General features: G+C 42.5%; 5 protein-coding genes and 1 long non-coding RNA gene across 10 annotated transcripts; 3 read left to right on the top strand and 3 right to left on the bottom strand.

Annotated features, from left to right (window-relative positions):
* Positions 1-3,202: 3,202 nt before the first annotated feature.
* On the bottom strand, positions 3,203-9,594 carry LOC128502261 (hatching enzyme 1.2-like). Its single transcript, XM_053472020.1, has 11 exons — positions 9,535-9,594; positions 9,387-9,423; positions 7,078-7,227; positions 6,372-6,489; positions 5,947-6,125; positions 5,768-5,852; positions 5,254-5,381; positions 4,900-5,037; positions 4,416-4,525; positions 3,593-3,781; positions 3,203-3,220 (listed from the first exon to the last, which is right to left on the bottom strand). Exons 1-11 carry the CDS (start codon positions 9,592-9,594, stop codon positions 3,203-3,205), a joined length of 1,212 nt encoding a protein of 403 aa, XP_053327995.1.
* An 18,162-nt stretch (positions 9,595-27,756) lies between these two features.
* NHERF2 (NHERF family PDZ scaffold protein 2) lies at positions 27,757-62,703 on the top strand. The gene is made up of 7 exons (XM_053471526.1): positions 27,757-28,125; positions 34,563-34,796; positions 55,810-55,989; positions 58,508-58,661; positions 58,806-58,843; positions 59,436-59,501; positions 60,238-62,703. The coding sequence occupies exons 1-7, from the start codon at positions 27,916-27,918 to the stop codon at positions 60,394-60,396; spliced, it is 1,041 nt and encodes a 346-aa protein (XP_053327501.1). The 5' UTR covers positions 27,757-27,915; the 3' UTR covers positions 60,397-62,703.
* Positions 62,704-62,771: 68 nt separating this feature from the next.
* On the top strand, positions 62,772-64,387 carry LOC128501298 (uncharacterized). The gene is made up of 2 exons (XR_008355032.1): positions 62,772-63,393; positions 63,548-64,387. It is a non-coding gene; the product is annotated as an uncharacterized LOC128501298 (long non-coding RNA).
* Positions 64,388-64,955: 568 nt separating this feature from the next.
* On the bottom strand, positions 64,956-68,944 carry NTHL1 (nth like DNA glycosylase 1). Its single transcript, XM_053471507.1, has 6 exons — positions 68,744-68,944; positions 67,725-67,951; positions 66,650-66,820; positions 66,159-66,318; positions 65,581-65,686; positions 64,956-65,302 (listed from the first exon to the last, which is right to left on the bottom strand). The coding sequence occupies exons 1-6, from the start codon at positions 68,859-68,861 to the stop codon at positions 65,179-65,181; spliced, it is 906 nt and encodes a 301-aa protein (XP_053327482.1). The 5' UTR covers positions 68,862-68,944; the 3' UTR covers positions 64,956-65,178.
* A 400-nt stretch (positions 68,945-69,344) lies between these two features.
* Positions 69,345-87,387, top strand: TSC2 (TSC complex subunit 2). Of its 5 annotated transcripts, none has more exons than XM_053471009.1 (42): positions 69,345-69,474; positions 70,201-70,358; positions 70,453-70,539; positions 70,907-71,017; positions 71,222-71,366; positions 71,632-71,749; positions 71,984-72,032; positions 72,140-72,265; positions 72,598-72,671; positions 72,919-73,045; positions 73,242-73,385; positions 73,509-73,646; positions 74,126-74,229; positions 74,521-74,602; positions 74,803-74,958; positions 75,111-75,215; positions 75,309-75,431; positions 75,834-75,940; positions 76,288-76,444; positions 76,567-76,689; positions 76,826-76,960; positions 77,182-77,371; positions 77,669-77,762; positions 77,889-77,991; positions 78,101-78,195; positions 79,160-79,282; positions 80,087-80,251; positions 80,352-80,504; positions 81,143-81,207; positions 81,583-81,780; positions 81,987-82,202; positions 82,459-82,527; positions 83,271-83,431; positions 83,724-84,223; positions 84,313-84,391; positions 84,739-84,825; positions 85,066-85,255; positions 85,433-85,572; positions 85,862-85,940; positions 86,030-86,121; positions 86,441-86,539; positions 86,824-87,387. In XM_053471009.1, exons 2-42 carry the CDS (start codon positions 70,221-70,223, stop codon positions 86,986-86,988), a joined length of 5,412 nt encoding a protein of 1,803 aa, XP_053326984.1. In that variant the 5' UTR covers positions 69,345-69,474; positions 70,201-70,220; the 3' UTR covers positions 86,989-87,387. The 5 variants fall into 5 exon arrangements, with proteins under 5 accessions (XP_053326984.1, XP_053326983.1, XP_053326986.1 ...); XM_053471008.1 differs by having other exon boundaries at positions 81,143-81,246; XM_053471011.1 differs by lacking the exon at positions 79,160-79,282 and having other exon boundaries at positions 81,143-81,246.
* Positions 87,388-92,185: 4,798 nt separating this feature from the next.
* On the bottom strand, positions 92,186-139,112 carry PKD1 (polycystin 1, transient receptor potential channel interacting). The gene is made up of 45 exons (XM_053470793.1): positions 138,705-139,112; positions 121,148-121,219; positions 120,870-121,039; positions 119,685-120,320; positions 119,226-119,406; positions 117,805-118,001; positions 117,417-117,532; positions 117,090-117,216; positions 116,621-116,874; positions 115,323-116,102; positions 114,711-114,842; positions 113,523-113,698; positions 113,284-113,423; positions 109,532-113,139; positions 109,047-109,196; positions 108,781-108,924; positions 108,186-108,465; positions 107,828-108,044; positions 107,470-107,629; positions 106,655-106,801; positions 105,498-105,642; positions 104,019-104,621; positions 103,774-103,930; positions 103,438-103,690; positions 102,538-102,733; positions 102,155-102,325; positions 101,686-101,829; positions 101,380-101,590; positions 100,930-101,056; positions 100,719-100,835; positions 100,092-100,141; positions 99,721-99,926; positions 99,553-99,628; positions 99,223-99,341; positions 98,848-99,056; positions 98,504-98,698; positions 98,206-98,345; positions 96,861-96,988; positions 96,592-96,733; positions 96,267-96,392; positions 95,958-96,132; positions 95,579-95,866; positions 95,255-95,389; positions 94,390-94,704; positions 92,186-94,150 (listed from the first exon to the last, which is right to left on the bottom strand). Exons 1-45 carry the CDS (start codon positions 138,965-138,967, stop codon positions 93,485-93,487), a joined length of 13,044 nt encoding a protein of 4,347 aa, XP_053326768.1. The 5' UTR covers positions 138,968-139,112; the 3' UTR covers positions 92,186-93,484.
* Between the last annotated feature and the right edge of the window lie 5,067 nt (positions 139,113-144,179).

The raw sequence follows: 144,179 nt of genomic DNA, 5'->3' as shown, positions 1-144,179 counted from the left end.
ATAACCTTTTTATGACTAACCCTTTCCCAACTTATTTAACCCTTTGACATTTGAATCATTTTAACCATTTTGTTATCTCCCCCCCCCCCAGCCTTTCCAGGCCAACTCCAGGCCAACAGAACTTCTGAACTGCGAGGACTTCACGTCAACTTTCTACAAGGTGCTCTGTAAAGGCGGCCTGCGAGTCTTGTCTCGATTGCAACTACGGCTCAGAAGTCAGAGGCCTGAGGTAGAGAGACCCGGTTCTCCTCTTTGAGACTGAAGGGCACCGGACTAAGGGCTTCATTGCGGAAATCTAATGCTAACCACAGGTGCAATCACTAATGGTGGATAGAGGGATTCAGCTAGATAAACGGGTCTCATAGATGGGCGATCTGTCTATTAACCTCATCTAATAAATATTCGGCGCTAACCATCTCCATGGATTGCAGCGCACACTCTCATTATTTTTTTTTTCAAAACTCAAACTTTATTAAATTTCATACCTGGGAACAAGCTACAAGGAGCTCTCCTACTTCTGAGGGTGTGGCTTCCAGAGGAGGGCAGGGCTACTCACAAAGGACAGGGCTAGCTATATATACAGGGGCAGAGCTAGCTGCAGATAGTATTGAATGGGTTGGGAGTGGGAGGGGAATTAGGCAGGGAGTGGGAGGGGAATTAGGCAGGGAGTTGGCGTGGCTAAAAGCCTTTCCCTTCCTTGGAAACAGACATGAGTGACCCCGGAGACCCAGGGAAGCATCGCTTCATCCAGAGACTCCGAGTCAGAACTACAAAGTTCTCAGGCATGGTCATTTTTCATGATGGGGTTTTCCAATATATTAAAAACACAGATTACCGTTCTAGTATTTATTACACTTTTATATTATTTTGAGGCAAGGCTTATGTTACAAAGGTTATCTTTGTTCATGTATGTTGCTTCAATAATTCTGCAATCACCACACTAGCCACCAGAAATAAGTCAACTGGGCTGAGTAAAAGGCAAAGCTTGTTGGAAATTTTTTTCGGCATTGAAGAAAACCTGTTTTTGTCTCGCTTTGTTCCAATAAACTCCCTTTATCTGCAGACCTGGAGCCGCCGTTGCTGTCAGTCATGTGATATTTTGGGTGACTTTCCCGGCTCAAACACCACACTGAGCTGATGCTTTATGGCAATGCTAAAGAAGTCCGTTCTTCAATAGACTTTCATTAGTCACAGTGTCCTACTAGGTGATTAAGAGAGAGCCATTCCATTGCTACCAATAGTATGATAAGGAGTCAGGGTGTTTGTCTAGTAGATTGGGGCTCATATAACAGAGCGAGAACTCATACAAATGGCTGATATGCATCCTTGGATGAATTCTCTAAATCTTCTTCTTCTCGCTCTGTTATCTGCGCCCCAATCTACTAGACAAATACCCCGACTCCTTATCATACTGCTCGTGTTAAACAATAGAATGTCTCTTTTTTTTCTAGACTGTCACTCTGGCTAATGATAGTCTATGGAGGAACGGACTTCATTAGCATTGCCATAAAGCATCGGCTCAGTGAGGTCTGCAGATAAACGGAATTTATTGGGACAAAATGATATAAAACCAGGTTTTTCTCAATGTTATATTCTCAAAATGAAAAATAGAGAGAGAACTGTAGAGAGAACTCTCTGTAGAAACTTTTTTTAAATAAAATATATTAATTTTGCATGGGGCTGCCCTCTGTCTCTCTCCTTGTACTCACGTCCCCTGTTAAAGTATGTACTAAAAATTATTTTCATCCAAAATACTTTAGTGGTTGCACCCTTGGTTCAGACTTAAATTCTTATTTCTTCATTGTGCTGTATAGCAGGGAGAAAAAAACACTGAGACATTTAAACAAAACAAAAAAAATACAAAAAAAACCTATTTTTTGAATGGATCAAACAGCTTGTTAGCTACACCTTGTCACCTTCATGTACCCTTTTTCTGTCTGCTTTATATAAATTTGTCCTTAATAAAAACTGGTTTATTCAAGCGGCTTCTTAGTTTGGATTTAATTTATTAAATACTGGCCCCCGTGGCTGACAGCAAGTCTAGGTCAGTTTTCAAGGAGCTTAAGTGCCTACTTTTTCCACCCCTGTGATTCATGACATATTACATTATAATACCTCTAAACTTTCTCACCCTGAGACTCTTATAATATTAACCCTTTAATAGCATTAAGGCTTGCCATTATGTAACGATACAATTAATTGAGTCTCCTGTATTTAAGCAGGGTTATCGACCATACCAACATACTGGGAGCCAAAGCACCAATTATAAGTCTTAGCTATGAAGTTTAATTTAGTTATATTAATTATATTTATAGTTGTGTGGCCGTGGAAAAAGTAGTAGGGTACAAGAAAAAAAAGGGGCCCCTTTTGGTGCTTATGGGCCCCAGGCTCCTTAATCTGACATTGGGTGTTAGCATGAATGTGTGTGTGGGTTTGTGTAAAGTGCCAAGGCTATTTCCGCCCCAGTCCTGCCCTGGTGTATGGTGTTTAAATGTCAGGGCCGGGCCTAGGGTTAGTGGTTGAAGGGAAAGGTGTGTGTGTGTGTGTGTGTGTGTGTGTGTGTGTATGCGTAATGGTGTGGGTGTTTGCATGTTCGTATATGCATGTGTTCTTATTGGGGTGTGGGGGGGGCACAGAAGAAATACTACACCTAGGACATACTAACCCTAGAATGTTGAGAGGTTTGTGACTCTCCTGAACATTTCTTTCCCCAAAAAAGAATACTTATAACATAAAAAAAAAACATGACAAATTTTTTTGCTTGTTTTGTTTATCTTATAAATCCAGGATACATTCAGTTTTAAAAACAATTAACACTTTTTTTCTGGAAAATATCTGGTAGCATATATACAAAACTAAAAAAAAAATGTACCGAACATGTACCAGCAAAAAAACACAACACATTTACACAAATTTTACATTAATATAATACAAGGCCCCTTATGCGATCTGGAATTGGTTCAAAAGGGCCTCCAGTGGACATTAAAAAAAAACACATTTTTATCAATGGAATGTTCCTGATAATTTGTCATATTCAATTGGTTGCAATGGAAAGAAGTTTTAATTTTTTTTTCATGTATAAATCCCAGGATATTTCCCAGAATGCACCTGACATTCTTTTTACAATTTCCTGCTAACTTTCTATTTTTAAAAAATGTCAGCAAACCATTTTTTTTTTTTAACTTGCTGGAACGACGTCACGTTATTTCTTTATTTCACCCTGAAAGAGAAATAAATAACAATGTAAAAAAAAAATAACAACGATGGGGAAAAAAAATAAAAAAATATATTTTAAAATAAATAACTATTGGATATATTTATAGAATAAATTTATAGGTGCAAATATGTTCTATGCATACAGCTGAACCCTTTTAAATATATCCTAGAATATTACAATTACAGGAAAAATATATTTCTATTTTAGCAGCGCATCTGTGCTGACCCATCAAACCATTTATTTTGGTTATAATTTCCCTGAAATATTGAAAAATTCCACAACCCCCCCCCCCCCACCAAAAAAAAAAAAGAATTGGCGTTGTGTTTTTTGATTGTTACCTGTTTGGTAAAGCAGCCTGAACCCTCTGCCTCCCACGTGTGCGTCGGTTTTCATAACAATCAGAAGGGACGTGGCGTAGCTGACGATTACGGGAGGCAGTTTCTTCCCGCAGTATCTGTCAAACAGGTAGTTGCTGGTCAGGGTGGGGCCGTTATAGATGGTCACCGAGTCCCACAGACACGTCGGCATTTCCTCGATATCGAAATCCGTGAACGTGATTGTAATCTGGAAAAAAAGAACAAGAGACGTGAGATTATACATAGGATGCCATACCTGGGAACATTCAGGGTTTACCCCTGAGTCTCAGGGTTTTTGCCCCAATCTCAGGGGCAGATTCTCGGAGGGGGGGCACTGTCTGGAGCTGACACCTTCCTATTCTCCCCCAGTTGGTGCTTTTTCTCCCAGTATGTTATGGTTGATACCCCTGCTTGAATGCAGGTGGCTCAATTAAGTGTGTCTTTAAATAACGACAAGGCAAGGTTACCATGATGGTAACAAATAGTTGCCAACGGTCCCAAATTCAGTGTTAACATATTTGGCATAGAATCTTCTCGATGGCCTCTTGAAGGGTTAATATTTCCAGAGTCTCGGGGTCGGCTTATTTGGAAAGTCCCCGGGTATGATAGGTTCTCATATTGCCTCTACCAGTGCTACAGACGGAATGCCGGTCCGGGACCGCCAGGCAAAAAGCACAAGTATTGCCCCTGTTGGGAAGTAAGAATGCCCCAGAGGTGTTTCTTTTAATGTCACCTCTTTTGCGTCATCTATACGAAGTCTCTCTCTCTTATCCCGACTTGTTTGGAGAATCTTAAAATGAAAAGCGTTTTGGGACCCCTAACCGCCCACCAAAGTTCCTTACCTTCAAAGGGCTGGTGATGTTCCACATACACTCCAAATTGTTGGGGTAAATATTGGGGTAATTAGGCGACACGATGACTCCAGATGGCGCAGTGAATTTTCCTCCACAACCTTCAAAAATAATGAACATTTCCAGCTTTACTGAGTATTTTTTTTTTCCCACAACCTTATGAATTGTCTAAAGAAATGGCTGCAGATTAACCTGGAAAGGTCAGTCCGTCACTCAACAGCCTCCCAGCAGAAGTGGTAGAGGGTAATACAGCGAGGGTATTAAACATGCATGGGATAGACATACGGCTCCTGAATCTAAGACGAGACCAGCGACGGATTAAGGTTTGAGTCTTTACAGACTAGATGGGGCGGAATGGTCCGAAGATTGGTTTTCTGGTTGATGGTTTCAGGATAAAAGGAATTCTTGATTGCGATACTAACCCTTAACAATGAAAAATGTATGTTTTCCAAATACGGTTAAAAATAATAATTACCATTGCTGGCCTCTTGTCCGAAGATAAGCACAGGCTGCTTTGCTCTTGTGGTTGTCGTGGTTCTTGTGGTTGTGGTGGTTGTGGTAGATCTTCTTGTAGTTGTGGTGGTAGTTGGTTGAGTGGTGGTTACCTTCTGGGCTGTAAGAGGGTGATGGAGAAGAGAAGATCAAACCCAGATGCTAACAACACAAAAAAACTAGCTTGAATTTAATTGCTTTTTTTTTTTTTTTTAAATCCCAAATCTTCACTTTTAATGCATGTAAACCTTTTTTTTACACGTAGGGGATGCCAATGGTTTGTATAGCGAGAGGCCTCTGGCCAAGAATAGGTTAAGATTGCTGATAAAATACTTACAGCACTGATACAGTTTATTAATTTTTTCGTAGTCCAGAGTGGTCATTGCAATTCGTTGTCCAAACTCAACGCTGTTATCGGGAATAGCAACTAGGGTCGGGAGATTGCCGTCCACTGAGAAAGCGGTCCTGTCGGAGCAATAAATGGGCGTTATAGCGCGTTGGAGGACTCTTAGTATCATTCCTGGATTCTCGAGGCGGATCTGCCATTTTATAGTTTATTAAACAAATAATAATAATAAAAAAAAAAAAAAATAAACAAAAAAATTAAAAATAAAAAACTTTTTATTTTTTTAATCAATTTTAAATCTTACATGAAATAAAAATTAAAAAGAATTTTGTCGATGTTGATCCATACGCTTCATTTAAAATTGTCCAGGCTCCCATCTCTTGGGTTACAATATAATAATAATAATAATAATAATTATTATTATTATTATTATTATTATTGGTATTATTATTATTATTATTTTTAATAATAAATATGTTATTGAAACCAAAATGGAAAAACGTACCTTGAATAATGCATGATGGACTGATAATCATAGCTTGTTAGGCCCATGTTGTAGGTATCACTTAGTACAAAATTATGCTTGCTAACTGAAAAAAAAAGAAATCAAAGGAAACTTGATTAAAATCCCAATGATTTGGGTGCAACCTTATATCCAGAATTCTAAATACTTGCGGCACTTACAAGGCTGGATGTTGTCCCACTGAACGGTGACATGCTGATCTCTGTCCCTTCGGACGTGCTCGTGATGAAGACCTAGGGCGTGTAGGATCTCGTGAGTTACGACTCCCGTCCACATGCATCCCGGTCTTTTCAAGGAGACGAGCTGTGAGCCTCCCGTGACGCCCATGGAAGAGAAGCATCTGAAAGCAAAGGAACGGAGATCACTCAGAAGAGGTAGTGGGGTCTTCCAATATGGCCGCCACCCATCAACACAAATAAAGTATTTGATTGACCTGTTACGTTCTTAAAAATTGGACGTTTTTGTGTCTAAGGACATAATTAAAACCACTCTTTGGCCAAAAGGGATCCCCGTAAACGGCTGAACTGAGTTTATTAATGGCCAAAGGAATCCGAGCCCCGCTTGTAGCTTCCAGGTTAGAACGTACCCGCTAATGTCTTCAAAGCTTAAGAAGTCCCTCTGTGACTCCCGAGGAATGAACCGAATGCAGGTAGAATCTTCAAAATCATTGAAAACGGATCTAAAGACTGCCATGTCTATCGGTCCTGGGGGGGGGGGAAGAAAAGAAGCGTCTCATCACCAGCTCATTCCGAGTAGAATTATCCTACGGCTATAACGTTCTGCAGACATTCCATGCAACGAACCGATAAGCACATGCGTCAGCTTCCAGCGCGAGGAATCATTAACACCGTTACAATTAATTTATAGAATGTGTTATAAATAGAAATTCCATTTACATGAGGAGCGAGCCGCATCGGGGCAATTTCAGCTTTTGGTCTATGATGAAGCCACCTCTTATTGGGGTAATAACTAGTGATTGTCTAAGTTACTGAGGGGGCTCAACAGTGGAGACTGGAGAATATCAACCTTCTAAAACTATTACATTTGGAAAAAAATAACAATAATGTGAACTTGCGTTAGGACCTAGAGGGAGAAGAAGACCTTGTTCTTTGTGGTCGGTTAGATCTTCCATGCACATAGAATGGAGCAAATTTATAATCTGAGAAAGGAGGTCAATGAGGTTCTGTGAGATCTCCGGGTCACGTGGACGGCCCGGCTGTACGTCACGTGTCCAGATATGTTAGTTGTTGGCTATTCCTTGTTTTGGGTACATTGTACCGGCTCGTACTTACTGTAGTCACTGGAGATTGTGTACGGAACGTATACAATGCCATCCGAGGACTTCGGCCATAGGCAGATACCAAAATCACAATTAGTAGTCCGACGACCGAGTCTGGCAAGAATATCTGTGTGTGTGACGATGTGACCCGGGGGGAATGTTGCTGAAAGGGTACACAAAAGTTAAACAAAAAGATTATTACCTTTTACTCCACATTCTTTACCTGACTGGCTTTATTTTATTACTAGTATATTTTTTGTATTAATTGTATTTAACTGTATACAGCGCTGGGGGTTATATTACTGTATACAGCGCTGGGGGGTTATATCACTGTATACAGCGCTGGGGGGTTATATTACTGTATACAGCGCTGGGGGGTTATATTACTGTATACAGCACTGGGGGTTATATTACTGTATACAGCGCTGGGGGGTTATATTACTGTATACAGTGCTGGGGGTTATATTACTGTATACAGCGCTGGGGGTTATATTACTGTATACAGCGCTGGGGGGTTATATTACTGTATACAGCACTGGGGGTTATATTACTGTATACAGCGCTGGGAGTTATATTACTGTATACAGCGCTGGGGGGTTATATTACTGTATACAGTGCTGGGGGGTTATATTACTGTATACAGCGCTGGGGTTATTACTGCATACAGCGCTGGGGGGTTATATTACTGTATACAGCGCTGGGGGTTATATTACTGTATACAGTGCTGGGGGTTATATTACTGTATACAGCGCTGGGGGGTTATATTACTGTATACAGCGCTGGGGGTTATATTACTGTATACAGCGCTGGGGGTTATATTACTGTATACAGCGCTGGGGGGTTATATTACTGTATACAGCGCTGGGGGTTATATTACTGTACACAGTGCTGGGGGTTATATTACTGTATACAGCGCTGGGGGTTATATTACTGTATACAGCGCTGGGGGTTATATTACTGTATACAGCGCTGGGGGTTATATTACTGTATACAGCGCTGGGGGTTATTACTGTATACAGCGCTGGGGGGTTATATTACTGTATACAGTGCTGGGGGTTATATTACTGTATACAGCGCTGGGGGTTATATTACTGTATACAGCGCTGGGGGTTATATTACTGTATACAGCGCTGGGGGTTATATTACTGTATACAGCGCTGGGGGGTTATATTACTGTATACAGCGCTGGGGGGTTATATTACTGTATACAGCGCTGGGGGTTATATTACTGTATACAGCGCTGGGGGTTATATTACTGTATACAGCGCTGGGGGGTTATATTACTGTATACAGCGCTGGGGGTTATATTACTGTATACAGCGCTGGGGGGTTATATTACTGTATACAGCGCTGGGGGTTATATTACTGTATACAGCGCTGGGGGGTTATATTACTGTATACTCTTATAACATTTTTTTAAATCTTTTAGAACTGGTAGCGATACCACAACGTAGGACAGAAGGGTTGATGTGAAACCTCAGATGTCCCTTACTTAATATTTCCATAGACGATAGTTTACATGAATTATTAAATATGTATTAAATCAAAACAATGAAATATTCAAGGGATGTCTATTTTCCCATTAGTGACAAGCTTTGATTAATAATGTAGGGATAATTTTGTGGTATTAAAATGCTACTTACTGTTGTTCTTGTTGACTTCATAAATTTGTTCGAAAATATTGATCTTTTCTGTCTTATCTGCAATTTTTTTTTACGGAAGAAGAGACATTTTTACTGAGAAACAGATCAGCGTTTAATAATTCTAAACAAATTACAACAGAAAAATTAGAATACAAAACCATCTAATATTAAATTCTGCTTCTGAGAGTTTTTTTCTATTTCGCTAACCCACATTATTTTACCGAAAACTGTATATTTTAAGGTCGTGCTAATGCATTGTATTTGAAAAGATAACGAGCATAAAACTAAGCATTTAATAAACAATAGCCGAAAATTAAATTTTAGATTAAAATTTGGGGAGGAAAATAGTGGTTTTTTTACAAAAAGCGAGTAAGAAAAAAATAAATGCAAATATCTTAAATATTTTAGACTGAAATTTGAAGTTTGCAGGGAATTTTCGGAGAAAAAAAACCCCAAATTGCTTTAGAATGTTATGTTTTAAATATCTTCTCTGTAAAAAGAAATATATATATAGCTAATAATCTTGTTTTTTTTTTCCAGAATATTTATTATTTTCTGCAATATGCTGCAATATTATCTTTTTTTCACACACTGACCATATTTTTATATTATTAGAAAATATATTATCGAAAGTCATGTGGTACTTCTTCAACGTAAGGAAAAAACCCTAGAAACTTACTTTTTGGGGCAAGTGTTTCCTCTTCGAAGTTCAGTTTCTGTTGAAATAAAGTCAAAGTTAACGCAAGAAATTTGACAAAAATGTTCGTTTCTGGACAGTGGACGGAGACCCGGGGGGTTTGGATTCAACGTTGGAGCCAAGGACTCACCTCCAAAGGGTAGGACAGACAAAGTCCACAGAGTGCACTGAGCAGCAACAGAGCCCTCATGGTGAAGATGACCAGGAGACCACCGAGACGCTTCAACTGAGAGAAGAACCAGGTTGAACTGTACACAGCTCTACAACTGGAACTACCCCCTTATATACCGAAATACACCCCCACTGGATTCGCATGACATTAATCTCATCTCCATAGCTGTCCTCTATGTCTTTAGCTTTACATTAAACACCCCCCCAGGCCATGAGGAACAGGTTTTCAAAAATTGGTTCCTTGTTTTAATCCCATTGTTAAGATGTAAATGAGGTCCAGGGCATGGTGAGAGTTCTTCTTGGGAATTTCCAACCTCCGATTATAATCCTTTCACGAGAGACGACTGGCATTGCTTTGACACGAGAAGAAAGAAGGAATTATGGATCGTGCGTCCACACAACTGTCACTTGCTTTGTCTATTTTGATATCTGGAGATCTTCAGGACCCCTGCCTCCGGAGTCTAATGGAAGATATAGTGACCTGGGGGGGGTTCCAGGTACATCTCAAAGCTTTCGGTCTTCCTGGGACAGACTTACTGGAAACTCTCCGCCTATCAGTCTTGGAAGAGAGAAGAACGAGAGAAGGGATAGACACATTTAAATATTGAAAGGGATTTAACAAAGCACAAGAAGAAGTTTATTTCAAAGAAGGAGAAATGTTAGAACGAGAGGCCATAGTCTAAAACCAGAGGGTCAAAGGTATAGATAGAATGGAAGACAATTTTCCTTTACTGAAAGGGTGGTAGATAAGTGGAACAGCCTCCTAGCAGAGGTGATAGAGGCTAATACAATGAGGGAATTTAAACATGCATGGGATAGACATACGGCACATAGCCTTATACAACATGTATTTTAAATGGCTTTGAAAAGTCACCAAAGTAGTTGATGTCTGGGTAAAGTAATAAAGTACATTATATTATATATTATTCCAGAGAAATAACCCAATTTTTAATCCTACTTTTTAATGGGTTTTTTTTTTTAATACAATGTAAACTCTGGGGTCAATTGTTACAGCGTCCGTCTCCGCAATGGATTAACGGAAAATGAACGGAGATAAAGAATGGAGGCATTTGTTTTACTTTACATAAGCCATTTACCTATACCTTGCCTATACTTTCATCATGCCTTTTAGGCGCATGCATTGTAAGCCAAGAATAGCTATAGATTGTATCTGTTTTGGGGTAGATCTTGTCTCTAAGTGTGTTATTGAGGGTAAGTAGCCCTTCTTTTTAAGGAAAACCAGTTAGACTTGAGCATTCCTTTAAAGTTAACCCTTTCAGTGATGCCAGGAAAGATCAATGCTTCGAAGCCAATCAAAGGTCGATACAAATAGTAATTTTAAATCACTCCCCTAGTATAAAACCCGTCTTAAAATATAAAAACATATATAAAATAAGCATGAAATTGCATGAATATATATATATATATATATATATATATATATATAATATCTCGCAGATATACGCAGCATTTCTTAATGGCCTGTACCAACGAGACCTCTGATTAATAAGACTTTTAATATCTCAACCACCATGACTTGCCAATTGTGGTTCTAATACTGCACCCCAAGAACAACGTATTATAAACCTCCTTATATATAAATCTGTATCCCGCGGAAGCAGCCATTTTAACTTCCTGTTCTCGGGGTCCGCATGATAATTCTTCCCCCGTTATTTCTTTCTTTTTGGTTAAGTTACTGTTCCCCTTTGGCGATTTATTTTGGCTGCCAAGACAGGAAATTAATTGTTATGCTAATTCTGCCTCCCGTCGACACGGATGTCTTCTTCTACAATGTGGAATAGTCCCTTCTTTTTAAACCAAATATTTCTAAAACAATTACACTGATTGAAAAACCAAATTCACGGGTTATAAGTAGTTTTAATAAATAAATGATTTCAGAGGTACAGGAAATCGAAGAAAAAAATCAGAAAAAAAACGTACGTCGGCATGAATATTCAAATTGAAATAATAAATCCTTATTGTACAATTCATAAGAGTTTGCGTAGGTTTTATAGATTCACACCAGTAAGAAGGTACATTTGAATGATCGGGTCCCCTGGTGCTCAATGAGCCGGTTAGTAGGGAGATCCACGTGTGGAGCGGATGAGATGGATTTGTATATGACATCATATCTCTAATAAAAAAAAAAGAACTGAGATACCAACAATGTGATTAAAAAAAATATAATGTGATTAAGAAAAATACAAATGCCACCGCACACTTTTATGCAAAAAAAAAAGAAAAGGAACGTATTAATTGGCCCAGATGGAAGGTCGAAACGTTGGCCATGTAGATAATAAGCATTTTTGTCTTTTTTTTTTTTGCATGATAGTGTTTTTTTATGACGTCATGTCCCGTTGCCTGGTGGAGAATATGGTGGCATCTAGAAGACATACAGATAAACCTTAATTCTTGGGACTGATGGATATTCGAAGAGATGTTCCCTTCAAAGGACATTTATGCAAGGAACCTCTGGAGATGGAGATCAGAGAAGGACCCTTCATTGTTATGAAGGGTTCGACTCAAACACTGTTGGTAGGAAGTACCCAGCCTACCATCGGCTTTGGTGACCATCATTAGGACCACACAGGGTGGACCATTAAAGAAAGTCGTTTGCAAATTGTCTATAAAGGATGTTCTTTCCCTCCCGGGATTTCCTGGCGATGAGGGGGATCGGAGTTTCGCTCCAGAGATGTACAGTTTCAGTACATGATGAACATCATACACATACCACTCCATCATTGGCAGCCTTCAGAAGAGGTCCTCGGGCATCCCGGCTCACTCATTATTGTAGATGCTCATTAGTCTACAAACCCAAGCAGCATGTGGCCCTCAAGCTTTCCCTTGACATATAAAACCATTGCAAGAAAAAATGTACAGAAAGGAGAGCGCACAACCTAAAAGAGCATAAAAGGCATACACATTCAGATTCCCGGGTTACTGCTAGAATAATAATGACCAATAAATACACAAAAGAAAGCAAGAATTCAACTCATACCCAAAAAGCACCATCTGCAACACAAATATTGGGTATTCCGCCACACTATACAGCCATATATTACTTAGCCCGACACTACGCCAAAGTACCCCACGTTTGGCGAGTCCGCTTTAAGTTTACACGGCTATACTGCTTACTAAGGAGGGATCACTTGAGAGTCTCTTTGGGGTAAAATAAGTGACGGAATCGGGATGGTGACGAAATCCCCAATATTTATGCCTTAGTTTCAGGTATTTTTTTTTTAATGATATGAAACTATTGTCCAAGGTGACCTAGAAATCGTAAAACCGGTGCATTAATCAAACCATTATTTTATTTTATTTTAATTTTTTTTTATTATTATTTTTTTTCCTGCACTTTTTTTGGACCTGCCTCTTCCATTAAAAACAAAATGTAAAAAATTGAAACATACTGCCCCAGGAATGACCTCTACCTAAAACAACCATAGAGGTCTTAATATGCGACTTCACTATTTTTGGAGTGGCCGCTAATTACAGGATGAGTTAAAAAAAAAAAAAAAAAGCAAAAGGGAAAGGAGTACAATACCCAAAATACTCTTTTTCTACAAAAGTAAATTACTCTACCTGCATTTACATTTCAACAATGATAATGACCCTTTCAGTGCCTGTTTCACCCCAAAGGCCAAGAGGCAACAATCAGAGATTAAGAAATTAGATATCAAAGTTTGGAATTTCCCCATTAATTTGTAGGAGTTTCCGCTCTTCTGCATTTTACTTCTTCATTATTTTATGAGCGCTGACGCCACCCGGTTCTACAAGATGCCTGTCCGAGAGGTCAATGTGTCGTTTGCCGGGGCAAGTGCGATCTGGATCAGATTCACTCCTTTTTGACCCGGCCAATATATTCTCGTTACTCCGGAGCAGGCTGTATATATAAGTAAGGCAGCATCCCTGGATACCAATTCCTTGGCCAAGAACACCTTGTGGCGAGATGACATAGATAAAGAAGGTTTAGAGCAGCCGTTTACATATCAGAGCCGCTGCTTTGTGAATTTCCGGTTCCTCCGGGATAAGATCGTTAAGATAGTATCCTTAGTTACGCCGAGGTTCTTCATGGAGAGATCACGGAGAATTATTTGCATGTCTCGGGTTTAGCACAGTGGGAATTAGACGGGGTGAGAAGGAATGGTTATCCGGCTGATTCCTATCAGGCCCAGGATTGGGTTCAGCTTCATAAAGCATTCCTTTTCTGTCCCTAAAATGCGTAGATGCGTATGATCTGTCACACTCTCTCCATGTCAGATCCGCTTGTCATTATTTAAAGATACACTTAATTGAGTCACCTGCATTCAAGCAGGGATATCAACCACAACATACTGGGAGCAAAAGCACCAACTGGGAGTCTTATATACGATCACAGCGGGGAGAAGAGGAAGGAGTCGGCTCCAGACTTTGTGACCCTTTACCCTGAGATCGGGGCAAAAAACCTAAGACACTTGTTGTATCTTTTCTCCTTCCCTCCTGCACTTTGTGAAATATTTATTAAATCCTTAAACGTCTCTCTCTCCCCTCTTCCTCTCTCTTCTCTCCCCCAAGTCGTACATAATGTCCCCAATCTACGCGCAGCCGTTACAATCCACGGACCCACAGGGTGCTTTACAATCCTATCGTTTAACGCATAGCTCAGAGCTATCAAGTTGGCTGGCAAACAAAGCAAAACGGCACTAACACTGCACCTCCTTGTATGCAAAGGGTTAAATTTAACCATAATGGTTTAATAAAAGGCATTATTTTTGAAAGTAACAAGAACAGAATTTATTTTTAAAATGTACATTCTCTCTCTCTCTCTATTGCGTGGAAAACAATGCCTTCCCTTTGGTTTCTTGACACCTTAATATCTTTTATAATCATTCTCATTGTCTTTATCTCATCGCGCGGAATAAAGAATGTTCCTGTTTAATGGCTTCTATTCATGCCGGAGAGACGCGGGCAGCGGTGATGGCCCTTTCTCCGACGCGGTGAAAATGCAAGCAAATGATAAATATATATATATTGTTTGTAATGAACACAATTATAAGTAAATCAGATTAAACAATCAGAATAAAAATGTAATTTATTTCAGTAAAAAAATAAGACATAAACTTGAAGATATTGGTGAGAATTTCAAGGGACACGGACGGGAATCGCAAAATTGAAATTGAGGCCAAAAAAGCCAAGTTGGAATAACAGAAAAATCTGAGATTCTTTCGGCTATTTTGGCCTAAGTTTTGAAATTCTACAATTTTCTCGTCCGTCCGTTACTCTTTTCCCAAAATGTTTTTTTAATTATTATTTTACGCCTCACTATTACATAGGTCCCATTTTCGGATACCCTGCCCTCTATCTTATCTATTGCCCCAACGTCCTGTCAAATCCATCGCCCCTGCCATACGCTCAGTCCCCGTGTAATATCCTCGTCCTGAGCGGGTCTCAGATCCCCTGCCCCGTTTTATCTGCTTTACCCTCCGGCCCTTATCATAACCCTCAGGACTAAGTCATATTTCTCCAGCCACCAGTCATATTTACCCTCAAACCCTCTATTGTCCCTCCAGACCTTGTATCGTCATCTTCTTTTACATACACTTGCTTAGATTATTGTATACACTAACATATACAAACACACACTCCACATTTACACGCACACACATACTCACACACATACACATGTATACAAACACATCATTAGTCCAGTTCACACGAGTGTAAAACACATACATGTGTAAATCCCTATGATCTCCCACAAGGGTCCCTTAGAGGGTGTGGGTCCCTGCCTTCCACTGGCGCTTGGGTCCATATTGTTCTCCCCCATCTCAAGGTTCTAGATTAAATAATAAACTCAATACAAATATCCATTAATTCTTCTACTCGGTCCGTCATTTATGTCCCCGAATAAGTGTTATTACACAGGCATGGCAACTGAACTACCGGCCACTCTCTGATCACCTGTTCATCAACAGCACTGTGCAAAGCGCTAGACGCCATCCATTCAGACTAGCAAAAAGGGTTCTTTACAGTAAGAGTAGTAAAGGTGTGGAATCCACTGCCCACAGAAGTTGTGCTATCAGATCCAACCGAAGCCTTTAAATGTGGGCTCAATTAATTTTTGGCAAAAAAAAATTAATTAATTATATATTAATATAGGTAATTAATTATATATTCATTCATTATATATTAATTCATAACAATGAATAATTATATTTATTATGTAGTAAATTAATCCATTAGCAGGCAACCTGCGCAGAGGTTCCGCTAAACCGCCAACCAAAATTTACACAAAATGAGCATATTGCAATGGCATTTAAGTCTTGACTGGATTCTTTTTATGCTCTTTCTTTGGCTTTATAGTTCTGAGAATTATAGGGACTTTAAGCCAGAACTGAAAATAAAAGCTTCGCTGCTAGAACTCAGCTGACGCACGGAAAATTAGCGCAGTCACAGAGTCTATATGCAAATAATCGAAACAATAGCACTACCTGGGACTTCGAATTGGAACAAAAAAGAATATTTAATCGAATTCCACAAATTACAGGATATATGATGTCAGAAAAAAAGTCCTCTCGGTTGAAGCCTTACTTCTTGTGATAATAGTCTATTGTTATAACAAAAGGATAAAAAGCAGCAATTACCAAATAACAGGAAAAAAAACGATGATAGGAATATCGGAAAACAAAGCACCGATCAGAAGTGTCATAATAGGTTAATAACCACAAAAATACTTCTATTTTAAGACGGTGATTATGTGGTTAGACTGAATTTGAATTGTAACAAAAGTGATGGATATTTTTTGGTAATTTGGGGCAAATTACAATTAAGTGACTAATTCTATTCATTTGCCATAGAGGCCCGGAGATTAAACACAGAAACATTTCACTGTGTATCAATTATTTAACCATTGTATGTGTGACATCTCATAGATAATAGTTACATAAGTGATACCTTTCTTTTTACCCCTACTTTAGGGCAGTGAAAAAGAATCGTATATTATACAAAAATAACATGAGGCTGTATGTAACTTAGTTGCATATTAAGCTTGTGTGTTATACATGAATGTATAGTATAATGGACTAGCAGTACTCACATATAACCACTAGGTGGCGATGACACACAACAAGTGTTACTTTACTACAGCCTATTAAAAGTATTGACTTATATAGCGCCATCATATTCAGTAGCGCTGTACAATGGTTAAACAGGGGGTAACAAGTAGTGCAACGCGTAGTAGTTCGGACTTAAAGATACAAGAGGTGACGAGTGCCCTGTTCCAACAAGCTTCTACAATCCTTGGAAAGGGCCGGCCACCAAAGAATTGAGGTGCCATGGCGGATTGCAAAGTGCCATGGCGGATTTTTTATTCATCGCACCCATCGCGGAGAGACATTAAGATGCATGTCAAGGATGGAGCTCATATTCCTCCATTTAGTTGGCTGACTTAATGCTTGGTAGGTATGACAGAGACTCGAGAGCAAAAATGTAGGCTTATAGCACCCTCTGGTGGAATAGAGCTGCTACTACATATTGATTGCTCTGTGCAGGATTCCTTATGAACTCCAACCTTTGTGAATTTTATTTGGCCAATTTTCTTTTTGCAATAATGCAGGACTTTTTTGGAGTACATGTCAAGAGTTGGGCTAATGCTCCACCAGCCCCTAGACAGGGTACTAAATTAGTGCTCTAACATTTTGTATGTTTTGCTTGCAATTCCACAAATAACCACCAGGGTGTCAAGAGTAACCAGGACTTTAGGCAGCTTTACACGCCAGCTGGTTCTTTTCTCTGCTTGTTTTGGGGATGTTTCCGTGCAGTTCCTTGGTTACTCAGGTGTATTGAGGTGAGACAGGGGCAACTGGTGTCCTTCCATAAATTCTGATCTTACCCTTGACTTCCGTGACCTCATTCCTTCTCTTGGTGCACTCTACAAACTGCAACAGCAAAATTGTTTCCCAATTTCCTCCTAAATTATAAAAAAAATTCTTCAGGGTTCAACCAAAGATGACCATGAGGCAAGGAGAGGTCCATATGGATGTCCCATTTATAGTTCATTGTGAGTTTAGAGCTCACAGTAAGGTGACTCCCTGTATTATACATAAGGCCAGGAAAGGAGTTCCCGTTTCAAGTTTTTTGGGGAGGAAATCTATTGTAATTTTTACTAAAGGGTTGTGCCGGGTGGAGGACATAGTTTGCAAAATAAGGCTCCGGAAATAGAAAATAAAGGAGCCTTGGAAATTCTTCCTGTCGGTTTCAAGCACATTGGTCACTCCCAAGTCAAGGTGTATTGAATGGGTTATGAAGCTAAAGCCCCAAGACTGGCCAGGAAAAAGAGAAAGTACGGGATGTCTTTGCATTCGTGGCATCACAATTCAATCTAAAAAAAGATTCTGCAAGAATGCGTGTTACATAGAGTGTGCGTGTTACATAGAGTGTGCGTGTTACATAGAGTGTGCGTGTAACATAGAGTGTGCGTGCATAGGTTGTCCAGCTGCGTGTAGGATCTGTGTGTGGTGGGAGTTTATTATGTGTGAGGACTAAGAGTTGTTAAGGTTCTACTGATTGTGTTGCGGTGAGCTTGAGACCCACATGTGGTGGGATCTTTGTAACGCCATTAAAGGCCATGAAGACCTGGAAGTAAGATTTTCCAGAATTCGACAGACCACGGTTTAATGACACATCCTAGGGTTAGGGTGGGGGTTAGGGTTGGGTTAGGGTGGTTAGGGTTGGGGGTTAGGTTGGTTAGAGTTAGGGGTTAGGGTTAGGGTTAGTTGTAGGGTTAGGGTTGGGTTAGCGTGGTTAGGGTTAGGGGTTAGGGATAGCGTTAGCATTAGGGTTAGGGTGGTTAGGGTTAGGGTGGTTAGGGTTAGGGTGGTTAGGGTTAGCATTAGGGTTAGGCATCACAGCCTCATGATGCCACCATAAATTTAACCCACAGAACCTATTTACAGCGACATATGCCCAATCCTCAGGACTGTTGGCAACTATTGTCCGGGTGGTTTCTTCCAGTATGAGTTCTGTATTTCTAATGGTCGTTGAAGACCTAGATAACCTATGTTGTAGATCATGATTACCTCGTCACTTGTATACTTTATCTAGGAACATCCCACAGCTATAATAAAGGTTTTTTTTTTAGGACGCCTTCTGCGGAGTTTTGGGGAAGTTTTACTATTTTTTAATTCTTATCGCCTTGTGCCTACCAAAAATAAGTCCTGCGGGCATAATATTGATGTTCTGATTCTAAACGACATTTCTATTTCCCCTGTACTTGGAGGAATTACCCCCTTTCCAGAACATTGGCCTTTAAAGCTTAGAAAATTAGGCAATGGTTTTTTTTATATGTAAAATGTTTAGAATAAGAGTTCAACGAACTTCTGTTATTCTATAAAAAGACAAAAATGTCAGATATGTATTCCCTCGACCTCCTGATCCCTGTATGGAGTATCGAGTACGTGCGGGGAAAGCGTTTCATTCTGTATCGCAAAAACAAGCGGAACCCTTTGTGTAGGAGGCCTAATATTTGATTTTTTTTTCTGTTTGATTGGTGAACGCGAAGCTCTGCTAGGCGACAGGTTCTCTGTATGTAAATAGTATTGCTCCCCGAAGCGGTTTACGAATGATTGTCTGATAAGAAGAGACACTCCTGGCTTTCTCGTTAAACAAACAGCCTAATCCAGGGGTCAGCTACACCGGCTCGCAGTCACAAGCTTGCAACTCAAACATCTAAAGGCCAGCCTGCCCCGCTTCTGACATTTGCTCAGCTAATGGAAAAAGAGAACATAACTCTAGAAACTAATGTAAAAAAAAACAATTGTGGCCCCTCTGTCTGTATTGGCAAAGGAGGCAGCCATATGGATCTAAAATTCACTATATATATATACATTTTCTGTGTTTTTCATACTCATTATTGGGGCTTTTAGGGCTGTAGAACCCTGCAATCCCCTCATACCCAGCAAACCTCCCCGAGGGGCATCAGGGGAGGAAGTTGAGGACGAAGTACCTGGCCAGGCTAAACACTTGGAGAAATGAGTAAAATATAACTAAAACATTTTATTATGACAAATTGGTCGTCTCCGACATACGTCAGACCGTCTGACATGAGAATAAATACGGTACGGCGATGACGTAATACAAAGCCAGTAAAAGTGTCACTTTCACAAAAAAAAAAGAATCATAAACAGTCCCGCTGAGAAAGTCATCGGGCCGTAACGCGTTTAATAATGACTAATGTGTTCCGGTATCAGGGCAATTAATACACCCATCTCAGGGTGGCAACAATTTAATGTCTGCTCACCATAAACACAGTTTATTCACGAACAATCAGGCGCAGGCGTTCCAAAAACTTACATTCACATAGATTTTTTTCTAATTTTAGAGTTAAATTATATAAATAATGTATTTCTAGCATTATACCAAAAAAGAAAAGAAAATCGAGTCTTTTCTTCTTACACAAAAGTGAATGAAGAAAAAACGGTCCACGTACTTTTTTCACTCAAATAGAATGCGACGTTTTTGTTTCAACCCTTTTTGTCCTGTGATGTTTGCCATTCTTATCTAATCAGCGCTTATCAATAAATCCATTGTAAATCTTACCTTGTCTTTTGCCTCACAGATAAAGTAGGTGTTGATAGATATATTTTTTAAAACACAATGAATTCCAGATCTATGTAAAAAAAAAGGAATATTTAAAGGGGAACGCGCCTGAATTTTTAATACTAGTTTTTTTTACCCATAATGTAATGTTTTCAGCCACCTGCTTATTAGCAGAGGAGGGCTGGCAAGGGATTCAGGGGGCTGCAATGATTTTGGGCAACTAACAGAAGCTTTTTTGGGGTTGTGCTTGCAATTCCACATGTATCCACCAGGGTGTCTAGGCTAATAGGGACTTAAAGCAGTTTTAAGACATTTAAGATCCTTCCTGTGCTGCTTTTATTAACTTTCTTGGGCTGCTTAGTTAGCTGGACGGGCTCCTGACATGATCTCGCTCAGGGGGCAGTTAAAGCCTAGTGGCCCTTTGTGTCCCCACTCCTTCATATGTTACATGCGCACTGGAACACATACATTAACACACTCACTCTAACACATACACACTAACACTCAAACACTAACCGAGACACAGACTTGCATATATACAATGACACACACTCATACACTTACACACGCTTACACATACACAATCACGCACACACACATGGCCCGCTCACACACAATTAAACAGGGCCGGACTGGCAATGGCAAGGCAGACCAGGCATATTCACCCTCTGGAGCAGCAGATGGGATGTGTGTGCGGCGCTGTACACACTCACACATGCTTACACATACATGCTCACATTAAAAAGTCCTCACAACTCCAATCCCTCACACCTTGCCTGGAACCTTTTTTTTATCTATAGTTTCTCACACATAGTTCTGGGTTCATATCACGGAGTTTTATACTCAAAGAGATGATATTTTTCCCCATGGGACTTCACCTTTAAGTCAGTTGGTTGACATTGGCAGCCCCCTTACCTGTAGTTTCTAGTTCCTCACAGCAGGTGGCGCTATGTAACAATATTCCGCATTTCTGTGTTCATTTGGGGAAAATAAGTTATTAAACATACTTGTTTGACTCATCACTCTTATGAGACATTACCGAAGGTTTATTTGCTACTGAAAAATATAAATTTCACAGTTTAATAAATTATCAAACGTAGCGCATGAAAAAAAACCCGGATAATTTGTGTATGTCAGCGGTTTTTTTTGCTATTGTGAGCTGTCTTGACAAATTTAACCGCAGAGCTGTCAAAGCCATGAATTAAGTAATGCTTAGTAAATGTTAGTATTAAATTCGTTACTTTGGAAGAATATATTTGATTGCAGAGGATCAGAAGCTTAGATGGAATGTAAGGAAGTTCTGCTTTACTGAGAGGATGGTAGATGAGTGGAACTGCCTCCCAGCAGAAGTGGTAGAGGCTAATACAGCGAGGGTATTAAACATGCATTGGATAGACATACGGCTCCTGAATCTAAGACGAGACCAACGCCTGATTAAGGTTTGAGCTTGAGAAACGGGCGACTAGACGGGGGCCGGTCTGCCGGCAGATTCTATGTATATATATATAGTCTCTGCCTTCATACATTGAGTCTAGATTAGCACTAAGTATGAGCCTCCGTGTCACTAATCACTAATATCCTGGACAGGATGACTCTGTCGGTGGATTTTAATTATAACGCCGTAATTAAAGGATTATTGTCAGATTAAAAATGTTCCTGTCTGAAGGTTCTCTTCGTCATTCTCTCAAATACAGGTAAAAGTTTCAGTCTCCTTAAATAATAGAATATTATTATTATTATTATTATTTATTTTATTTTTTTTAATAAGAAATAGCTTAGCTGTTTTTTTGCTTATTTTAGATTGTTGGCCCTGGGAATCCTGTGAACGAGACAGATGTGCCGTCCAGAGGCGTCCTCATCCCGGTCGCTCCTCTAGGACTGACCCAGGGCTGCGCCCTCACTATGGAGCACTGGGTTATGATGTCATATCCCAGCGCTCCGTGACTCACACATGTCTCCATAGTGTAGATGGGCCTGTTGGAGAGAGCGCCTTTGTAACTGGCCTACTGAGCAGCGGCACACAGGGAGGCCCGATCATTAAGAGAAAGCCGTCCCCTCCGCGGCCTCCGTCCTCGCTGCGGGGCGCATGGATATGATGTCATATCACGGAGCGCCATGACTCTGTGTAATGCCTTTTAAAGCAGTCTATGGAGGCTGTACCCATGGGCATACCTGGAAACTTTTGGGCTCCGGCCAGCCGGAGCCTACCCTTGCGGGACCCAGCAAGGACTACCATCTGACATTGTCGGTGGTCCTACTGACGTCAGTGGGTGTTCCTGCTGATGTCATCGCGGGAACTGTCCCCATTTAAGGGGGAAATGGGCGGTGAGTGTCAGGACCCCGCTACCCGTAGAATTCGGGTGTCTACTAGGAGTCTCTGGGCAAAACCTGGAGAACTCCCCAACTGGCCCATGGGCATGCCGGGGGGACTCTTAAATGGGGACAGTCCCCGCCATGACATCAGCAGGAATACCCACCGACGTCAGTGGGACCACCGACAATGTCAGTCCCCCTTCTAACCGCCCCATTGAGCAGCGGCACACTGGGGGGGGCCTGATTGCCCAAGAGGGTGATCTGCCCTCCAATATTGGAGAAGTCTAAAGCCCTCCTAGCCGGCACTGTCAGCGATGAGTATACTGCCTGCACCTGACTCTCAGTCCAGTTTTTATGTTGCAATCCTATTAATAAAAAAAAGCACATAGAAGCACGGCTTTCCACATGCGTGTAAACAAAAGCATTAAATAAACACGCGATTGCGCAATGTCTGTTCACACAAACAGCGCTCGGATACCAGACTTTACGGGGTGTCTCTCAGGCTTTGGGACGGGGCAGATCACCTAAGCTGCGCGCTGGATTAATCCGGAAGCCGCGGGAATCCATCGGATCGGTTTCTCTGTAGCGGATAATATTTTCTGGTAATATAAAGTGTGACGGAATAATGAAAGCGTCCGTTCGTGGTTTCTATCTGTCCAATTTAAGGGGGAAAAAAACCTAAAACCAGAACTTAAAGGGGAACAGCCGAGTTTTAATTTCATTTAGAAGCAGAAGCGGCACGATTGTCACAGCGTCGTTTACGCCCAACGGTATGTCTTGGATGTCACTCCATAATCAGTCCCTGTATCAGGACACTCGGCAGTACGCTGTCTTGTCACTTTGGGGTAAAGTGATAGAATCTGATTACTTTTCAGATTTTGACGGTGTGAATGGAGGAAGAAATCCATTTTCTGTCAAAGTCGAGGGAGATGATAGAGACGTTGCCACGTCGATGGCCGATGATTCCTTTACTTGGATAAGAGTTACATGTATGTGAAGGAAAGGTGCCATATACCTCCCAACAGTCCCGGTTTTCAGAGGACAGTCACGATTTTCCATCTGTCCTACTTTTGCAGGCAGTGGGGATCAAGGGCCGGTTGGGAGGATGCTCTGGGTTGCGGAGGTTTTGGGTCTCTTTCATCCAAAGTAAGAGTTATCAGTGTGTGTTCCGGACAAGGGATGAGGATTGGGAGTGGGGGCTTTAATTTATAAAACCATTTCCAGCTTCTAGAGCTCTAGAACCCTGCGATACTCTCATACCAACAAACATTCCGAGTTCTGAGAGAAGAGGCAGGCATCATCAGAGGAAAAGGGGCACAGGGACTGGCAAAACTAAACAGGGACACTTGGAAGCTATGGTAACTTCCAAGGCTAGGGGATTTCTAACATTTTGTTTTTTAGGATTGCAACACAAACTTTGGCAAAAAATGTGGCCGGCATATGACGGGGATCAGTTACAGGTTACTGCTTTCCACATCTGGGTCTCGTCACGGTGACCCGTGGGTTAATAAAACAGGCATTTTTGAGATTTTTTTTGGTTTTTTTTAGAAGTAGTTTTTTTTTCTTCTTAAAGAGGCGCTTCAGCCTGAACCCCCAAAACCGTTAAACCCGAAGAGGACATCCAAACGGGGGGGGGGTTATTCAGCGTTTCTAGGCGTGCGAGCGTGCGCGTTTGTTAAAGTGTGACAGGAAATGTATAACATTCCTTTACACTCACGATACGATACCGGGGGAGGGGGGGATGCACCTCGGGGGGCTACGGAATACAAAACACATCCCTGCAGGAAAAATACTGTCCCAAACAGCGATAAACGGCCAGCTTTCCCTTTTTTAACCCCTTTAATCGCCCCAATGAAAATGTAGAATATTTATAAGAGATTTGATCAAACTTCTGATGTATGAGGAGATAAGAAAATCCAGCTCATCGATGACCTCATAATATAAGCAATTAAGGCAGCTGCTGAGGGTCCTTATTTATTGGCAAGACTGTCAGGCAAATACATATGTATAGAGTACACTATACATCCCAACTTTCCTCCCCTGTGCCCCTCTTTCCTCCCCTGATGCACTTCTTTCCTCCCTAATGCCTCTTTTTCCTCCCCTGTGCCCCCGTTCCCCCCGATGCCTCTTTTTCTTCCCCTGTGCCCCCCGTTCCCCCGCTGATGCCTCTCTTTCCTCCCCTGTGCCCCCCGTTCCCCCGCTGATGCCTCTCTTTCCTCCCCTGTGCCCCCCTTCCCCCGCTGATGCCTCTCTTTCCTCCCCTGTGCCCCCCGTTCCCCCGCTGATGCCTCTCTTTCCTCCCCTTTGCCCCCCATTCCCCAGCCAGTCCCTCTTCATGCCCCTCTCTCCTCCTCTGATGCCCCTCTTTTCTAGGAGCTTGGAATGTTTGCTGGGTATGAGGGGATCGCAGGGTTCTACAGCCCTAAAAGCCCCGATCATGTGTATCGAAACAGCAGGAAACGGCTTTATAAATTAAACGGGGTAAATAAACACCATTATTCTTCTAAATGCCCCCCACAGTTACACAAATACCCCGCAATAGGGCAAAGAATCTCAGTAAAGCCCCTAACCACAACCTCACATCATTACCCTAGGGCTCCAGGTTGGATCGCTCATTTGGGTCGTTGGGTTGGTGGTGGTTAATCGCTCCCTGCCGCCACGAGCCACACAAAATTAACCTTTTTTATTCTTTTTGCTTAGATGAAGCATTCTAATGACTCCTCGGGCAAAGAACTTTGCCTGAAGTCGTCAAAGCATTGCTGCCCCTTTGCCTGAAAGGGTTAAACCCCACAGGAAAACGCTGCTTATCGTATAAACAGATGACGCCGTAACTCATCTGCCGGATTTACAGAAAACAAACGCAAATCGACAAAAAGTTACATGATGAGTTCACACAACGATCGGGTATCAGACGTGTTCCGAGCCGCCATCGTGTGTGCTTCACAACGGCAAACAAAGGGTTAAATTCAGATCCCCCCCCCCATTATTATTATTCCCGTGATTCCGTGATCTTTCCATGGTGAACGTGTTAAGAATTTGGTACGTTCCGCAGTAGTAGTAGTGACCAGACTCCCCTTGGAATTTGGGGACGTGCATGGAAAATATATTAACCCCTTCAAGCCTTCGTGAAAAGGCGTGGCTTAAAACCTATAATGACAGCGCGGAGAGTCATGCTTTCATTGACAAATACTAAAGAATTCTTTACTCATGTCAAATTTTGGCCCCTTCATAATTTTTGCCGGGAACACATATATGTCATGTGACGCAGCAGCAGGCACTGATAAGTTGTTGCCATAGAAACCAGAAAAAGCTTCTTAAAAGTTTCAGGTGATAAACAGATGACAGATCTGCTGGAATAATGTCTTAGTGGAACAACATCTTTAAAGGGAACCCGCACTGCCTGAGCACCAATTATTATAAGGCTTGGTTATAAGCAGTTAATAGGGATTGTATGACGTGTAACATGTGACTACATTCCAACACGCATGTTCTGCTTCTGTAAGTTCGTGACAACAGCACGTTTTAGTTTAAATGCTGACTCATACGGGGTTTATGGAAACACCTTTACTCGCCGGCAAAAACTTTCCTTTTGCTGCATTCTGATCACTAGAACCCCTGTGGCCCCTGGGTTTTGGAACTGGACAGGTCTCTCCAGCACCCAGACACGCTGCAGACGCCCCTATTCACAAGAGTCAGTCCCTCTTTGTGTGCCGAATCCTTTCTTTCCTCCCCCTTATGCCCCTCTTTTCTAGGAGGTCAGAATGTTTGCTGGGTATGAGGGGATCGCAGGGTTCTACGGCCCTAAAAGCCCCGATAATGTATATATATATTCACTAAGACATATTATATACAGAAGCGGGCAGATGAAACCCATGTATGGTGCAATCGTTCTAAATTAAGGAAAACTCGTTAAGCTTGTTTAAGTACATATTACAAGCTTTCTTCACATGTTATATCATTTCTTAAGATGCCGAAGGTGATTTGCTGTTTGAGGCCGCGTGATATGGCAGCGACGCATGTTCTGGAGAGGGGGCAAATTCTCCCGGGCAACTTAAAATGATCGTTTACAGAAAGTCTACCTCCTACCCCACGTCCCTTTAACTTGGTTGACCCTCCATGGTTCCAGAAATGAAACCCCTGAGGCGGGCTGTGACTTTGCACACTTCAAACAGCCGGCGACAATGCCCCAGCGCCCTTCTGCCCCGGGATGTGACACAAGTGAGGGTCCACAGACGCCAAAAGTTGTGGCTGTACCTGGGAACTCTCGGGGGGGGGGATTCACTCAGAGTCTCTGGGGGGAGCTGCTGCTTCCCTGGGTCTCTGGGTCACTCTGCTCTTTGTGTTTAGCCACGCCCACTCTCCACCCATTGCACCTCCCACTCCCAGACAAATCAATGGCATCCAGGGCTGTTTCTGGGAAGAGGGAGAGCTCAGTGACAGCTTCATTTGGCCAGAAAGGAACACTTTTGTTTGAGGGGGCGGGGTTAGAGGTGTATTAGGGGTGGAGCTTAAAAATACTTTTTGTTAAACTTCTTATTTATGGGTAATGCATTTTCAAGAAAGTGTTTTTTTTGTCCCGTTTTATTTATAAACCCATTGCCTGTTTCTATACACATTATCGGGGCTTTTAGGGCGGTAGAGCCCTGCAGTCCCCTCATACCCAGCAAACATTCTGAAGAGGGGGACTAGTTTTCCTAAACAGGGACACTTGGGAGGTATGTGGCTCTGTGTTGAGTACGGGGGAAAGTGGAGGTTTTGTAATAGGAGCCGAGCCGCCGGTGTTTTAATGAATTCCAGTCCCGCAGAGAGGGCAGCTCAGCGGGCAGGGGCAGGTATGTGAGGGTGGGGAGGGGGCTGCAGGATTTGGGACCCCACAGCCCTGCTCTGTACCCCCCAAGTCTGGAAGTTTCCAGCCTGCATCAGTGGGAGGAGCCGGAGCTGCGTCCAGCCAATGATCATCCTTGTTCGCGAGTGAAACACAAGCCAGATCTGGAGAGGAGAAGGAGGAGGAGGAGCGGAGGGAGCAGTAAGACGGGGCAGGAGGGCAGCTGCAGCACACCGAGTCCGACCAGCCTCTGCCTGGCATCGCACCCCGCTGAGTCTGGCACCTGTCCCGGGCACCTACCTCGTTTGCCTCCATAAACTCCCCGGCGCTGCACTCTCTCTGTGCCCGGCGCTGCACTCTCTCTGTGCCCGGCGCTGCACCCTCTCTGTGCCCGGCGCTGCACTCTCTCTGTGCCCGGCGCTGCACTCTCTCTGTGCCCGGCGCTGCACTCTTCTTGTGCCCGGGTGCGGGTGGGCAGCGGACATTCTACGGAGCTCTCAAAGACCCCAGACCCAGAGTTGAGAGCCCCCTGTGGGGTAGTCATGCCCCCTGTCCCCTGCTGATTGCTGCCCTTTGCCGAGTATTCGCCAGGAGCTTCTGACCTAAAGACCTCGGACTCAGCGGACCATGGCACAGGAGAAGCTGCAGCCCCGGCTGTGCCACATTAAGAAGGGGGAGCAGGGATACGGCTTCCACCTGCACGGGGAGAGGGGCAAGAGTGGCCAGTACATCCGCAAGGTGGAGCCCGGATCCCCGGCAGAGATCGCGGGACTCAAAGCTGGAGACCGGGTGCTGGAAGTCAACGGGGAGAATGTGGAGAAGGAGACCCACCACCAGGTACCACTAACCTAACCCCTGTACCACCTACCCCCGGCCTCACCTCCAGGTGCCTACTACCCCCTGACTCACCACCAGGTACCACTAACCTAACCCCTGTACCACCTACCCCCGGCCTCACCTCCAGGTGCCAACTACCCACTGCCTCACCTCCAGGTACCACTAACCTAACCCCTGTACCACCTACCCCCGGCCTCACCTCCAGGTGCCTACTACCCCCTGACTCACCTCCAGGTACCACTAACCTAACCCCTGTACCACCTACCCCCGGCCTCACCTCCAGGTGCCAACTACCCACTGCCTCACCTCCAGGTGCCTACTACCCCTTGACTCACCTCCAGGTACCACTAACCTAACCCCTGTACCACCTACCCCCGGCCTCACCTCCAGGTGCCTACTACCCCCTGACTCACCTCCAGGTACCACTAACCTAACCCCTGTACCACCTACCCCCGGCGTCACCTCCAGGTACCACTTCCCCCTGACTCACCACCAGGTACCACTAACCTACCCCCTGCCTCACCTACAGGTGCCACCTACCCCCCCTGCCTCACCTCCAGGTGCCACCTACCCCCCTGACTCTGCCAGTATAACTTCATCCATTGTCAATGTGCCAACTCCATGATCGTGGGCTGGAAGAGGTTCATGGGAGTTGTAGTCCAGCCACAGTTAGAAGGTTGAGGTTTATAACTTTGGGCTTAGAGCTTGCGTTGCGGAGCCGCTCTGTGATGGGTAGCGGGTTAGAGGACTCATAATACAGCCGAACAAAACACTCCGGGGGGATTTGTTAAAACTTGGGCCTCAGAGACGTGGGGTCCGTCCGCAGAACGCTACGTATCCGACCCCGTTTTTTACATGCGTGGTGCCCAGCAAGGGACATAAGACCAATTGTCAGGACTTCCCAGAAAATTTGGGACTCTTCGCAACTATGCTGGGCTGCACTTTATCAAAGACGGGTCTTTAGTCGTAGGTTTCCTTTTTTATTTCGGCCCAAACTGGGAAAAATGGGGTATTTTAGCCAGGAAAATGATTTTAGGGGTTTATTCACTAAAGAGGGAGTTGGCAGGAGAGTTGCAGCTTCATCTCACTGACCCCTGCGAGCTTCTGCTCTGAGAATGGCTTCCGCGGCCCTGTATACAGCATATTTAAAGGGGCTCTCCTGCCATCAAATGGACTTCATGGGTTTGGATGCTGATGATCATTTATATAGCGCCATCATATTCCGTGGCGCTGTACAATGGGTAACATAACACGTCGTGCGTCACACAGCAACTTGGATTTACAGAAACCCAACGAGGGCCTGGCCCAAAGGAGCTTACAATCTAGAAGGATTAAAAAATGTTAATTATAAGGATAGCTCTCAGCCGCCGAGCGCACGTGAGGCCTCGAGGGTCTCTTTTACATCGGTACGATTTGTAAGTAAGTCGCATCACTGATTGATTTTATACATCATGCAGGGCCAGCTTAGCCCTTCTGTCAGGGAGGTTTCCCAGGGGCCCTTTATGATCCGCAGTGAATTCAGGATGTTGAAAGCGCAGCTCTCCTGCCAGCACCTGCTTTAGTGAATAAAGCCCTAGAGAGACGGGAAGAATCAGAACGGCGAAAAATGCCCACGAACCGCCCCGTTTCTTACGCTTCACGCCGGTAACCATAACGATCAGGAAGCCATAAGCCTAATGTGGCGTGTAATTACACGGCCAAACCACGATAACCCGCACCCTTGGGTGTTTCCATCTTCCACCTGGTCAGCAGGTATAGCTAATTTCTACAGTGTTGTTTTTAGTGCAAAAAAAAAATGGAAAAAAGGATGATTTAGAAATGTATTTTTTCTTAAAAGATTATTTTTCCACCCTAAATTTTAAGACAAAAACAAGACTCCTCTGCGATGCTTCCCCCCCAGCTAGGATGGGGTTAAAAATTCTAATATTCAGTTAAAAAAATAAAAAAAAATCAAACCTTTTTTTTTTAATTAATATTATTTTTTTTTTACCCACCAAACGGAGGAGTTCCGCAGTGTGATGGGAGTTAGTCCTCCCCTGGAAGGAACATTCTTTCCTTACACTTGCAAATTCCTCCTCCCAGGGCAGGCTGCCCCCCCTCTGCCTTAAAATATTTGACATAGCGATTTAATTTATTTTGGAAAATAAATAGCGGGGGGCCGGAGATCGCATCTGGAAGAGAATTTAAAGCTCCGTGCGCTTTAATGCCCTTTAAATTTTTGAGTTGTATGGCGGGGGGTTGTATGCAGAATCCCCCCCCATATGCATTTACCCCTTTCCCCACCCCCACCTGGATGCAGTGCAGGAGATATGCCCATGACATCATATCATTGCTTCTTGGTAATCTCCTTACCTGTACTTTTGTCATTCCCAGTCTGCTCCAAAAAGTATAAGTTTCTGTGAACCTTTTTATTGAACTGTATTGGTTAAAACGAATCACCCATTTAGTACATCAAACCCCGCCGTCTCCGTAACAGCCTAATCCGCCCCGGATTATGTATTTGCAATAAACGTCTTCTGTGAGCTCAGGAACGCAGGTTTATTATAAACATTATACCCAATTTAATGAATTCTGCCTAATTTGTGGATTTGTACGACAAATTTTATACAAACCGAAAAGTCGGGAAACTTGTTGCCCCAAAAAATTGTTGCCCCAAAACGAAGGAGGCCAAACCAAACGGATACGGTGGGACTTCTGCGTACTGCTGGGGCTGAAATCCCTATAGATGGTTACCCAACACCGAAGGACGGTCAGAGGTGTCATCATATGACATCATTACTTTCTTGTGTCTTACACCTGAAGGACTGTCCTTTAAGGTCCTGAAATCCCCAAAATGTCCCTAGATATTGTTCTATGACGATACCGGGGCTTTTTAAGGTCCCACAAACCCCACCATATAACCGAAACACCAAGTTTATTCTTCTTATCAGCTTTTTACCTCCCAAGTGTCCCTCTTCTTGTCCCTAAATCTCTGTGTTCCTCGCCCGATGCTCCTCTTTTCTAGGAGCTCAAAATGTAACGGAATACAAAACGGGTCGCTGCAGGAACAACACGAGGGACAGCTGTCAATCACCCTTTAATCACCCAATTAAAATGTAGAACGTTAATAAGAGATTTGATTAAACGTGTGACACTTGAGGAGGATCAGGCAGGAGAAGATCCAGCTCATCGATGACCCCATGATATAAGCAATGAAGCAGTTGCTTAGGGTCCTCGCTTATTGGTGAGACAGAAGAGAAGGACAATTAAATGGATGGCGTACGCTATACTTCACAAGTCTCGGTAAAGCCCCACCACTGCCCAGATCTGTGATAATGCCCTCTTCAACTAAAGCGTGCCCTTTGTGGCCATTGGAAATTTCGGGAGGTCCGCTTTCATTATTATGGAATCTTGTTCTGGATCTAATGATCACGAGCTACGTTCTATTGATGGAGCTATCAACGTCTCCAGCTCACGTCGCATCCCAAACTTCAGGATCGCCGTGGTCCTCACCCACGTTGCGTGTCCTGGATCCCATGCCACCCTGTCCGAATCACTGCGGGGGGGACTCGATCTCGGATATCCCCGCCATTCTAGTGCAAACCCCAAACGATGTGATGGAACGGGTTAAGAAGGCAGCGTCGCGCGGTGTCGGACAGTGTCATTGTCACCGTCACATGCTTGGCTCGGGCAGTGAACTCTGTAACATTGCTTTGTTGTTCGTCACATTTTGTCCTGAATTTCTCTCGCTGTTAATGGATTTTTTTTTGTTTGTTTGTTTTTGTTTCGCCATTTTTCCTTTATTGGATTTTGGATTTATTTCTGGAAGTCTTTTTTTATTTCCAGAGAGGCCACTTTGCCCTGGCTTTGGACGGAGGGCTGTTTTATATAATGTATTTTGTTTTTTTGCCTTTCAAGTCTTCTGGGGAAAGAGACACCATATATTTATCCAAATATTTGCTGTCTTTTGTTATAACGTTCAGCTGGATATCGGGCTGTCAGTGTTCCGACGTTGTCTGTCGGCGGCAGGTTTAATGTCTTGCAGTCCTTCCTTTTTATGGCCAAAATTCTCAAGATAACACAAACAACAACATAAAGTGACGGCCACTGAGGTTGTGAGAAATGAATGATCTTCTTGAAATCCAGTCCAGTTTGTAGCTGTTATTCTAGAACACGAGGAAGCCAAAACATAGTTCTAGATTAGGGTCAAAGTGGATGAGATGACCATCGATGGTCTTCATCAACTACAATCTCTTAGGAAGGTCTTATTTATGAAGGATTGTGTTGACCCAGAAATGCTATGGTTTTGGTGATGGCCCAAGAATTTCCTGATTGGTTTAGCTGGCTCTTACACCTTTTAAATATATTATTTTTGATGTATCCGTAGCTTTAGTTATTTAATAGAGTAGGTTTGCTGAGGGCCACCAATGTTGAGGATCTATTTTCTGGCTCTTTTGTCATATTTGATGTATTATCACAATCCTTCCATTGGTCTTGTAGTCCAAAGTAGGTCTTCCCAACAAGATGAGTCTCTCGGATCCCTGTTTGCTCTCCATGAAACCTGAAGGACTCGTGCTTCGCCTGTTGGTGAAGAAAGTGAACCAGTGCGCCACAGTGGATGCCAGGTCCCCATTCTTTCCCTTCTGGGGCTGCTCTCCCCACCAGGTTATATGCAACTCCTTCCCTCCCTGGCCAAAACCAAGGGGAGTTGTATCTTCTAGGGCCCACCCAGAAGAGGGGTGCCGGCCAAAAAGCACAGGTCACCCCGGCCACCAAAAAACGGAGTCTTCAGGGATCCAGCTCAACTGCGGCATTCCGGTGCCAGAAGAAATAGTGCTCGTTAAGCGAGAGGTAAAATAATGAAGCGATACGCGGCTCGGTCTTGGCGAGGATTCACCCAGCTGGCACTACCCGCCCGACCTTCTCGTATGTCTAATCCTCATTGTATAGATATAATAAGCCATTGAAAAGGAGTTAGGACATCGCTATGCAATGAGCAATAGAGGTGGATTCCTGTATCCCTGCTGACGTCTTTATGTAAATGTGCGTGCCTGGGAACTCTCGTTATCTTACATGGGGGTGAATGGGGAGAGTCTCGAGGTCAAGAAGTACGTCCTGTTTAAAATCTCAAGACCCCGTTGGCACGTTGCTTCATGGGATCTAATCTCCAGCCTGAAATAATCTTACATTATTAACTATGCATTATACAGGGCTATATTAACTTTTCTTAAGGACACCTGCCAGGGTTGGTCATACATAATGCATGAAGAAATGTTGGCCTTTCATCTCACCTATGGTTTATTAACCAGGAAAAAGTTTTGTAATTGTTTATATTTTCACTTTACCGAGAGGGTGGTGTATAAATAGAGCAGCCCCTCAGCAGAGGTGGTAGAGGGTAATACAGTGAGGGGATTTAAACAGACGAGACCCACGATTCTTTAAAGCAGGAGAAATTAGACTAGACGGGGCCGAATTCTATGTTTCTATGGAGAGTTTTGGATTCCGCTCTTTTAGAAAGTTCCGTGAGTCTTTTCCCAAAAACATTCTTATTTGGGGCAAAAGGAAGTGTTCAATAACCATAAAACGGCTGGTTTCGCTTGTTTTACGTGATCAGAGTGGAAAAGAGAAATGTTCTTTGCGCTGGCGTTTTTTCTTCTTCTTCTTCTTCGTCTTTTGTTATTTTTGTTCTAAACCTTTAACCGAGAATTGACCGGTGGGAATTTAAATGACGGGCACGTTGCCCAAAATCCAGAACAATAATCATTGTACCTCCAAAAAAACACAAAAAAAAACTTTTCCATAAATAAATAAGGGTGTATTAAATTTCACGGACCCCCTGGGGAGCGTCTATCGGTACGTACGACTTCTGTAAACAAAGATAAAGTGCTGCAGACCTATAAAAGACCAGCGCTGCAGCGTCCGCGGGATTTCTGGGGGGGTCACGAAGTAAGGAGAACCACAATCCCAGGATGTTCTCAGAGCTGTTATTTTTATCACCGGTTACGCTTTTTTTTTCTTTTGGTATTTTAATAAAATACAATTAGGTAACGAATTAAACGAGCCGCTGTTGCCATCGCTACTGTTAGAATTAGTAAATTTGTTAATTAAAACATAGCTTGTGCTTTTTGTTTGCCATGGAGGCAGCCTGTGGCAAAGCCAGTATTATCTCATCTCCGCGTTTTCCTTGCCCCGCCCCTTACAAAGGCTGTCTGAACCAATCAGCAACAATCAGCAACTTAACAGGGGATGTATGAATGAATAGGCTGAAGCGCTACTGGAGAGGAGGACGGTGACCACCGTTATAGGGCAATAAATGACCCTCAAACCCGAATTTATACCACTTGTGGTTCTATAACTGGTGCAGTACTCGGGAAGCATCTTCTGTGACCGCAGGCCGCATTGTTACTATTACTTGAGACACGTCAGACAGTCTTACGCTTTCTTCTCTCTCTGCCCAGGTGGTCCAGCGTATTAAAGCCATGGAGAACGAGACGCGGTTGCTGGTCGTGGACAGGGAGACGGATGAACGTTTGCGCCGTAAAGAGAATTCCTCGTCTGAGTCCCAGGACAACTCCAGCGCTCCCCCCACGCCCTCCATCGGGAACAACAATGGAGAGGTCTGGAAAGGCAAGGAGGACACCAGCAACGAAGACAAACTACAGAACAACCACAGCACGGAGAACGGGAAGCAGGTACGTGGACTGGAACATCCCGGGGCAGTCTACCCAGGGGTCTTCCTACTCTGAGGCAGTGGCTTTGTAGGGGCAGGAGTTGCCCTGTATGGGGTGGGGCTAACTGGCTTTGTAGGCAGGGCTATCTGTGGATGGGGGCAGAGCTACACCCAGATAGTATTTAGTAGTAGAGACAGTAGAGACAGTGACGTAAACTGGCCTAGGCCTACTGGATGACAGGTCCTGGGGGAGCAGTTCCCGGGGGGCAGGGGGAAGGGTAAATTCATCACCAAGTAGGCGGGTAGGGGGTTGTTACGGCTAAATCAGTCTCCCCCCTGCCTGGAGAACGGGTTAAGTGACCCAGAGACCAAAGGAAGGATCGGTTCACCCAGAGACTCCGGGTCGACCCCAGCGAGTTCCCAGCCATATTCATTATGATCCAAAATAAACTCCTGATTCCTGCGCCAGATTTAATGTAATTTAGAATGGTTCAAAAATGAGCAGCTATTAGAAGAGAGGAGGCCAGAGGTCAGGCTACAAATCCAAGGAGAGTTCTAAGCACAAGAGTCACTTAAAATCAGGGGACATTATTAATTTAAAAGAGAATTCTGCTGGTCCGTGTCAGGAATCGCTCACCGGTGACAGATAGAAAGGGATTTTTTTTGTCTGTTGATTAATTGTAATTGCGATTCAGGCGACAAGTTAATTTACAAATGTGGCTTTTTATTTCCTTCTCACTCTAAGTCCCAATTAATATACGTTTGCGGCAGCTCGTTAGAGAAAGTTCCCAGTCTTGTGATTTCTGGCATAGATTTTGCGTTGGATTTCTTTTTTTTTTCCATTCTTAAATTCTTGCAACACTTTTTGGCCTGAAAAACACTCCTGTTACGAATTACATTTTAACCCTTTCGGAAACAGAAGTCTGTATTATGTGTGGCCCCCACCTCTTGGCACTGGAAAGGGTTAATACCGTTAATGCCAGACGACTTGATGATCACGTCATTTCTCTTTTAAATGAATTAACAATTTCTTGACAGCGACACTTTGTCACAACACGCCGGGGGCCGGGTCTGGATTCTTTCTGAATCATCCCATGTATTTTGACTTATTCCCCCCCCAGCCTACTTCCCATCCCCAGGGGTCTGTTTTCTGCTGGAAATAAACATTAAGCAGGAGCCAAAGCAGAGCGGAGGGGGGGGTATCGGAGGAGAGCTGCGCAGACTTTCATTCTGTTTGCAAAAAGGAATCGGGAAAAGACCTTCTGGCATTAAAGCGAAACTCCCACCAATTTTACTACTATTAATATCGGATTCAAATGAGTTTTAAGTTTGTAGTTTTGCCCCAAAATATGTTTTCAGGCAGCTGCATATTAGTATGAGTTTTCATTCTGTTATCTGAGCCACAATCTACCAAACAAACCCCCCCGACTCCTTATCATACTGCCTGTGGGAAAACAATAGAATGGCTCAGTCTTAATCACCAAGCCAGGCACTCTGACTATCTAGGAATGAAGGAACGGACTTCATTAGCATTGCCGTAAAGCATCGGCTCAGTGTGGTGTTTGAGCCGGGAAAGTCACCCAAAATATCACATGACTGACAGCAACGGCGGCTCCAGATCTGCAGATAAAGGGAGTTTATTGGAGCAAAATGCGATAAAACCAGGTTTTATCACAGAGCAGTCTCATAGACCACACCAAACGAAGAAAGGGTTAATGGGCATTTTCTACTGGGCCAGGTAATCTCCTCGGCGGGTTATCGGCGTCCCGCAGAGGGCCGTGTACTCTGGCTGCAGACATAATAACCTCTTTCTGACAGCGAGGGTCATGTTTGCGGCCATATGCCGAGGCGAGTCCATTAAAGCGATGGATTAGGCTCCTGTATCTGCGGGTATTTAACAGCCGCTCTGAGCCTGGGGACGCGCCGAATTAATTGAGTTACAGACGATGGAATCGAAGCTATGTTTAGAATCTCCGAGGAACGCAAGGATCTCTCCTCCTGACAACATCTAAAGTGTGCATTATTACTAATTATCTCTATGGCACCGACAGCGTATTTACCCTCGGCCCCAGATACCCCCCCCCGTCCTTGCTGTGTAGCTCCAGGATATGACCTCATACCCCCGTGCGCCATATTGTAATGCATGGTATGGAGACCGTATGGCTTGCAGTGTAAATGAGCCGCCGGGGAGTTCAGAGATAACCATTGCAACCGACACATTGAGCAGGGATCTGTTCCCTCCATTCCCTCCAAGACCAGAATATGGCCAAGGAAGGCCAGTCTGGACTCCTCATGTCTGCAAATACCCCTGGCTTTGGCATCTGACCAGTTGGCTTCTGGATTTTAACACTGGCACTAATAAGGGTTTGCCCGAAAATATTATTTTCCGACCGGTTACCGTTAGTCTATTAAAACCTTCAAAATCCGACTTTGGGGACAGCAAAATCAGAAGTAGCGTCGGTGGCCCCAGTGATTACGCTCCAGTAATTTATCTGTTGTTAAGAGTTCTTCTGCGGCGAGTTCCCCCGGGGGGGCTTTCTGGTAATTTCGCTCTCCCTCCGAGCCCTCGCTGGAATAATGGGAGCGCAGGGCTTCGGGGCCGGGAAGTGTGTGAATTCTCATTAAATTACCGATACGTGAGGGAGGGACGCCGTTTTGTTATTATCTGCAGCCTCCGTTACACGAACGACACAAAGGAACTGAGAGGGGGTTTTGTGCGACTCAAAGCTTGTTGGAAATTTCTCTCTTTCTGTCTTTCCTTGGGTGAGAAACTGTACTTTTTTTTTTTTTTTTTTATATATAGTTTGCTTTACCGAACCTGAACAAAAAATTGGGGCTTTAAAAGGGATCTCCTACCAATTAGTTTATCACTAGTTTTAGATTACCATAGATTGGCTCAGTCTTAATTACCCAGACAGACTCTCTGAATAATGATGGCATATAAGCATATGGCTCCTAAATCTAAGACAGGACCAACAACTGATTAAGGTTTGAGTCTTTACAGCAAGAGAAACGGGCGACTAGACTGGGGCCGAATGGGGCCGATCTGCCTGCAGATTCCGTGTTGCTTGTAAGAAAAGGTGGATACTGCGTGCAATGAAAGTGGAAAATCCTATAGACTCGGTGGGTTATTATCTTTAAACGATACGTCCGCAGCACAGATCGGGTGCCGGGAGGTTTGGAAACCCGTGCCAGCGCTGGCTGTGAGGACGCCCGATCCGTAACGCACTTCCTCGTACAAATCAAGCTAATTATTCTGGAACCATTCTAGCTCCGGATCTTGTTCTCGGATAATTACAATTCCATCCTCGCCCAATTAATCGGGTGCTTCGATCTTGCCATCGGATTAAAATGAATATCCAGCTGACACCCCCCCCACTCTACTTGCATTTAACCCTTTACAGCCCCCCCCCCTTCCAGATAACACATTGTAGCCAGGTGGTCAGGATACCATCTTATCAAATTATTAAGACTGAAATATTTCTGGTCCGGATGAGAAGATATCCAACTGGTCATTATGGCTTTATTTTTTGTTGTGTAGTAACACAAGTATATATCAGAGAGCCACATCTTGCTTCCTCGTGAAGCACCTGGGCATCGGGATCTATTAGGATCATAAGGTTTGCATTAAAGGACCGACGAATGATTAAGGTGCTGGTTCCGTCATTCTCACTTCTCTCCTGAAGCGTAAGTGGAACAGAAGCCAAAATACTCCAGGGAGACCAGACAGCAAAGGGTGTTTGTTTAAATATCTGTAAAACAAAAAGGAAACGAGATTCCGTATCACCCAAGAGACGTTTCACCCAATTTCTTTAGCATTTCACTCTCTGCTGTCTCTTAAACTTATCATGTAACAACTAGACAGTCAACGGTCGTCAGATCTGTAAACTCGGCCCATGACGCCAAAGATTAAATATAAAGATTTCTTTTAAATGAATAATAAACGTTAAGAATAACCTCACTGATTATGTTTATAGATTAATGGAATTTATAGAAAATTGTGGGTATTTTTGATTTTTTTTATATATATCTTCTATTTTTTTTTTTCGGGTTAAGCTGGCAGTTTCTGATACCGTTATAATGCAAACATGTTATGTTTTTTTTTACCCTTCGCCGTCTCAGTTTTTGCCTCAATCTCGGGGTGAAGGGGCAGATTCTCAGGGTCACGCAGTCTGGAGCCGACTCCTTCCTATTCCACATTGCTGTGGTCATGTTGGTGCTATATAAAACAATGAATAATAATATACAAGATTCCCAATTAGTATGTTATGGTTGATATCCCTGCTTGAATGCAGGTGACTCTATTAAGTGTATCTTTAAATAAGGACAAGTCAAGGTTTCCATGGGAACGGGTAATGGAGGCATTTGGGTCCCACATTTCACGATGGGCTATTGACGGGTTAATATTTGAAGAGTCTCAGGGTCAAGAAGCCTCCAAGGGTGGATTTGTTGGTCAAGAGACTCAAACAAGAGAGAGTCTTAAGGCTGTCCGGTCCACGTGCCACAAGCTATCGAGCTACCAAAGAAAAGGACCTCCTTGACCTCTAGAAACCACTGAAACGGAGGTCGATTGTGGATAACGCTCGTTTTAAACGAGGATATATAAATACATTTGGATTATTTCGATGGATACATATTTTCCATCTCCGTTTTTACCCATAAGACCCCTGATTACTGATGGCCCGAAATATTTTCATTGTTACTTTTTACATGCAGAGTTCTAGATTGGATCTGGGAGAAGTTGGCCTCCCATTCCGGTCAGGATTGGGTGGTGCACCTTTAGATAATCGACTGGGGAGGAAAGACAGCTTTATTGGCCAAAGAAACAGAGCTGGCTCTTATCCAGAACTCCGATCTTATCCCCGGTGAAGCCGTGGCCATTGTGTGAGTGGAAACGAGGAGTCTTTATTCCAGTTCTGAATTGTGAAGGAGACAGGCCTTTATCTGATATGGACAGAAATGTAGCGATCCTGTAGAGGAAACCACCCAGGTTCAAGCACTGGCCGGTTTATAGAATACACAATGATCCTGACCAGATAAAAGTAGTAAAACTTCTAAACCGCAGCCTAGACCCCCCCCCCCAATATAGGTTTTGTTTGAAATCCGCTGAGGAGGTCGATGACTCCAGCGAATGTATTTATGGCTTTAAAGATGGGGGGATGCAATTCCTTAAGTTCCTGTAGAGAAAAGCCGTGTTCAAGAGCTGTGGATCAAAAACCGATTGCGTCTTCCACGATCTGAAATAATGCAGAATCGGGAAGAAGCTGGACATCCCACCCCGCTGTCTACCGAGCGTTCTGTAGTCTGTGAGCAATCTGTCTCATTCAATACCTAATGTTCTATCTCATTGCCTACTGAGCATTCTACCCCATTCCGTTCTCCACATTCTACCCCACAGTCTTTGAGCAATCTCTCATTAAATGCTGATCATTCTCCCCCATTCCGTTCTTGGCATTGTACCCCATTATCTACTGGGCAGTCTACAGAGCACACTGTCTCTTTGCCTAATGCGCACTCTATCTCCTGCCCCGATCATTCCTTTTTATTGTCTACTGAACCTTCTACCTCATTGTGCTAAGCATTCCAGCCAATGCGGACAGAGGGCTCTAACTGTTCTATATACCACTGCATTCTAATTCCCTCGGCAGGTTTCTTCTCCTAATGTCCTCCGTACCCTGCTGCGGGGGTTTCTATACAGAAGGTGCGCCCGTCCAGCACAGGGCAGGGGATGTGGACGCCTTCCCAAAAACCCAATATCCTGCCCTCTGCTTGTGAATGTAGTTGGGGGGAACTGATGAGAATTACGGCTTTGCCGTTGGACAACGTTCTAACCATATGGAATTAATTTGCCTCTTTCTGCCAGAAACAGGTCCCATAACCTTCTGGAAACCCGGCCAAACCTCAATCCGCGTCTCCTGCTGTTAAACGTAGAACCTCTCGTTATAACCCAGCAAGGACGTGTCATATATTTTATAGACCTGTTCCAGTTATCCAGGTTTTCCTCCTCAAATTCCTAAACATTTAAAAAAGGCGTGATAGCATACAGCTTAAAGCTCATGTATTCATGTGACAAATAATGCCAACGTATGCTGATAATAATAATTTAAAAAAACCCATAAAAAACTGGTTTTTAATCCATTAACAAAAAGTTAATAAAATTTTTCCCAATGCCAGCTCTCTGTGGGATTAGTTTGACATTTTTATTAATTATAATAATATAATTAATTATTCCCATGACATATTTTTTATTTTCACTTTAACATAACATTACGTTGTTGTAGGTGTGATGACGTATTAATACTTGGCATGGCGCTAACGCTGTGCGGTTTGTATTTGTTCATCTGCTTTACGGACACATCAAATGATATTCATATAAAGACCTTTTGTGGCTTATCCCGTAAGCGCGTCCCCCCGTGACACCGGTGCGTTCGGTGTTTACTATCAATTTGTTTACAGTGTAAACTCGGATTGGAAGAGGCTCCGTGGATTGCCTGGAGCCATCGGATGCGGATCTGGCATCTGTCGGCTACAATGTTTCGTGTATCTAATGTCTTGTGATTTCTATAAACTTGGTGCGTGGAGGAGTGAAGAATTAGTGGAATCTAGAAGCTTTTATGAAATCCTCCCAGTGCGATATCTCTAATATTATACTCCCCATAATTCTATTATTATTATTATTAATCTGTATTTATATTTCTTTGTTTTATATTAGCCTCTACCACATCTGCTGGGAGTTTGTTCTGCTTATACATAACCTTCACTTTGAGGTTAATACATTCTAAATTACATCTCGACCCCTGACTCTTTCATTTTAGCCCTCTGACCTCTTGTCACCCTAATCATAATGTCCCTTTTGAACGGGTGACCAGAAATTACATTTATTAACAATTCTAACCTCTCTGTGCTGGGGGGGGTATCGATCTCGTTTGGCCCCTGATTAAGAGCAATCAAAAGGTTGGGCTTTAGGTAAAAAAATATTTGGAACGTCATTCTAAGCCAAAAATCCCCTTGTTGGATTATTTCTTCCCCGTGGAGATGAAAGGGTTAAGCCAATCCCGTCGGCGGAAGAGAAGCGGCTTTCTTTTAATACATAGGGTTAGCGGGTCGCTGTGTTTTACCCATTTTCTGCTTGATTAAACAGTGACATTTAATCGCCTTTTCTCCCCATTGTATGCGCAGTGTGGGAATGTTGGGACTTTGTGTTTCCAGAGCCACCCAACCTCCATTGGGAGACCACGCTTCTCTAGGTCACCATTAACCATTTACACGGAGAACCGGTATAAAAACTATTATTCTTTCTAGAATAGTTGCAGAATTGAGGTTTTTCAACTGAAAAATTCTTCAAACATGTGTGATAAGGGGGAAAAAAATACTAGAATTCAGACAAAATGTTAAACTGTTCCAAAGAGCTTGCACTTTCCTTAACGTAATGTGTATTTTTTTTTTTTCTTCATCCCAGATGACTGCCCATTCTTATTTTTTGTAGCTATCTTCCTTGATTAGGGACAATCCTTTAAAAAAAATCCTAATTTTGATATTAGATATTTGCTGGCGTCTCTGGCCACCCTCGAAACCAGAAACATCACCCAAGTTGGACAGCTGGTTGAAGCTCTCAATAGAGATCTAATTAGACCAGAATTCGAGATGCTCGAGACCCCCATGAGTTTCTTCTCCGAGAAGGACCCGCTTGGCCATTCTCAAAAACATATTCATAAGGGGTTCCGGATTCGCGACCCACCAGGGTTCTAAAGCCTGTCTATGAGGAGGGTCCTAGCTGTGGAAAGAGGGTGGAAGATATGTTGGTTCATTATTGCATTTTTCATCACATTACGTATATTTATACTGCGCCGGCAGAATATGTAGGGCTGATAGAATAGGGGAGAGTAAAAATATTCCACCAAGGCGATATAACATGGATGATAACTTTAACATACCGGTGCGGACGGAGAAGAAGGTCCGGCTCAAGCGGAAAAAGCGTCAAATTACCGTATATTTAGTAAAATACTGAAGAATGAATCTGGATGTACGGAACTCACTTGGAAAATTGGTTCCGTTTATTCCTATATGTTTTCTATATGTTTTTTTTATCTTTTGTCCTTGACCTCTCATTGTATTAATATGACCTGTGTATATACAAACGCTCTTGATTTTGGTTGAGCGGGGAAGGAAACAATGCCGTTGGATACATTCTGTGCATTTCTTTGTAACGTCAGGGAATGTACAATCCGGCTTTGGTTTACAAGACGGCGCTTGATGAATTAACAGCCGTACGTACAGAGCTCTCTTTGTTCCCCCGGCTGATTCCGCAGCCGGATTGTGAAGGTGGATACAGGTTTAATCTGGACCTTTCGACCAATGAAGTCACTAACCGGTGCTTAAGACATATGTAGGGCCCCAACCAGTCGATGTGTTCAAGGCCATCGACACAAAAATACGTATATTGTACCTTGAACAACGCATGCTGTTAGATGTTTTTATTTCAAAATTTAAGGAAGTAAATACAACCTGCTAAATCTTAGACAATCAGAAACATTCCGATGGTTTCCATGGTTACTGTTTCACATAGAACTTTGCCGAGTATTATTTCTGAATCGTCACAATGGTACAGTAGAACATAATTTATTTTTTTTTCGAGACATACTGGATTTCATTTAAAAAAACACATTTGACCCCCAACCCACCAATGGGTCCACAATTCGTTCCACAGTAGCTCCTTGTGATCGGAACCCATTTCTCCAGTTCTAGAACATCTTCTCTTCCTCTTGTGTTCTAGAATGGAGCACAAATGGCTATAGAAAGAAAAACTTTTTAGGTATTGAAGCATCGTTGGTGTTGGAATAATTTTTAGAGAGTCCCAAAAACCCTAAAGGTCCAGAGGTCCTCTGGTGGAAGACGAGAAGTTGAGTTGTTACTCTAAAGGTTACACCTGTAACAATTTCTCTTGTCCTCCTAAATCTTTGGTTCTCGGACCATTTTTCCCCCCCTCAGGTTCCAGGGTTTACTCCTGACTGTGGGTAGAGGTACGGAGACGCAGGATATTCATGGCTTCCCTTGTCTCATTTTCTTTGACAAAGGCTCCCAGGCTGTAAGGAGGCCGGTTTGTTTTCTGTTGGTGGAGTAACAGGACATGCCTCGGATGTAGGAAGAATCCACACCCCAGGAAAAAAAAAAAAAAAAAATTTCCTCTTCTGGGTTTATTTTTAGCTCGTGACAAAAAAGAAAAGTTGCTAACAATGGGTTCGATGCAATCAGATTAGACCTTTGAACCTTCTTTTTATTTTTTATTTTTTTTTTTTTTTTTTAACTTTTGCCTGTGGCACAACCCGTAGATCAGCGGTTATTTTGAGAAAAAACGAGCCGTATGCTGGTGACAGATATTTTCCCAGCTTGTAACACGCAGTGTTTAGACACGCGATAAATACACACTCGCAGGTCGCAGGTACTGACTGTGGTCAATGGCGTGGAAGGGAGACTTGTGTCACCAGCCCGCTGATCTTCTGCTGCTCCCACTAAACGTCACGGACAGGGGTCCCGGGTTCTCTCTTTAGGACTCAGGGGCCCGGTTGATACTCTACCCCCCCCAGGACCTCTGTGATCTTGTCAATTATTATGCACGCTAACCTGGTCCAGTTAGCTGGAGAAACCGTCTGATGCTGGCCCAATGGACATGTATCGTAGGAGCTTCTCAAAGCAGGGCTTTACAGATGCCAGGTAGCCGGGGCTCCTGGGTTTTTAGATCCGGCTCATAACTTTTTCTTCAGTTCTTTTTCGTAACTTCTTTTTTCTTAAGTAACTTTTTCGTAACTTCTTTCAATTGTCTTATTTTTTATCTTATTTAAAGATATAAAAAAAAAAAAAAAATTATTTTTTATCTTATTTAATTGATAAAAGTCTGATATATCTGTTGATGTCAATCAGAGGGGAATCTCAAGTGGATCCCAGAAAAATAAGAAGTCCAGTCTCTAATACTAACTGCTCTGTCCTTGATGTTTGCGGAATTGTGACTTCGTGCCCCACCCACATTATACCTTGGACCTGCCCACGCGGAGCATACACAGAGCTTGTCTTGCTAATGGAACGCCAGCCGCTTCGTGTACTGATTGGGTAAGCTGGCCAACGAATTTGGATAATTGGGAGGTGTGGTTTATAGAATAGATTTCCCCATACTTCCAACATTCTCGGAGATCAGGACAAGATAGCAATTTTTTGGGACAGTAATACAGCCAACCAGCAGTACATAAGAACCAGGGCATAGGGGCAGAATGTTCCCATATGCCCCGAGTTTAGCCAACATATAGTAGCTTAGTCATGTGAAAATTATTAAACGGATATTCTTTTCTGCTCTGCAATAAAATGCATTTCTCTGTGCTCTGCGTTCGGCTCTTCCTGGTATCTTAAGGTATTTTAAAGTTTATTGTGCTGGTTTTATAGCCCGAGTCTGTGCGCTTTGTTTTTTTGCTTGGCCATATCAATTGCTCCAGGTACATTTTTCACGTAGTTTTCAGCCCAGCAGCTACCATTCTACGAATTTTCCCGTAACGAAGGTTTTTTGCACCGAGAGTTTGACAGTAACAGTGACTACGCTTCCTTGTAAAAAGTGCTTGTAAAAATCCGTATGCATTTCATGAAGCTTCACACCCGAGGGCCACGCTCGGGAACTTCTACTTCAGATAAATCACCTTGTCTAACTTGATAAACTTCTATGTTACTGGTCTGCGTCACTTGGCAATGCAAATCCAGGAACATAACCTTTTATCTTTATCATGATTATCTTATTTATATATATTTTCCAATGCAAATTTCAGTTGTGAAAAGGTGACATGGTCTCGGTGTCAAACTCTGTGTGCCCGAAGGGTGCAATAATATAATTATTTCATACACCTCCCCCAATCATATTTTGTTTCCTTTTTAAACCAGTTGTAGTTTTTGCCCCATAATATAATGTTTCAGGATGCTGCATATCAGCCGTTTGTATGATTTCTCGCTCTGTTATCTGATCCCCGACTCCTTATCATAGTGCCTGTAGGGACCGATAGAATGGCTCAGTCTTAATCGCCCAGTTGGACTCTCTGACTAATGAAAGTCAATGAAGGGACAGACTTCCTTGTAACAATTATTTAACAATAGTTAAGGAGGACGTTCTATGAAAGCTCTAATAGAACGTTTGAGACTATTCTGCAGCAGAGGATTATGGGTATTTTAGGGTGGCTAACTTAACTACTCAATTGAACTTCAACCCAGATACAGCACCTGGGTCAGTTTGCCCTCTGGAATCCTGTTTATACCCCCCCTGCCGGGGAGCCATTCCAGCTCCCACCATTGTTGTTATTAAAACTTAAGTGGGTCCACATGTCGTGGAGAACATCGGGCCAACCCACTGAAATCGCAGATCTGACAGACGCCTAAACATCGCAATTTATTGGTGCGTGTTTTTTTTTTTTTAACAATTTTTAATTGCACAACCATCTTGTGAATCATCCAACGCGGAATAAACATTCTGCTGAATTCGATGGCAGATCTGAAACATTCGGTCCATCTAGTCTGCCCCTACCGCTTCTGCTGGGAGGCTGTTCCACTTATCTACCATCCTCTCAGTAAGGTAAAACTTTCTCGCATTCCATCTGCGCCTCTGACCCTCTAGCTTTAGGTTATGGCCTCTTGTTCTAATGTTTTTCCTCCTTTTTGAAGCTTACTGGCACTGTCAAAGATAGAAACGGCTGGACTTTTTTAAGAGTGCCTTTTTGGGGCAAACGTATTCATCAAAATCCCCTCTGGCCTGACGTGTGCGTGGACGTTACGTGAAGATGCCGCAGGTCGTTGGCACCGCATCACGTGAGGACAGGGAGCGTGTGAAGGCCGGGGAGGCCAGATCTGAAATGTTTGGCTGTTCATCCCCTTCGGATCTCGCAACGTTGTGTAAACACAGATAACCGAGCATAAATGTCGCAGTTTTATACGCCATCTGTCAAGAAGATAACTACTGGCCTACTGGGGGTTTTTTGTGTGTGTGTGTGTGTGTGTGTGTTTTTTTTGTTTTTTTTTTTTAGATAATCATGGTTGCGTTAACACTTTAATGGCCCGGTCCCATATTTCGCAGACATTACGAAATTATCATGAATTGAGATAAAAGGGTCACGTCTTAGGGGTCTAAATCCTCCCTGAGGACTCCCCGTTTTCTAGAAGTTAAGATGAAAAAAACAAAAGAAACACATATACTTAAAAAATAATAATAATAATAATAATGGTTAACTCTGATGAGCCCTCCAGTGACATCATAAACCCAGTTCCAAAAAAAAATGAGTATAGCATTTCATTATTAAATTTTTTTTATAAAAAAAAATGCCATTTTTTATTTTCTTAGAAAAATTGTTAGTTTACTGAGTTTAGTTTATTATTAGTTTACTAGAAATTTCCCATCCTTACATCACAAATACAAGAGTAGTGCAATCATTATTGGCTTAGAACTGACCCGACCTGCCTAACAGGATATACATTGACTTTTTTTTCCCATTGTAAAGCAAAAAGTACTTTTTTTTTTTTAACATTTTAGTACTTTCAAAACCCCCAAATTCTTCCGAGAAATAATTCTTCACTCAAGTAAAATTTTATAACTATATAATGTAATATAATTATATTTGCCGGGAACACTTAATTGTCATGTGGCATAGGAGAAGATTTTAAACATTTCTGATAGTTTGTGGAACATCACCCGACATAGGATAGGAAAAAGGGCAGCAGGGCGATGGAGCTCCTTTTGGGCTTAAAGAACCCTCCTTATGGAAAATGCAGCGCGCAGGGCTTTATTAGAAAGACTGGTCACGGGAGAAGGATCACCGTTAAGTGACGTCATTGGATCTCGCAGGGCTGGTGTCCATGACCAGAGAAGACGGTTGGGTTGATAGGATGTTAGATAAGGGTTTGGGAACTTGTGTGATTTATGTAATATTATGATTATATATTACTACTACTTTTTTAAAACCACTAAAATAGTCGAATAAAACTCCAAATATTTGCCAGAATTCCAGGTGGAATCGCTACTCGTTTATACCGAAATTTGTTGGCCAAAAAGGAGACCTTAAAGGGGCCTATAAAATTAACACTTTCAGAACCAAACGGAATGATTAGAAACACAATTTCCCGTACTGTTGAAAGCCTTTGTATGCATTTTTTAGCGAATTCATACATTTTTAAGGGAACCGATAATTCTCACATCACACGACAGCAGGCGCCGACCGGCCTTTCCGTGTAATTAAGCCTTTTTGTTGGGATTAAAACGACCGATGAGATCGACGTCTTAGTGGAACGGCACCTCTAATGTGTCTTGCATCCGCTACCTGGAATGTTGGATCCCGATGCTGCCGAGTTGCGTGATCTCCGTTATCAGCTGCTCCAAAAACATTCCCGGCGGCGGTGCTGGAGTCCGATAAGAGGGGCGAGGCCGCTTCTGGGTGATGTTCGAAGAGTCATCTCCGTGAGAAAAACAAGTTTAAAGGGGAGGAAAAAATACTTGGGTCCGAAAAGGAAGTATTGCAGCATGTGAACCTAGCCTGTCCAGATACATTACTTCACCCCCTGATATCGTTTATATAAATATCTATCCAACTTACTCACCACAGCCCTGTCTTTATGTTATGTTGGATTGTCACATACGTGTCCTGTTTGGTTGTTAAAACATGGGGTTCTGTGGCCGGACCCCCAGGAAGTAGATAATAAACATGTATCCGGCCGTTTCTCCTACACGGCCTACACATGTAAGAGTTCTCTGCCTTCTTCTTGCATTAAGATGTTCTGAGGTCTCCTTGAGGGTACGAGGTTAGGAAAGAAGGTGCCGCCTAAAAACAAAAATCCCGGCAGATCTTTACGTGCCGGCAAGAGAACTTTTATTTATATTTCTAATATTTCCTTCTGGACTTTATTGATTTGCATCTTTCAATGTTTTTCCCCTGCTTGGGATGTGAGAGACCCTTTCCGGGGGGGGGGGGACAGGAAGAGCTTTTGTAGTCATGTCGGAAAAGTCGACTTTGCTTAATATAGAATGATGTCCCCGTGGGCTTCAATGGAGTGTCTTCTTCTCTACTGCTCCATGACTTCAGATTCGGAAAAGTTCCATCAACGGAATCTTCTCGTATCTCCGTTGGTCGCGTGTTTTTGGACATTGCGGCTATTGTTTTGATGTTGAGGTCTCCACTGTCCCTTTACTGGCAGCAATGGATGGAGAATTGGCCCGGCCAACATAATTTGGACAACGAGCTCATTGTGGCAGCCCGCTGTGGGTCTATCTTTGGCAGGGCTGGAACCGGCCCTTCGGGATGTTTTTACTCTTTGGCCGTAAACTTTAGGGACCTCGGAAGACTTTTCCATCTGAAGGAGAGACCTCTGAGGCCCAGAAAGCTTACGTAACTTTACGTAACATCTTCTTCTGTGTTCGAGGAATAAAACATATCAACCTCAACAACGTAACCTAACAAGCTAGAAATTACATTTACTATAATAAGCGTTTCTTTCTCTCTTACACTTTCTCTTTCTTTATTATACTTTTTTCTTTCTTACACTTTTTCTTTATTATGCTCTTTCTCTTCTACATTTTCTGTTTATTACACTTTTTAATGTCTTTTTTACACCCTTTTTTATTCTTTTTATTTCTATATTATACTCATATTTTTTTTACTCATATTTTTTTTTTCCCTTTTTTAGTTCGCTTTAACAAACTCTCATTGTCGGATTACATTTGTTTTTGTTTTTTTTTACATTTTTTTTTTTACTTGAGTGCATATTTCGCATCTACCTTTACACTCACAATAATGTGCGGATCCCAAGGCTTGACTAAACGCGGGGTTAATGTTGTCCACATCCACACAGAGTATTATTGGGTAAGTTACACTTAAGAGGCTAATACCTATAAGGAATGTAGCTGGAAATGAATGTTCGTTGACAAGGTCACCGCCTGGAACAGGTGATATAGCAGGACAAGAAGATTAATTGTGTCCCCTGCACAGAATATCAGTAACCAGGAGCCAAGCGCGCTAATCCGAGTCTCACGTGCCTCCCGAAATCACGACGAAATCAGAAATAGGGAGAAACTGCCATGTTTGTTTTAATTCCTCTACCACCTCTGCTGGGAGGCTGTTCCACTTATCTAGCACTACCTCAGTAAAGTAAAGCTTCCTTACGTAACGTGGTACTGTTATTACAGGGTGTTTCTGATATAAGCCGCTGCAAGCATTGCTGTTAATCAGTAAAAGGCGCCGGCCTGGTTGTGATGTCATGCATTACGCAGAAAGCAGCCGGACTGAATTTGCTCTTCTATAATCTGGATCTGCGGCGTTATCTCCAGGATTAGTGTCTTGGCTCCCCGCAACGAGCCGGATCCTGAGAAACCAGCGGAATGGGGGGAAAAAGAGAAAAAAATAACACACAGGATCGATGCACTTCCTTTTTACGGCTTAAAGGGGCAGGCGCACTTTAAATATACACCCCTTTACATGCATGTAACAAACGTGTTGTTCTCATGACCGGCGTTTGGGTGAGGAACGAAACCCCTCATACAGCATACGTCATACCTGCTGCCCCCCATACCTGGGAACTATGAAAATGCCTGAAAATAGGGACTGCTCTGCCAAACCCGAGGCTGTTGGGAGGTACGTTAGTACACAAAATAGTGGCAGGAAGCAGCTTGCTGGAGTTTAGGGTTTAACGAAATCCCTGCAGATCAGAGCGACTGCCCTGGGAATGAGGAATAACGGCGCACACTCACAGCGGGATTTGTTTTCTCTACAAAAAAACTTTTTTCCCGAAGCTCAGCAAACCGATTTTATACGCAGAGACGGCGCTGCGGGAAAAAGACTTCTCGCTTTTCTTTTTATATATATTGTTTCGCTCTAAAATCACCGGTCATTTCAAAAAAATATATATTACCGGTACATTTTACTTTCATCTGATCTTGGGTAACTTTTGGATACATCCCAAGTGTCCATTTTCAATTTAGCCAGTCCCTCTTCCCTCCCCTGATGCCCCTTTTTTCTAGGAGTTCGGAATGTTTGCTGGGTATGAGGGTATCGCAGGGTTCTACGGCCCAAAAACTTTGTGTAGAGACAGCATGAAATGGAAACGAGAGACATCACTAGACCAGTCAGAGGGGGGGGGATCAGAGGGTCCTCACTACCTGCAAAAGCAGGACTGTGGGGCGACTGCTTGGGATAGCAGGGCAGTGCCTGAAAATTGGGATTGTCCCTGAAAACAGGGACTGTTGAGAGGTATGGTATGTTGGCATTACCTTCCACTATAATAACAGGCATTTAAAGTGTTAAAAGTCCCACATGTCTATTCTGGAAGTCATGACAGGGGTGGGCAGAAAATGGGGCTGGGGGCTGGGAATGGCTGTTCGGCGAGCGGGCGCTTTAATCCCGCCGGCGCTTTCCCAGCTGATTCCGGCCCTCTCGGAGAATGATTAACAAGAAACATCAGTCTCTTGTTAGCTTTGGCCCCGGTACAGGACATCAGTCACACGCGGTACAGATTCCCACCGCAAACGCTCACCTGTTACACGAAACACCAAACGCTTTGTTAAAGGGAAATATAGATTATAAATAAAAAAAAATTAGCACTCAATTCTGTGTTACTTTTGTGACATTTAATCATTTACTAAAAATTCCCATTTCCAGTAGAATGTTCAGCGCTGCTTTTTTAAATTATTTCTTTATTCCTTTTAATAACGGCGAGAAATATAACAACAAACATATTAGTTTCTAAACCTATTTTCTGTGATTCTCTTCTTTTGAGGCCGTGGAAATACATTTTCTGCGGTGGGCTCAGGCGTTGCTGAAGGGGTTAACCATTCCCGTATCTCATTTACAAGGTTAAATAGAATAATAGAAAATACTCTGTCTGACAATTATTTTGGTGGAGGAGGGAGGGACAGCGAGGTCAAACACGATGCCTCACTGATTTATTGCGTTTTAATCATTTGCGGAGGTTAATGTTAGAATATTTAACCTCTTAAGTGCTGGGAGGGGCAGCAGGAAATCCAGACAATGCTGTATGTGCTTACGGCAGCCGAAGAGGGCCGGATGGCTACGTGGATTTGCCAAATGATTGCTTTGTTGAGTCCGCGGAGGGAGCTCCGTGTCTACGGCAGTGCCGTTCATCGCTTTAAGGTGGAGCTGCGGCTTCTCCCGAATCCTAAATTGTACTGTTCTGTACACTAAATAAATCCTTTATAATGGTGGTTATGGATTGACTTCGTCTGTGAAGACCAAGTGATGTTAGATCCCTTAAATTGGTGGCCAGATTGCCCCACATCTAATAACTGGACCAAGGCACTCCGCTAAGTTTAACTCCTAAATCTTTTGCGAGTGTCCTGTCCTCTTGAGCCACTTTATATACGCGTAATGAAGTTAATGAGGCATCAAGAGCCAACGAGGTCCTGCTTTGTGGCTCCGCGTCCTTGGATGAGCGCCACCGCTTGAAGGTCTTCTGTGGTGCACCTGAGATCAGATTGTGAGCAGCATACATTACGTTGGCACGCTTCCTATGTTTGTTTAGTTGTCGGCCGGTGTACAGATTATACTAATGCCCCGTGTTAGGAACCGGCAGTCGTGCCAACGCCAGGAGGCTTTTCACCTGCCGCGCTTCCTGGAATCAGTCTGGTGCAGGTTATTTGGGAACGATACTTCAAAGACAATGGGAGATGTTTGATGGGAGACGAGAACTTGGCCGAGCGACCACTTGTGTACGTCACGAGCAGGAGAGTCTACGTAATTAACGTTTGTACTGCCAACAAATGCTAACGTGTTCCTCTACTTTGATCAGGGTTTGTAATGAGACAAGAAGAAGGACTCCATGACGGGTAAAACCACCCACAGAATAAAGTTGAGTGAGTTTTTTGGAGGTCCTATAAGTAGAGTTCCTGAGTTCTCGAGTATTGCGTTATATTTCCTTTATTGCAGTTTTGTTATGTTAGACAAAGAATTGTATATTCAAAATCGAAACTGATGTGCCGCGTGTGTCCCGGAGTCTCCATGTAAAGCCCGGCTTCCCTGGGTCTCCTGGTCACCTTTTCCTTTTGTCCGGGAGGAGTGGCGTTTGGCCGCATCCTCTCCCCGCCCGTGTTCTGCCTACTCCTTGCCCACTTTCTCTAACTCCCCGCCCAGTTTCCTCCCACTAACGGTTCTCTGGGGCTAGCCCTGTCCCTACATGAAGCCGCCAGAAGAAGGAGAGCTCCAGAAGTTCCAAGATATGCTCACCTAATGCGAAGTAATGCTTAGCTAGCATTCATTGCACTAATTATTATTATTATTATTGTTTTATATAGCGCCGTCAAATTCTAAAGTCCTACCCCCACCCCCCCCAAAAAAAGGGCTAAACTGTGATATTCCAAACTTATTGGGTTCAAATTTTAAAGCGAATATAGATCTTAAAATCCGCCCCGCTGATCCGTACATTCCGTACGGGGAATAACATGTTTCTCTGTACGCAGCCCGGATCTCTGCCGGGTGGCCGGACGCTGACTTTCCTCTCTGTGTAGAGAGATTTAATCGCTGATCTGGCTTTCCTCAAACACTTTCGCTCGGCTTCATCCATTCCATGCCTTCTCACACCCCCTCGCCATAAAGCACTGAGAATTCGCAGCTTGCTGATCGCGGGCACGATGTGCTGCCAACAGGCTGTCTAATTATTCTGGAGGAGGAAGGTTTTCTGGAATTCTTTTCCCCGATGGTTTATACATTCCAGAACCCGACCGGCGCATGCTCTGCGTTCTCTATTTCTTCTGCTGCTATTAATTATTTCGCTATTTGCTTACGTTCCGAGCGGACTTGATGGAATTTAATACTTCCAACGGCTTTGTCGTCGTGCATGGCAGACAGATCAGGCCTCCGGCAACAAGAACGTATATATTTAATACGTTGAGGTCAAAAGGTATAGCTGGATTAAGAAACAGCTCAGCGAGCAAAATGAAATCCTCACCCCCCCATATAAATTTACTTACAGCGATAGGTCAAAGTAGGTACGCGTACCCCTTAATTACTTGTGACGTGTAATTGGGCTGTATGATTGTGCACAATTTCATGGATGCTCTCTACAAATCTAAATTGTGAAATATGTATAGATAAAGGTGTTACAATGGTGAGCTCTAATCGGCCCAATTCGGCCCCCGTGTACTCTGTTTGTCCTGCTGTAAAGACTCAAACTTTAATCAGTCGTTGGTCTCGTCTTAGGAGCCGTATGTCTATCCCATGCATGTTTAATACCCTCACTGTATTACCCTCTACCATTTCTGCTGGGAGGATGTTCCACCTATTTACCACCTTCTCTGTAAAGTAAAAGGAATCAAAATACATGAAGCCACTAAGAAAAAATATAAAGCCCTGCCTTTTATATTTGACAAAAAACGCAAAACTTGGGTTTGATGTTTAGCGCTGGTTACGTGTTATCGGGTTATACAAGCGAGAAAAGAAGATTGAACAGGAAGCCAGGAACAGCTGCTTTGCAGATAAGGTCACAGGGGTCCCGGGAGGTGCGTGGGTTAAACCAGATGCAGCCATTTTTTTTTTTCAGGGGGGGTGTTAATTGCTCAACTTTTTGATTCCATCAGCAAAGTCTTCTAGAGATAAGAAACATTCCAAGCATCTGGTTATATCAGTAAAGGTTCCTCCTGCTCTCAGCCAAGGATGGATGCCGAACGGCGTTAAGTAGAAGGTGCCCAAGGCACTCCGGTGACCCGAGTCTAATGAGTTAACAATGTTTGTCTTTGTTGACGTCAGAGGCATTAAAGTTGCAATTTCCTTTTAAAAAAAAAGAAGCAAACATTCAAATTGTACTTAAAAGGGAACATGGGAAAGTACAAGCTTCCCCCCCTGGAAATTAACCCTTTAGATCTCCACGGGACATATATATCCCATCATGCATTGCCACGCCCCGTTTCCCCAGCTTTGTGTCTGTATTAGTATTGGGGGATACTAGAAGATCAACAAAATGTTCTGGTTCCTCCAGGACTTGGTTCGCGTCTCAGGTGCCGCCAGACGACGGAATTAAAGTAAGTTTTACTTTTACTAGGAGGGTAGTAGATAAGTGGAACAGCCTTCCAGCAGAAGTGGTAGAGGGTAATACAGTGAGGGGATTTAAACATGCACGGCATAGACATACGGCTCCTGAAGACAAGGCCGAGGACTGATTAAGGTTTGAGTCTTTACAGCAGGAGAAACAGGCGACTAGACGGGGGCCGATCTGCCGGAAGGTTCTATGTTTCTATGCCATGTCCTTGATATTTACAGTGTTTTAAATGGCGTAATAGTTTTAGGGTAACCCCACACTAATGATATAAGTAATTGAATAATAGTCGTTACTGCGGCGTTTGTGATTTCAGAGACACTCATTGGCCGGAGAGCTCGCGGGGCTTTAGTGTTTGCCGATCATGCAAAGCTATTAATTTGAGATGCAAACCAGCGTTTGATTGACACGCAGCCCTGGATAATTGCATGTTTGCACATCTGGGCCAGCCAGAGGGGACAGTGGAGCCGTGTAAATCGTTCTGAGGTTAAAGGTCATTAACCCTTCCAGAGAACAATTCCGTCGCCCAAAAGACTGCAGCATTGCTGGACCTGAATCGACCGCTTAGATTTTGGGGCAACTTGAGGCTGTAACAGTGGTAGATTTTACTAACGAATGCGCAGAATCTTCAGTTTATTGCAAAAGGAGGAGAAACGTTAGAACAAGAGGCCATCATCTAACACTAGAGGGTCGGGGGGTGACATGGAATGGAAGAGAGGTTTACTTTACTGAGAGGGTGGTACATAAGTAGCACAGCCTCCCAGCAGAGGTGGTAGAGGGTAATACAGGGAGGGTATTAAACATGCATGGGATAGACATATGGCCCCTGAATCTAAGACGAGACCAACGACTGATTAAGGTTTGAGTCTTTACAGCAGGAGAAAGGGGTGGACTAGATGAGGGCCGGATGGGGCCCATCCGCCGGCACATTCTGTTTCTCTGTGCTGTTCTTGGGATCTGCTCTAAAACTGCGTTCTTGTTTTCTGCAGGAGATAAACGGCCAGCTGAAGGATCATTGCCCCCGTCTGTGTTATTTGAAGAAAGGACCCAACGGTTATGGGTTTAATCTGCACAGCGAGAAGTCCCGACCCGGCCAGTTCATCCGCTCGGTGGATCCGGGATCTCCTGCAGCCAAAGCCGGTCTGAGACCCCAGGACCGCCTCGTCGAGGTAAGAAGACCACCAGAGTTGGGCTCATGCTTTTTAGTTTTTTTTTTTAATACAAGTCTTATCGAATTCCTATTGGCTTAAGTCGATCCTATAATCTTCTATATTAACCTCCCAGCAAATTAATTGGCCAAAGAGAAACACTTTTTTGTTTGGAGGGTGTGGCCACGGACAGGGCTTTAATGGTTCTTTTTATATAACTTTTAACTGTTAATGATTTTAATGAAGATGGAAAAAGGCGATATCTATGTAAGCTTCTGTCGGGTACCGTAAAGGGTTAATGAAGTCACACCCAAATCATGTGCCCAGTTTTCAGAAACAGTTGCACTTTTTGGCATTTTTATCTAAACTTTGAATATTTTCTAAAAGAAATTAGCCAAAGGCAATTACTAAAAAGTTTGGCCTTTGACGAGATTCATTAACTCTTCGTGTGACCGGTGGGTGTCTTTGATGTGTCTGGCCCCCAAAGTGTTAATTTAGAAATGTGTTTTATAACCGGATTTAACAAGGTACAGAGGAGGAGAAATGTTGGAACAAAAGGGCTGTTATCTATAAGGAAGTTTCACTTTACTTAGTGGGTGGTAGATACATGGAAGAGTCTCCCAGCAGAAGTGGTAGAAGTAAATACAGTGAGTGCATGGGATAGACATACGGCTCCTGAATCTAAGACGAGACCAACGACTGATTAAGGTTTGAGTCTTTACAGCAGGAGAAGCGGGCAGACTAGACGGGGGCCCAATGGGGGCCGATCTGCCGGCACGTTCTGTGCTCAGTGCCCCAGGTCACTTGATCTCGCCCCGCGTTGCCAGAGTCCCCTGAACCCTGGGTGACCCTCTTCCCGGTGGATCTGTCATCTCCTGCCATTGTGCAGCTCGCAGGTTAAGTCCCGCAGCCCACGGGTCCTCATGCACATTTAATGCGGCCGGTGCAGCCATGCGAGGGGGAGACGGTGCGGTGCCAGAGGGGCAGGGGTCTCGTTTCTGTGTTATCCTCCATCTCCGACAAACCACCTGTGGTATTTGGGAACCCGATCCTCCGTCGTACCTCGCAGACGCTCTGTGCCAGAGGCGGCCATGAATATTTCATGCCACATTGTAAGGCGGCGAGGATTCCCGAGAGCCGCTTAGCAGACATTTCCATCTCCGTGCGAAAACATCCCGGCCAACAGCGCAGGTTTTCGGGGAGAAAGTCCCGATGCATTAAGACTCTTTTCTGTGGTTTACCCCAAATTGTTACCGGATTTGTAGTTACATTAAGTCATACGGTTCCTTTTCTTATCTGCGCCCAAGCTGCGCGGGTCTATACAAGCTGCCCGATGAGAAGCGTCAGCTCCTCAGCCAATAAAGCATTACAGTCACTTGTTGGCTCATTGTGATAAATATGAGATATAAAAGGAGTTACAGATCTAAATTTTATCGCTACGGAGGGGTGGGGGGTAATTGTAATGTAGAGAGGGGCATCAGAATGGGGAGGCGGGGGGGTGGAAGGGATGAGGACTGGAGGTTATAGGTGGGGGGCAGTATAAAGACGGGTGGGGTAATATAAAATCATATAGGGTGGCGCTGTTGGTGTGGTGGGGAGAATGTCTGAGAGATCCTGGAGGGCAGAGGCAAAAGTGGCTGGGAGGGAGTAGATAGAATGAGGGGGCTGTAATGGAGGGGAAGGGTAGGCGATAAAACCAAGAGGAGCACCACGTCTTTGAAGGTATAGAAGAGGGGGGCAGATAAATGGGGAGGGAAAAAACGGAGGTAGAAAGATAGGGCAGAATGTAGGGGGCAGAGGATGGTGGGAGAGAGGCCGGTGCAGATGAGAGAGAAGGGCTTGGGAGGATGAGGGTTTGTAGAGGCGGCTGTGGAAGAGAATGATGGAGGGGGGGAGTATTAGGGGAGGACGAGGGTGTGAGAGAACTAGGTGGCCGAGAGCACAGAGTCATTATTTCTGTGAGGAGAAAGTAGGGAGTCGTTGCTAAGGAACCAGGAAAAGAGGCCTTGGTGTTTGTTTTCATTGCGAGCACCGAGGGCAGAGAGCGGCAACCAAAGAAAAGGAGCCACTTCTCTGTTACTCCATGAAAAAGGGGCCCTTTACCTCGTGTATTCCCACGGGGCCCCTCCACGCTCGCAACACGCAGCGTAATGAACAACACGACCATGCCGACGCCGCAAATATCTGCGCTATGCCTTTAATATAGATTAAAAAAATTATATATATATACATTATATACACATTATAGGACTGGCTGAAAAATGAACTTGATGACGTTCAAAGGCGGCAGCTAAAATTTACTTAAAATTGAAATTTTCGCTTAATAAAGCACCAAAAAGAATAAAAAATAATAGATATATAACTGTTTGCAATTATTAAGTTGTGGGGTGAATCAACGGCTTTTCAAGTCAAAAGTTTGGCAAAAAAAAAAAAAATTGAGTCTTTTTGGTCAAAATTGATAGTTTTTATGAGGCCAACTTAGAAAAAGTTGTGTTTCATCTGGTTCATTGTCCCCCCATTTTTACGCTCCTGTTTTCAGGTGAACGGGCAGAATGTCGAGAACATGAAGCATTCTGAGGTGGTGGCCAACATCAAGTCCAAGGAACACGAGACGTCGTTACTCGTGGTGGACCCGGAAGCCGACGAGTACTTCAAGAAACTGGGAATCAGCCCGACTGAAGCTCACGCTAAAGGTGCGGAGATACGTTCCCCACCGGGTTCTCGGAAGAACCTCAAGGAATTTACACGATTTATTGTATCGATTAATAATATGAGGCGTCTCGTCTTCTGGAGGTTCTTTTGAAGATCCATTAAATGAATTTTTTCTCTATTTTTAGGTTCCGTCCAACTTTCTCTCAACAATGGAATGACACAGGTCAGTATCCTAAGGCTAGGTCCTTCAGGCGTCGATCACATGAATTACCGGTAATATGGATTCTCTCCACGTAGTGAATCATGTTTAAGATTCCATGAGCTTCCCGGGACGTAAGAGATATTAAAGATTCTCAACATACGCTCCAGATATTTAATAATACCCATAAATCAGGAGAGACCACCTATGTTCCTGGAACAAGGATAACTTCTAGCTTCTGCATGTAATAAATTGCGGAAAGCCTTGCCTGGGTTTGCTCGAGGTGTCATGGTACGAGCATCATGGCTGCTTATAATTTTCTTAGGACAAAGAGAAGTACGATGTTTCTATGACTGTAAGCTCATTGGCTCCTAAGCTACGGAAAGAGGGAAAAACAGTCAAAACCATTACCGTCTCCCCAGTTTGGAAGAGTTAAACCTTTTTGGAGAAGGTGTCTTTATCGGTCCTGACCATGGTTATAAAAAAAAAAAAAAAAAAATATAAATATAAATTTCCAATAGTCTTTAGTTAGGTCATCCCGTAGAGCTCGATCACTGGTTAGGGTTCGCGTAGACGTTAGAAATGAAGGTTAATAATAGTAAGATGTATTTTACAGATGAATGGAGGTTCATCGACATCATCGTCCCGCAGCGACCTGCAAAGTCCTGACAAAGACTCACAGGTAACATAAATGCGCTTTGTACGCAACAGGCAAAAATATATAAATATAGGGGGGTTAATGAATACATACAGGCCAGACATTGTCTTCTAGACCAACCACCCAAGGTTCCATGCTCCATGTTTGAGTAACCTCATGCCATGTCCGGTACCCGTCTCCTTCTATAACCTCAATGCCATGTCCGGTACACGTCTCCTTCTATAACCTCAATGCCATGTCCGGTACCAGTCTCCTCCTAGAACCTCAATGCCATGTCCGGTACCCGTCTCCTCCTAGAACCTCAACACCATGTCCGGTACCCGTCTCCTCCTATAACCTCAATGCCATGTCCGGTACTCGTCTCCTCCTATAACCTCAATGCCATGTTCGGTACCCGTCTCCTTCTAGAACCTCAACACCATGTCCGGTACCCGTCTCCTTCTATAACCTCAATGCCATGTCCGGTACACGTCTCCTTCTATAATCTCAATGCCATGTCCGGTACCCGTCTCCTCCTAGAACCTCAACACCATGTCCGGTACCCGTCTCCTCCTATAACCTCAATGCCATGTCCGGTACTCGTCTCCTTCTAGAACCTCAATGCCATGTCCGGTACCCGTCTCCTTCTAGAACCTCAATGGTTGACACACAATGAGTTTAAGGAAGTTTAGATCGTTTCTGAATGCTGATGGCTGGCATGTAGTTCATTTCTCAATCATTTTGTATTAAAATGTGTTAATTTATTTGTGTTCCTGGTCAGGCGGGGGATTTCGGAAGAAAGGATCCCTTTGAGGAAAGCGGGTTAAATCTTAGCCCCACGGCAGCAGAAGCCAAGGAGAAAGCAAGGGCCAAGCGAGCCAACAAACGCGCCCCCCAGATGGACTGGAGCAAGAAACACGAAATCTTCAGCAACTTCTGATCCGCACCCACCCTCCTGGCACAGCTGCTGGTGGGAACTGGTGCAGGACTCGATCCGTCTCCCACCGCAAACCTGGGCTTTGAGGATTAACAGGAGCAACGACACCTTCTCCAGACCATTAACGAGAGGATGTGATCAAAGTTTAACCATTTCATTTAACATGGCATTTCATTGCAACTTCATCAGCTTAGTGACACATGGATCCAAATCCCATTACCCCTCGTGGATTTTAAACGGGGTTACGGGGGGGGGGATCTCCAAGGTTGATAAACTTCTTGAGATGCCGAGGACAACCAACTTCACTGTGCAGATACTTTTACCAGCAACTGAGGTCAGGGGGAGGCCTTGGATAATTGGAGACAAGATAACCGGCACGTTCGAACCGCAAGAGAGAGGAAGGACAAAGTAAAAAAAGGAAGTGTTGCAGGGTTCTATGGAGCTGTGAGACGGCGAGAGCGATACTTAAAAAGAAAGTTCTACATCTGCCTCGTGTTTATATTTCAAGTTCCCCGTCCTTTCCTGTGGTTTCACCTTCACTTCCGCAGACCGCTGACAGTTTTAATTGCTTATTTTTTAAGTATTCGGGTCTGGAACTGGTTTAAGTAAACCAGAATCACCTCTGTTTAACCCGGGAAAACAAGATTACCGTGTCAGATCGCCCCAGCGGTGTGGTTATCATCCAGATTTCCGCTCCAATCGAGTGCATGCACAGAACGTCTGCTAAATCATGTATTAGATACGCGTACTTCATGTAATATACGTCCTATAGGAATTGTATATCATGCGGTTGGAATACCCCAGTATCTCGCGTGATGGATGGGGGGGGCATATTATTTAACAACAAAAAGGTGGTTTTTTTTCTTCTTTAAATTGTTCTAATATTCTGAAATAGAACAAGAGGCCGTGTTATTGATTTTAATACTTAAATCGTGTTATATGACCGACATAAACAGATTATTAGAGATTTAACCAAAGATGCGGTTTTTGTGTGGGAATAGGAAGGTTTTTAGGCTGTTAGAGTCCCCTCGCGTCCGCACGTTGGTAACCGCTGACTCGCGGATCGTCGCCTGATGCGCAGATGGTTTGATTTAAAGAGAAAAATAATGGAAGGACTCAGATTGGAGCCGTCACAATCTGCCCTAAAGCACAAGGGATAAATACCCCCTCTGTGCTGCCCTCTGCCCACCCCTCCCCTGTTTAAACACGGACCTCACAAAAGATGCAGTCATTTTTTGGAGAGGGGTACGGGGATTTGCATAACGATGCAGGCGGTGGGGTTTAAAGCAGCCACAAGTGTCAAATGATTTAGAAGAATGGAGGGTTATTTAACCCGTTATAAGCTCGTGAAACCTTAGAATGTCACAAATGGAGAAACTTCCATTATTTTACCTTTTTTTATTATTATTTTTTTGGAATTGGGGGGGTGGGGGTGACAGCTACTCACTGTGGATTACCAATAGAGCGTTTTAGAATGTGTGGTTAGTGGGAATGCAGAAGGAGCCGCGTTCTATTACAATGTGATCCTCGTATTAGGTCATTTAATCCCGAACAAAGTAGTTCATCCAAGATCACAGGAGATTCCTTATCACCCCTCCCCCGAACTGAAATATTCTTTTAACATCAAGTTTTTCTTTTTTTTCCCCCTGTGAGAAGCCAAGAGCTGAAATCGCATATCAGGTTGACTTGTAAATGTTCCAAGAACGCTGTGTTTAATCACTGCGGGGAGATTACGCTGAAACCGGCCAAGGAAAATATCTGTAAACCGTAATCTTCTTCAAAAAAGAGAAAACATTTTCAGTCTTCCCCTCCCCCTACAAACAAAGTGCTTACCCTGCATCCAAAATGAATGTAAGATCCTTAGACCTGAAGAACGAGCCTCTTAGGACCCCTGGTGTTTGAAAGGGGGATTACATGCTTATCCTTAAAGGGACAGTCATGGCCCATATAGAAATATAGGTTTCGGATGCAGATCGGCCCCCATCTAGTCTGCCCGTTTCTCCTGCTGTAAAGACTCAAACCTTAATCAGTCGTTGGTCTCGTCTTAGATTCAGGAGCCGTATGCCTATCCTATGCATGTTTTTAATACCCTCTACCATTTCTGCTGGGAGGCTGTTCCACGTATGCCTCACCGAAGAGTTGTAGTGCTCTTGGTTAAAGGAAATAGTAGGCGATTCAATTATTGTAATAAAGAAAATAAATATATATAAAATGAAAAAGGCATCACTTTAACACATCATTTAGGTACCTAATCCGGACCTGGCACCTTCGCACCTATTTGTTTCACACGACAGATCTGAGAAAAAAATTGTGAGATACCGTATGGAATCCTCTTATCCTACTAATATTACATACATATCAAATTAAAGGTAGTGAAGCCGGCTAGCACTTTGGATGAGGGTGGTAGGAGTGGTTTATTTACAAAGGCATTGACTCCTATAATGTGGATTTTGTATTTCCAATAATCCTTGGGGGGGGGGGCCCTAGATGGGTAGATTAAGCCGGTTTTGGGACGCTGAGCCTAAGTAAGGACGGGACCCCATCATTAAAATCTAAACTATTTTGTAATATTTTGTAACTTTCGCAATTTTTGGTTAATTTTTAATCTGATACACGTGAAAATTACCCTTTTGTATTCCCCCTGTAACTGCAAAGAAGAATAATGTGGTTTTACATATGCAGCCCTATATGCAAATTAACTGACAAACTATAAAAGGTTAATTAGACGAGGAATTTTAAGGCTGTTGGATCTTAACCCTCTATGGCGAAGAGGTTAGTGTAATTAAAAGGGCGACAGATCCTGTTCACCGGGGAGTAGCAGCTGGAGGAAGAGTTTATCTAGTATTTTATCAGCAGGCAGTAATCATTTACACGGGCGATCAATAATAACCAGCAGAAGCGATAACCTGGCCTTGTAAAAAAAATAAATAAATCTGCTACGAAAAGAAGAATTTTGGGGTCACTTCAAGGTAAATTATAATTGGAGGTGAAAACCTTATTGTCCCGGAACCTGTGCTGCGTCTCGTTTATTAAACTTTAAAAGCCCTCCGCTAAACCTGCTTCTACTTAAGTATTTCGGGTAGCTCCGGGATTAAGCAGGGGTATTTGGATGGAAGAATGTCCGTGGATTGTAGTGCACGGTGGCGAAGCTAAGCCTCCGGCGCTCTGTTGAACTCGCTCAGTTTCTGCTGTGAATTAAATGTAACGGATTTACCGGATGGAAACATCTTCTGTGTTGTTCTAGAACAAGTTCGAAAGCGGTGGCCTTGTAAAGTAACCCCGGAGGTAATCCCGAAAGTAACGGGAACAGAACGGAATGTAACGGGAAGCTTGAGAGTGAATGTTATGTTAAGAATGGAATATCTTGTATTTTAGCTAAATTATGGTAATTCCAATCCCTACCATCCAAAGCAAGAACAGACGGTGGGAGCTTTGGTGGAAAAGACCAAAAAAGAGGGACTTAAATGGCAGTCGGCATGTATAATCCGAGGGGTTCCTGCATTGAGTTTGTACCTAAGGCAGGTTTTTGCAAAGATGAATGAAGAAGTTGGCCTTTCCTTTGGCCAGGACTATGCTATTTGCAGTCATTGGTGACTTTGTGTGGACCAACAATCATCTAGCGTTGCGTAAATAAAGAGGACCAAAACCGACCAATGGGATTCCATCTGATGTGACCCAATACCTGCAGCTGTGTTATGCAGTCATCAATGACATAATCCCCCCTTCTGGGTAATTATGGACACTAAAGGATGTTTTCCTCTGCTGCCCCCTAGTGGTAGTACCGAGACTCGCAGCTATTACCGGACTGCTTCTGTTCATAGAAGTGTATTCTGACGCGCACGGCCATAACGCTGCCTTATATGTAGCTCTGTTTGGAATCGAGATATTTTTGTAAACTTTTAATTATACCAGGCACATATGTAATAAATAGTTATCTATGACACGCAAAAGAAATGTAAATTACTACGTGTTTAATAAACGGCTTTCCCAAGTACCGGCGTTCGCCGAGCAGAGCGTGTTTTACGGCGCACAAAAACATTGTTTATTGATACAACATTCCTAATCTGCTTTACAAACAACCTGCCTCGTGTACCCTTTCTTTTGTACGACTTATAAATATATTATCTAATTTTTATTGATTTAATGTCTATTGATAATTTAGCAGGTATATAAAAAGGTTTTTAGTTCCTGTATTTTTTGGTTAATGTTCAGCTTTTTCTTACAAAATGTTGTATAAATGCAGTATTTCGCTATCCCAATAGTAACAAAATGTTTTTGTTTTGAAGAGTATATTATCAGTTTTCGATACTGGAAGAAAAAAATTAGATGGAGAGAAAAAAAAACCCTTTATTGGAAGGTTTCTATTTCAATTACAAATTCCAGCTTTAAATGTAATCATATAAAGAAAAGGATTTTTTTTTCTTCCGTAAATAAGGCAAATTTGGGGGGCGAATAATATATTTAAAGAAACAGTACACAGGTATTTAGTGGTTATTCTCCCTTTACTGGGATCACCTTGACTATTATCCAGATATTTAAATAATTATTATTCTATCTAGATACATTACTTTAGATTCTAGATTATTAACATCTAGATTTATCTAAATAAATCAGATAAATTCCCAGTCTATTAATATATAAACTATATACATTTATTGAAGGTCTGAAAACAGTTAAAAAAGGTAAGATCTAAGAAATGCTTGCTGATGGCATTTAACCGCTTCCTTGCCACATAGCTTTAGTGCTGCGTACGTGGAAGGGTTAAGTGTCTGTCCGCCGCTCTGGTCACGTTTTCTTGGCTCCTGGACAGATGTCTCTGTTCAGACAGGTGGAGCATTGAGGGGACACGGGAAGACAGATCTGCTGCCCGAACCCCACAAGGAGCCAGTTTATCTCACTCCAGAGATCCCTGGAGACAAAAGAAAAGGTGCGGAGAACGTCATATATCTGGGTGGTAAAAGATTGATTGAAATTAAGCCAAACCACTTAGCAGGCAACATAATTAAAAAGCTCCGTATCAATCAGTCTTAAAACGAACTCTATATTTATAAAGGCTGATTCTGGTAAAATTTGAAGTAACGCCCCGCTGGTGTACATTGCGATACGTTTCCTGAAATGGGCAGTCGTCGTGTGCAATGCCTGAATGCTACGTTACTAACAAGTCAGGATGCATCTGAAGACTCTCACCTGGGCATCCAGTCTTCCAGAGCCACCCGCGTCTCTTCTGGAGTCTTTGTTGCCTTTTTCACCCACTTTAGCCGATTGGAAATACGATGAACGTGAGTGTCGACCCCTGTGCAGAAAGCGTGACATGTCTTACTCTAATCACACATCGTTATGAAGGGCCAAATTCAGTTATTTTTGTGGAAGAAGCTCACTGGGGTGAAATATCAACCTAATGCTAAACTGAAGAAAAGGCTGTCAAAAAAGGCCCTTTATCACTCCCATCACTCCTGTGTTCCAATGGCCCTTCATCACTCCCATCACTCCTGTGCTCCAATGGCCCTTTATCGCACCCATCACTCCTGTGTTCCAATGGCCCTTTATCACTCCCATCACTCCTGTGTTCCAATGAAGAAAAGCAAGAATGATTGTATTTGGGTATTATGTACATAACTGGCATCTGTTGTGGAAAGGAACGGTCCTTCATAATACAAAGTGAATTCAGGAAGTTAAAACCAACTTCTGATTTAGAGAATAAAGCCCAATGTGGATTATTTCAGCACTCACAGTACTCTTGGTCCCGGCACCTCTTGTACACTTACCTATCCCTGACACGTTGTTCCACGCAATGTCCATCACCAGATGAGCCATTTTGGGCCCAACTCCAGGTAACTTCACCAGATCCTGAACATTATCAGGGATGTCGCCGCCATATTGCTTCCGAAGAATCTCTGTTGTCTGTTTGATGTACTTCACTTTGTTCTGAAACAAGACAACGCAACATTTATAAAGTTAGGTGAATTGAAGCTGTTATGTGGTAACATAATATGGTGCTGACCCGTGACCCGCTTCACGAGTTGCTCTTTGTTCTGTCCTTTGGCTTTAATTATTGCAGGTTAACTACTTGCACTCCGTTGTATGGTACGGATTAGCATCGTATTGTTTGTTGAGGGGAGTTTGTTAAACCGAATAAAGTTATTTATTAAACTTTAAGATGGGCAATATTCAAAATGACAGAAACTTTATTCAATATGCACAAAGTACAAAATCCTGGAGAATATACTGAGCTCTGAATTCTGTTAGCAGCCCTCACCTTCCAGAACCCCACGGGGTAGATAAGTTTTCCGAGGGTGTCGGCGTCCGTCTCCGAGATGTTGCCGACGGTCAGGCCGTGCTCCCGCAGTCTGCGCATGGCTGCAGAGGTCACCTGGTCCTTCGTCTGGCTGGACAGCATCAGGGAGAGCAGCACTTGGTAGCGCATGACCTGGGGAGTGGAAACACTCTGCGCTCAGTCATCCCGCGGTACACAAAACATCAGAAACCAACAGTCTGCATGTTAATACGTCAGGGTAAACATCAAGGGGCTCCAAAGCCAAGAAGGGATCGACATACCCCCCCTACACAGAAAATAGCTGGGGGGCGGCAAATGCATATAAGGGGGTTCTATAGGCCCCCCATGCATTCGCAAGGGGGACACCACACAGCTATCATATGCATTAAAGTGGGTATGGTGGCCGGACTGTCCCTTTAATGCTGCCAGCTGCTCGTTATCTCCATTATCCGCCAGTTTATCCAGATGTAGAGATACGGCACCCGTGGCCAGCGTCCAGACCACGATGTGATTTTTATTGGCATTCCAGCTAAAGAGAAAGCACGTGAATCAATAAAAGGCGCACATTCCCCAGGAAAACTTCAAAGGGGTGAAATAAAATATTATCTGGCTTTGGAATCTCAGCGCGCAGGATCGTCGCTGCGTGAAACCAATGGGAGGTTAAGCCAAAGCATGCGAGCAACGCGCAGACTCTTCCTTTAAAGCGGATATTTTCATTCATATAATGCAGGGTTGCAGTTTCTACTTCTTGGCTTTTTCAGAACGCACATTAAAGTAACTCACAGGGGGTTAGGTTACTCGGGGTACTTTAATATACACTTGCCTTTATGGGGGGTGTCAGGTCCAACAAACTGTCCCTTTAAATTAAAACTGATCGATGATGTCATGAAAACGAACGCTTTATTGCCTTGCAAGGTAACGTTAAAGGCTAATACTTTAAACATATTTACCCCATAGCCTGTTCTAATGCGGGCATTCGGGGCACACGCATCTACCCAGGGATATCTGCGAGCCATAGGGGCATTTGCCCAGGGCAATAAATGAGACGAAGCTTCACCTCTGGGGCTGCATCGTGATCAAAGCACTTCTCGGCTCCCATCTGGTCCACGGGGGCGTCCCTCCTGCCCCTCATCTCCCTGATGTTATCTAAATGCCGCTTCCAGTTATTCGGCTCCCATTTGGGTTTCTTCTCCGTAGTCCCACCATCTGTCTCATATTGAACCGGAACCCTTCTTTTAACCCCCGCGTCACCACCAGTAACGTGCGTCTTACGTCCAATGCCACCTACCACGGAAAGAAAAAAACAGCGTTAAAACACATCGGACCAAAAGCTTACTAATAACCCTTTAAGTGCCGGCTGTCGGGCTGTTGCTTATTACTCAAAAGCCCAAATAGGTAACGCATCACCTGGCATTTCCAAATAGAAACCACGACAAAACTGCCTACAAAACTAACTTAATCGTTAACATCTGCATGTAATAAATTATCCCCCCTCATCCCGTCATTTGAAGGGAACCATTAACAAAACGGATCTACCTCGCCTCCCATGTTTATCCGTAAACACGTATAAAAAATAACGCAACATAAAATCGAGCCAGCTGGATTGCGGTTTCCTTATTGCTCCGTCTCGTCCAGCTCTAAAGTAGGGCAGAGGTAGAGCGATGTACGGCAGTGGGATAAAGGGACAGTTGGGAGGCATGGAAATTTCAGGCAAATCTGACCCATTCGGCCCCCCGTCTAGTCGCCCGTTTCTCCTGCTGTGAAGACTCAAACCTTAATCAGTCGTTGGTCTAGTCTTAGATTCAGGAGTCATACGCCTATCCCATGCATTGGTACACTCTACCACTTCTGCTGGGAGGCTGTTCCACTTATCTACCTCCCTCTCAGTAAAGTAAAACCTCCTTCCCTTCCATCTGATCCTCTAGTGTTAGATTCCGGTATCTTGTTGTAACTTTTCTCCTCCTTTGAAATAAATTTCCCTCCTGTATTTTGTGAAATCCCTTTAAGTATTTGAATGTCTCTCTCTCTCTCTCCCATCCCTCTCTCTCTTCTCCTCCAGGCTGCATATATTCTCACCAGCCGTGTTTCCAGTATCTTCAGTCCCTCCCTTCCTCCTGATTCTCTGTTCTTTCTGCCCTCCATCCGCCCCCCTGTTTCTCTCACTCCTTCTTACGGGAACCTGGGGGGCACTCATTACCACCCTTCGACATCCCCAGGAAGCCCCCAGGACTACAATCCCCAGAGGCCTCTGCGCTCTTCCGGTCCGCTGTTTGTGAAGACCGATGGTGGGCGGGGTGCCAGATGGCAGTAGGTGGTGCTAGAGAGCTGTGGGCAGAACAAGCAGGCTATGATGGAAAGTAATGAGTGGAGCTAGCTATTAATGGGCGGAGCCAGAGGGCAATAAGCGGTACTAGCTGTTAATGATGACAGGTGTTATGGGGTGCTATAGAACAATGGGCGGTACTAGACTATAGTAGGCGGGGCTAGCATGAGATGATGTAAAGTAATGAGCGGAGCTAGCTAGTAGTGAGCGGGGTCAGAATGCAATAGGCTGTGCTAGCAGGCGATGAAAAAGTTAATGGGCGGTGCAAGAGGGCACTAGGCGGAACTAGGTGATCATAGGTGGTGCTAGCAGGCGACGAGGCAGAAGATGGGCGGTACCAGCGTTCCCTGGGCGGTGCTAGAGACTAGTGGGCGGTGCTAGTAGGCCCAGAAGCCGAGGCCTGAAGTAGTAAATGTTACCCTGCAGGCGGTGAGGTGTCTGCGGGGAGCAGGAGGTGACAGGTTGGTGGGCAGACAGGAGCCAGGTGGGTGATATCCGGCTACACTGCGGGTTTAATGTCTGCGCTGAAAGCGATTTATTCCTATGTGATCTCTTCATAAATAACACGCACAGCTCGGGCAGCTCTACCACGTCTGCCGGGTGCCGATAAACACTCTTTAACAGCTTTAACATATAATACTGGGAGGTATGCTACTAAGCGCTCCACATAGCTGCCAACTGCATACCTGCCAAGTGTCCCTGTTTACCTTTGCCAGACCCTCTGTCCCTTTCCTCCTCTGATGCCCCTCCTTTCCAGGAGCTCAGATTGTTTGCTGGGTATGAGGGGATCGCAGGGTTCTACAGCCCTAAAAGCCCCGATAATGTGTATAGAACATTATAAATTAAATGGGTTGAAATAAAATTATTACTCTTCTAAATGCCCAACTCAGTTACATAAATAACCAGCAATTGGGCACAGAGCCCCGCCCCCGGACACACCTCTAACCACACCCCCTAAGACAAAAGTGGCTGGAGTGGCACTATGAAGTAGCGCTTTGGGGATCGTTCCGCGTTTTCCCATGGAAGTAAATAAACTGTGAGTAGTTTGAGTGACGTTAAAAACTATAATAATATATATATAAAAAAAATTTAAATCAGAATTTTATAGCTAACTAAACTACCGTTTTAGCCATACCTGTGTTGGTTTGTTTGATGACATCATAGCGCCAGGACAGTTCCAGAATAGTTATTTGGCTTTGCCTTGGCCCAGGGCCCTCGCTTGCTGCAGCCATGGCCAGGCAGATGGGCCGAGATCAGGGCCTGAAAGAGAAGGTGAAGATGTTCCTCGGCCTGGGGCCTCCCCGAGGAAAAAGCAAGAACTCGGAATGGAAGCAGCCGGAATACATCATCACCGCGGAGCTGATGAAGGTACGAGGCGGAAAGGTGGTTCCTAGCCGCCCGTAGGTGATGATCATCAGATTAACCCTTTCCTTTTTTTTTCTGTTCTTTTCATTGCAAACAGGAACTGCGCCCCGAGTCTCCCTTTCACGTCCGGATCCGAGCGATAAATCAAGTTTGTGAGCTTTCAAAAACCAAAAAGTTTGAAGAGGTGAGTTAGGGGAGGGTGAAACGCGCGGGAGGGTAATCGTCCCGGGCATAGAAATTCCACACGTATGATCCATGTTTCCGGCGGATGTGGAACGCGGATGCTTGGAGCAGCCTCCTATCAGTTGCAGGAAAACGTTGACGTCGGTCTAAGTGCTTCCTTTGCGTTGGGGTTTAAGTAGACCCCCGACTCGAGTGTTCACTGAGCCAGCGCTGGAGCTGATTGGCGGGAAGCATGTCACATGCAGGGAGATGTATGGGGGGGGCACATGTGTAGGTGGGATTCTTGCTTTTGGTCAGTATGGAATTGGTCACCCCTTCCTCTGCCGCTCACCAAATGAGATTGTCCGTAACGTGATTCGTTCCTCCAGCACGCGGTTGAAGATATCTTGGTTTCTGTCGATGACCTCCTGCAGCCGGAGCAACCTGCCGAGGGACGATACAACGTGCTGCATTTACTGAAGGCCCTCGTCCTCGGACAGGTGATTAGTGAGAAAAAAAACCTAGCGCACTATACCCCCCCCCCGCGGCGCTGTGTACAGCGGTATACCCCCCCCCCATCCCTGTGTACAGCAGTATACCCCCCTGTCCCGGCGCTGTGTACAGCAATATACCCCCCGTCCCGGCGCTGTGTACATTGTTGTGACTGATGTGAAAATTTGGGGCGACTTTTCTAATTTGCGTAGGGGGAAAGGCTCGGCATCCTCCGCGCCCACTTCTTCCGCGTCATAAAGGACTATCCAACCAATGAAGATCTTGCGGGGAGATTGGAGGTCTTCAAAGCGCTGACCGATAATGGACGCGACATCGCGTATCTTGAAGAGGAACTGGGTAGGTTTTTAAGATATTTGATGAGATGATGATTTAAACATTGACGAGGCGGGCATACCTTCCGGGAGTTACTTGCCAGAGTGTCACGTGTATGGGTGTTTGCACCTGGCTTCAAGCAGGGAGTCGGTCATGCTCTGAAAGTTAAAACTAGGAATTTCCTGTTATGAAATGCTGTGTTCTATCTGTATTCTCGCTAATTAAAATAGTTTTTTGGAAAATGTCCATCTTGCCTGCTTTCTAACCGGCGCGCCTGTCCTGGTTTTAGCCCCCTTTGTTCTCCAGTGGATGGAAACGGATTTAAACCCCGGCTTCCTGCTTGTGCTTGTGAACCTGGTGAAGTTCCACAGCTGTTACCTGGAAAGCTACATCGCTCCCATGGTGCAGTAAGTATCCCGCGTCCGTACCATCTCCACGTTCCACAATCCGGGCAAAACGAGCAATTTTGGGGCAAAGGTCCGCATGTGAAGCGTTCACCATGGAAACCAGTGGCATGTTCCTCCTTCACATCTAGAACTTTTTCCCCCCAGCAAAGTTCTTGGCTTCTAAAACTTGTGAGAAGTTTCTGTTTTCTGTAGCATCGAGCTCTCATTCCCCAATATTTCTTTTTTTTGGCACAGGATGATTTGCCTGCTCTGTAATCGCACCGCGTCCACCTACGACATCGAGGTCGGTCTGCTTTCTTTCTTCTAGGTGTTGTTAATAAAATGTGACATTGTGAGTGCGGTGCCAACAACTCCGCATCTTTAATAATGTCTTGTCTTCTTTTACCGAAGGTCTCCTTGAAGGTTCTGGATGCCGTCGTCTGTTATAACTGCCTCCCCTCGGAGAGCATCCCCACTTTTGTCATCACGCTTTGTCGCACCATTAATGTCAAGGAGCTCTGTGAGCCTTGCTGGAAGGTTTGTGCTGGAATATACATTCGGACGTCGCTGTGTAACAGGGTTTTTACGCCGGAGAACATCTCCTATGGTGCTCATTAAAAACGCCCCGTGAGAGGACTGTTGAGCCTAGTAACCCTATTAAATAACGCGACCCCCCCCCCAGATCGCGGGCCACCCAGCATTTTCGGAGTCAAATTGTATAGATTGCTTTTATGCAGCAAGGTTTACCTTTTGTCTGCTGAAGACTCTATTTTTTTGAATTTTTCTGAAATCTGATCTTCACATTATTTTATTACTCTGTTCATCTAATCATTTTTTATGCCTTGTTGATGTCTGCTATGTGTTTGCAGCTGATGCGAAACCTTTTGGGGACCCATCTTGGCCACAGTGCTGTTTACTCAATGAGCCGGATCATGGAAGATAGGTATGAATCTGTAGTGAGGCCTCCAAAACACTAGAGGGGGCCCAATGTCAATGAAAGACCTTTTTATTGTTTGCTGTCAACACTCTACCTCATCTAGACCATCTTTGGCCCTTATTCCAGAACACGACTCCAGACTTGTGTTGGTGCAGTTAGTGCTTGGATGTAGGAACGTTGCTATTTTTGTGATCTTTGCCATCTGAAGTCTCAACACTACAATACTTTTGATAATTTTCCCTTGTTTTCTCAGAGTCTACATGGAAGACGCTCCTTTGCTGAGGGGAGCCGTGTTCTTCGTTGGGATGGGTCTATGGGGAGCTCACAGGCTCTTCTGTTTGAAGAACTCCCCTATATCCGTGCTTCCCTCTTTCCTTAAGGTAAACTCCAACGTTCCGAATAACCTAAAATAATTACAAATGAACAGTGTTTTACGTCTAAAATATGAATGTTGGGAAGACAACTATAAATTCGATTAAAAAATTCTGTATTTGTGTACAATGTATTAGTTTTCGATTTACTTTCTGATCACTTAGGCTCCGGCTGTATTTGCGAATGTATTTTTCTCTGTATCAGGCCATGACGTGTCCAAATGCGGTGGTTTCCTATGAAATCGTTCTGTCCGTCACGAGACTCATCAAGAAATACGGGCGAGAAGTGCAGGCGGTCACTTGGGACGTTCTCCTGCATATCATCGGGCGACTGTTCCAGCAGCTTGTGGTAGGAAGTATTATTGAGAAAAATAATTGTTAATTAGTCAGTCCGGATTAACTAAAGAGATCTGTTGTCTCCCTTATGTCTGGATTTATGTCGCCTGCTAATCTTATTTTGTGTAATCTTCAGGATCTACGAAGTCAGGAGTTAAAGGTGGCTGTTCATAACCTGTTAACCTTGGTGGAAGAGCTCTACGATCAGAATGAATTTCATGGAGACGAGGAGCGGCTTTTTGAGCTGGTAGAAAGAAGCTCAGATGAGCGGCCGGTAAGTGGGAGACTTAGTACTTATCCATATTTCCGTAAAAGAGCAAGGTGAGAGGTGACGTCTCGTAGATGTGACGTAGTTACATAGACTGCTATGTTCAGCGATATATTTGTCCTGGGCGCCCCCTAGGCCCGACATAGGACAGCACCCTAGCCTACCAGCTGGACTCACCTCTGCCTCGACCTAACCGGTCCATTGAGTAGTGGAGCCTGGTGCACCCGTAGGGCATTTCTTCCCAGGTTTTGCAACAGAAGGGGTGCTGCCTGCTCGAACTGTCTCTTTAGGCAGAGGTCGGGATATGGCCCTGGCTATGGTGCGGTTTGCTGCACCGCGACGAGACAAGAACGTGCTACATAATCGGCCAGGTAGCCGAAACAGTGGCAGAAGAACAAAAAATACATATATAATAATAATAATATGAAGTTCTACTTCTCTTTTTTTTTTTACATTAAAATGCTGTTCGCTTTGTGTCTATATAGGCCACATCCGTAGTAAATCTCATAACCTACAGAGCCCGAGCCATTCATCCCGGGAAGGAAGGTTGGATTCATGATCTGCAGAAACTTATGGACAGATACTTCAGGTGGGGGCTTCAGGTCTGATTCAGCGGCTTAATATCTCTTTGTAAAGGAAATAATACCCAGGGGTCGCGAGAGGCAGCTGCACTGAGCAGATATATCACCGTGCTAAGTGAAATATTACGACATTAATGAGCATTATGATGGTGACATGATGTCATGCCGTACGTAACGTACACTGAAATGTCATGAGCAGCGCATTATGTGCTTTGGGTTTTGAGTCATTTCCCGAATGTTGTAGCCACGGGAACGTCTTGGACTTTTGCCGCATTTTGTAAATGTAATTTTCGTTTCAGGAATGAATCTCGCAGCATTGTTCGGATGAAGGTGTTAGATGTTCTCTCCTTCGCGCTGAGTATCAACCGCCAGTTTTACGAGGTGGGATTTCCGTGTTTTTATCTTTTCATGCCTTTTATCACATATTTTGAAATTCTCAATTTTCGCAGAGGCTTCTACGTAAAATATATTTTTTCATCTGTAGGAAAGGTTTTTATATTTTTTTTTCTGTTGAAACTGTGCAATTCACTATTGCTAATGTTTTTAAACCATTTTGTTCCATGTACCGCGTGCCATTTCAGGAGGAACTTATTGAAAAAGTGGTCACCAGCCAGCTAGCCCACATACCTGAAGATAAGGACCACCAAGTTCGGAAGCTTGCCACCCAACTCCTGGTCGATTTGGCTGAATGTTGCCACTCTTGCCATTTTAACAGCTTGATGGACATCATCGAGAAGGTCGCATATTATTTTTACATTTTACACCCACGTTTTTAAGGCAGCTAACAGGGCATTGCCATAGAAATGTGCTTCCAAAAAGTTTGTTGTGTCATTTAAAATGGTAGCTTAATTCATTCTAAACTTTTAAACGTCAACATCTCTTTTAAAAGGTTGTTACTCGTTCTTTGTCTACACCGGCGGAGTCTTGGGGACAGGACGCTTCTTCGTTGGAAGACGTGAAGACTTCGGTCCTTGGGCTGATGGTTATCCTGCAGGTGAGCGACAGACCGGATGTCGTCGTTGGCTGTGTTGCTGTTGGAGGCACCGTGTGGTTGATCTCTTGAATGCCTCCCTTTTTCTTTCTGCAGACCAAGCTCTATAGTCTTCCAGCTAGCCATGCCATGCGCGTGTACGAAATGCTGATAAACCACATCCAGCTGCATTACAAATACCCCTACAGTTCACCCATAGCCAGCAGCATCCGCCTGCAGGTAAGGCCATCTCAAAAATAATCCTTTTATTCATGTAGAATTTCACCTCTAACAGGTTTTTGTTCACGGATTGCTTAACGCTCATGTGACACAAAAGCAGGCAGCGACAGGTCGCAGAAACTGGAAAAAAAGGCATCTTAATGTTGGTCGTTTTATGGAATCAACCCTTAATAATAATAAAAAAGATCTGCTAAGGTTTATTTCCTTAGCATGTTAGTGAAATTCTGGTTTTCTCAAAGTGGAACTGCACCTTAAAGGGAACAAGAAAACCGTGACTTTTGACCAGTTTTAGGTGTTTGTGATAAATTATAACTACAATTGGAAAAAGGGTTTGAAAGAGGGTTGTAGCGAATAGTCTTTTCGGTTATAACGTTTGTCACTTATACCTGCTTTCCATCGTAGGTCTTTGATTTCCTCCTCCTCCTCCGAGCAGACTCTTTGAGACGGGTCGGTCTTCCCAACAAAGACGGTGCTGTCCGCTTCAGCCCCTACTGCCTCTGCGAATCTGTGTGAGCTATATGTACTGTCTGCTTAATAATTGTCTTACGTTTGCAGAAAATGAAATCTTTAATTAGAGGTCCTTAAACCATGTCTGAGAAGACTCCATGCCAACTCAAGTAAACATTTCCTTCTACAATGAGCCTCCACACCGGGGCTATGTCATTCTACTCCCTTTAGGCCTCACTTAATAAAACCGTGGTATATAAAAACAAAAAAAGAATCCTTAAATTCAGTGACCGTGGTGCTGGGCTTTCTCCTCTTGCTCATTTCAACATTGATTTGGTTCGGATTCTAGGTGCAGGTTTTAAAATGTTTTGCTTTCAAAGTGAACGTCGCACAAATCTCTTCCTTTTAGGAATGATCTTGAGAAAAGACCAAATGAACGCAAGCAAGCAGGGGCGTCCTCTCCGCCGGCTGGCAGCCCAAGCCTCCCTTCGCAGAGTGGGAGTCCACGCATGGGGTTTCTGCCGTATTCTCTGGCATTTGGGGTCCTCCTGCAGTGTCTGAGACAGGTACTGTTTCCGGTCGGTCTGCCTAGGTTTTGAGAGTCGCGTCGTGTGAACGTCATGTGGTTGTACATGTTCTGGGCCCTCTCCGCGCATGCACCAATCTCAAAGAGATGCTTATCCTGCAGGAAACCGACTGGAAGGTTCTAAAACTGGTGCTTAACAAGCTGCCAGAGTGCCTTCGCTACAAGGTCCTCATTCTGTCATCTCCTTGCAACATCGACCAGCTCTCTGCACTTCTCTGCACCATGGTAAAATATCGCGTCCTATTACTTTATTTATGGTTTAAAGGCAGAACTAATTATGTGAAATCATTCTTATAAATATTAGCACTTTCTTCAAAGCAGACCAGGCAGCCAATGTATACTTTTCCTCTTCTATCTTTAGCTTACCGACCGAAATGCGAGTGATCGCCTTCACAACACTCCAGAAGGTTTCTCCCGAACTGATCTGCAGCTGGCCGTCGTTCCTGTTTTGACGGCGCTAACCTCTTACCACCCTAACCTCGACACCCTGAAACAGGTATTCATTTGCGTTGGATGCTGAAAGCTCCCCTTGTCTTTCTTGCTGGTCATCTGTTGCTTTGTACAAGGCGATAGGATGTAATTATGTGAAGTTCCGGAATGCCTGGTGTGTGTCCTTCAGCTCCTTTTATCACGGTCACATTTATGTTTAAATCTTATCCCAAAGAAGATGATTTTGAGGTTTTGGGCCCTGCTCATCACCTGTTTGTTTGTTTGCAGAGAGACATGGTACGAGCTCTTGAAAACGGCCTGATATACCGCTGCGCTAAGCAGTGCGTGGTAGCCTTGTCCATGTGCATGATCGAGATGCCAGGGATCCTGATTAAATCCCTTCCTGTCCTCATCGTGAAGTTGACCCACATCTCGGCCACGGTGACCATGGCCATCCCCATGCTGGAATTCCTGTCGAGTGAGTTTGTTGTGTCCTTGGTCAAAGGGCTGGTTGCCAGAGCAAATTACTTGTATATTACTTATATAAATATATATTACAGGATCATACTGTGCACTGGAAAAATATGTGAAAATGGTAAACCTAACCTGTTAGAAACCACACTGCACGACATCTCAGTCTCTCCACATGAGACTCGGGATCAAATTGTAGAAATTCTGTTTTTCATTTTAAAAGAAAAAGAAAAAATCCTAATGTGTTGGGCTTCCTCAGAATAAATCTCATGATTCTAACGCCTGGAACTTATCCTTTTTTCAGCTTTGGTTCGGTTACCTCACCTTTATGGTAACTTCGCGGCAGAGCAGTATGCCAGCGTGTTTGCCATCTCCCTCCCTTACACCAACCCGTCCAAGTGAGTGCTCCTTGCTTTGACCCTTTTGTTCGGTAGGCACTAAGAAGTCTAGTTTTGCAACATGCCAAGAAGCTGTAGGTAAGATATTGGGATAAGATACATTTAGCAATGTTTTCTGTTTTCTAGGTTCAATCAATACATTGTGTTCTTGGCCCACCATGTGATCGCTATGTGGTTTATCCGGTGCAGGTTGTCCTTGAGGAGGGACTTTGTGCCCTACATAACCAAGGTATATGAAACATTTTTATTCCCTATTTTAATTTATACCTCCTTGCCAATTTTTATGAGAAGTACATTTTATAATTGCCAAATTTTATCTGCTTTTGCTTCCATCTCAGGGTTTGCGCTCCAACGTTCTTCTGAGTTTTGATGATACCCCCGAAAAAGGTAGTTTCCGCGCACGCAGCACCAGCCTGAACGAAAGGCCCAAAAGGTAGTTTCCTAACAGCCAGTAATAAGTTAGCATTAAGTAATTCGGGACATTTAAAGCCAGGCCTTCTCCTTGGAAGAATGATGTCCGCTTGTTTTTGTTGCTTTGTACGTTGCTCTTCAGAATTAAGTTCTCTGTCGGGTTCTGCAGAGTTCTCGATCAGCTCTCTCGTTACAGGAGACTTAAGAGATGGGGGTTTGCTCCGTTGTACATGTTAGCTATAACGGGATAAATGTTTTTCTGAAGTCCGCAATCAACAACCATGATTTTGTATGTATAATGTCTGCTAACACCTCCATCTAGACTAGACGCGTTTGATGAAGATGTTTTAAGTTCTTGTATGAAGCTCAGCTTTTAAGAAATTCGAGTTGGGTTCCCTAAGTCCTCTTTTTCAATGTTTTAATGATTTAATTGGGATTACTTAGCTCGATGTCCGCTTCCTTTTGCACAAGTATAGAATTTTACTTTTAATATTGTTTTTGTCTGATGACCTTTCTGCTTTGAAGAGAACAATGTACCATCTGTGTGCTTGTGTTTTAGCAATCCATTTGTGTGTCCGAATCCACTCCTTTCGTTGCTCTAGGTGTATCTAGATCTAGAAGTTGGGTGCTGTCTAAAATGCCTCCAACGCCCTAGAGGGGGCAGATTAGGCTCCTCCGTTACACACATGGTGCATTGTTATATCAGGGGCTGTTTGCTTCTTATTGGTCTTGTTGTTTTTTTATTTTAAATTTTTTTGCGCATATGTTTTGACGTTTTATCTTTTCATCTGTGGCATTTATTTTGTGTTTTCTGTTTATTTTCTGTTTCTCCTCCTCTATGATGTTCCCAAAATACTGACGGCCACCTGGCGTTACCCACTCCTCGTCTTTTCAATGGTCTCCACTTTGGGTGGGGTGTGAAACGGTCTGGTCGGTGGGCACACCCATCGCATTGGCCTGTTTTCTTTTTGGTTTCTAATGGGTAGTTTGAAGCTATCCAAACCCACAAAGCCAGGCTTGAGTGACACCTCCCCAGTTAAAGAAATGAGAGATCTTTCCAACGCATTCCGATCTCGCAGCATCAGTGTATCGGAACGCGCTGCGTACAGGTAGTGGCGATATCTGGTTGGATGGGGGCGGAGTGTACACAAACCTGCCTGCACCAAACGGGAAGGGTTAAACGGGGTGCATGCTTGGGTCTTTGCATGGCAGAAAGTAGTCACTAGTTGCCCATTTCATAACCCCGATAGCAGTACCTGTGAAGTGGGTGTTTAACCCACAAAATGCACGCTGGAAACGTATCTAAATACTCAAACCATTGAAGCATTTTTTTTTCTTCGGTCTGTGGATTAAATAAAACATGTTTTATAGAAAAGCTTGCAATCTGAATCAACGGTCCCCAATTATTATATATCGGCTTCTGTATCTAAACAAAGTCCGCAAACATGTGGGTGTGATTTGTGATCTATAACTCCCGGCAGCCACGTAATAATGTCATCGTTTTAAAGATTTCTGTCCATTTTGATGGAGGACAGTCTTAGACCTTCTACTCCAAAACAACTTCAGTTTAATGAAAACTTGTGATTCAGAATTCAATCTTTTCTTAGGGGGTATAAATGTAGATTACTATATATTTTGCATGATCGTTAAAACTGTTGCAGTGGCTCAGGAGGGCATGACTTTGTTCCAGATGAAAATTTATCTCCAAACCAAGAGAAATCTGTATGGAAACTTTTATACCAGTTTTCTTGACCATATTGTGTGTGCCAAGAAGGAAAGACTCGCACGTGTGTCCTACACCACGTTCCAAGAACTACATTTGCTGGTCACCATGGGAATACAAGTCATGCACCTTCTGTCCCTTTCCATATCTGTTCTACACCCCGACATCTTCTTTCTGCTGTCTTGTGTAGCCGCATGCAGACCTCCATTACCAGCTCTAGCTTGAGCTCGGCAGATGAAAGCTCCATGGCCCAGGCTGACGATAGCTTGAAAAACCTACATCTGGAGCTCACTGAAATTTGTCTGGACATGATGGCACGATATGTCTTCTCAAACTTTACCGCCGTGCCCAAGAGGTGAGCTCGGCATCGAACATTTTATCTGATCTGCAATGCTGCATGAGCTTTTCCACTCGTGCATAGTAAGGGTTAACGAAATTCTGTCTGTCAATCCTAGGTCGCCGGTTGGAGAGTTTTTGTTGGATGGCGGGAGAACTAAAACATGGCTGGTCGGAAACAAGCTGATTACAGTGACGACGAGTGTGGGAACTGGGACACGATCCCTTCTTGGTCTTGACACTGGAGAGACGCAGGTTGACCCAGAATCTAGGTACCACCTGCTTATTAGTTTGTTTAGTACAAGCGCAAAACACCGTTTTTAGTTTCTCAGTGTCTGCTCATTGTATAAGACGTATACCCAAGTCACACACAGTGTGATATTCTTCATTCTTGAACTGCTTTAAGGAAATCTGTCATTAGACGAAAGCTAGACTTTAAATATATGAAAGTGTCAGGTTGTTAAGAGTGCAGCCATTTTTCCTGTGCAAGACACGCCCCTCTCTTCTCCCAGAGCTGCTCTCGAGTCCTTCCTTTGTCCTTTATGTAAACTGGGTGTATATTTCCTTTACGGTCATAAAAACATAGGTCTCTTGTTGCCCATTTGTTTCTGTTACTTGGGCTATATGAAGCTGTTGCTGCTAGTTGCAGACATGTGTGTTGTCTTTTGTATGTCTCTGTGTAAAGTATAGGTAACAACAAGTTAACTCTTAATATAGCTAAATTAACTTTGGTGAGATTAAAATTGTAAGCGTTTTTTTGCTTAAGGAATGCCCCATTTCATACATAAGAAACATTACACAAACCATTCTGCAAATATTCATGTTGTATTATTTTAGGATACTTCCTTTCTTCCAGAAGCATGTTTCTTTTTTCCTGGGAATTTCACAATTTCCTTATTCTGTCTCTAAGCTTAGGCATGCAGACAGAACATCCAAGAGAAGCCTCCTCTGTCCACGACCTCCAGGCAAGAAAGGGTATGCAAACCCCGCAGCCCAGAGTCCGCTCCATGTCTGGTGAGCTAATTTGGTTGGGAGAGACCACTCTCCCTTCTATCTTTCACTGGTGGACACTTAAGAGAACAGAAGTGCTGGCTTCTGTGAGCTACAAACAACATTTTGATCAGTGTCTTATGAACCAAAGGCATGGTTGGTTTTAGCATTTCTTTTTACTTGACCAGTAGTTAATTCTCAAGAAGTCATCTATTTTCCCTTCGTTCACCTATCTATACCTTTTTTTTTTTTATTCCCCTTTGTCTATTGTATGCAGTATCCAACATTGTTCATAATCTCTGCTGTATGATCTCATTTATGTGAAGAATAGACACATATTTGTTTTTGTTCTTGTCTTAGGTGGACATGGTCTGCGAGCTGGCTCATTAGAAGGCTCATCAATATCCTCACATCTAGGCCAGTCTGGTGGAACTCCAACTTCGGGGAGGGAGAGGGTTCCTCGTAGGACTCAAGTCAAGCAAGAGAAGGCCACGCTTGCAGACTTTGTGCCGGTTCTGACCCAAGGCTGGGCAGAGATCCTAGTTCGCAGGCCAACCGGTAAAGATCTTGAACAGTAAAGAATGAAGTATGACCTTGTCTGTACAATTAAGTCCTTCAGGATGCTCTCTCTTTTAAATTGTAATAAATGCCTTGCATTTGTAGTGACTGGTTGGGGTATCAAGTCTTGGTATGGTGGGGGATCTTATTATTTTCCAGTGGTTATACCAGGCTGTTGGTTTCTAACTTGTCTTTCTGCTGTGCAGGTAACACAAGCTGGCTAATGAGCTTGGAGAATCCTCTTAGTCCTTTTTCATCTGATATCAACAACATGCCCCTTCAAGAGTTGTCCAACGCATTAATGGCTGCTGAGAGGTTTAAAGAGCATCGGGAAACTGCTCTATACAAATCTTTGTCCATGCCAGCTTCCACGCTGTCTAAAGCCTCACCCAAGCCCACTGTCCTACAACGGTCAAACACGGGTAAGCTACAGACCTAGAGAAGTTTGTTTATTTATTTGTACTCATCTTCTAATGCCTAAAATACAGAACAATTTAATGTCGGCTCTTACAAGTTCTGTATTCACTGTGCTTCCCAGTGACCTACCACTCATGAGTTCTAGAGGTTCAAGTATTCCAGTTTGAGGACATAATGAGGTCAAGGTACATATGGTCACTGCCGCTAAACGATCAGCAGTGCTAGCAACATCTTGCAATGTGCTCTTCCTTCCCATTGCAGTGGCTTCTGTCTCTCTCGCATCCCAGTCCAGTTGTCAAGGGAAGCTGCTTAGGAGCATTTCCTGGGCAGGTATATTTATCAAGCTCAAAAGATGTTCTGCGGAATAATATTTGACTCATTGAAATGCCTATGCTTGTTTTTTAACTTCTTGGATTTTTTGGCCCTTTTTTTATTTTATTTTTTTATTTTTATTTTTTAAACGAGATTTGTCATTTGGATTTTACCATATGCTTCGTTGCTAACAAAAGTTTTGGAGTTCAGTCTCTGACAAGAAACTTATCAAGGACGTCTTTACAGCATGTGAACCTAGCATTGCATGTCATCTCGGCTGGTTAGATTTTTGTAGGTCTGAAGAAAACTAAACCTGGCTTGTGTGGAATGGAAACTGCATGCTGTATAACTGGGACTGGCCAGATGCTGCCGCTGAACTGCAGCGTTCTAGGGAAATCCTGTGTGGTTGCTTTATTAACCACAGCTGAATATGGCATTCTTGGCAATACATTGTTTGCTCACTGCCGAGTACCGATAGTTTGTACCGATACTATCTTTGTAACGAGCGTGAAGTGTTGACATTCTAACCTGAACTGTATGTAAAAAGAAAAAAAAATATCTTGCATCTTGATGGGATTTCTCACTGTTCTGTTTATTTGGTAGGCTCTGCAGATTGTATTTATTAGAGGCTGCTTCATCCTTTTGTTTCCGACATTAAGTACCCACTGTGTGTGACATGTCATCCAAGTTTGTCGTTGCGTTACAGTCCAAACAGGGAAGGACAATTTTACTTTGTCTCTAAGAAGTCCTTTTCTTTACAGAGTCGCCTGTTGTGCCCGAGGAAGGATCCCAGCTAGATGGAGAAGCGGAGGATATGGGTTCTCCTGCTGGTTCCCAGGAACTGGAAGATTTTGAGGCTGTAACTAATGAAGAGGCATCGGGTGATGGCAAACCAGAGAAAAAAGCAGACAGAATCAGCAGAGTAAGTCAGGAACAGTAATGGGAATTCTGCTTAAGATGTTTTCATGTTCCGTTATTCATTGACATGATTCCTATTAGGGGGATATTACCTGCTTAAGTAATGGAACTTTTTAATTATTTCACTAAGTGTTAGTTACAGATAGACATCTTATTTTTGGATTGGTGCACCACTGGAGATCAAATCTTTGTCTAGCACAACCGTGCTGTCTTTAAGAGTGCAAATTTATTTTATCTTGGACTAGTGTGGTCCCATGAGCATCTCATCCTTTCTTTCTTTTTTATTTTTATTAAAGTCCTCATCTACATCCAGTCAAGAAGATCCTGCAGCTCCCCAGCTAGAAGACTCTGAAAGTCGAGGGATCCCCATTGGACAGGCACGAGAGATTCCATTCCAACCTTCTCAAACTTTGAGCAAATCGAGCTCGTCCCCAGAACTTCAAACTTTGCAGGAGCTCCCCAAAGAACCCGACACAAAGGAGGAAGTCCAGACGCAAGACCCAGAGTCCAAACTACAAACTAAAGTGAACCGCGCAGAACCAGAGGCTCCCCCAAGCCAGAACAGCAACTCAGAACTAGATGACAGTGCTGGAAAAACTCAGAAGCTGGCAACCAGCTCCAAGTTAGAACCAGAAACACCAAACCAGTCTCCACAGTCACCTAGTGGATATCGACCTAGAGGTCACACCATTTCAGACTCCGAGCCTTCAAGAAGGGGCAGAAGGATTAATGCTGATGCTTTCAAAAACAGTACAAAATCCTCCAAAGCGGAGAAAGTGCCTGGAATTGACCCAAGGTAGGTCTGTTGTCCTGAACCCTTTGACCACTAGATACCACACGTTGCATAATGCTTTGAAGTCTGATGCCAGCTTTGTCTCCTTTTAGCTTTGTGTTTTTGCAGTTATATCATTCTCCTTTCTTTGGCGAAGAGTCAAACAAGCCGACCCTCGTCCCAAACACCCAGGTGAGCGTATGCAAAAATATTTGTTTTTGTTAATATTTGTTAATGCACTTTCTATCCAGGCCTTCTAATTCTACGAGCAGACAAATTCACATGTATCCAGGATAACACCATACACGCCCACACACACATGCTAACACCAAATACTTTCTCACACACACACTACAGTAACACAGACACATGCTAACATCATATGCTCACTAACACCTTACAGTAACACACACACACATCATATGCTCAGACACATGCATGCTACCACCAACACCCTCAACACTATACATTTTTTTTATGTATTGATTTTCCATTCAATATTGATTAACTTCAATTTTGTTTGTATGTTTTTCTTCAAGACATTTGAAAGGACAATGAAGCTGCTGGATCAGATCCCATCCTATGACACGCACAAAATCGGTGTTCTCTATGTTGGAGAGGGGCAGGTGAAATTTGTCTTAATTCTTAAATAATCTCCTAATGGTGACCGTACTTTTTAGATTTTAGAAGGTGTTAAATTTAACTTTCCTCGTAGAGTAATGCAGAGTTCCAAAGTATCGCTTTTCACAGACCCAGCTTCCGGTTTCAGGGTTTGCATGGAATATCTGGCCTCCAACAATGTTGTTTGATAATATTAAAAGAAGTTTGCGTATGCGTATCTGTAAAACAAAGTACCTCTTTGACAGGTTGACAACGAAAGGGCAATCCTGTCCAATGAACATGGTTCTTACAGATATACACAGTTCCTAACTGGGCTGGGAAAATTAATTGAGCTGAAAGACACTCAGCCCGATAAGATCTTCCTAGGAGGCCTGGACGGCTGTGGGGGCGATGATGGTCAGTTCACCTACTGCTGGCACGATGACATCATGCAAGGTAGAATTACATTTTCCAGGGTGGATGGTCTGCAAAACGCACATTCCTAACATATGTTTGATCGCTATCTTTAACAAATATAAATCCTGCTATTTAAGTGGTTGTTTTAATAATCTTGGATTATGTAAATCCATATTCACCACTTTAACACCACAATTTGTATTTCCACGTTTTCAGTGATATTTCAGATCACCACCCTGATGCCCAACAAGGAGATTGATCCAAGCAGATGCAACAAAAAGAGACATGTTGGAAACAACTTTGTCAACATAATCTACAATGACTCTGGCGAGTTCTACAAACTGGGCACCCTCAAGGTACATCTGTCAACTACTACTGCACCGTTAAATTAATTGGGGTTCCCCAAAATTTCACTCTGTGGTCTTGCCAACAAGCATTGGTGGAAATGTATGTGTGGACAAATAACCCTGGGTAGATGGGTATATAATAAGTGTAACTGACAGAATTCTTTATTGTCACAATTCAAAGAATGCGTGTGCAGATGATTATTTTGGATTTTGTCTCTTAAAGGGTGCCTAAAAAAACTCATTTAATATGAGGGGAAAAAAAAGGAAAAATAATCAATTATTTCATTTTGCTGAGCAGGGTCAGTTCAACTTTGTAGATGTCAACATTCAGCCGCTGGACTGCGAGAGTAACCTGGTGACCTTACAATGCCGCAAAGGTACAGTAATCATTCAATTTTATATACAACTGTGATTGGTGACTTCTGCGTTTGGACCAGTCTCATCAATTTGATTGTTTTCGTTCCAGATATGGAAGGCCTTGTTGATGTCTCTGTGGCCAAAATTGTCTCTGATAAAAACCTGCCGTTCCTGGCTCGTCAGATGGCTTTACATTCAAACGTAAATTTTTATTAAGAATTTTCTAGATACTACGTTCTCTACCTTGTTATATGAAGAAAATTTAAGTTAAATTATGTTATTTTTGTACTCAAAAAAAACTTTATCCTCCTACAACAAAAAGTCTTTTAACTTATCAGTGCCTTGTCCTTGGGTACATGGCTGCAGGCTAAATAATTATTAATGATACCTTTTCCAGGTGGGCTTTGGACATTCCAGAGTAAGAGAGAGAAGATTTATATGACCTACATTAAGTTCTAAAAGTGTTTACAGTAAAATAGGTGGAATAGCCTTTGGTTAACTTCTTTCTTTCTATACGCAGATGGCTTCACAGGTTCACCATAGTAGATCAAACCCCACGGATATCTATCCTTCCAAATGGATAGCACGGCTGAGGCACATTAAGAAGATGAGACCTAAGGTAGGTGATCTGGAAAAAATATTTAGGACTGACTCCTGTCTCAGGTGAATACAGAATATAATTTTATGTAATCATCATGTACTTAAAGAGTCCCAACATGTTGCAAAGAATTAAATCTCTTAAATATATTGAAACCCACAATAGGCTCTGATGCGATGGTGTAGCAATGGAATTCTTCTCAGTTGGTCATTTTCCTGACACTTGGTCTGTGAAAAGCTGCACGTTATACAGTCATTTGATTTCTGGTATGAGAAACGGCAAACACTTTTTTTTTTTTTTTTTAGATTCACAATGAGTTGATGGAAATGAATGCGAATTTACCATACCCAATCCAGGTCCTTTCCAACAAGCCTCCCCCACAGAACCCTCAGAATCCAAATGGAGCCTTTGAAACGGGGCAGAGAACGAGACTGATTTCTGCCGTGGATGACTTTACGGAGTTTGCATAGTGAGCTTTACGAAGGCACCAAGAGCCTCAGGACCTTACTGTACGAATAGTAGATTTAAGTCCTGGCCAAAGAAATGTGAGGAACATAAGGTTTTTCAAAGTTTCCTTATTAAAGACACTTTAGAATTCCAGAATTTGGGGCCACACGGATTGAAATCTTCCTGGGTGTCTGGAAACCTTTGTTTTACAAAAGACTCAAACTAAATTATTTTCAGTATATTCAGAGTCAAAAAACATTAATTTATTAATGATTACTTGTCTGCGTCCAGAGATTTCCTTGTTCTTGATACATTTTTTTGCAGTGAGAGGAGATCTTTTTAGTCCAATAATAATATGCTCTTTTTGTGTGTTTTTTTTTTTCTTCCTGCAACATGCTCAATTAAACACAAAGGAAAATCTACTTGTGTACTTCTCAAGTCAAACATATCTGCAACTTTAAACAGGTTTACATTACTTTTTAGGAGGGATGGTATAAATAAAAAGAGGTGGTGGGGTCTTTCTATATGTGAAACCAACCTCATTCTTGTCTCGTCGAAGGGATGTTTTTTGAGGAGAGTTGTGAATCCGCATAATCCTTGTAGGTTGAAATTTGTCATTTGCTTAGAAACCACAATGTATTGGTGAGCTTGAAGGATCACTGTTGCTAATGTACACGGAAAAAGGTTACACAACTCGGGGAAATTTGTAATTAAGAGAATTTTTATTATCCAGAAATTGTCCATCAAGTTTGACCCTTCTACATAACTTTTTTTCTACTCTTGATCCAAAAGAAGGCAAAAAAACTCTAATTAAGCCACTTTGAATTCTGCCATCGCGGGAAAATTAATTTTTATTTATGGTCCTGTATATCATGCCTTTCTAAAAGAAAAATATCCAGACCCCTTTAGAGACATTGAAAAAAGATACTTTCTTGTCTCAGTTTGTGGAAGAGCCGAATAGAAATGATGCATCGCAATTAGTATGGAATTTCTTTCCTATATCCAAAGGAATAATTAATTTCAGCGGCGCTCAATTTTAGGCATATGCTGAGGAATCATGGAACTGGATATCATGTATTAAAAAAGAAAGGAAATCAGTGTCTGGAATGAGAATGTGATATTGCCTTTTTTATATATCATTGGTAAGAACTCACCTTGAATTGGAGTCAAGAAAGGCTTCTGTTTCCCTGGACAGGGATACTTGGATTTAGGTGCTTGAGGCTCTGTACCATCTTTACAAAAAGAAGGCTTTTTCTTGTGCCAATTTTTTTCCCATGTCCGCATTAAAACATGATGTAAAATAAAAGTTTATCGCAGATGCCTCTACGTTACTTCATCACATCGTATGCTGTTGATAGTAATGCAGGGCAGGACACTATTACCACACAACATAATAATACCACACAACACGGTGGGGAAAAATAGGCACTTATAACTCCTCTAATCTCACCTAGAGTTTCTGTCACCCACTGCACTGCAAGACACCTTCTCATTGGCTGGGGGCTGCAGGCCTCTCACCAGCAGGGTATGAGCTCCTGCACGGCCTGTCGCTAGGCGCAAAATGGAGGGAAAAAGGAAAGCAGTGAAGATGAGGAGGGTGAGGGCTAATCAGAGCTCACTGAAGCCCTCGCACACTTCCTGTCTGGGTGCAGATGGACACTGGGAGAGCGGAGCCGGCTCTGACTAGAATAATCGGGTAACATCCTTATCTGCTGTAGAGCAGGCAGTAGGCCTACTACATGAAATAGGGCTGCATTTTGGGGCCCTGGAGGTACCCCTTGGTTAATCAGGCAGTACAAGATAGTGCCTTGCTTATTAGAATTACAGTCTGTAACAGCGTCCCTGATTATATGAGGTAATATTGATGGAAATCATTAACACACATTTTTTTCTTCTGTGCAGTCAGTTTTTTTATTGAATGACTTTGTCCTTACAAAGCGCGTAATTATGCATTTACCATCAAAACGGCAAAAATAATGGCATGGCCGTGTGACGTGGAGGCATCTAGATCCCATCAGGAGTTCAGGCGTTGGATACATTAGTCCTACATATAAACCGGGTCACCCAACTCACGATCAGATCCCGCACCCATAACACACGCAATAAATAAACAAACAAAATGCCAGCCGGGTTGTGTTGCTCTAGCATACAGCCTCGGGCCGTGGATAGAAAGAGAGTGGTTAATGCAGCGTTTTCACAACTAACAGCTTACGCAGCCACTGAACACGGTGGCTTTTGTCTAAAATGTTTATTACCTGTTATTCCACATTAAAAAATTAATTTATCTTATTTTGTAAACGTCAATTTTTTTTTTTCCCCTCCCCTCAATTCTACAAAGCCCTTTTATTAAGTTTTTAATTTAGCCAAATTCTGAGCACATAGCATATGAAAGGCAGAGATGAGGTCCCAGTTGTTCAACTTTTGCAACGTACCATCGGACATTAAATCATGCTATGAGATGTCACTTTCTTGAAATCCAACCAGAATTTAGTAATTTTACATGATAAATACAACCATGAATTTAATGGATTCAAGCAATATGTTATAGTAGCTGATATTTTATATTTTAAAAAAAAATCTAATAAGTAAACTTACACGGTGCCAGAGATGAGCAATAACCATGTCGACGTTGCACAAAAGATTGGGGTTTGTTTGTTTGGTTTTTTTTTGCAAAATTTTTGAAGATATTTATTAGTTGAAACTGACCAAATTTCACAATGGAGATATACATTTCCTAGCTTTTTATTTATTGAATTTTTTCTTTATTTTTTTGTGATAAGGCTTAAAACTGGTCCAGCCATTGATGATACGGCTCTGAAAAGTAAAGGGCCAATTGAGCAACTGTATTTCCTAATTTTACCTACATTGTAATTCTACCTACATTGTAGAAATGCCGATATACATGAAAAAATGCAAAAAAAATATATTATCAATATATAACGTACCAAATATATTAAATAAGCAGCTTACATATGTTTATTTGGCATTACGCATATTTTTATCTGGCCTCTAGTCTTTTGAATACTGCGTTATAGGGAACTTGTTGCTCTGATAGAGGTTAATGGATTATCGTGGAACCTTTAAAATATTGAAACTGCTCGGTTCTATTTTGGTTGGTTCTGTTTTGGCAATTAACATTAATCTGGAGTTTGCTCGCTAAACTGCAGAGGTGTGAGATGTTTGGGGCCTCTGATGGGATCAGCCCAGGAAAAACACGAAGCCAACCAGGGGTAGGCAAAGCAGTGACCATGACTTGGCTTGTAGAAGCCATGGTTGCTTATGGGCCATTTGGTCTTTCACAAAGATGGTGGCTGCCAACTCCAGAACCCAACTTTGGTATCCTCCTTCGCCTTATCTCTTGACCTGAGCTCCTAAGAGAAATAGGTATTACGAGTAGGAGAACTTCTAAAAGTTCAGTGAGGGTCTTATCCTCCTAAACCAACCCCCAGAAACCCCTCATCAGATAAAATTATATTTATACATAAATATACAAGAGCGCATCAGACATTATTTAAATAACTTTTGTAATCCGTCCCGCTGCTCTATCTACATGTTCGCCCACTGATTACAACGCTATGAAAATATAGCAATTATTTTCCCATAAATATACACATTTATCATCTGCAAACAAGATTTGCAGGTTTACAAAGACTGTAGTGCCGACTGAGCTGTGAAGATGAATTTAAGTCCCCTCCTGAACAATTAAAAATAAATGTAAAAAAAAATATAGAAAATTTTAATTAATTTTACTGGAAGGCACTGAGACTTTTTTTTTTACCAAAGTTTTTGTTAACTCTAACCTGCACCTTGCGTATTACAATGCTTTTAATAACTACTTTTTTATAATTATCCTTTACGGAAGGAAGTTCCAAGCTGTGTAAATCCTGCGTCAGGATCCTGTTCATAAAATGAATAAATATCAACAGTTTAGTAATTACTTTTATACCGTACACTGACTATTGTGAATTATTAGGTCTACTTAACATAAAAATATTACCCAAAGCAATGCCGTATACTATGTATAAGCATATTATACATATATATATATATATATCATAAATACGATACTATATTACATATTAGAAACATACATAATATATATATATAAAATTATAAGAGCAAAATATTTATTACTCCTATTTTTTAAAACTATATGAACTGGCTTCATATGTGTGAACAAAAAATCAGGGCACATTTTTTTTTTAACTGTCGTTGTGACTTTTCAGTATCAGAATGCAGTTCCAGGTACATCTACAATAATCAAACGATCTTAAAAATTGGCACTTTTACAACTATTTGGTCTGTTCTAACATTCTGCATTTTTTTTTAATACATTTTTACATAATTTTTTTTACTGGCAGTAATACTTTTAATAATGTTGTTAGGAAATACACCGTACTATTCTTACTTACAAATAATGAAAATAATTATTAATTTTATTAATAGTTCCTCTCTGTTATTTTTATTGTGTGTGCTTTAACACAATCTATTCAGAAACTGCAAAAACAGTCCAGATCTTTAAGTCAATTATCTGGAAGAGGAACAAATTTATTTTCTAGGCACAAATGGGAATATTTTTATGTCTTGGCTTGTTAGAAAAAAAAAGTTGGCCAATATCTCGGCCAAGCAAAGGCAATCAAAAAAGAGAACAGGTGGGATGTCTCAGATTCAAGATCTATTCACAGCTCAGAAGACATCTTCAGTTAATGTATTTATCCCTCCAAAAATACTGCCCCAAAGTATCTTTTTTATTTTTTAACATACTTATGTTTTTTGTTACAACTGGAAAGGTATTTGATAAAGTGCAAGGCGCTCCATGCAAACTGCTGAATAAAAACATATACATATATAATAAGACAATAGGGAAAAACTAAAATTAGCATTAAACTGCCAGGGGTACCTAAACATTGAGCTACTAAGCGACCTAAATGGGCTTTATAAGTTATCCTGATCTTCAACTCTCCTTCTAGATAAGCATCATTAAACTTTTAGATCCCCAAAAATTAATGAAATGTACATGACTCCGCTTCAGTTGGATGCCTGCCAGGTTTAAAAAAAATTAAAGCTATTTTAGCATCCAAGGGTGTTGCTATCCTGGCCATAGAAAGAAGGGCAGGCAACCGAGAGAAGTGGTCTACTAACTTGTTTTCTGCCCCTTTTCATACTTAAATCTGTCTAACTTCAACCTCTCAAACCGCCCTAATTTTTTTGCCAATCTAGTTACATTTTTTGCATAAAAAGTCACTATACGTCATACCCAGAGTATACCCATACAAACATATCTGTAATACAGCCTTTAAAAGGGGGTTAAGGAAGACTTCATATAAGTGAGACACATATCCAAACTTGGTCCGACCTTTTGGTTTGTGAAACAAGGTGCAACGTTTTCTCCCCTTACTCTGTATTTTCTGTGCATACTGCTGGTTCCAGGGGATGGTTTCTTCTCAGAGGTTGAAGACGTGTCACGTAAACTAAGATTTTTTTTTTTTTTTGCCAAAAGCAATGCCGTTCACTAAATTTGGTTAGTGTGAAGCAAATTAGTGCTGTACTCCATAAAACTGAAAAGCAACAATGGACATGCTCTTTGCAAGTCCTTATATTAAGCTAATTACATAAAAAAAGTTTCTTAAGTGCACAATTGAGGTCTTGGGTCTTGTCACTCACAGTCTATTATTTTCTCTTTGAAGAGGGATCGAAAGTTTTGGTTCTCTTCTTAAAAAAAACACGCTGCATCTCTTTACAGTGCTTAAAAATAAGGTTTTGGAAGTTCTTGCAGCACCCTGAATGATTTTGTGAGGCTAGAGAAGAAGTGGCTCCAGAAACTTGTAAGATCCCAGAACCAGCCAGCAGATACTTCAACTCTATGGCCCCTTGTGTAAGCACCAACAATATATGCAAGAAGCACCTCAAAAAGTCAAGACATCGGAACGTTCTGTGAGTTTTTTAACACTGTAAGAGGCATTGCGTAGTACCATGTAGTTCTGTTTCACACACATACAACTCATAAGCATATTAAAGTCGACAGATTCTAGAACAGCCAGCTGTCTACATGTCGTCAGGGCTTGTGGGGAAAAAATCATCTTGTTCTGAGAAACAAAACAATAAAAAACCATACAAGCCACCAGGGCTCATACTGGGATTACATTAAAGCTTTCAAGCCGCCAGGGCTTTTAAAAAAAGTAGCAGATTAAAATCTTTCAAGCCACCAGGGCTCGATCAGAGAGAGAAACCAATAAGTATTTCTGCTGGTTGCCTATGAGCTGGAACAAAGATAAAATGTGGATACAAAGGTATTTCAAGAATTATCTAGCAAATGTATCATCACTTGTCCCAAATAAAGATTTGGCTTTAGAATTCAAGAAACTTCCTGGTTGGTTGACCAACTACTTTTATCTGGACCTGCATCTCCAACCATCCTGTTGCAGGCTTAGTGCAGAAAAGCTTCTGGTCACTGGCATCTTCACCAAAAATATGGTGTATGAATGAATATGCGATCCATGCAAGCATGTGCGCTGCCTGCTAACTGACGCTAGGATGAACTCTGTTGTGAGCCCGAAGCGACTTTCTTTTTTTATTTTGGGAAGAGTAAGTTATCTGCATTGGGATCAAAGCCTGCTCTTCGCCCATCGTTTTGTTTGAAGAAATCGCCTTACTTTCCATTGAACTCTCTAAGCCTTCCGCAGGAGCTGCGAATGGTCTGGAAGCCCAAGCAGAACTTTTGGTAACATGAGCGCTTGTGTCAGATTTTCTCGCCTGTGTAGTTGTTGGGGTTTGGCTGTTCCTAGTTGACATTTGGGAGTTGGATACAGACCTCCTGGTGGGATGATCTCCACTTTGTTTGGCCTGGCCACTTCTCCTTCTGATGACTTTTGTCTGCACTTCTTCTAAACAGCACTCCATGCGATACACCTCTTCAGTGGCATGGTTAACCTGGTCAAATTGTGAAAGCAGGGTCTCCAGTATGGGCAACAACCTTTGGATGTTTGAGTCCACTTCTATTCTTTCCCTGGTTTCCCTGGTGCTCCCCGCACTCATGGTGTCAAGCTGACTGGAGATAGTTGAGAAGGAGGATGAGGAGGAGGTATCTGAAGCGGCACTTGGGGTGAGGCCTCGGATAGACTTTGAGTCACTTGAGGAACGTGATGGAAGTGGCTCCATACCTTCAAACCGAACTTTATGACGGAACTGGAACATAAGACCAGATAGTTAGATGCAGTCCAAACCAAACCCCCTTACACCAACAGACAAAAAAAACAAATCAGTATTCAACACCTTTAAGTACTACCATTGCACAAAGAACTATGGTTTGTTGTAAAAAAAAAAGTGGGATCTAATTTGTCGAAGACTTTCGTGTCAGAGATCTGCTAAAAGGAAAATGGGGGATTACTTTTAACAGCCTCAATTATTTCTTTTTCACAACTTACCTCCTTAACCTTGCTGACTCCCATCCATATCCGCAACCTCCTTAAGAAGAGTTCCACCATCTCATAGTCCTGAAGTTCAAAGGCTGGACGGAACATTTCCATCCTCACCTGGCTGTAGTTACTAATTAGTATTGCTGCCATTAGCCGCCTAAGGATCCACACCACCAGAACCGTGTAGCTTATTGAAAAGAGCCGAGGGAGAATGTAGAAGTTTGGGAAAGAGGATTTAATGCTGATGCATCCACAAGCCATAGAGAGCATTGTAACCATACTGGAACCAAAACCGTGGAAATTCTCCCAAGATGAAGAAAATAGCTGGTGGAAGAAGATGTACAAAACTGTATCATTAATTATCACCCAATCTATTCACTGTTGTTACAATTTACAGTGTTTGATTTACTGAGATTTTTGACAATTTCTGAGGAGTCAAATTGATTTTCTCAGGTTGAAAACTTTTCCAACTAACCATTTTATGCAAATGAACTGTTCGCAAATTGAAAAGTACTGATACATTTTATGACTGAGCCTGGTCAATATAACTTGAAATGTGGTTTAGTTAAACTTGTCTGCCAACTCATCCAACATGGCCTTTATAGAAGAGACCATGGTCATGTTGGACTATAATTTTGTGATGCTATGTCAGCCGCTTCTGAAACAAATCATGGCTGAGGATCAATTATAATCCATTTGGATTGGATACAAGTCCCTAATAGTCCAACAGAGGCTTTAAAAGAAAATGTGACTCAATCCTACATATTCACTGGGACACTAAAAGGTATCATGGACCAGTGCATCAGTGATATCCATTTGTGTGTAAAATGGACATCACATACTCTTACACTCTTATATGAAACTCCTTACTCACCAGAAAGCCAAGCTGAGCATACATCATCACCAGTCCGAGGACGGCACCAGATGCTGCACACAACTCCTTTATGGATATGCCAAATGTCTTCCCAAATACTGACCACTCTCGGATGAACCTCAGCTGTTGGGCAGCCTGAAAAAACATATGAAAAATTCTCATGAACCACATCTAATCACCCAAGTGCTTATAAGATCCTGGCAAACTTTCCCTAATAAACAGAATAACTAACAAACTATTTGAGACTTGTTTTTCTTTTTTTTGAATGTGATTATGTCAAACAGTATAAAGTGAAGTCCTGATCAAAATACCCAGCCAATGTACCTTTACAGTAAGAATGAAGAGGAGGGAGGCGGACAGGCCGTGGAAAGTGCTGCCTAGGAAGGCCACTTGGTGCAGGGTGATAAAGGTGGTTTTGTCCTTCAGGTATGTGTTCCACTGCCGCTCCGCCAGGCTGGCCCTGCTCAGATAGACAACCACAGTGCAGGTGGATAGGCCCGTCAGGGTCCACTGAACATAGTTCCAGAAGTGAGTGAAGTACAAGCATCCCTCTTTCCTGATTACCAGGCACTCGGAGAGGACAAAGTACACTACAAACATCATAAGGAAGACCTGCCATGGGCAGAGAGACACAAGCATGAGGATCACACGCAGGGATATATGAAAAAAGTGTACATTGTATGCCTTGTATGTGTATATATACCATCATGGTGAGGTGGAGTGGGGTATCACTGCTCAGATGCATAAGGGGAAAGGCCCTGATCTCGGATGAAGGGAGGGCTCGTCCAGAAAAAGGAAACTCCAGTAGCAGAGTCACAGAGGAATAGAGGTTAACCCCAGGACTATACAGAGAGAATTCCACGAAAAGAGCCCGTGTCCTGCAAAATCAGACACAGAACACGCATTACACAAGATCTAACACATACAGACCAAATAACACAGAATGTGTTAAAAAGGTCCATATTTGCCATGTTACTCCTGAAATACAGCACGGAAATTAAAAGAAACGTACAGGCTATCGACCCAGTGAGTTTGCTGGAGATTTTCTAGTATGACCATGTTCTCTTCCAAACTGTTTCCGAGCAGCTGAATGTACCCCGAGCTGTCGTAAATTGAGAGCGAGCCCCAAAACCAGTCGCTGTAGACACACAGAAAAGACATGCAGCTTAGAATCGTTTTTTTTTCAGAATCGTTAATTAATTAACTAAGTTATAAAAACAACAGAAGATAACCAATTTCAACCTTTCCATGTTGAGTGAACCAGATGGTTTATATAAGTTAAGTAAATAGATAAATAATTAGGGTGGGCTATACACATTAACCTATCACAGTCGTACCCCGTAACATCAGCTGATGAGTGTGTCCAAGTCTGTGATGCATCTATGGAGCTCTGGGACCATCCAGTATCGTAGCTGTCGTTGTCAAATACGTGTGGTCCCTCTGGACAGGTCTGATGGGTTGATGGGTCAGTGCATTGTGCTGGGAAAACCACAGGTGGATAGAAACATAAGTAATACAAAACTTAAAAAAGAACAGCCCAACGGGCATTACTCTGCCTTACAGTTGGAATTGACTAAAGGTATAATTTTTAATTAGCCCCAATCACCTTCTTTCAGTCGGATCTGACGGAGACGAGCACCCCCTAGGAGATTGCTGTAGCTGCCTCCTGCCTGATGATTATTGTGCAGGTATGGCAACAAAATCTCTGACGCCCAATCCCAGAATTCATCAGATCTGTGAGAACAGAAACATAGTAACAAATAAATACGCAGCAGATAATTTCCCAGCCATTTTGTTTGCCTACAGTAAAGATACCCATACCATCCCTTGACCTTGTCTTATATTCTCTTATATTCGGGATAACCTTACGTCTATCCCATGCAACTTTAAATTCCCTCACTAGATTAACCTCTTCCAATTTTCACAGTTACATAGCTACCTCCTTTGGTTTTAAGCCACTGAACAACTTTTTTTTTTGCAATCTCTTTTTTTACACTTCTTATTTTACACCAAGAAGGCTCAGGACCCCAGCTTTCTTTACTATTCATTCAAGTCAGAAAGCTGTGTGCAATAGGTCCTTTCAAGCCCTGCTAGCCTTTCATCACCCCAGCCAGGAAAATGCAACCTGGCTGAAGAGTTACTTGACACAGCTTTACCACAGGAACCCAGCCAGAAGGCATGACTGAAGAGCTGAACGCAGCAATCCCTTAGAGGGCCCTGCTGGTAGCAATCAGCTAATCCCAGGCTCCAGAAGCAGCTGCTAACATGCAGCACAACCTCTCAAAACTTCATCCTCAATGGGACTCATCAGCAGAGGGCTGTGCTTCTGGCTTAATACTTGAGGCTTGGGTAGCACTTTATACATGGATTCCTTGAAAGTAATTGCCCGCTGTACCCAGAATCCCCTGTGGTTGTGGCAGCACCATGAGATTTCTGAGGGAACAACAAGCCTTCTGGCTTGTCTGGTATCTGTAGATGAGTGTTTAATAATGCTTCTACATACCCCTAAATTTTAAATGGAAGGGTTTTCCATCACCTTTACCCGCCATAACCTATGTAATGGTATTTCTTGGTTACCCAAAGCCAGTGTCACCACAACATGCTGATGAGTCCCATTAAGAACAAAACAACTGTCCACGGGTGGTGACCTAGCTATTGCACCTCTTACCTGAGTTTTGTCTAAAGGCTGTCCTGTACAGTAGGTGATTACTTTCAATGGTTCCATGTATAAAGTGGATATGGAGGCAAAAGGTCATTGTTGCTGACCTTATTTGCATGCACCTACCCAGAATCCCTTGTGGTTGTGGCAGCACCATAATAATGCTTCTACATAGTCCTAAAACATCAGGGAATGGGTAATACTGGCAATGAATGGCCATTTCTAATTTTAATGCATTAATAACTTTTCTAATTTTATGGTGAAATGATGTTGTGAATTGTATTATCAATACCTCTTAATTTGCAAAAATCTCTGACTGTCCAGTTCCTGCTTGATGGAGCGCTGCAACAGATAAGCGCCAGGATTTCTAGAAGTATCTCCATAGTTAGTGAGCAGAATTATGAGAAAGAACAGCATGTAGACCACAAGGTTCTGCAGAAAAAAAAAACAAGAAAAGAGCCAGATGACTGAGGCCACACACACACGCAATGGGAGACCATTAGTGATCAGGGAGAGGAGGCTTGAATGTCTGGAAACCATTATTCAAGCTGCCTGTTCTTCATGCATTAAAACATCTTGTGAATTTTTACCTTTAGCATCCTATGGAGCAGTTTCACCTTTCGTGCCTCCTCCCTGGCCTGGAATAGAGCAAATCCCTGTGGGGGTCTCACTTTGGTGATCCTTTCAGAGACTTTTTCCACTAGAGGACATTCCACCAGTGTATCCTCTTCTTCAGGATGCAGGCGCTTCACCACCAGAGCAAAGTACAGTGCCTCCAATAAGACCTGGTACAACAGGAACATAAAAAACTGTCACCATAAAAGCTCCAGCAATGATTGAAGAATCCAAAAAAAACATGAAAACAGCAAGGAACAATATATCTCTATTAGCCACATCCCAAACAGCCCTGTCTCTCATACGTGACTGAACTCACCTTCAGTGGCTCAAGTACAAAGAAGGAGCAGAGGAAACTGAAGATCCCAGAAATGAGCCACATTAGACCAATGCTGGATGTGAACCCAACGCCAATCCAAACAGAGACGGCAAAGCAACAGAGTAGGAGAATGCAGCTAACAGCGTGAGCTACACGAGCGCACCATGAGGGCAGCATCTGCCTGGGTCTCTGAAACGCGTCGGTTATTACTGTCAAATTGAAGCAAGGAAATGGTCAGGACAAAGGTAAAATATTTTTCTATTTGGTTTCTGATGAAATGTATTATATTATAAACAAATCCATCAGAATAACAGTACAGTCTCCAAAAGTAGAAGATGCAGTGAAAGTAACCACAGACTAAGCAGCATTCTGTACCTGTTCGTGCTGACTTGGGAGATCTTGTTACCTCTCCAACAGGGGAAGTCATGGCCTGACCTCTCTCATTTAGCTTATCCAAAATGATGGTATCGGTTTTGTCCCCAAAAGGATTAGATCTGTGGAAAGAGAAAAAACAGCTCTATTTAGCCCCAACAGTACCCCCACTCATGTTCTGCTGATCGGATGGGGGCTTAAAATGTATTTAGAAATCTGTTGGGGCATCTATGCTGAAATTAAATAAAAGTTAAAAAGAATGTTTAAATAAACCCTCTATATAATGCGATGTATTCAAAAGTTACTTTGCTTCATCTTAGATGGTCCACTTACAAGTCTGACAGAAGATCTGTATCGGTCCTAGAAATCCTTCTTAGATCCCGTGGCAGGGACATGCTGCTGGCATCATCTGTAGAAATACAAGATGTTGTTAGTAGGTGAAACACAACAAAAACAGTAGTATGTCTTTCCCTTAGCAACTAGTTGCCCTAGTTTCCTAACCTGAAGCAAGGAAGGGTCGAGCTGGAGGTTGTGGAAGACCAACAACCACGCTGTCTTCCTCGCTGGGGTGGCAGCTGCCATCTAGTCCAATGTGGCGGCAAGTGCGATGCCTCTCCAGCTTCTGAATGGTGTTGCCCATGATGGAGGGGTCACTGAGAAGGTCGGGCCAGCTAAGTACACCATCGTTGGAATTCCACTGAATAAAGCTGTGCAGGAGCAGACAAAAGTTCCCATTAGCAATTGGTTGCGATAAACACTGTTGTGTTTTTAATGTCAAAATATTGGGATGTCCTCTTGTTATGGTAAATGACCTTCAAGCACTAGACTGCTCTGATGTTGGACTGATTGTCCCCTCACTTTCTGTGACTCACCTTTTAGTATCGTCCAAGGCTATGTCTGTTTTGGTTTGGTCAGAAAATGCCTGTGAAAAGAGACAAGATAATGATGCCAAAAATTTATATTTAAAAAAAACGGCTGCCTTTTAAGTACCTAGGAACTTCCCAGAACTGGTTGCCCAGAGCTCATCCTTTCAAATTCCTTATAGGAGAAAGAAGGATGTTGTATGTGTAGCAAGGGGTAGTATGTGGCAGTTAGATATTAAAGGGGTGGAAAGTGACAGGGATTATGCATTAATAGGTGGAGCCTGGGTGGGAGTAGGTGGAACCAGAGGAGGAGGGGGCAGAGCCTGGGTGGGAAGTGGGCATGACCAAGCAACACTCCTCTATGTGGAGATTAAAGACAGAAGCTCAGGTCCCTGGTTGGGGAACAGTTTATGATTGGATGTGCCCTTCTGTTGAAAGGCCAGTGATACCTAATGGTCACACGGCCTATAATTTGTTTGTCTGTTTGTGAAGCAGTAAGTGATTGATTATGCCTGTTGTTGAAGTGGCCATGGATTGGTTATGGCTGTCTGGACTGGTAACTACTTACTAAAAGAAGTTTAAAACAGAGAATTCATGCAGTTCTCCATGGAGAACGTGATATATAGACTTCCTCACCTCACCATGGATTCCAGTATAAGTCATAAATGAGCTCTCCATCACCATTGTATCCAAGTAATTATCAATTTCCAGTGACTGCTGATCAAACAAGGAGAGGGATTGTTTCACACAGGTCTGGAAAAAAAAAAAAAAACTTTTTAAAAAAAGAAAAAAACAAGGGGTAATTCAGCTTGTGAAGACATTATCTACTGGACTTTGGTCTCTGTACCTTGCTGCGGGCCCGTCTGAAGAGGAAGAGGATGAAAAGGTAGATCGGATACACCAAGACGCTGGTCACCATTCCCACAGCCACTGAGTCAATGCTGAGGGGCACGTGTTGTGATACGGCTCCATCCCTGACACATGAAAGATCAACAAAACCCATCCGTGATGACTGAATAACACTGTACTGTCTACAGAGTCCTCTTTACATTTAGTGTTGTCCTCATCTTTGACTTAAAAAACCAAACACAATTTTAATGTTTAAAAACATCTTGTAGAAACTGGCAGACTTTAGTCATTTCTCTCCAAATATTTGTCCAATAAAGAACCTAATGGAATCAGATTTGCTGTCTTTTAGTACAATGTGCAAATTATGAAGTATGAATTGAATAACAAGTAGCACAGGTAATAATGCTTCACTTCACATTGATATGAACAAATATTGCCTCGAACTCACCCATGGTTCCTGTCTCCAACTACTCCATACCACACGGCATTGGCACAGAGGAAAAGGAAAATCAGGAGAGCGCAGCATGTAGCACGTTGGACGCGAGTGAATCGGCTGCGAGGTGGTCGGTCCCACATAGAAAGCCACACATGCTTCTCAGAGATCCCTCGCTGCAGTTCAGCGGTGAAAATCCGGGAAAATCTTTTCAACTCCGTCTCACCTAAAATGAAAAACATGAATCTGATGCGTGTTCTACCCCACTAAGGACATTTTCAGACCTTTAATAAAAGTAATGAGGTTTAAGACATAACTCACTGGCAGCAAAGATTTCCCGTTCCACTCTGCGTCCACTGTCCTCCTGTCCAACGGACAGCCAGCCATTCACCAGGAAGAAGAAATTCTTACTGCTCTGCAGGTCTCGGATGATAACATGTTGTACATACCAGGATGGACTAAGCCCTAACATATAAAGACAAACAGACACAGTATAAGGAATACATTAAACATCAACTATAACCTAACGTCTGATAAAATATGATGATGTTGTGATATGATATGATGATATGATATGATGAGATGATATGATATGATGAAGTTAGTTAGTTCAGTTTAGAAACTTGTTGTTCTAGCTGGTGGTATTATGTGATTCCCGAAAACCTCGTAGATCACTAATATCTGTCTAGCCCATGGTTGAGGAACCTCTACAAGAGCCAGATTTGGACTCCAATTTCTTGCAGTGAATGTTTCCATGGCCTAAAATCAGCAATCAATTTGACTGCCGTACCTTTGTTGTCATGCCACAAGCGGATTTTCCACACATTTCCCAAACTACTCTCAGTTGCGATCTGGAAGATATCCACGCTGTTTCGATGAAAGGTGTTTTCGCCATCCAGATGCCTGTGGCCACTTTTATCGTCCACTCCATACAAGCTGATACCAACATGGGCTGTTGTACCTGAAGAGAAAAATCTCATGTGTTAGGACATCTCTAAATGCCCTATTACCACTAAATTAATATTTCTACATTAACCCAGTTAGATAAAATCATAAAAAGATTATCCAATATATCCAACATTCTAGGGATGACGATTAAAGGCGAGTTCGATGGTTCTCCATCCTGCGCTTTTTTCTCAAAGAATAAATAGCCTATAAATTGCTTGAACTCACCAGACCCGCGACCCCATCCAGTCTTTACCAAGACCTCGTATTTGAAGAGTCCAGACTTTCCACAAAATGGAATGACCCCTGCCTTGTTTACATCTAGGAGGTCCAGTTTATGGACAATAATGGTGGCGATGGCATAGGTGACGAAGCAAACTGCGCAGGTAAGGAGCACAATGTAATTTATACCAGGCGGAGGAGGCTGTAGAGACAGAGTTGAGAGGAGATTAACCGACACTCAATGTTTCACTGTGCTGAATTATCTATGATTCTTTTAATCTCTTTACACTATAATTTCTTGGCTACAGTCTTCAGGTTGCCCCATTATATGGCCAGGACCCCTACGCTTCAGATGAAATGGATCAATTAGTATCTCATCTGAAAGACAGATTTTTGATCAAAAAGCCTGTGATTAAGGGAGAATATCTAACTAATCTCATCTAAGAACCAACACTGAGAAACAACTGAGAACAGCTGTTATCTCTTTTGATTTCAGTGTGATTGATTTTCCTAATGGACAGCTCTGTGTATCAGAATTTGATGGCGCTATATAAAACAATAAATAATAATAATAATAATCACATTGGCTTTTTATCAACAAATCATCAGTAATAAATAAGTGATGTTACTGATTTGTTTCTAGCAGAAGCAGATTTAAGACTGTACATATAAGGAGGTATACATTTTTTTATTGTGAAATTCACTTTAAAAACCTAACAATAATCTGGCAATAATGACGGATATCATTATTCTATAAAATAGCTTTTTCATTCATTTTTCACTTTCACTACCAAAGCATGAGACTATTTGGAAGCCTCCCTTTTGGGCAGGAGCCTCTAAAACTACTAGTTAAAAATTACACGCAGTCTTCTGTAACTTCTCATTATACTGTAACTGCTAACTTACGGGGTGGATAAAGTTGACCGAATGTGGTGGAACAAACAAGCTGGCACCAAACGCAGTCAAGTGTTGGGTTTTACACACGGCTTGATCTGGTCGAGTGTCTTCCAGTGGTAAAAGCCCTTCTGTCTTCCATTTCATCTCTTTCTCATCAAAGTACTGGCACAACGAGGTATACAAACCCAATGTTACGTCCACAGATGACCACATATAATGGTTAGTGATGTTCAGGTAATAGTGTCTGGTCAGGTTCCCCACACTGGTGGAAAAGAGAAGAATATTTTAGTGAGTACAAGTTTGGAAGGTCTACATTTTTTGGATCGCTTGTATTTATTTTCTTACATGGGAGCAATGAAGAAGGTATACAGCTTGTGGTCCTCCCCAGACATGGCATCCGCATCAATCTTCTTCATGACGGAATAGTTGTATTGATTGGGGTGACCTGACTCATGTAGGTAAACTGTGATGAAAGGCTCTGGCTCACTGCTCACATACCAGCCTACACAGGACACACATTAGTGTTACCAGACAATCAAGCGACAATCAAGGTGACCAGAACTCGGAAACCCGGTTAGGCTGATACTCACTGTCCTTCACTACATAGGTGACCTGTAGGTGAAGACCTGCATTCCAGTTACTGCTCTCTGTCTCCACTTCCACCTTCACTGAACTGTGGCTTAACACAGACGTCAACCCTGCCGTTATATTCCCCATTCCGGTGTTGTTGGCCACACTGACTGTGATGGCCTTTTCTGAATCTAAGCTTTCGACAGGGATCTGGCTCCCGTTGCTGGTTTGAAAAGCCATAGATGCTACTTTGGTGGACACAGTGTAGTTACTGATGAAACCAAATGGGTAGGGGTTGGAGTCCACTTGGAACATGACTTGGATGATGTCTGTTTGGTCTAGAAAGGTGCTGTTGAAGCCTTGTGGGATAAAGAACTGGCAGCCCGTCTTGTTGCTGTAACAGAGCAAGTTAAAAGGGTCGGAACGCTTGCCCCAAGCCAGAATTTCTCCTCCCTGCAAAGTTAGGGGCTCTTCGTTTAGCACTCTGGACTTCATTAGGATCCGCATCAGATCAGAGGAGAGATTGTAAGCCTTGGAGGCTACAGCTGGACTGTTAAGACCACCGCACAACTTGCCTTCTTTGTAGATGGACGGTCTGGTGTTTACCAAGTGAATTACATCTCCTGCAATGCAGATTAGTAAAGTTATGTACATCCTAAACAGTACTACTAGCAAGTAGCCATACACAATATGCTATGGCACGATGGCACGCATGTCCATACCCAAACTGATAACAACCATTTGATGAAATACCAACAGACACATGTAGTTTACAGCAGCACTGGGCATATGCTGGAACGTCCGGCAGCGAAGTCCGTATCCTGCACTAAGTGCGATCAAAGTCATGTATATATATATATATATATATATATATATAGTTATGGGAAAAAAAACATTAACGGCATGGGGTCAGTAGACAAACATGAATTATACAAAATGACCGGAGTGTACGCTGCCTACACAACAATTTATGCTCATGGAGGATTTCTGCTTTATCATGGTTGATGGATGAGCTTGGCAGGCTTTTTTTGCATTTGGATTGCCGCCGCATCGAAGGTTCGCAGAGTAAAACATGCCAAGCAAACGATGACTGCTTTCACCTGCATCTTCTGCACGACCTTTGCAGACATATTTCTATAAATCATTTGTCGCAGGGAGCGAGCTCATAATTTAAGAAAAAAATATTGATCGCCTATGCATCAGACGTTTATCTTTATTGAACACGATAAATATGTTGACTTTTAAATAGGTCTCTGATTTTGTTATCATTAATATAATATACATATGGAATACGTATTACTCCAGTTTGTGTGTAAATCTTCTTGTAATACTTTTTTTTAGCGCTCATTTCTCCAAATCGTCTGCATTGTCGTTTCAAAAGTTCCATCAATGCTAATAAGTAGCATGAAGGAAAACATTTGCACGTAGAGAATAAAACACATAGCCTGAAGAATACATCAGCCAATAAATAATCCCATGGAAACCTGCTATCTGCTCACCCATTATATTAAGGATGTTATCTGCGATTGTAGTTGGGGTCATAACACCTTGGGTGGTCTCGTTCTGCAGTATGGACATCATGGCTTCCAGCTTGTTCAGGGTTTTCCGTTGACAAGATGCACAAATTAGCTCCTTGTTGGTCACCTTAAGACAGAGAATAATGAGGTGGTTGTTTACAAGATTTCTACGCTGTCCTGTAATGTGCCTTGGCCATGACTGGACGCTCTACCTCGAGTATGTTGGAAGGAATCGTGGGGCAGATGTCATTTGACTTTACTTGGCCAAACTGGAATAGTGGGCAACTATGCATACATGTTCTTCTTGAATATTACTGAAGGGCTAAAAATACTGATTGATGTGGACGTTTATAATGACATTTATTATGATCTGTTTTATGGGATTTATGGAATTTAAAGCAAAGATTTCTTTAGAAATGTAATTTCCAGGGACAGAGTTCTGAATCAGGAGATATTACCCCTGAAACCCACTCGCTAATTTCTAGATTGATCTAGAAAGTCTCATTTAACTGTAAAATACACCAGCAACTTTAAACCATAATCGTACAAAACCAGACGTGATACAGACGTGATGTACATAAATTAGATACAGACTTTCACATGTTTCTAATGTAAAGAAATATATAAATACTTTTAAAATACATTTTAAAGTTTACCAATACGTTAGCAATCATGTCCTATGCATGGTTTGCCAAAATGAACTCACTGTCACAATGCCAAATACTAATAGGAAACAAACAAGAAAAGGGAATCCCCACAAAAAAATACTTTGACGGAGGAAGGTAGTGGTTGAGATAACTAAATTATTGAAAGCTGGGGAATTGGAATTTGGGTGGGAATGTCCAGACCGGTCCTCCCTTCCTGCGCTGCATAGTATCACGGTTAACGAAACATGAATTAAATCATTCATGGCACATGTAGTCTTTGTTTCGGGGGAAAAAATGTTCAAATGTAACAGTTTAATACATTTTAACATTTTTCCTCCTTTGCACCTCTCTCCTGCACTTTGTTAAATTCTTTGGTGTATTTAAATGTCTCTCTCCCATGTCTCTCTCTTCACATGTCATGGAGCTGTAACTTTGCCCACAATTGTTACAGTTTTGTCTTGCTAAGTCCCGACCTGCGCATGGACCTCTTACCGTACACTGCGCCAACGCGGCTGCAATTTGCTGTATGTCATCCACGGTGTTGACCTTCAGTGAGATCAGAGTGTCCGTAATATTCCTCCTTACAATGCTAAGGTCCAGATCGCTGGTCTCGCCCCGCGCGCCCATTAGCACTTCATACTGCGTGAGGGACACACAAACACACAAGATGTTTTGGACTCAAAAAAACAAGCCCCTGCCACCCCAATCCGTCTGTCGTATAAAGATTTATTAGGTGCATTAGGGTGGGATACAAAATAATGGTTTGGTATTTCTAGAGATTGATGGAGACTGTCAGTTCTACAAATTCTCTACTTCACACACGAAGGGTTCAATCTTTTAACCAGCGAAGGAAGACAAAAACATAGTTTTCCTTAAAAAGAACAATCGGTTAAAAATGAAAGGGAAGTAATGGGTCATTTCTTAGATAAATGCTAATGGTTCTATGTAGCAGATACAAACTCTTTTGCGTTTCTGCCTTCTACATTTTGGGGGTACTGGGGGTCTTGGAGCAGCAAATAAATCATAGAGATGTATCTAGAGTGGCATAACATTTATTAAAGATGAAAATGCATCTTTATGGTTCTTATTGTCATGGACAGTAAGGACCAGGAGCTCTTAGATGAAGAACACAGATGGCTTTATCTGCTATCTTATTGTCAAAAATTAATTGCACATAAAACAAACATTTATTTAAGATACAAAAGTAAATTATTTGTTTAAATGAGTAAGTATCATGGCTGGATTTAAACGATAGTCATTCCTAGAAACAAGACCCCCAACAGCCAAAATGTAAGCACTTTATTTACCTCATTGAGAACAGTGATGAGAGCCAAGGAATACTCAGCCACATTCTGGGGGTCTCCCTGTTTCAACAAGCCTTGCAGGGTGGTCTCGGTCAGGTTATGTAACCAGTGGGCAAGGCTGGGGAATCCATCAGGAATGATCGGCATTGCAATAACCTGGGAGCTACACAAAGGAAGACAAGCAGTCAACAAACCCAAGACACAATTGTCTAACATTAGACCTGTTATACCCAGAATACCCAGAATTCCGTAACAATACTGGAAATGCTGCATCCGGGTTTAATGAAAGATGCTCATCTATGAACAGATTATTTGATGTTAATTTTATATTTTTATTCGCTTGTTTAAATTTTTCACATACTGATTCAAGGCCACCGTCGCTGCTCCTTGCTGGTCCTGCACCACCACGGATATGTTCACTGTAAAGTTTGCCTCGTGGAACCCAACGGGTAGGAAGGTGCTGTGCTCCGACCTGCTCCCTTTGTAAACCCAGAACTCATCACAGTGTGCTTCCCTGCAGCGAGTCACAATCAGACTGAATACCAGGGACGCCCCTGCATCCTCAGCATCCCTCCATCCTTTAAAGAGAAAAAGAGACCCCCAAGAAAGTTATGGATAAAATAAGCAACACTAACATACATTTAAGTCTTTGTATACCTTAATGGAATGTCTAGAAACATTCCTTTGTTTAAAAAGTACTTTTGGCGTGAAATACTGACCTGTGCAGTCAAACTGGATCTTGGTGGACAGGGCATGTATAGTTTTATTCGGGAAGATCCTACAACTTCCTCCAGAAGGTGGACTGTTGGGCAGTAGGTCAATGGAAGCGAATCCTTCTTCGTCCATGGAGGGGTCACTCACATGAAGAGTAAATGTGTATCCTTCTCCATCCTTAAGCACCCCTTGTCTCAGCACCAGATTCATTTCACGGGCTCCGGTGGTTGTAGTGCTGGAGTCCAGGAGAAGGGTCTTGTTGCTGAAACTCTGAGCTGTCCATCTCTGCAAAGAGAAAGAGGAAGCGATGATTGAAAAGTAATGGACACCCAGGGCAAAATGGCAAATGTAACGGACCCCAAAGTTAATGGAGCACGAAGACCACTTTGCACAAGCAATCCCGGGGTGTAAATGAGTAAGATGAAGATAATAGAAAGCAAGATGGCAGGCATGCAGTGTCTAATTAAGATTGCAATAGGAAAATGGAAAGAAAACAAATCCCTACATGTTTTTGAACAATTTGCACCAAAAGGGGGGCATAGCAAGTATGAAAAATGTCAGCCACAGAAAGCCATTCGCATTATCCAATGGTGGTCTTACCCCTGATCTCGAGTCATCTTGACAATTACTGCAGCTTCCCTCCAGATACACATAAGAGCTGGAGCTGACCTCATACACAGACTGCGCTTTGCATGACACACATTTCAAGGACACGATTGGGACGCTTCCTTTTTTTATCAACACCTAAAGGAAAGAGACGGGGAGATCGGGTTAAACATAAAAGCATCACATACAATCTTCCTTCTCTTATTAAACTTATCACATTAAAAGTATCACATGGCATGGTTGCATTGCGCCACACTAACCGTTTGATTGGTAGACTCAGGAGACATGCCCTTTTTGCTGATACTCAAATAAAAGGTGTACTCCACTCCTGGCTCCAGCACAGATTTAGGAATTATCATAACTCCGGATTCCGAACCAAAGTCGGAACAATATCCTGTAGGCTCTGAATTCTAAAACAGAACAACGTGAATAAATAAAAAGGTTTTTTGAGTGCCTGGACTGGAATCTGCATTATACATAGTATTGACATTAAATAAATCATTTTATTTTAGCCGGTATCCACCTGACCACCTCCACTCAACTGGCTGCTCTTGTTGCATATCTGAAATTCATATAGCTTTCTAAAACAGGTAGATTAAAACCTATTACAAAAAATATCTTAAATATCCTCAACTGTTTTGGAAGAGGTAATTAGTGAATACACTAAAAATGTAATTACAAGATCTTGAGTGTATCACTATGCTTGTTGTACACTCATATACTTTATCTTACGTATATATCTCACCTTGGTGCAAGTCCATTTATAATTCAGCGGCGTCTGCACATTTTCCTCCAGGTTAGGGTCATAGGACTTCTCTCCATCCAGAATGAGATCCCGACTATTGGACCAAACACGGTAAGATCCGCCGTCGATGATGGGCACAAGCTTGCTTGGCATCATGGTTACATTGGCAAAGCTGCTTTTAGATAGAGGAGTGTCACCAAAGGACACTGAGAATACAAAACAGTAGTCTCCGATATCTAGAGCAAGCTTGGGGACCACCAGCTGCGGCCTGCTTACATCTACATTTTGAAGATGAACTTTATCTGACTCTTGGTAGTGAAGACAACTAGAAGCTCTAAAGATCTCCCACAGGTGCTCGGTTTGGTAACTGATGCATCCACGCAAATTGATATTTGCCTCAATGTAGTTCCTTTGGGACCTCTTCATGATCACTTGTGTTGGCAGTTCAAGCTGTACTACAGGTTCTTCGCACTCTAATATCCGAGTGGTCACTGCCATTTGAGCAATCCAAAAGCTGATTAAATTGGAAGCATTTACAACCACCAGATAGTCTCCAGGTGCGTGGTAGGAATGATCGGCAGTTGATCTATAAGTGACCAGAGCAGGAGAATTATCCCCAAACGTCCAATGCAAGATAACCTCCGACGGACTTGGATGAACGACGGCTTCAAAAGTGACGCTTCTGTTAACATACGCGTTAACAGGTTTCAGAGTAAGCCCCACAATCAGTTCTTGGACTTTTATGATTTTTGTGATATTCTGGCTACCCAAGTCATTTGAAGCACTCAGGTGGATTTTGAGAAGGCCTGCGGCAATTGGGGTATAGGTGACATTTCTGCCTGCAAGGCTGGTCGTGGGCTGGCCCTGCAAATCAAATTGCCAAGTATAGGCGACTAAAGAACCATTACTGACTTCTGCTCGAAAACTTTTTTCTACCCGAGCTGGAATCGCTACTTCACAGCAGTTCACAATTTTTAAATTTTTTATTGCTTCAAGAACCGAGATCATCACTGTAGCACGTTCTTCACTAACCAGGTTAGTGGCAACCACAGTTACTGGGTAACCTCCAATTTTTGTGAACTCATGGGTATATGTAGTATCATTAAGCAGGATGGAATAGTCTCCATTTATCGTCAACTTGTAGCTGACGGAAGTACCAGCTGACAGTAAAATGGTGAAAACGACTCTCTCACCGGGTTCCACCACTTTTTTGCTTACGAGTAACTTCAAACCTTGAATTTTGTCTTGTACAGTGATGTTTTTAGAAGCAGTCTCCCAGCTGACATCGTTGGATGCATTTAGACCTATTATAAAAATACCAGCGTCGTAAAAATGTACCATTTGCATCTTCCCTTCCTCTGAGCCATCAGGAAGTTTCCAAGACCACGATACGTTTGAACCTCTCTCAACATTCCCGTCAAGGTACAGGACAGTTCCAGTAGGTACATGGTCACCTTTGTGATCTATGGTTGAAATGGATACACCTTCAATTGGCTCTTCGACAAAGATGGTGATTGTTGAGTTGACTGAACCCAAGGTATTGTTGGCAACAGCAAAGACTTCTTTTGGATTTGGACTTAGGAACTTATAAAGGACAAAAGACTCATAGGTGAACCAAACTGCTCCGTCTTCTAAGTACCACGTGTATGACACCCCAGAGCCACTGGTCAAACTCATGCTGATGTTAACTGTGGAATTTACAGCGACTGGGTTGGGAAAAGCTTGAAGCGTAAGTTGGCCGAGACGTTCAATAAATGTTATACTCTTACTAACATTGGTGGCACCCAACATGTTGGCAGCCTTCAGAAGTACGGTGTAAGTTTCAGCTTCCAAACTAGTAAACTGATAGGTCTTCCCAACTCCACTCTGGACAACACTGTCATTTTTCAAAATAAGCCAGCTGTAGGAGATGTTACTGCCGTCGGTCACAGTGGCCTGAAGCGGGAGACTTGTATTCGTCGGGAAGCAGCAATCATTCACCAGGTCAGAAGAAACAATTTGAAGGCCTTCGATCATTTGCAAGACATAGATAACGATACTATCCTGCAAGGAGCTGATTTCATTCTCTGCCGTGACGATCACGTTGAACGTACCAATGGAACGGAACGTGTAGGAGATGGTGGAGTTGCAAAATATTGGGGAGCAACGGTCGCAGAGTATCCATGAGTAATGGACGTCATCGCCTGCCTCAAGAAAGGCGGAAAAAGTTACTGACCCATTTAACGGCACTACAGTTCGTGTGGCATTCATGCTCAGGCCTCGTATCCTGGTTTTTACAGTAATATTTAGGCTGACTGTACTGTTGCTTATATCATTCTTGCTATGTAGGATGATAGAAAAGTTTCCAGTGCTGTTGTATGTTTGAGTTACTATTTGTCCTGTTTGCATGTTACCATCTCCAAAATCCCAATAGTAGGTAACATTTGTCCCATTCCCTATAGCTTCAAAAACATACAGCTGGTCAATTTCTAAAACATTAGTCCCGTTGTAGTCAATCATGACTGCACCCACTGGTTCTTGGACGTATACAAGGGCCGTGTCATTGTTGGAGGATACGTTATTGAACACAGACACAGAGATTAGATATGTTCCAGGAAGTTTGTAGGTGTAATTAGTCTGTATTCCGCTGCTGAGTTTTGATCCATTTGTCCCAAAATCCCATACATATCTGTAGCTGGAGGAAGTGGGAAAGACGTCAACCCTGAAATGGCTCTCGTCACCAAGAGCTATGAACTGTGTGTCTGGTAAGATGGTAACGTTAACAATCTCTGGCTCTATACAGATGTTGGTGTAGTAGTATGCCTTGTTGACTTCACTAGCAAGAACTAGAGAAAGGGGGTATATACCGCTTGTCGAGAAGTTGTACTCGACTGAAGGGAAACCGTAAGCAGTGATGATGGACGTACCATTGCCAAATGTCCAGTTGAACGTATAGCTTTCATAGTCCCCCGTGACGTATGCCGTTAGCGTGACGTTTGGGTTTTCACGGATACAAGTGGACGGTTCTATCTTTAGAACCTGCAAGAGATACACATGAACGTGCAAGGACTCAGACACAGAATTTACTGGGTTACTAGCCGTGACAATAACTGTATAATTCCCATCTTTAGAGTACGTGTGGTTAACCATGGGTTCATTCCCCACTAGCAGAGACCCATCCCCCATGCTGAAGTTCCAGGTGATATTATCTCCCGTTTCCACTGAGGCATTTATAAACGTCTGCAAGCCTCTCTCTGTCGGTTCATTTGAGGAGACCAACAAACCGGTGATCTCTTCGTGGACATAGAAGGTCTTTGTGACCCAGATTTCATTAATGTCATTCCTGGCGATCAAGCTAACATTGTACACTCCTAATTCGAGGAAAGTGTGGTTCACTGTGGGATCACTCGTGTTTGCTGGCAAAGAACCATCGCCAAAATCCCAAATGTAAAAAATCCCAACGTGTGAGGGCTCTGCTTTTGCTTCAAAAACAACAGTGCTCCCAAGAACAATGACTTCCGCTTCGCTTTCAATACTTAAGTTGGTTAGGATGCTTTGAATTTGCAGAGGAATCACCATGGAGACATTCTCATACTTGTTGGACACTGACACGGTTATATTATACATTCCTACGGGAAATATAGAATATAATCAATTATACAGCAGGCACAAAACAGGAATTTTACCTCACATTTTTCTGAAGTTCTGATGTTTTTTGGTAACTGGTCAACCATTTGGTTTCAGTTGTGGTTATTTTGAATGCAGGTTCTTACCTGGCTCCTGATAACTGTGCGTGACATTATTCTCAATTAAAACCTGATGGATCAATGGGTTTGGAACGGGAAACGATTGATTGTATGGCGGTCGATAATGATACTCTTGCCTTGTGCTATTGCCATCTCCAAATGACCAACTGAAATAAAGGGTAACATGGCAAGAACTCAATTCCAAATCTGTTCGGTGGTAGTGGATATGATGATCTCTGAACTTATCACATTAATGGTCTACTTACCTAAATATGGCTTCCACGGCAGAGTCAACGAGAATACTTGCTGAAAGTTCTATCAAAGTGTTCTGGGTACCAACTGCTGGAATTCCAGAGACGATAAAGTCATGCATTGGGTTCATTTTTTCCGCGGTCACATTGTAATTCACTGTAGCGTTGCTCACGTGGTTTGAAGCCGTAAGCTACAAAACAGAAAAGGACTTTAGTGCAGTAATAGAAAAATAAATGACGTGAGGATAGTGGAGAAGATAGTGGAGGAGATACACTCGTCCACTGGGAGGATGCATACCTATACAGCAACCGAGATAACATGGCTGGATTTTATTGGCTCAAAATCAACTAAGCGTGGCTACCCCTGCTTCTTGATTGGCTTTTGGAGCTCTCCTTCCCTCCTCCTTGCCTCCTCTCCCTTGACCCACCATCTCTTTTCCCTCCCGGTTTCCTCCTTCCCCCCCTTTTCTCTATCATTCTTTATTCCCATTTTCTCATTGGGCGGGTTCAGTGGGGTGCGAAAGGGCATCTTTAAAGTCAGGATAATAACGAATACTTCTTTAATTATCCCATTTTGTTTGATTTCAAAACTATTACATTTTGATTTAAAAAAAAAAAAAAAAAAAAACATTGGCAGCTTCAAGGATGTAAAAGGGTTATATTTCGGTTATTTTGTAACCTGCACCAGTCGCTTACAGTAAAAAACAATGAAATATAAAAAGAAACAGATTGTACGGCCATCAACGTTCTATACTGGCGGCCATCATGATGGTCATCTGTTTCTTTTAGGCCGTAGACTGATCATCATGGTGAGTTTCAGTAACACAAGAAGCTGTTGTGAAACTATTTTTTACCCCTATTTTAGATGGCTTTTCAAAAATGTGTGTTTTTATGGGGTCCCTGAGGACACAGAATATATATGATACTAATTGGAATCAACAGACTGAACCGTAATTAAATTACTACATTTAGGTAGTGAACTTCAAAGCCTGCATTGCAGATTTTGGTGAAGTTTTCTATTTCACAAGGACTAAAGGCTGGATGACAGGTGAACATTAAGAAGATTTAGAAAATAAATAAACTTGTAACCAAGGCATGACATTGGTTGGAGGATTGAAATGATCACTAAACAGTGAAAATGGTTGTATAGGAAAAAAACGAACTGAATTCATAAAATAGGACGCGAGACAAGCTTCTTCCTACCGTCAGCTTGTAAATAGCTGCGCTGCGGTAGATGACATTGAAGACTGCGTTGTAGTACGTGAAGGACGATCGATCATCTACCATCCATTTAAACACAACATCTGAGCCTGCCTCCACCGAAGCCACGTTATTCTGCGGAACAAAAGTTACACGGTGAGCCCCGGACTACCAGAAGACATTCTAGTCCAAAGCAAAGGTGGCAAAGTGGTGGACGAGGCCCCCATCGAGTGACAATGACATCTAACTGTAAACACACAAAGACTGAGCATTTATTAACAGGAATGTATGGATCCTGATGAATAAAAAACAATACTCTACAAAATCTACATATGAATCATTTTATGGATTAATCATTTTATAAAAGGGCCTTGTGGATACAGTTATGTTGAAATAGTGCTACCGCACAAAACCCTACCGGAGTTGCAAGGATGGTTTAGACATAGAACTGTCATACATGGCCTCCAAGATTAATATGTCTTATCTCTTGAAAGTTTTATTATATACAGTATAGATTGTGAGGCTCTAGAGTGATAAAACATATTTTTATTCAAAACATTTGATGCCAACTTAAATAGTTCTTAAATAGCTACGTATCTATGTAAAATGGCTCACCACAAGGGTGTTGAGTAGGACTCTGGCTTGGGGTATAGGGTTGGCACTCAGCCCACGGATAGGTTCCTCCACTTTCACTGGAATGGTTATGTTCTGTGAACTTATAGCATTTTGCACAGTGATGACAAGATCCATAAATCCTTTACTGAGTCCATCGAGGAGGATCTCCGAGTACCAAACATCTCCTTCCTCCTCAGCACACTTTGAAGTCAAAGTAGAGATGTGAGGAGGACATGTCCGTTGGAAACCCCAGGTTTGGTTACTACCCATCCAAGAAGCTGTAGCATTTGATCCAGAGAGTATTTTAAGTACCAGGGCTGTATTATTAGTGGAGACGTAAATTATATCCTCCTGTGGTGTTGGGTAGATCACACATAAGCCCGAAACTGGTGATACCACAAAGATGCTACAAGATCTGTTGGCATTAAAGACCTGATTGCTAAAGTGCCCTGTAACAGTATAATGCCCAGGTTTCCACAAACCAAAGTTTGGAGTCTGGTTGAATATTGGAGCTACGTCTTCAGTGGTGCCAACGACTCTGATCGCGCAGGACATGCAGGTACCCTGTCCCTGGTTTCCTAACCCAGTGTTGGATGTCTGATTGGTCCATGCTTCCTCCAAGAGATTTTCAGATATGGAAGACATCCAATTGGGTTGATGTACAGAATAATAACAAGGCTCTGAAGAGCTACAATACAGGAATCCTTCATTGGGGCCATCATGCTGTACAATCAGAAGGTGATCAGGATGAACTGGGATTCTCACATCCTCAAAAAACGCCTAAAAAAACCAAACATTTTTATTTCTCCACAGTTCAGTAACAAGTTTGGGATACTGCATATCTGGGCCTTTCTAATCTCCCCCTGCTACAATAACACGCAATATTCTAGATTTCTTGAGGATTTTTACATATATTCCATCGACACCTGGAAACAGTTGGACAACAAGTTCTGGTCAACATACACCTTAGTCACACCATGCCCCTCAACTGTACCCTGATGGTTCTATATATTAGACAAAAAAATCATAAAATTCTATATGAATTATTCTTAGTTTTGCTATTTATGCAGTCTGTCTAAATTCAGCAATTTCTTTAACATGGATAGGCTACTCCAGGGATTTTCTCAGTTAAGTAGGTGAAGTATATTTCTGCCAAGACTAGTCAGTGTTTATGAGGGGGTATTCTATGTGGTGGGCATTCTATTGGTCTGCTATAATAATGGGTCATTTTATTTATTCCCGAAAGCCCGAGACACCCCTGATCTTAACCCCATAAAATATTAAAAAGATGAAAGTACCAAATAATGCGTGGAGTTTCCGGGTGGAATGGTGAATACAACTTCCTTTAACAGGACAAAGCTACGATAGCTTTGACCGGGAAGAGGGGATGAAGAAGTAGAGTCTATGGATTTATTGGTTGGAAGGCACCCGCTTCCCTCTGGAAAAGTGCTGTTGGTGGAATTGGACCAATCCAGGCCATCCTCACACTCCGGAAGTGTCTCGTTGACAAGCAGGATGTCGGGCATAGGGGTCTGGCTCTCGGGAGCATCACCTAATGCAAAGAGAATCATACGCATCACTTATTAGCTGATACAAAGATGATAATAGGTAGGCTGGATTGCGCAATCGAACGATAGGCTTTTCCAGTTTAGCCTACATTGCCAACACCGTTACTACACATCACCGGATTACTAGGGATTATAATACTTATGTTATTTCCAATGTCCATAAAATTAGCTATCTGTTTATGATTAATCCTCCACTTACTTTGTCCATCTTTTTTGGTGAACACTTGAAATCTCATCTGGACGGGTTTCTCCAGATCACGTGTCGCAAATTCTAGAGCGGACAGGTAAACCTCCTGTGTAAAGCGTAGTCCTGGGAAGATAAGAACCTGCCGGAAAATACAGGAACGCCGGTCAATAAGTAGCAAGTATTAATTAAATCCATTAAATCCTTGTGTTTTTACCCAAACCCATTAACCCTTTTTCTCACTAGATCAAGAGACCTTACAGGTCCATAGGGAATAATTTGGAGCCTGCAATAATATTTGGCTGGTTAATAATAATAATAATAATATATATATATAAATACCTCTACTCCGCCATCAGGTGATGACACGTTCTCTGTTCTTGTTAGATTCCGCAATGGCCATTTTATCTCAAAAACTTGAGATCCCAACACAAAATAGTTAGCCGTCAAAGTAACACCTGTGATACAAAACGTAATGCATGGTTTCGCGAGACTTATCTTTTTAAGATGAATCAGCCTGATATTCTTAAACGGCAGTTATCATGAAATGACTTTATAAAACGATTTAGTACATTTATTTTTAAAACCACAGAGTCCAAAAATGTAACTTATTAAATGCTGTTGAAATTGCTTAGAACTCTTTAAATCAACGTTTCTTGGGTTTGTTTGGCAGCATTTCATTAAGCAAGGGATACTTTTTTGAAAATGGATTTCTGCGCACAAGCAATACCTTGTGGTTTGTAATCACACACATAGCTGTGCTTCGCACTGCAGAGGTCGATGTTACAGACCCCCGACGGACCCATCCTCACGCAGCGATCGGCCTGGGATGGTTGGGGTTCCCCTGGAAGATGGTTCTGGCAATTCTGAAGGTCAAGGGCATCATCGCTACTGGAATCATTGAAGCCAATCCACACCTCGAGTCCACTGCAAGGAGGAATGAAAGTTAGGGTGGGGAGGGATGTTATTATGCACCTTATTAGTATAACCACATATTGTACATTGTCGAGAGGCAACCGGGTACCATCCTTGGAAGCTCCAATTAGACAAGAATTAGACAAACAGATAGATAAGGACAGAATGATGAACCAGGCGCTCAGCCTGCCTGAGAAACCCATAGTCTGGGCTGCTTTTTAATTATGAATGTCTTTAATGCAGTGCTGATTTTCAGCAGGGTTAGGTTGAAATCACCAAGGATTGCATTTAGAATTCATCAGTGTGATTCCATGCAAGCAACAAAAACAGAGACTCTGATATAGACAGACAGGCACGCTTGTATGTGTGAACAAGGAATGCTTTCCTCATAAGTTTAGACTTTTCAGTGGAATGGAAGTCAGAGGTCATCCTCGGGCTGCACATTTGTATCTTCTCTCAATATTGTCTTCTGCCATGGACAGACCGGCTGAAACAAGCTGATGGGGGCTCCGAGGAGCTTGGGAGAGATTTCACACAGCTGCGGCGCGGATGTGTATACGTGAAACCGATGCCAGGAGAAGACTGGCTTCTTATGTAGGAACCGTGCCCTGATCTCCTTCTTGAAGATCTGTTTAGAAACATTCATCTGGGGCCTCCACAGCCACTGAAACGAACCCTGCCTGTAGGGTACTCTGTACTCTGCGATTCAGTCAACGATTAACACCCTCCAGCTAATGAGCGTCAGATAAATATGCAGTAGTTTTCAGAATACACTTTTTGAGGCATAACCTTTATAAAGTGAGCACTAAAGCAGAACACATATAACCCAGCAGTAGGCTTATTTCCTTCCACGGTGGGATTTTGGCAGAATTACAGAAAATTATAGAAGTCATCCTCTACAAATCACGCAGTTCCAAAAAAGAATGTATGGAAATGTTTAATGAACTCAGAGCAGGCTCAACAAAGAACCGCACTGGGTTGCTGAAGGACACTGGACCTTCAAGGCGCTTACGGTTACGATTCCTCCAGAGAATGACTAATTAGTTAAGAGTCACATTAAAAGTTAACAATTAAAAAATGTGGGCCTTTAAAGTATAAGTCCTGCAAATACGTTTTCTTGGGCACATGTTAAAGACACAATGAAGAGTAGAGTTGATGAAATAATGATCAATCACGGAAGATTAAGTTTTTTCCCCTTTTTATATTAATATTTTTATTATATATATGTAGCAATACCTGATAATATGATACTTCAGAAAATCCTGGACATGAACATCTCTAACAATCACCAGGTCTCCATTGCCTCTCTCCTTGCAGATCCTCTGTGCCTCAAACCAGTCAGCTTTCTCCGACACCAGCTGATAGCAATGATTATTCTCCGGAAAGACCAGACTCCCAGCTGGGCAAGCAGGAGAGACTGCAGGGAAAGAAGGACCTGACATCAACAGGGAAAACATACATACATACACACGGGTGACATCATAGCCCACAGTTTATAAAGAGCCCAAGAGAATGTGGAGTCTTTAGTTGAAAATGATGCGTTTAATTGGGCTAACATAGAAAACATGCAACATAACATAAGCTTTTGGGACCTTAAGGGACATTTTCTCATTAAGCTATGCAATACAATACATGTCACACTGTCAACATGTCAACACATGCTACATATAAAAAAACATCTGAGTTTGGGCTCACCTGTCTCACCACGCTGAGACGTTACAGTATATCCAACATCCACACGTGTTCCGCCCCTCATAGACACATTGATGTTCAAACTTTCATGGGTTCTCACTAGCGATGAGCACATTATTTGAATCTCGTCGGGTGACCCCACCACAGGCACCTCATTGTGGACAACAACATTCCTGTTGCCCACCTGTAGGGTCACAGTGACATTATACAGCCCAGGTTGGGCATACCTGTGGGTCAAATTACTCTGGGTAGTGTTGATAATTTGGTCCCCCAAGTCCCAAAGTAAAGCAGTGATGGGGATCGGAGCCCTGACTTCTAGTTCCAGAGCTTCCCCAAGGCTGTAGGTCTCTTTTGACCGATGGATGGTGAGTGAGAGCTGAGCAGTGAAAACATCCTGAATTATGGTCAACCCGCAGTTGGAGAGAATCGATGGAGTCTCGCACATGTCCTGGCAGAGGGACGTGGTGTTGCCACACAGGCACCCATGCTGAGAGTCTAGGGCTCCGTGCGTGTACAGCTCCGAAAAGCACAGGGCACTACAGGACTCGTTACTGAGCTGAGTGGAGGCTACGGGTGTGAAAACCAACACGGATTCATTGCCGGCCGACAGATTGCGAGGACAGGAGATAAAATCAGCTCCTGGACAGAGAGGAAGGAAAGACTTCTGAGTATCATCTTCCATGTTTTTTCTTCATACACAACAAACAACAATCAACCAACAAGTATACACCCTGTCTAAACTACCCTTTTCGCTAAAAAAAGAGGGCACATAACATATTTTAACTCAATTGTGCAATGTAATATATATAGAAATGTATGGCGAGGTCAAACAAAAGCCCAGAAGGACCACATTTGCTAGAGGACCATCCGTGAAACAGAGAAAAAAGTGTTTTCTTGGGTCCAAATATCCATTCTAAAAGTTTGAAAAACCGTGTTATATGCCCACATAATTTGTTCTTGTGTCATTATACAAAGACTGGTTCATCTTTACTATAAAAAAGGTAATATCTGTTTCTTCTTTGATTCAACCAACAGGGACCTCTAAAACATCTAAAAAGAGCTAAAAGTCCTAGACCTTCAGAAGATCAGACAATCCAATCTGAGAACCTTGTGGTTTTTAACAGTTTCAAACGAGATTCTATTCTAAAATGAGAAGATGGAGTTTATTATCCGTCTCACCGTACTCACCACATGTAGCCCGGGCAAAAGACACATTGAACAAGGGATGACCGGACACGCCAGACGGCTGGGCACAAAGGGTAGAGTTTGTCTCCAAAACTGTCACACCTTGATCTTCAGCCCAACGAGGGAGCCAGGCAAGATGGCAGTCACACACCCAACTATTTCCGCTCAGGTCTCTGGTACGAGATGCAATGAGAAATGTTACAGGTTCTGGTTCATGCTTTTACCTCTTTAACTGAATAAATGGTTGAAAAGCTTAAGGTGATCTAAATAACTATACTTACAACTCCTGCAGATTCTCTAACTGTTCAAATAATCCTTTGTCCAAGGTCGTAATGTTATTATCCGACAGGTCTCTGCAATAAACAAAAAACAAGCAGTTAAAACGCATTATTTTGCATACATGTAAAGGTCTGTATAAAACATATTTGATGGACAATATATTTGTCATGGATCGTGCATACGGATCGTCTCTGGACATGCGCGGCGGCACAGAATGTGGCATGCATAATGATGTGGTACATCTGTCTGACATCTTGGCACAATTCTACGCATGGACTTGGACCTCTTACTAGTGTTTTGACAAGTTAACAATCACTTCTAGGTAGATCTAGATTGTATTTAAAGAGTTATTGAGGAAAAATTGGCCATTGAATGGAGTTGGGCCCAAAGTCTTGCCTCTTGTATTGAAAAGAAGACACGGTTTAAAAAAACAGACCTCCTCCTCGATCGGGCTCCCTTGTTACACGGTTACAAAATAACAAAGAGAAGTCTCGCAAACATACCCCAACAGGCCATCTAACTGCCACCTTTCCAACCAACGCCTGCTGGTTAACGGGATCACTCAACCAACAACAAGATACATGAATGATTCTGGAGACGAAGCCCTCTGTCCGCAGCGTATACAGAGTTTAGAATATTGTCCCTGTGAGTTTGGAAGGTAAGGGGAGTACTAATGGTTTACTGGCCTTTTTAGAAAGTCTGCATAACTTGGCTTCCAAAATGTTCATTAGGCCACCTACAGTAGGGTGACCTGCAGTGAAGTTCCTTGGATGTTTCTAACCTCCATAAACCATCAAAGTTGGATTCATTTAATAAGAGTATTATATATAAATATACTAATCAGTCTCAAATGTCATATTTTTGAGTACTTTTAGGATATCCTTATACGGATCCCAATTTTATAACCAATTGCGTCCGTTCCTACCATTTGCACTGTAAGGATGGTCCAGGTAATGACCACCCTCTCTAACAATGCCTACGCAATGATGGAAGAACTTGGTATCACATGTAACACAATCATAATAACAATAATAATAATGATAAGAGAAGGAGGTGATATTGTGTCTAGTCTGTATATAGTCATTACTAGAAATGTTTTTGTTTTTTTTACACAAGGTATGGATTAGAACAGGATACAATGGTTTTTGTCTCTGTTATCCTGGATTTATGTTTCTAGGGGAAAAAAATGAACATTGAGACATCATAAAAATGTCCAGAATCCAGATGTATTAACAGGTTGGAGAGAGTACAAGAAAAAATACACAAGATGTAAGAACAATGACAGCTTCAGAATGAGGGGCTCCAGAAAAGTTCACTTAAGGTTTGGAAAACTGTGCCCTAACTTGGATTACAGCCCTTATTCCACAAAAAAAACATGAAATAATCCAAGAGAGAGCTATTATTATTATTATTCATTTATATAGCGCCATCATATTCCGCAGCGCTGTACAAGGGGTAACCAGGACATGACAAGTAGTGCCTAACAATCTGAAACAAATGCTTACAATCTACCAGTAATTTAAAAACGCTTTTTTTGGCTGATGTACTCATCCTAAAAGGACAGAAGGGACCATAGGTAAAAAAGGTGTTCGATTGTCCAAATCCATCATTTTCAGCCCATATCTGCAGCGTTCGGAGCAACGTGAAGTAGGCGCCTGTGTAGACCAGTATAAGGGTCTACGGCCACTATAAGCGCGCTGCACGTGGCAGGCAGAGCCCTCGAATTCCCTAAATTAAGAAAGTCCAAGTTATGTAAACTTTCCCACAGATGCAAATCAGCTGCTGAGTTAATTTTGGATAGAAGCCTCTGAAACTCCTAGCCCCCAAAATAACCGGAGACAACATCCACTCAGTGAATCATGTCCTGAACCCACTCACAAACACCGATTCAACCCTGCGGGTGAATAGCAAGTCAGGAATCTAGTGTGATTCATAAAAAATGATTCCTATGAACCTCCTCTTATCAGCAATGGGGTATAGAAACGCAGAATCATCGAACGTGACGGGTGATAAGACCCATTCGGCCCCCGTCTAGTCGCCCGTTTCTCCTGCTGTTAAGACTCAAACCTTAATCAGTCGTTGGTCTCGTCTTAGATTCAGGAGCCGTATGTCTATCCCGCGCATGTTTAATCCCCTCACTGTATTACCCTCTACCACTTCTGCTTGTGTTAACATATACAGTCTTTACTGGAAGTTTGGGCTATGTATCCACCACACTTTCAGAAATGTTATATATCTCCCGTGATTGAATATTTGTACCAGCGGAGAACGTCTCTCGTGTTTTGTTTTTTTGCTTGGAATTTCCTGTGGAATACAATTCTTTCGTGTCAGTTTGTGGAATGGCTTTTGCAGAGCACTGCAAGATGTCTGGCTTTGTAGAAAGGGTTATTGTTTACTCATGGAGCGTGCAGGCGCAGCGCAGATCGTGAGAAAGAGGTGGTAGGGGAGGGCGGAAAGAACAAAATGTTCCCAGACACTGGAAATAAGAAACATCTTGTGAATGAGGATGGAGACGATCTGCTGCGCTGAGCTCCAGAATGAGAACAGAACAGTTAGGAGAACCTGCCCAATGTCTACTCCAGGAGTAAAGGAGACTTCTTAGAAGTAGAACAGGTATTATTAATGGAGACAAAGTATATCAGCGGCTACCTCCATTCTATGTATTCACTCGTGTAGCCAGAAAAAGAGAAGCCTGATGCATGGTGGTGGGGGGCTCATGGTTTCATGTAGAGGTCAAGATTCTTTGGTGTCCTCCTACCCCAATTATCTAACTGGAGACCCATTCCCCCCACAATCAGACTCTCTGATTTTCACGTGGACTAGTGAGGATGCAGAAGAAGAGAGATTTGTATCAGAGAAGGTTCAATGACTACTAGATCATCAGGTACAGGTGTCATAGATGGCGCAGAGAGACCAAAAACATGGGTTTCTGGGCTTCCTTCTAGCTTTCTCCCTTGTGGTCCCCTACAGCTACAGATTGGTCTCTGTGTACCCGATAACTTAAATGTTACGCTGGGACACCTACCAAGGAACATCAGGACACCTACCAAAAAACACCCCAAACATCCACTTCTCTACTCCATCACCCAAGAGTATGGCCGTTTATGGATACATGCAACTAATCTGGTTAAAGGTCCAACCGGTCCCGCTGACCGAATAGTCCTAACAAAAATCATGACAGTCACAAGTATGCAAGAAGAAGTGTCTGAACAGACCCCACCGGCCAACCGTGTCTTGGCCTGAATAGAAATATGCAAATGATCAGCTTTATTCAAGATCTACAGCAGATTATAGGGGGTTCACACTGTGAGTCGGTAAATTTATGGCCATTTAAATGAATCCCAGCTGACTCAAGTGGTTTAGCCGCATATATCAGAGCATAAATGTAGCCGGAATAAAATAGCATTATTCATGATTAAATTAGAGCAAACTTTGAATCACAAATCCCCAGTGAGCAATCTGGGGTATGGACGATAGACAATTAATCTTTCACAGTAAAGACTGCAGATAGGGCTGGATTTTCCGAAGCTCCAGGCCATCAGTAAGGATGAATGGCCCCCTGGAAAACGTCACAGGGTAGGGCACCTATATACGTATCCATAATGTCCTCTAGATTTACCCCGTCGCCAAATTCAATGCGTGGATTGGAGTATAAAACAGAACAAAGTGCTATCGCCACAAGGACATCAAGTGATACTTTGTAACAGAAGCGGGTGAAAACTTTCAATCACGTTCTAATTATAGCAGAAAATGGCCATTTCCAGTGCCAAATTACTACCGGCAATCATGGAAGCTGCCACAGAAACCAGATTTCGCTTTTCACCCATTCCTTCCCTGTAACACAATCCGGGTCAATATAACAGAATTAAATCAATAAAATCTCATGACAACCACTGATGTATCACTATCTAATTGAAGATCCGAGAAGAAGACACATTAAACTGCTTTGCAGTTGGGTCTCATTATTTGAGTTGAAAATCGAGGTCTATTGGACTCCATCCCCATCTATTCCGAGACGAACCCGGAATGTTTTCATACAAAGTAATCGCTTGGTTCCTGCAAACATCAATCCGAAGAATATCTCAACTGGATGGTTATTCTTTTTCTATCCATCTTAAAGAATAAGAATTCTTTTTTGTCTAAAACCAACCTCTTTAAGCAAAGATTCCATCTGTTCCAGGAGACACTTTATTAGAGGTTTACGTAGGACCTTCTTGGTCTGATGTGTCCTTCTGGGCAAATAAAAATCTCTTAAATCCAGTCCAGAGGAGGGCAGTAAGATCCGGCCCTCCAATAAGCATCCGTTCCATACAACCCTACCCAGACATCAATCCAGTCCGTCGCTAAAAGCCTTCTGATGACCACAGTGACCTCCTCCACAGGCCGTACATTCCAGACATTTACTGCCCTCTCTGTAAACTGTATCCTTCTATGTTTAAGACGGAAATTCAACTCTATTAAAAGTTTGATTTTCACATTTTAATTTTTGGAATTTTAAGTTTTTAACTGATCAAATTACAATAGAAAAAGTGTTTATAGTCAAGATTCTGGCAAAAAAATAATAGCTGATTTAGTAAACTCAGCTATTTATCAAACAGAAGATGCATATTTTACATTTTTGGAACTATTTTCCTAAACGATATCCCATTTTAGCACAATTCTATAGATCACAAGTACCGACAATACATTTATAATGGAAAAAGCAAATGGATTTTTTTTTACCCTTTTTAATAATTTATCGGGGGAGGGGGGAATCCTACGTTCTACTTTAAACAGTGAGTTACTTGCTAATACTTTCCGTGTCTGATTTGGAGGAGAGAGAATGATGGTCTAATCTAATATTTAGCTAAAATAAATACCCCAGCTGCTAGCAGACATAACACCGCTCTCGCGCATGGCGACGTTAGCTGAAGACTCCGCAGAGGAACAGGATAATGAAACGTACGGCTAACAGACGAGGCAGTCGGTACAGACAGATGCTTTTTTATGGCCTGCGCTAATTAATAGAGTGTTTTATTGTTGTGTTTATTTGTAGCTGTGTGGAGCCCCCTGCGCTGGTTCCGAGCCTCTGTCTGTACACGTTTCCTCTTCTTCTCTCATTACCGCGTTGGACCCGTTCCATCTATCAAAGGCAGCTTGGAAAAAAACATTCAATTTTATTTTTTTTTTAGCCTTTTTACTGTTTTTTTGGTCTGAAAATAAGCATTCTGTGCCCGTGAATGACATAATCAGAGCTGACATCATAGTTGGCTCGCCTGTCTGTCTGTCTATTAACCCCGTCAAGGTTTGCAAAAAAAAATCTCACAAGCTACAAACCGCGATCTTTGATGATGATGCCGCGATCTTTGGACATATTTATTGAAAATATCAAAGTTTTGGTACTCAGGGTCAAGTTTTTTTATGGGAAAAAACTGTCTGAACCACAAATAAAATAAATGAACTTTTTTAACAAAATATGTAGAATATGATTGATTTGTAATGGACTGATCTAGATAATATTGAATATCTAGGTAGTGGGTGTGGTTATGTCTTAGTGGGTGTGGTTATATATGTTAAGTATGACTAGTGGGTGGGACTTTACTAAGACATTTTTTTCTGGGACTTTGTGACTTTGTGTTATTGTCATTCGAGATTGCCATTGTAACAACGCCACTGAATCCTCTGGCACAACATAAATAAATGTAATGCTACGCAACACTACTTTTTCTGTTATATGCTGGACAATATAGTCTGCTCTTCACTCTCAACTTAATTTATGTATATATATATATATATTTTTTTTTATATACGAAATTGATCTGTTGCATGTGAAATCTCAGATGAAGTCATTGTTTAATTATCATAATTGGAAACATTCAGAAGTTTTAAGAGAAATGTCTGACTTAATTTGTAAAAAAAAAAAGTTAATATTTGGTAACCTTTAACGCTATGTATCCCAGGTCACTAACAAGTCTACATTACTAACGAGCGTACGGTCATGCATAATATGGATGGGGTTAGGACCCCCGAGCAAAAGAAAGCCTTTTGTAATTTAGATACCGACGATCCTCTTTTTGTTTGTCACTTTCTCCGCAATGCCCCTTTTATTTTATAAAACAAGTAAAAAAAATAATAAAATAAAATGTGGTGGCGGTAAAAAGGAGGTGGCCAATGGCGCCCCATACCCTTAATGCTGTTCCAGCGGCAGATTGGACCATGTAATGTGCGGCCGCCCAGGGGTCTCAAAAGCAAATGTAGCGTTATATCTATTTCTGTCAACTAAAAACTCAAGGTTTTTATTAATTTTTCTTATTCAGAAAATTTACGCGTAAAATAAAAAGAAAACTAATTTTTTGCAGGTGGAACCAAACGGGTTAAGGTGTAGTTGACGTCTCTGGATTCATTTAATGGACCAATGAACCTGTCCAGGAAACATACCGCTACTTTTCCTCCGCAATAATTTGAAATGGGGGGGAGGGGTAATGGAAGGTGCCAATCCTTCGTCTTTTCAGCTGACACCAACACTTTTTTTTCGGGGGCCTTGGCAGAACGGAAGCTCTGAGGTTTTATTTTTGCAGAGGAAAATGTTCCAGAAGCCTAAAATTTCCAGGAGGAAACTTTGTGTCATTAACCAGTACCTTCAGTCAGGATTTTAACCCTTTCAAAGACAGATGGACCTGCAAGCTTTCTGTAACTGGTTAGGTATACAATGTAATGTACTTTTAAAAAAAAAATGGCCCCACGATTCCAACAATGGGACCTAAACCTAGTTCTGATTCTACTTAGAAGCCAACGGTGGACATTTCGTTAAATGTAGGTTCCTAAAATAACATTTTTAGGAGCTACGGAGGTTTGGCCTCTAGGTTCTAATAAACCTTTCATCATTTTGCTTCTTCTGGCTGGCTTAGAATTCTGGGAGTAGCCCTCAACCCATCTTAGATTCCACAGGAAGCATTTTCCTCCCTCTTGAAGAGTTCGTACATTTAGAGAACATTCCATAATCCGTCTGCCATAGCTGTCACTCCAATGGCTCTGATTCACCCTCATTATCGACCACAGATGGTGAGGATCTTGAGAAGAAGAATAAAACACTAACGTCCTCATAAGCTTTCCTAAAGCAAGAAGAATTTTTTTTTTTTACCAAGAAATTAGGATTATAGACTTGAAGAATGATCGGCGGACATTGTTTGAACATCTAGAACTGATGTCCACGTGAAAGATACCCACCTCGAGGTGTATTTGTGTTCTGAATTCTATTATGGTTCCTCTGCATCAATAAACAGACTCTAAAAAGTAATTTTTTTAATTTTTTTTTAAAGTGTTTTCAGTTGTTTTCTGGGACTCCTTCGAAGCTCGGCCGTTGCTCTGTCTATTCCCAGACAGATGTCTGTGTTCCATGAAGGAAGCCTAATATGGTCAAGTACTTAGAGACGTATTAAAGAACGGAGGGGGGAAAAAATCACAGCAGACCGCCCTCCATGGTCTCACTTCTTGGCAGAATGGATCCTTCCATTGTTTTTTTTTTGTTTTTTTTTTCTTAGCACGTGGGGAGGAATAATCATCTTACAAGCTGTTACCGAAAGGGTTTGAGCGAGCGAATGTAGACTTCAAGATTAGCGTGTGTTCTAAATGTTTTATTTTTAGAATCGCATCCCACCCTCCGATTCCCTTGTGGAAAAACCCGAGAAAAGATTTGTGTTTAAGGCTTTAAAACCACATCCCTAATCACAAGGGGAGAATCAGATCCTACATCTGCTGGTCTAATAAACTAGAACAAAAGTCTATCATTCCCCGCGATAACGGGCTACGAAGAACCATGAGACCTGTAGCTGAACATTATCCGGATGATGAGCCATGATGATTTCAGAGGTTCAAATACATATTAGATTCCAAATAGTCCCATTGGGGGGGCACAAAATTGCCCCCAAAGCAAGGACACATGGCCTCTACTGCTTCTTTGGCCCATAACAAGGACCCCAGATTGACAGAATTCTAAAATCCCATTGGTTTCTGGACACTATGTAGCATTTCGAAAAATACAAGATATCAGTTATAATTAACCTATGATTTAAACTTTTGTGTTTTTTTTTACGTAGATGAACACATTGAAGGTTCTTGTTTGTGAAAGTTATATATCTTTTGCTTTTTCATTACCAAAAAAAATATTCATAAAAAATTCAACATTTGGAAAAACAAACCCAATTTCACAGTATATGAAGATAGAATATGTGCCAACACAAGACCATAATATGTAACAAAGTACAAAAGGGATGTTTCTTTATTTCAAAGTAGGACTAGGGGGTCAGAGGCTTAGATGGAACATAAGGACATTTTGCTTTACTGAGAGGGTGGTAGATAAGTGGAACAGCCTCCCAGCAGAAGTGGTAGAGGCTAATACAGTAAGGGGATTTAAACATGCATGGGATAGACATACGGCTCCTGAATCTAAGACGAGACCAACGACTGATTAAGGTTTTGAGTCTTTACAGCAGGAGAAACGGGCGACTAGACGGGGGCCGATCTGATGGGAAATTCTATGTTACTATGTCCCTGTTTTGGTTTAAAGCACCACGTTTTCCTCTACAGAGGTTTAATTAACTTTTCCTGCAACAAAATGTTCTTTTTTTGAAACAAAAAAGGATTGAAACCCTTTAATTCTCTGAATGGATGGTCGTTCTTCTGCTTTGTATGGAGGGACACATGCCAGAGGAGCCTAGAAACCTTTAACAAAAGCCCCCTAATGTCCCCTAATGTCCCCGGGTCTACAAGGGGGTGATTTATAGGCTATCCGCTGCCATAGAAACTCAGTGAATTCACAAAACATCTACTCTTACAAGGGATAAACCGAATCCCACCAATTTGCTATGGTGATTCCCTTTGTATTTAAACAGAGCGCAGATCATAAACTTCCAAGAAAAAAAATAACATTTAATTCAAGCAAGAAAAGGGAAAATTCATCCCAAAGGAAATCAGGCAAAGTACCAGAGTTACTCTAACTAATGAGTATTCTTCTGATAGTTATTAGGGTTAGAGGGAGCAGCCATCTTTTTCAAACTGTTGGCAACAAAGGAAGGAAAGCTGAATAATAAATTTCTTTAATTACCCTGTTTATGAATCTCTGGCGTTTTATATTTAATGATAAAAGCCTCCAATAATAAAAAAATTATATAAATTATAAAAAATATATATTTATTTATATGATTCATTTATATAATTTATATATATATAAAAAATATATAAATAATACAGATTTTAATATAATAAGAAGACGCTCAGAGTTTTATAAAATGTCATCAGAGCTGTTTTTTTTTTCTCAAATCTGTTTTTAAATAGGAAAACAAACTGAAGATTCTTTTTTTTAAGGTGCTAATCTCTTTACGTTTAATTCAGTATGTAATATTTAATAAAAAAAAATTCAACATTGTGACCCGGTACCTATATATACCATATTTTTTTTTTTAATTTAGGAGCAGTGCATAATACTCAGCGACATGGATGCACATTTCAAATATTTCAATTAAATATTGTACAGATCGGTACCGAAATTATTACATAAAATTTGAATGATTGCAAAAATGATTTTCTGAAAATCAGGGGGAAAAAAAGACTTGATGGGCATCCTCAGGAAATTTTTATTTTTTTTACCAGTCATTCCTTAACTACGGGGGCAAAACAGGGCAGAAGCTAGGACTGTAGGGAGCTCTGCGGAAGTTGTTGGCGCTATATAAATAAAAGATAATAATAATAATAATAATAATAATAATAATCAGTCTAAACCTGCAGTTCTCAGTATGGCCAGAGGTGGCGCCTGGAATAAGAAAGCTTTTCTTAAAAGGAGGGCCCTTTTCATGCGTTCGATGGGTTGTTTATATGGCCTCCTTTAACGATTCCTTCCAGACACTATGTATCGAGAAACTCCCACAATGCCGAGTACACGGTGTGTTCTGGAGTTGCTCTCGGTTCCCTACACTCTATAGTTTGGACTGGTCCCTCGGGTTGAAATTAACCAGCCTGCCCCAGCAGACAGCTGACATCAGTCAATTTTAGGACTTTAGGGTGCTACGCCTTAAAACTATGGCCAGGAGAGGTCACACCTGCTTCACAGAGCATGACAGTGGAGCTTTGTACTGGTGGGATCCTGACGTCAATAGGGGTGCGAACTGCACTCCCCGGAGTCTGCCTCGGTGCTGGAAGGAAGCAGGAAGTATCAGATCATTCTCCAAGTATGAAGCAGGAGCAGCTCTGCCTCGAAAACCACAGCTCTGCTTCATATAAAGATTTTATAGTATGGGGCATTAAGTATATGAATGGCAGCGAGCCAACCATTGTTTATCCTGCAGGCACCTAAAGAGTTAATATTGTGCTTTTTGAAAGACAGAATATTCATAATGAATCAAAAGTTAGAATTACTGATCTTACACATTAAGGGTTAGGAACGCACATATCGAGCACAACCTGAGTAGCTCCCAACTAGCTCGGGCTTTGGACTATAGTCACACTGGAGCGAATGGATGTAAATTGAAGAACATGCAGATCTTGTTGGTTCAATACCAAGGTCTGGAACCGACTCCTTCCTATTCTCCCCCGCTGTGAACATATATAAGATTCCCAGTTGGTGCTTTTGCTCCCAGTATGTTATGGTTGATATCCCTGCTTGAATGCAGGTGGATTAAATAAATATGTCTTAAAATAATAATGACAAGTCAAGAGGACTGGTATTAGAGCGATTTGGGTAACACATTTGATGAGTCACTCCATAGAATCTTCATGATGGGCTATTGAAGAGTTAATATTTTAAGAGGCTCATTTAGATTGAAGTTCTCGGATAGGATAGGATAATGGGAGATGTAGTCTCACAAAGTACAGTTAGACCACCCCTGATGTAATATAAGACTGGTTATGATGTAAGTCTGACATGTGGTGGCACCGAGTCTTTGCTACAATGTATCCTCCTCCTTTCATATGAGTCCTTCGGCTCTCCATGGAAATTGTGACCTCTCTGTGGTTTTCCTGGGGCCCCCTTCATAATGTCCCAGCAACCATTCCAAAGCTTTTTAAATAATGGGGGCGTGTGAGTGGGAAGCCACCATTTAACCCATTCCCCACTGCCAAACTAAAATGCTCCACAAGGAAATCCCCATTTATGAGATTTGGCAACATATGCCCAAAAGTGTAGCAAACAGGCAGACATCATGTCGCCTGCTTACACCTCTTAAAATCGTGTGCCCGTACGTCACTTGGTGGGGAACAGGGGGCGAGATGTGTTAGAAGATTTGTTCGTTTCAAGCATCACATTATTCTGTAAATTTAGAATTTCCAACCATTTTTAACCCTTTAAACAACGGTGTCTATTATTTATCCCACTGATACGAAACTAGAAATGCTTCCCGGAAGTTCTGGAGCTAAAACTGATGAGAAAAGGTCCTCCTAGAACGAGAAGAAGCTGCCCATGAACATGAGGGACAGGGATAATAAAGTACATTTTAAAACTGTAACTATGGATACTTGGTTATGTGGTAAGACTTTGAGATAATAAATAGACAATCCCAAAAACTCCCCTCTCGGGGTAGGGTCTAGAATAGCTATTCTGGAGTTCAGGTCCAAAGACGTACCTGAGAAGTTACTAGTTAAGGTATGAAATCAAACCATATCGCCTGATTTCAGCCAATAGATACTACAACTTCGATGGCAATCGGCCGTTATACAGCCTGACGGCTGGTTGATGCTCATGGGGGTTTTAGCTGCCATAACAATCTTATCAGCCCTCCAGAGCTGCTCATTGTACATCTGTCATAAAAGGGTTAATAACAGGCCACCAGTTTCCTAACCATATTTACTGAATTCCTGAATGATCTTGCAAAGTATTCTGGAGCAATCGGTATCTGTTCCATAAAGAAGATACAATGTATTCATTCGTCCAAATCTAGGGACCTTCTGTGATTTAACCGCATGCTGGCAGGGCGTCTAATGCTTCTAAATGCTGGCAAGAACAGCTTTGTTGGTACCGGGGGAAATAACATATTACGATCATTACGAGGGGATAAAAGATCATATCTAGCTCACACCTGGAATTCTCTCTAGAACACAAAGTCCAAGTCGCAGAGACCTGAGATCCAGCTGCCCCTGTAGGCCCTCAACTGGAAGGGATGCTTCTAGCCTGCTGGAGAAAGGCGGAAACATCTGTGGATTCCAGATGCATTTGCTAAGGGAGCCAATCCTTTCACATGTGGTTAACAAAGCCTTAAATGTACAGACCGATGTATCCCAACAGGAAAGACGGAGAGGAGCTTTCTGGAGAGGGCTGGTCTAGAACTTGAAACCCTGAGCAGGTGTACAAGAACAAGGCTAGGGCTGGGCAAATGATGTCAGTGCATGTATTGTCGCACCCATCACTCCCATCAACCCCAGGCAGTAGCTGCATGATAGTCAACAAAGACTTTCTCTAGAAATGAGAATGTTGCTGACCTTCAGACATCATCTACGGGGCCAGGACTGGCCTAACTCCCATCAGGCTTGACCAGTTTCTTCTGGCCAACCATGATGAGATTTGCAGTCCTCCATGAGCTGGAGTGACATAAATGGCTTATGCCGAATCTAGATGGTGATACAGAAAAGACTTAACACGATGAAAAAGACAATTTAGGTGCAAAGTGGTAACACCGAGCAACAATTATAAGAATCATTGGAATGTTCCGCTCCACTTTAACCAGTTTCCACTAGATTTGTACTTTGCACATAACTCCAGATTTATCAAGATTAATATTTGACACCGTGCTCTCCTCCTCCGGAGATCTTCCGTGTGCGCGGGGAGGACTGGGCTGTAGCCGGCAGAGATGTCTTAAACAGTAGCAGTTTACCGGGGGTTTGATACAGTTCAGACGGGGTTGGGGGGGGTTTAAGCCGGAAGACCTGGCCTCCAACGGAGGCTGACACGTGAGGAATGGTAAGAACATGTTGGGTGATGGACAGGTTGGACCAAACAGCTACTCGGTCAGGGGGTCCTTCACTACTAGTTGTAAAGAACAATCACCAACACGTATCTGTATCTATCATCGTGTGTTGGACAGAGAGCGAGGTTGGCAGAGGAACCCACCAGAGAATGTGTGTGGTCATTTGGAGCGGTAGATGTTGCAGTCAACAAAAGAATGCTCTGAACACCTGGAAAATCAGAAAACCAAGGGCCAACCCAATATTACGGACAGGGTGGTAGATAAATGGAACAGCCTCCCAGCAGAGGTGGTAGTGGTTAATACAGTGACGGAATTTAAACACTCATGGGATAGACATACGGCTCCTGAATCTAAGATGAGACCAACGACTGATTAAGGTTTGAGTCTTTGCTTCGGGGGAAAACAGGCAGACTAGATTCTATGTTTTTATCACGGTATCCAGATAACCCAATTCTGCACACAAAACGGGATCGAGGAGAGAAAGCTGCAGCGGAATGTGATGTCATGAGCCTGACGTCTCGTATCTTGTGTATAAATGAACTCCCCAACCAAAACCTCAACCAGAACACAGAGTGTGAAACGCGCCCTCGGGCTGCCTCGCCCCTTCACTCCGCATCACACCTTGATAAAGAAGATTTGGGGCCGGGATCCACGCAGCGGAGGGTCTCACGCTGTGGTTGCTGGGTGTAACCAGAACTTAGAATCCCCCGTGACCTGCACTTGGATTCGCACAGACGATTCTAACAACGCTATTTATCCGTACGAGTAACTCCCAGCACCAAACGCTGGGAACGGCTGAGCGAACAATATATCTGATGTGAAATGAAGTCGCTTCCCGCGCTGTCTCATTCACCAAGGGCCGTCTATAAACCGAAAAAAAAGAAAATGGAGCAATATTTCTCAAAACTATTTTTAATCTGATTATTAGTAATTAAAAAAAAAAACTGGTGGGAAAATAACAAAGAAGATTTTCCTACCTCTGTGGAAGTACAATCATAATGATTCTCTATAACGGTGAATATTCTGTTTCATACAATATATTTAAAAAAAAAAAACAAAAACCTTAAACTAATAACCTACTAAAAAGACCTATTTTTTTAATTTTTATCCCTTTTAAGTTTTGCCAACAAACATATTGTGAGTCCGGCACCAGGATGGATTTTTGGAGTAAAAGCTGTTAGAATGTGGAATTTACTGAAAATTCGAGTCAACACCTTGCAACGCGTCTATACTTTATTATTATTTATTGTTTTATATAGCGCCATCAAATTCCGTAGCGCTGTACAATGGGATTCGCCCGAATCTCGGGAAAAACGGGGGCTTCAGAGAACTTAACAGAATCTCTTCCAGGGGCAAAGCCTTTCTCTAAGCCCCAGCCAATGCCTCTTATTTGTCCTATGGATTCCTGAGACCGTTACAGACAGACCTCACAGTAAACTGGACGTCTTCCTCCATACATTGTGATCCCACCGCCATTACCATGAATTCTTCCTATTGCCACAATTCCTTGGCATGAAGACATCGTACATTTTTGCTGTTACCCACCCTGGGCTTCAGAACCAAATTTGGTAAAAAGGTAAACCGAGTAAATTGAGAGAAACAGGACACAGCTCACCTTTTGAAAAGTAATGGCAAAAGTGGTCATGAAGCAGAAACATCTGGAAGAAGAAGGAGACCAGCCACCAAAAAAAGGTCCTCAGATACTACAGAAGGTCCTCCAAACTCTTTAGATACTTTGGACACCATGAATGAAGTGATGTGGGTAAAACTAAGGAAGAAAGAAGGTCCAAAGTACCCAACAGTCCCAGTCTTGATGGGATAGTTCTGTGAGTCGGACACATGTCTCCAAACCTACCTGCTAACTACTTGCCTACCGGAATTTAGACTTTTTAGATCTTGATGACAATCGGCCAAAACGTGTTAAAGGTTTCAGAATACGTGGCAGATATCTGTTTTATGAATGATATTTTATATAGAGAAGGCTGCAATGAAAGAAGTCTAGGTTGTGGTAAATTATTCGACAGGCCGGTTGGTTACGATGGCTCAACCAGGCCAAACATAACTTTGGAGGACAAAGTACCCATCGTTAAGGGAGAAGGAAGCACAGGGAACCCCTACCGTTCTTTTTAATTCTAGAAAATATTCCAAATTTCTGATTCCAGGCAATACGTATCCAGACATTAGCAAAGTGACTAGACTAGATACCCCACCACTTGGGGTAAATTAGACCAACCAGTTGGTTAGTATGTAAAATAAGTGGCTTTTCCTGGAGGACACATTTTTAAGAACACCCGTGGATAAGGTAGAAAAAAATTCAAATTTAGGATTCCAGACAATACATATATATAGAAATTAGGAAAATGCACCATAGACAAGATACCCCATAAAATACCCCGCAAAATAACCACACGCTAATTCTAACCTTTTTAAAAAATATTCTAAATTTCTATTTACCCGTTCCCCTTTGTATAGCGATCAGGAAGGGATTATTTTATAGAAAATATAATAGTTAGAATTATGATAGGAATTCTTATAATTTACGACATTCCTTATGAAATTTTCTGTAAGCAGCAAATTATGACCTAATAGTTTGTTGCCACAATTTATAAACAATATTATCACAAACGCCAACGTAGGAGCGTCTTTCACATTTGCAAATATTTACTACATTTTCTTGGACAGAAATGTCAGTTTTGCAATATGACGGAGCGAACATCGAAGGAAATAAAAGGGTGATCGACGGAAAATGTGAATACAGGAAGGTTAAAATAGAGCTGGAGCGGAGAAGTTAATGACTTAAGGAGACGAGTTCCTGATGTTCCTTACATGCTATATAGAATGTCATATATAATGTATACACGCATGATGTAAAACGGGACGTGAATTCAGGGTTTGGGTGAAAAGAGCAGCGCTTTTATTTGCTGAACGTGGAAAATACTCGGTGGACACAGAAATGCGTGGGATGATCTTTTAATTTTGTGTTTAAAAAAACATCTTCTAAACCGTACGAGACTCGCTATAAATGAGCTTTAAAAAACTTGAACCTAAAATCCTAAAATTCACATATATTTCCATGCTGGAAACGTCACAGAAAGGGTTAATGTTACATTTTTGAATTTGAGTATTCAAGGACCTCGGCAACTTTTCCGTATTCGGTTCTCAAAGCAACTCTACTTTTTTGGGGGTTCAGCACTCGAAATGTTAACTATAATTCCTTGCGCAAGTCTTGGGATAAGGAAGGCCTGGATTAGAACTGTTCAGCCCTGCAAGGGTTAAGCCAGTTCCTCTCCGGCTTGGTCCTCTCCTGGTCCTGAGGTCCTCCTAAACCAGCAGACATCTTGTATTCCTTTAACACATTAGCACATATTTCACATTCCACTCCGTGGGTTACCATGGAGAGAATTCAACTGGATAAAATGTTTTTGCGTTTTTTTGTCTGTCGCTGGTTTCATTTGGGAAGATTGCTGCGGATCTGGAGAGAAAATTTGGGAAGGAGGGCATCGCTAGCCCTAAGTAAAGCAATGGCTTCCGAGTGTTCTTTTAACCCTTTGGGCAGCAAGGGGTTAATAGCCCGTTAAAAGTCCCTCAAAAACTGCCCAACCATGGGAAGGTGAGCGGCTGTGGTGCTGAAAGGGTTAACGCTGGTGTAAGCCTTTAATACAATGACCTCCAGTGAGGTAAGGCAGGACTAGCAGGGGTTAATGAGTAACCAAGCATCTCATGTGATGTGGAAGAGACTGGTGCCTGGAATGATAGTAAAAAAAAAGAATAGTTTGCCTTTTTTGTTTGTAATCACAGATTTTGGGGATTTCTAGTCCTGGACTGTGTTAGAAATGGGATCTCTGTCTGTAGTGAAGTAGAAGTGGGGGGCAGCTGTGAATACAGGGGTGGTGGGGAAAGGGGTATTAGGGCAGCTGTCATCCTATTGCAAGAAGAGAAAACTCCAAGTGTTACAATGTAACAAGCATTAACTCTCTCGCTTCCACATCAAAGTAGCTTGATCTGATGTCACAACTGACATCACATGGGACAGAAGGGGTTAATCTGGACACAGACCCTCCTTTTTGGGGGGGGACTCACAAACATACACCAAGATACATGGATCTAGGAATCTGGGACCATGCATCTGGCGTGGAAGGAGTTAATCCATGTACTGTCTGAGGGTGATGAGAATGGCAATATATCGCTTCATACTAGTAAGCCAGTTAACCATTCATTGACCCTGCTACACAGGCAAATGACTTTTAACCCTTCCAGCACAATTACACTACAGCGTTAATTAACCCTTTAATGTCAAAACAACTCTTACCAGCTTGCTGAAGCAGATGAAGAATTATCAAGAAAACCGCTGAACATCGCGAACAGCAAAGAAATGGTTAAAAAGTGAACATTTAGCTGCCAGAGGAACCCCAGAGGGTCCAGCAGACATCTTTAACACTTTGAGTGCCCAAGGCCCAACAAATGACTGCTCTAAAGAAACTTCTGCACCTCCATGAGCAACAGGGGAAAAAGTTCATTTAAATCACTTTTACAAGTTGCTAGAGGAATACGATTAACCTTTCTGCTGCCAGTCTGGCACCATGGCACTGAAGAGGTTAAGGGGAGCAGCATGCAGGGCACATATACTCACAGGGTGGTGACATTGGCAGGGGCACTTGCAGCCTCCAGGAGCCCCCTTGCAGAACAGTTCACCAAGCAGGGGCTATTGACCGTGAAGTTGGTACAAGTGCAGTTGTCCGGGCAGGGTTGGCACCATCCAGCGGTTGCCCCCGATCCGAGCCCCAGCAGGAGCCCAGCAGACACCAGGAAGAGGGGGCAGAGCCGCAGTCCCAGTGCAGGGGGGGAGGCGCCATCTTTTCTCTGGGTTGCAGCCTGGTCATTTCCAAAATGCATAGCTCACTCACATTGCATGGGATCCCAGGCTGCCCCCCACAGCATGCGACACCGGAGATCCCCAAAATCCAGACCCTGGTGGCCCTTCCCAGCTCTCAGCTGCAGCCGGGCACTCTCATCCTCACGGGGAGCTGTCTCTGTGTGGCTCGATGTGTCTCTGCGCTATAGAGGAGGAGGGAGCTTGCACTTCTCATTCACAACACTGGGGGGCGCAGGAGAGCACGCAGGACAATCCTATGGGATCAACGTTTCGACTTCCAGCTTTGGCACAGGCAGTTGGTATCATCAGATAGTATTACCGGTATTATTACTATTATTATTATTTATTGTTTTATAAAGCGCCATCAAATTCTGTAGCGCTGTACAATGGGTAGACAGGTCATAACAAGTAGTATATAACATAACAATTTGACTTACAGAGACAACAGGTGAGGAGGGCCCTGATCAAACCAGCTTACAATTTAGTATACGGATTAAACAACATTATTATTATTATTATTATATTATTATTTATATAGCACCAACAATTTCCGCAGCGCTTCTTACATTTTAAGGATCTGACAAAACTAGAACTGACCGACTATGACGAACCGAGACATTAGGGGAAGGGGATCCGGCTCACAAGCTTACAATCTAGACAAACGCGTTACTGTGTAACAATTAATAAAGAAACAAGAGCTTTGGAAATACAAACATCCTGACACACACAATCACCTGAAATACCTTTTTAATGAAACCCAATTTTAAACCATTGTCTCCCTAAAACAGAATATAACCTGCCTCTCATCTTAATTAAAAGTATTTTAGATTTACAATGCAAGGAACCTCGGCTTAGATTGCAAGCTCTTGGGTTTGTGTGTGTCTGTCCCTTTGGAATGCAACAAAGCAATGATCTCTACTGTACACTAACAATGTAAAGTGATAATCGCAATACCGATGATAAATATATTATATATATAATTTATTTTATATTTTTTTGTGGGGTCCATCGGGATCCGGGCAGCAGTGGGTTTTTGTGCTGTGGTCAGGACCCCAGAAGCTCGCTTCCAAGTTCTGAAAGAGCTGGTGAAAAGCATTCCAGCCGTCCGCTGCCATGGCAGCACTAAATAAATAAAACTATCTTTGTTTTACTTTAAACCAGCAAAAAATAGCCCTTCTTTAACTGGGTGCGGCGCTGCGTCTGTATGAGGCTGGCCAGAAAGGAAGGTTTCGGAAATTTCAGGATTCTGAGGGAGGCGAGAGTGAAATTTCGGGTTCCTGGTGGTAGTATGCGCGACCGGTGGGAAATGGGGACTTCACCATGATCAGTTCTGCCCAACGTTCTAATTTGGAACCTTGATGCAGATACAGGGGTCTATTCACCAAAGTACGTACGAGGATAGTCAGCAGCACCTCGTGACGCGAAACCAGAAAGGGTCACTGGGACGGTACCAGGCTTACCGGACGCTTTTGGGGCTGTCGGTCCCTGAACCGTCACTTTTACCTGACACCCATAAACTGATATTTAGAAATCTGCAGAGACATAAGGAAAGTGATAATATCTGGATTTATATCCCCCATGTACAATATTATTAATGTCTACAGCTCTGGGGGGTTATTACTGTATACGGCACTGGGGGTTATTAGTTTATACAGCGCCGGGGTTTTTGGGATATGGGTGAATGTCTTTTCCAGATCTACCCGGATCTTCAGTACCCTAAAGGAGATGAACGCATTACCTCAGACCGTGGCTCTGTGACGGCTGCCCCCGAAGGAATCATTACTCCGGTATATTTAAATCTTGTTTTAAATAGGTTCTTAAGAACCGACAATAATATTGTTATTCCCACTTGTGGCAAGTGAGACCTGCGGTCACACGTGGGAGCTGACATGTTGCAGGGAGCGGCGATGTTCATTTGTCTTTCTGCAGGTGACTGCCAAGAGCCCAGAGCATACACAGATTAGGGCCCCTATTTTCTATTGCCCCGAATGATGTGATAATTTGCCTTCTCTGAGGTAATATTACCCGTATCAGACACACACGCTATTTACATTTATTTGAGGATCGCCTGAGGCGGCGTTACTTTCTTCCAATAGCTCAGCGGAGAGCTGGCAATTTTCTGCACGGGGGACAAAAAAAGGCCAAAAAGCAAAGTAAAAGACAGTTTTGCAAATCTAAAAAAAATACTGAGACACTCCTGACTCGAATACAAAGTCCACTCGGCCGCAGTGATGTCCACGTACCTGCGGGCCGGGATATGGTATCGTATCCTGGTGCTCAGCATAGGAAACGGCAACCATGGAGGTAAGTGGCGGCCTAGGGTGCTGACCTGGGTTAGTCTCTGCTCAGCTGAGGAGAGCACAAGCTGCCATGAAGACAGGGCTCCACACAAAGTAAGGGGGAGAGCTGGGTATCTGGGCAAGTGTACACTATGTAAGTGTATGATGTTAGAGTGTGTGTGTGTATGGTGTTAGAGTGTGTGTTACTGTATGGAGGTAATGTGCATGTGAGTATGTGGGGTGCTAGTGTGTGTGTGAGTATATAGTATTAGCATGTGTGTGAGTGTATGCTGTTAGAATGTGTGTTAATGTATGATGTTAGCATAATTGTCAATATTTCAAGTGTGTGTGTTAGTGTATGGTGTTAGCATGAGTGTGTGTATTAGTATTTGGTGTTATTTTGTGTGCGAGTGTTGGTGAGGGTGGTTAGCAGTGCGAGGAGGAAGATGTATTTGCTGAATACCCCACATGCCCGTCTAACGAGACCTGCCACTACTACCCAAAGCACAAAACATCAGGACACAGAGGAGGTATGAAGCTGCAGCATTTCTCTAATGTAGGTAGATTTTTAAACAATGCCTATGGAAGTACTTTCATAGGCATTGTTTGTTTGGGGGCTCCATGGGAAACTAACGGATTGGGAACAAATTTCAAGGGAATTGTAGGGGAATTTCAGAACTGAGGCCAAAATAACTGCGTTGGGAAAATCTCCAATTCAGCTGTTCTTCAAACTCTGCTATTTTGGCCTAAGTTTTATGATTCTCCTGCACGTCCGTTGAAATTCTCACCAATTCTTTGCTTAATGATGCATGTTTTCTAGTTTATGACTGTAAAGATGCAGTAAAAATGTATGTTTAAATTATATTTGTTGTTTAATCTGATTTATCAATAATTTTGTTTATTGGGAAAATGGTGGGGGCTACAAGCTACCTTGCACCAGGGGTCTTAGCTCACTAGTTCTGCCGCTAACACTCTAACACCAAATGCTGATACACACTCACACTAACACCATGCAATCACACACACACGGATGCTAAGACCATTTACACATGCTAACACCATACACTAACACATATGCACACACATTCTCCAACGCCATACAGTAACACTCGCACACTCATTCTAACAAAATGAACTTACACATACATACACACGCTCTTTCGTCATCCAATCAGGTTTTGCTGTTCTTCCTCATCCTTCTTTTGCCTTGCGCTTAGCCTGGTCTTCACTGCTGGCTCCTTTAATAAATACTAAATACCTCCAAAACAATTACACTCATTGACAAATCAGTAGTTGCAATAAATGCATTTAAATACTTAAAGCCTAGGAGCTGGGGTGGTGAAAGACCCCCTTTAATAACATACAGTGTAATTGGCAATAAAATAAAACCATTATGTTTGGGCTTTTGTCATTCCACTTCTGTCCACTAGAGGGAGCTCCTGGTGCGCAGGAGAAAAGCTCCCCCAGCGCCAGCATTCTTAGTCATGAACGGTGTGTATTACTATTAACCTAAAGCTTGAACAACCCTTGACCAGATACACCTGTCTGTGTTCTATTTTGTTTTATATTTTATATATATATATATGTTGATCTATCCCATGAGGTTTCGTGTGCATTACTATGAGATCAGTCCTTGATTTTAACACCCTATCCTTTAAACACGTTTACAATATTCCAGGTTTTTGTTCTTTAATTGAAAGACGGTGGCATGTAGCCTGTGACTGATCACCTAATATAGAATATATTAATACTTTTTTTTGAGCAGAAGCATCCCCTCTTCCAGGACAAGAATAAGTATGCGGTGGCTATGGATATCCGGGACAGTTGGCAGGTATAATCCAATTGTTTTCTAACTAAATATTTGCATAGTAAGTAGCTTTGTGAAGACAGGAGTTTAAAGTGAGCAGACTAGACAACGATCTCTAATTATGTTGGAATAAGAAAAAAAAACAATCCTGCATGGTTCTTCATCCGAAAGACATTGATGAATAGCCCCTCGAGTGATTATTTATCAGAGGAGATGCGCACTGACACTTTTGATAAGGATAGTTGGCAGGATGATACATGCCCAAGCTAAACATTTAGTGTGCATCACGGTGAATGAATGCGCGTTCAGGAACTGCCACGTAGAACCTTATATAAGAGGTACAGGGGATCTAACCTGTCAGATAACAAAGATGTATAGCACCCTATGGGACGATGATACATTCTTGTATGGCAGTGATATTTAACCGATACATCTTTCCTCTTTATAACTGGAAGGATTCTCTCGCGGATTCAACTGAGCACCCGTAATGTGATATCCCGCCTTCCAGAGGTCTTCGTCGTCTTTATTCAGATTCTATATTCTGATGCAGCCTTCGGGCAGAAATAAATATATCAACATCAATGTTTAAGGAAGCCAGCCCCGGAAGTAAGGATGACATGGATTTCAATTCCCATCATGCAGTCTAAAAGTCCGCCACATGACTTGGGGCCGATCGCCCTGTTGGTAGATCAGGCTCCCAAGCACACCAGTTGTCCTTGGGCTGGTTGGGGAGAGATCAGAGATCTTGTAACCAGCGCATATACATTATGGAGCACAGCGTCCATGGTGACCTTTTCCGAGTTGCCCATGAGGGTAAGTGGTTAAGGGCGGCTGACCCAAGACAGCGCCCAGCCAAGATATGCCTCTGGTGCACTGAGCCCAAAACTCTGATTTTAAGTCTTTTAGTCCTTCAAGGATAGAATCTGAAATAGGAGATGATGGGCTACTGTGTCACCATCTAGCAGGTTAAACCCAGACATTGTCAACTGGGGCCATCAAAGCCATACTCTGACACCCTGGATTATCCTAAACCATTGAAGACCCTCCTAAACCCTATAGAACATATAAGTCCACCACCTATATTACATATAGAGCATGTGAAATGAAGACATACAACCCTTTACACCTCGATAACGACAGACAGTC

Source organism: Spea bombifrons, chromosome 7 (genome assembly GCF_027358695.1).
Source record: "Spea bombifrons isolate aSpeBom1 chromosome 7, aSpeBom1.2.pri, whole genome shotgun sequence".
Classification (NCBI taxonomy): Eukaryota; Metazoa; Chordata; class Amphibia; order Anura; family Pelobatidae; genus Spea; species Spea bombifrons.
The sequence above is the reverse complement of the archived record's forward strand: the minus strand, read 5'-3'. Positions and strand labels throughout refer to the sequence as shown.

Coding starts and splice junctions, on each gene's coding strand:
- PKD1 (XM_053470793.1), bottom strand. CDS start 138,967: ATGCATTTTGGAAATGACCAGGCTGCAACCCAGAGAAAAGATGGCGCC. Junction 120,321..120,869: donor TTTTGCCCGGGCTACATGTG/GTGAGTACGGTG, acceptor CTCTCTGTCCAG/GAGCTGATTTTATCTCCTGT. Junction 113,424..113,522: donor GCCGTGGAAGCCATATTTAG/GTAAGTAGACCA, acceptor CCTTTATTTCAG/TTGGTCATTTGGAGATGGCA.
- TSC2 (XM_053471008.1), top strand. CDS start 70,221: ATGGCCAGGCAGATGGGCCGAGATCAGGGCCTGAAAGAGAAGGTGAAG. Junction 74,230..74,520: donor CTTATGGACAGATACTTCAG/GTGGGGGCTTCA, acceptor TTTTCGTTTCAG/GAATGAATCTCGCAGCATTG. Junction 83,432..83,723: donor AAGCAGACAGAATCAGCAGA/GTAAGTCAGGAA, acceptor TTTTTATTAAAG/TCCTCATCTACATCCAGTCA.
- NTHL1 (XM_053471507.1), bottom strand. CDS start 68,861: ATGAGTGCCCCCCAGGTTCCCGTAAGAAGGAGTGAGAGAAACAGGGGG. Junction 66,821..67,724: donor ATCACGATGCAGCCCCAGAG/GTGAAGCTTCGT, acceptor TCCACTCCCCAG/GTCATGCGCTACCAAGTGCT. Junction 66,319..66,649: donor ACCCCGTGGGGTTCTGGAAG/GTGAGGGCTGCT, acceptor GTCTTGTTTCAG/AACAAAGTGAAGTACATCAA.
- LOC128502261 (XM_053472020.1), bottom strand. CDS start 9,594: ATGAGGGCTCTGTTGCTGCTCAGTGCACTCTGTGGACTTTGTCTGTCC. Junction 9,424..9,534: donor GTCTGTCCTACCCTTTGGAG/GTGAGTCCTTGG, acceptor TTATTTCAACAG/AAACTGAACTTCGAAGAGGA. Junction 6,490..7,077: donor CACAATCTCCAGTGACTACA/GTAAGTACGAGC, acceptor CCCCCCCCCCAG/GACCGATAGACATGGCAGTC.
- NHERF2 (XM_053471526.1), top strand. CDS start 27,916: ATGGCACAGGAGAAGCTGCAGCCCCGGCTGTGCCACATTAAGAAGGGG. Junction 34,797..55,809: donor GCACGGAGAACGGGAAGCAG/GTACGTGGACTG, acceptor TGTTTTCTGCAG/GAGATAAACGGCCAGCTGAA. Junction 55,990..58,507: donor CCCAGGACCGCCTCGTCGAG/GTAAGAAGACCA, acceptor TCCTGTTTTCAG/GTGAACGGGCAGAATGTCGA.